At 44.0% G+C, this 144,179-nt stretch overlaps 2 protein-coding genes across 3 annotated transcripts in view; one reads left to right on the top strand and one right to left on the bottom strand.

Annotated features, from left to right (window-relative positions):
- The first annotated feature begins 46,342 nt into the window (after positions 1-46,342).
- Positions 46,343-113,126, top strand: CORO2B (coronin 2B). 2 transcript variants are annotated; one of them, XM_044283137.1, is made up of 12 exons: positions 46,343-46,451; positions 89,570-89,770; positions 93,775-93,891; positions 94,943-95,092; positions 105,722-105,886; positions 106,909-107,025; positions 107,769-107,873; positions 108,103-108,199; positions 108,993-109,105; positions 109,197-109,287; positions 111,326-111,465; positions 112,231-113,126. In XM_044283137.1, exons 1-12 carry the CDS (start codon positions 46,437-46,439, stop codon positions 112,360-112,362), a joined length of 1,443 nt encoding a protein of 480 aa, XP_044139072.1. In that variant the 5' UTR covers positions 46,343-46,436; the 3' UTR covers positions 112,363-113,126. The 2 variants fall into 2 exon arrangements, with proteins under 2 accessions (XP_044139072.1, XP_044139073.1); XM_044283138.1 differs by lacking the exon at positions 46,343-46,451 and adding an exon at positions 46,501-46,601.
- Positions 113,127-141,331: 28,205 nt separating this feature from the next.
- The window catches only part of ANP32A (acidic nuclear phosphoprotein 32 family member A), a 13,469-nt gene continuing 10,621 nt past the window's right edge, over positions 141,332-144,179 (bottom strand). Inside the window, exons 6-7 of the mRNA XM_044279366.1 lie at positions 143,978-144,005; positions 141,332-143,064 (exon numbers count right to left, since the gene is read on the bottom strand). Coding sequence (XP_044135301.1) covers positions 143,009-143,064; positions 143,978-144,005 — 84 coding nt within the window. The 3' untranslated portion in view covers positions 141,332-143,008. The remainder of the gene's footprint in view (positions 143,065-143,977; positions 144,006-144,179) is intronic.

The following is a 144,179-nucleotide window of genomic DNA, read 5'->3' as shown; positions in this document are numbered from 1 at the left end:
CATATGCGTTTTGCGGATCCGATCCATGTATCCGTGGATCCATAAAAATCATCCGGACGTCTGAATGGAGCCTTACAGGGGGGTGATCAATGACGGGGGTGATCAGGGAGTCTATATGGGTGATCACCCCTCTGTCATTGATCACCCCCCTGTAAGGCTCCATTCAGACGTCCGTATGCGTTTTGCGGATCCAATCCATGTATCCGTGGATCCGTAAAAATCATACGGACGTCTGAATGGAGCCTTACAGGGGGGTGATCAATGACGGGGGTGATCAGGGAGTCTATATGGGTGATCACCCCTCTGTCATTGATCACCCCCCTGTAAGGCTCCATTCAGACGTCCGTATGCGTTTTGCGGATCCGATCCATGTATCCGTGGATCCGTAAAAATCATACGGACCTCTGAATGGAGCCTTACAGGGGGGTGATCAATGACAGGGGGGTGATCAGGGAGTCTATAGGGGGTGATCAGGGGTGATCAGTGGTTCATAAAGGGTTAATAAGTGACAGGGGGGGTGTAGTGTAGTGTAGTGGTGTTTGGTGCTACTTTACTGAGCTGCCTGTGTCCTCTGGTGGTCGATCCAAACAAAAGGGACCATCAGAGGACCAGGTAGCAGGTATATTAGACGCTGTTATCAAAACAGCGTCTAATATACCTGTTAGGGGTTAAAAAAATCACATCTCCAGCCTGCCAGCGAGCGATGGCCGCTAGCAGGCTGGAGATCCACTCGCTTACCTTCCGTTCCTGTGAGCGCGCGCACCTGTGTGCGCGCGTTCACAGGAAATCTCGGCTATCGCGAGATGAAGCACGGATGCGTCCAGGAGGAATGAATCAACCACCTTCCGGACGCATCCGTGCGTTAGGCGGTCCGGAGGTGGTTAATACGGTTGAAAAAAGACATAAGTCTATTAACTTTAACCAAGGAATAGGTGGGGACACGAATCCCAGAAGGAAGTGAGACTTAGATTTCTACACGTTTTCAAAAGCATTAATGTCATTTACTTTTAAAAACTCATCTAAACTCTTTTTAAAACTGACCACTGTTCTGGCTGTGACCTTGTTCTGAGGAAGCCTATTCAACAGATTCACAGTTCTTACAGTAAAGAAGTTTTGACGCTTCTGGAGACTGAACTTTTTCTTCTTCAGTCGGAGGCAGTGCCCCCTTTTGAGGGCATTTGACATGGAACAGTTTTTCACCATATTTTTTGTATGGCCCATTTGCAGCAAGCCGGACCGCAGGGGCAACACATGAGTTACGGTGGGTCGATGGGGGTAGTATTTAATTTATTCACGGTTAGCAGAGCCTCCCTGGGCCGGCAGTGCAGTGGAGGGGAAGACAGCACTAAATCCTCCGCGGCACTTTCTATTGCAGGGAACACCAGCCAGATGAAAGTTGAGGTGCCCTTGATGGTATAGGTTTTTAATGTGCTTTGATGGCTGGGCCCCTGTGTTTGTGACACAAGCAACATTAGGTGCAAATAAGGTTAGTAGGAAGGATGAGTAGTCAGTTATAATAAATCAGTTGAACTTTTACTGAATCAATTGTCTCAGCACAGTTGGTACAATGGGTCCCCACTATCCTTCCAGTTTTTAATAATGTGTTGGACAGTTCTTAACCCAATTTTAGTAGTTTCTGCAATCTCCTTAGATATTTCCTCTGCTTGATGCATGCCAATGATTTGACCCTTCTCAAACAGACTAATATCTTTTCCATGAGCACGAGATGTGTCTTTCGACATGGTTGTTTAAGAAATGAGAAGCAACTCGTTGCACCAGTTGGGGTTAAATAACTTATTGCCAGCTGAAAGATAATCAACCATGCAGTAATTATCCAATAGGAGGCTCATAACTATTTGCTTAGTTAAATCCAGGTGGCGACTTTTTTTTTTTTGGGACAGGCAGTGTATATCAAAGGTAATTATCCAGATGTTGGTTTAACTGGAATCTTTATAACAGGTCTGTCAATTGTCAGTTGAGGAGTTTTCCTAATACTGTTACTTTAAAGGCAGGACAAAAGTTCTCTTCTTAAATAGTTCTACTTTAAGTCCAATCTCTAGCACTCAGGTACTGAATATAATGGTTTCCTTACTTTTATATTGAGCAATCCAATAAGGGCATTCTCCCTCGTGGCAGGCAAACTCTCTGCTACATTATTTGATTTAGGATACTCTCCTGAAATATTCAGGTTCACTATGTCCCAGAAGGAATTTAGTGAAAAAGGATAATTCTGCGCACTAATCATCCAGTTGTGTCCAGGTACCTTTAAGTTCCTCCTGGTCACTGGTGCTTGTGAAGTCCCTTGGCTAGACTCAGCTCTAATCTTCACCAGACTTGCTTTATATTCGTACATAGACTCACTTGTCTGTGCTGGGCTGTTGTGACTATTTGGCCTGTCCTCTCCAGGCTTGATCAGGGTCCAGAGGGAAGAAAGGCAGCTACATCTTGGACTGAGACTGCCCTGCTCCTCCATACACTTGCTTCTCCTCTCTGTTTCCTACATTACTCCACTTCAACTTCAACTTTATTAGCACACCCCTGACTATATATAATATGTGGCGCCAGCACCACCTAGGAGCGAATAGATGTACTGACAATTGCCAGACCTGTTATAGGGATTCCAGTTAAACCAACATCTGGATTATTACTTTTGCTATATAAATGAAATGTACCAACTGTCCTGAGACCATTAAATCAGTAAATGTTCAACTTTTCCTACTACAACTGACTCCACATCCTTTCTACTACCCTCAACATTTGCCCCTTATGGTGCTGGCATCACGAACACTGGGGCCCAGCCTCCAAAGCACCCTAAACACCTATACCATCAAGGGCTCCTCAATTTCCATCTGGCTGGTGTTCCCTGCTGTCTTCCCCTCCACTGCACGCCGGCCCAGGGAGCTATAGAAAAGTGAGTACAACTACTGCACCCATTCGGCACATCACCACTCTCACACACTCACTACAACCCTGTGGCCTGGTATGCTGCACATTTATATACTTGTATAGGTTAATCATGTCCCCCCTTAGACATCTCTTCTCAACACTTAATACATTTAATTATTTTAATCCTTTATAACTAAGACCCTCCATGCCACTTATCAGTTTAGTCGCTCTCCTCTGTACTTTTTCCAGTTGCAGAGCATCCTTTCTATGCACTGGTGCCCAGAACTGGACTGCATATTCCAGATGAAGCCACACCAGCGCTTTGTAAAGTGGTAATATTACATCCCTGCCCCGCGAGTCCGTGCCTTGTTTAATGTATGACAATATCCTGGTAACCTTAGAAGCAGCTGATTGGCATTGTATGCTGTTATTTAATCTACAATCTACAAGGACACCCAAATCCTTCTCTATAAGTGACTCTCCCAGTGTTACATCCCCTAGGACACATGAAGCACATAGATTATTACTACCAAGATGCGCAACTTTACATTTATCTACATTGAACCTCATTTTCCAAGTTGATGCCCAATCACTCAGAATGTTTGTCAGTTTGTATTTTATGGACATCTTCCATAGACTGCACAGTACTACACGGCTTAGTGTCATCTGCAAAAATAGAAATGGTGCTATTAATCTCGTCCTCAATATCATTAATAAATAAATTAAATATTAGAGGACCCAGCACAGAACCTTGGGGTACACCACTTAAAACCTGGGACCATTCTGAATAGGAATAATTGACCACAACTCTCTGGACACAGTCCTTCAACCAGTTTTCAATCCAATTACAGACTATACTTTCCAAGCCTATAGACCTTACTTTACCTATTAAACGTCTATAAGGGACAGTATGAAAAGCCTTTGCAAAATCTAGAAACACTACATCTACAGCTGCCCCTCTGTCCAGGCTTCTACTCACCTCCTCATAAAAACAAATTAGGTAAGGCCTCATGCACACGACCGTATGTGTTTTGTGGTCCGCAAATTGCGGATCCGCAAAAAAAATGGATGATGTTCCGTATGGCATCCGTTTTTTTTGCGGATCTGTTGTTTTTTGTGGATCCATTGTAATAATGCCTATCCTTGTCCGCAAACTAGAAAAAATAGGACATGCACTATTTTTTTTGCGGAGCAACGGAATGGACATACTGATGCGGACAGCACACGGTGTGTTGTCCGTGTTTTTTGCGGACCCATTGAAATGAATGGGTGCGCATCCTATCCGCAAAAAAATGGAACGGATACGTAAAAAAAATACGGTCGTGTGCATGAGGCCTCTGTCCTTGGTAAACCCATGTTGGTTATCACTTATATTATTATTTACAGTCACATACTCCTGTATATAGTCCCTTAAGAGGCCTTCAAACTTTTTTCCCATGACAGAAGTTAAACTAACTGGTCCATAATTACCTGTGGAGGACCTAGATCCTTTCTTGAAAACACATCTGTGCCCACCTACCCCCGCCAAGGTGGTCTCAGTCAGGCAGGTTCTACGCTAAACCTACCTATGTGGTTGGGCATCTATGTTCAGGAGCGCAGACCCTGGCTGAGACCACCTTGGCAGGGGTAGGTGGGCACAGATGTATTTTGGTCAAAATATATTGGCTGAGAGTCTCAGATTTTATTATATCAGAATGAGGGCTTAGTCTATATATAATGCTTGCATCTATTGTGTTAGTGCATTATAATTTTTTTTTTTTCTGTGATTTTTATTCATAAATGTTGCCATGGACATCTGCATATTTATTTATCATATCGTGCAGGATGTTTTTATCTTTGGTTTTTATAATTTTTCTGAGATTTTTTGTTTAGTTTGTAGTGTATGCTTGAGGGAGTGGCACCTTCAAGTGTGAATGCGCTCCTATTTTATCCTGGCAGTAGCATTCCTGTGCACTTTTGCCCTTCCTATCAAACAGACCGCCTTGATTAGGTGGTACATATAGCTGTGCGGGTTCCTCCTCTCATTGGTTGCTTAGTGCAGAGCAACTAGGTCACTAGGAGCAGCACACTATATGTGCAGGGCCTGCTCTCTTGAATATAGATGTCCATACGGCATAGGTAGGTTTAGAGTAGGACCTTCCTGACTGAGTCCACCTTGGCGCTTGTAGGTGGGCACAGATGTGTTTTGATCAAAATATATTGGCTAAGAGTCTCAGATTTTATTATCAGAGTGAGGGCTTAGTCCATATATAATGTTTGCATTTATTGTTTCAGTGCATTATTTTCCGTGATTTTACCCTTGTCCTATTCACCCTAATCGCCATCCCCGGCAATTGCAGCCAGATGTCTGCTGTATGATTTAGCTGCCACCCACTGGAACCTGCTCCATACATTCCATTAGCCACTGTGACGTATGGGTATACCTGATTTATAGCGATTCGTGACAAATTAATTTGTAACAAATCAAATTTCTTGTCAAAGTTCGTTGAATGGTTTGAATTTTTCAAAACGTCGCTCATCACTAGTTACGACCACCCTGCAATCCAGTAGCGGTGGCCGTACTTGCACACTATAGGAAAAAGCACCAGCCTATGTTCACTCCCACGCTTCCGGCCACCAGAGAGGCTGGAGCTTTTTCTATAGTGTGCACGCATGACCAAAACTAATGGATTGCAGGGTGGTCGTAACCATAGAAACAAGCTGTGTATAATGTGATGGAAAAATGAATCCAGCCAGCAAGGAAGGCAATATGGATAATCACAATACATTAGTAAGTGCCTTGTATTAACTTCCTATAAAAAATAAATTCTATTTGCATTTAAAATGCTTTTAAAAGGTAAGAGGAGATAAGTGAGGGGGGAACTCGAAATTGTACATTAAGAGCATGTCTAAGTTGTAGGTACCTTTTAAAAGCTGCGTCGAGGGAGGTCATATCTATCTTGCTACTGGTTGAAGGATAAAAGTATATTGCTTTAAAAGAAGTGGGCCAAGGAAATAATGTTACATCACACCCCAAACTCAGAATCCGGGAAAGAGTTAAACTGGTCCAGTCCTCTATTATTCCAAGGAGGGGTCTCATCTGGAGTGGCTGTAAAAGTTGGAAAGTCTTTTGCTCAAAGCCGATACATGCGTGGCTATTCTGTGCAGTGGTGATAGGGATCTTGGAATAACAATTGTGCATTCAAGAACCTCCCACAGGGAGCCTCCCTCTAATTCATGCTGTAAATGATTTTCGCTATTAGGCAGGGGTGCATCAGTTAACCATGAGCAAATATACTCAAGCTGCCCTGCTGCATAGTACAGTTACAAATTAGGTGCAGCCCCCAAGTCTTTACAGTAGGTTGCTGCAAAGTGCTCGGTGTCACGGACGGTGTACAGGAAACAAGACAAAGCAACATGCACATACGACTGAGTGGATCCAAAGCTAAGGAACCAAAAGGGAGACCCCTGCACAAGACCTGAGACTATCCCTGGCTGCTCAGCCTATGCAAAGATCCGAAAGGTGGAGGTTTGCATATCCACGTACCTCGACTATATAACCCCTGAACACCCTACAATAGTGAGGGGACACGACCACCGGCTCCCTACTCCAGACACGGAGGGAGTCAGGGTCACCTGGGATCCAGCAAACAGAAAATAACAGATAAATGTTCAGCATTTAACTTTGTAGCAGACAGGAAAACAAGGTCAGCATGCACACACACTCCAGGAGGAAGTATAAGCCGCCCAGCAATGCACCATGAGGAGGGATTTAAAGGGAAGCAATCAGTCCATCTCCATGACAGCTGAGAGAGGCTAACGAGATGAGGAACTGAACAGCACAACAAAGAGAACTCAAGGGGGAGGTTCTGAAAGGCCTCTGTCAGAGCTTCTCAGCTGTCTGGTTGTGACACTCGGACTGAGTTTGGCTCTGCCTTTACCCCAGATGAACGAGGATAAAGGGACAACACTTCGCAACAAAAACATTGCAGTACAATGGTGTCTACATGTTCAAGATTGTACAGGAGTTTAGGCAAAGCAATCATTTTGAGGAGACTAATTCTACCAGCTGAGGATAATGGCAAAGAACTCCATAATCTAGTTTGTACCTAAGATAGAACAGAAGAGGAGTCACATTAGGGAAATAAAATTGAGATAGGTCCTTACTAATCTGTATCCCTATATATTTGAAATGACCGACTATGGTGAGACAGCAAAATTCCCCAACAATATGCCAGCGGCAGCTATCCCTCCGGAGCGGTAGAAGGTAAGACTACTGCCAAATAATTAATAATCCTGAGAACCTACCAAAAGATTTAATAGATGGCGGGAATGTACAGTAGGGGATAAGATAAGAATAGTGCCATATCATCAGTAAACATGCCTATACGGTCCTCCCTAGAAACCTATCCAGATATTTTGAAAATTAACATCTTGTCGGATGAGTAGTACTTAGGGTTCAGTTGCCACCACAGATTCCTGCCTCATCCCCCAATGTTCAATGAAGAGCGAGGAAAAGAGGACATTCACCATCACCCTTGCCAATGGTTGCTGATATACGATGTATATCTATTTAATAAAAATCAAGCCATATCCAAAAAGGTAAGCACATCCAACATATCACTGCTGTTATGTCCCAATCCCTTGAGTTCCCTTCGCATTGTGCGTGTGGAAATGCTCTTACTTTCACTATTAAACATAGCCCTGAGTTCTACTGTTGTTTTTCTTCGATTTGATTTTACTAAACGTTTAAGTGATCGCCGATCACAATCATTCAGGATTTTTTTCCCGCCAAATTTCTTCCTCGAATACGATGGGTCCCCATTATCCTTCCAGGTTTTAATAATGCGTTGGACAGTTCTTAACCCAATTTTAGTAGTTTCTGCAATCTCCTTAGATGTTTTCTCTGCTTGATGCATTCCAACGATTTGCCCCTTCTTAAACATGACCACAAGATGTTAGTCTTTCGACATGGTTGTTTAAGAAATGAGAAGCAACTCTTTGCACCAGTTGGGGTTAAATAACTTGTTGCCAGCTGAAAGATAATCGCCCATGCAGTAATTATCCATTAGGAGGCTCATAACTATTTGCTTAGTTAAATCAAGGTGGCAAGTTTTTTTTGGGGACAGGCAGTGTATGTGGCCTATGACAGCATTGCAGCGAGAACACCATCGACCTCTTAACAGGGGAACCCAAGGCTCTGACATTCCATAGTAAGTATGCAATATTAGCCATCTGTAACATGAAAGATCAGTGGATTCTGGATATATCTTATGTGTCCCAGTAAATATATTAAAAACTCATAGGCTGGTGAGAAAGGAAGGTTGCATGAGTGGAATAATCAACTTACGGAGAACATAAGGTCACTGTAAAAAAAAATGGAACAATACAGGCAAAGGTAAGTCTAAAGAAAAAAATAAATAAACTGCAAACAAAGAATAAAGCAAGTAGCCAGTAACCTTAGCTAATGCAATGCTAAGTAGAGTGGCAAACAATATAAGGGAAGTCTGTGCGGTAAGGATGGTTCTAAATCCCCACAGACTTTACTTAAAGAGGACCTTTCACCTGGAAAAACATTGTGAACTAAGTATCCTGACATATACAGTGGCGCAGCTCCGTTCTTCCGTTATGTCCTCCGGTATCTTCGCTCAGTAAGTTATAGTAGGCGGAGACTTAGGATTCTTGGTTATAGTAGGACGGAGTCTGCCCTTGTTCTGCTGGGCGTCTCCTCCTCCTAGGCTGTAGTGCTGGCCAATCGCAGCGCACAGCTCACAGCCTGGGAGAAAAAGCTGTGCGCTGTGATTGGCCAGCGCTACAGCCTAGGAGGAGGAGACGCCCAGCAGAACAAGGGCAAACTCCGCCTACTATAACTTACTGAGCGAAGATACCAGAGGGCATAGCAGGAGAACGGAGCAGCGCCCAGGGATAATAGTAAGTGCAGTGAGATCCCTGGGCGCCGCTCTATATGTCAGGATACTTAGTTCACAATGTTTTTCCAGGTGAAAGGTCCTCTTTAAGCTTTACACAACTAACAACAGTGATGTACCCACTATGCTGGGATAAGAGTAGGTAAGAAACAGAATATCAGATCTGGTGGTGGCAGGGCAGACAGCCAGAGCAAACAACATATAGAACGAGCCCATCCCAGCATCAACCTCATATTACAGGAACATCTTGCGGAATCGTTCATCTCCACAAGGTAGTAAGCCATTCGTCCGCCTCAGCCGGGGTAGTAAAGAACTGTACTTTATCAATTACCCGAAGGCGAGTAGGATAGGTCATGGAGTACGAAATTTGAAACTCTCTCAATCTCCACCTTGACAAATGTGGCCCTCTGTTTCTGGGAAGATGGATACTATAGTATTCTCAAGCTTGATTTCGCCATGACCATGGGCTTGCCTGAAGAACACTGTCACCATCTCAGAAATGGTTGAGGGGTGTCATGGGAATAGGTGATTTTGCTGGAACTCTGTGGGCCCTCTCCACTATAAAAATGTTTAGAGAAAAGGGCATCAGAAAACAGGTCACACAGCTACTTTTCAAGGAAATCCTCAGGTCTTTGGCCTTCAGCTCTGTCGGGCAGACCTATCCTCCTGGAATGGTTGTCTAAGTTGTCGGCTTTCGTGCGCCATAGGTCAGCTCTGCGTGACAATTCTTGCAGTGTGGCTTGCATGGGGGTTGTGCGGTCATCCAAGTCTAATATACTGTACGCTCCTCAGCATGGGCTACCAAGTTAAGATTTTGGAGATCCTGCCGGAAAAGTTGTTCACACGACCATCGCCCCTCTGTTGCAGGGTCCGCAAATCCAGAGATGCGGTGCGGAACGGAAAGGAACCACGGACTGGAACCCTACGGAAGCACTACGGAGTGCTTCCATGGGTTCTGTTCTGTGCCTCCGCACCGCAAAAAGATAGAGCTTGCTCTTTTTGCAGAACGAATGGATTGCAGACCCAATTCAAGTGAATGAGGTCACGATCTGCATGCGGCAGACCCGCGGCCGGTCCCCGTGCATTGCGGACAGCAATTTGCGGTCCACAACGGGGGCACAGAGTGGCAACTGTCGTGTGAACAAGCCCTTAACCTCATCTATTTTCCTGGTCAGAGAGATGGTGGAGTTTTTGATTGCAGTCAGTAGTTGGTCAGATACCAACTTCAATGTGAGTTCTGGCTCTGGTGCATCAGTGTCAGGAGGAATGTCATCACTTTGCAGTCTACTAGACCCTAGGGTGCGTACTACAGCACTATGCTGGGTGTCATCAGTGAATTCTTGTAGACTGGCCTGTCGCATGGGGCTCATGACCACTCCACCTGAGCTGAGCTTATGCGATTCTTGTGCTTAGAAGAAATGGGGAAGAGGTAAGTAAGTAATGGAGAGGATGATGTTGAGACAGCAGAGCTCCACTAGTCAGGGTGCCCTGAAGTTGATTCCCACGTGCACAGCAGTGCAGGGATGCACAAGATGGCAGACCAGTGCTATCAACAGTCAGAAAATGCAGGCAGGCCCAGGTAGCTGGAACCATGAGGTACAGCATGATGAGCGGTCCACACCCCATTAGCCTTCATGAATAGAAGAAGGACAGGGGTGCCTCTGCAGGGTCCAGCAAGCAGTCAGTCTCCACAGGTTCAAACACAGCCAGTCACAAGGCACAAGCAAGGCCCGGTAAGACGGTAAACAGTCGCATATTAAACCCATATTATGCCTTTGTGACCGTGGCCTCAGTCTGATTGAGTGGTCCATATTAGACTACAACACAAGAACACATGGTTAGACGTTGCTGTAGGGTTCAGTAGAGCAGTGTGAATCCTGGTGTTGTGACTGGAATATGAATGTGGTTGTATCACAGGAGTATAAAAGTTTCCACACAGTGATACATAGGATATAAAGAGGAAATAATGAAGCGCCTATGAATAAACTGCTCACAGTAGTATAAGCATTTCTGTGAACCAACCATCATATAAAAATAGACACAGGCAATTTCCTCCCACTCTATGATCGCAGGTTTTACACTATAAATGCTACAAGTTCTATAAGTTCAAGAAGAGAAAAGAGGAGAGCAGATAAAGAGGTATTGTGAGGATCGAAGTTTGCGTGTGAGGATGTATCGGGAAAGTAGCTGAGGGGAGATCTAATTACTATGTATAAATATATCAGGGGACAGTACAGAGATTTCTCCCATCATCTACTCATTCCCAGGACTGTGACGAGGGGGCATGCTCTGCTCCACGAGGAAAGAAGGCTTGTACACAAACATAGAAGAGGATTCTTTACGGTAAGAGCAGTGAAACTATGGAACTCTCTGCCTGAGGAGGTGGTGATGGTGAGTTCACTAAAAGAGTTCAAGCGGGGCCTGGATGTATTTCTGGAGTGTACGGCTATTTTCACACTTGCGGCAGTTTGATCCGTGTGAAACCAAAGGGGGCAGTAACGTTTTAAAACCTAACTTTTAATATTATCAATTAAGATCCCTGTAATGGGAATATAAATCCCTTACGGACATACAGCACAGTCAACAGCAGAGGACCTGGTGTACCAGGTCACCTTTGATAAAGTCCACAGTGCCACCCCTAGGTAGGGTAGGAGGGGGCTGATGGACCAATTAAACGTAAATAAGTGTAAGACCACAGCGGTGTACCTTAAGATACTCGTGGTACACCAATAGGTCTATGGACATGCCAATAGGCAGGAGAAAAGGGTTGGTCTTACCGGTGGAGGACAGTCTGGACCTGCACCCAGGTTGCACAAACAGAGGTGGTTCTTAAACTTGAGAGAGCCCTCAGGTAGACGGTCAACTCGGTGACGGAGGGCCTCAGGGAAATAATCTATCCCTGTTTACGCCCTACTTGACCTGTTATACCCTGAAAAAAGCCTCCTAACACGGGGTCCTGTCCCCGCAAGGGGTAGCTCCATCCGGAACCTGACCCTAAACTGATAACCCTAGATGGCCCTGCCAGGGGCAAGGAAAAAAAGGCCAGGGGTGTGTCCTAAATAATTATGATAGAAACTGAAAGCTATAGTGGCGATATACTCAATGTCCCATATATAGCTTTCAGGGGTACGTCCGTAAGGGGTTTATATTCCCATTACAGGGATCTTAATTGATAATATTAAAAGTTAGGTTTTAACACATTTGGTTTCACATAGCTTAGACTGCCGAGCAGTATTGGAGTTAGGTGCCACCGCACCATTTTTTCCCTTGAGGGACCACCCTCCATATTTCATTGGCAGTGTGATCCGGCAAGCAATTCCGTTGTCGGAACTGCCCGCCGGATCCGCGGATCTGGATGTGACTGAAAGCATTTGTGAGATGCATCCAGATGCAGATCCGTCTCACAAATGTATTGCAAAAACGGATTCGTCTCTCCGCTTTTCATGCGGACAGGCGGATCCGTCTTGTATCTTTTTTCACATTTTTACCGGTCTGACGGTGTTTTGAATGCCGGATCCGGCACTATTACATTCCTATGGGGAAAAATGCTGGATCCAGCATTCAGGCAAGTCTTCAGTTTTTTTCGAAGGAGATAAAACCGTAGCATGCTACGGTTTTATCTTTTGCCTGATCATTTAAAATGACTGAACTGAAGACATCCTGATGCATCCTGAATGGATTACTCTCTATTCAGAATGCATGGGGATATGCCTGATCAGTTCTTTTCCGGTATTGAGCCCCTAGGACGGAACTCTGTGCCAGAAAAGAAAAACGCTAGTGTGAAAGTAGCCTAATAATATTACAGGCTATAGCTACTAGAGAGGCGTCGTTGATCCAGGGAGTTATCTGATTGCCTGAATAGAGTCGGGAAGGAATTTTTTTTATCCTTAAGTGGGGAAAATTGGCTTCTACCTCACAGGTTTTTTTTTTTCCTTCCTCTGGATCAACTTGCAGGATAACAGGCTGAACTGGATGGGCAGATGTCTTTTTTTGGCCTTATATATTATATTATATTACAACTCTGTTTTGGATCCACTACTGTTTTTTTTTTTTGGCTTTAGCAATACTGATGGATTACGGACCAAATGCTGAACGTGTGAAGGCAGATGCTCAACAGACAGGATCCGTTTTTTGGGGGTTATTGTTCTGACGGATCAGAGGATGGGCAAATTAGTCAGTGACGTCAACACAAACTTACTGCTTGTATAAGCGTTTAATAGAACAGATTCTGTAGACATCTATGTGGAGTCAGCTGACGACGGTGTAAAAGGAGTGCGCTTCTTATTGACTCTAAAATCGACCTATAAGTTCACACTTGAGTTATTTGGTCAGTTTTGGCCCCGTAACTGCCCAAATAAATGAAGTGTGCAGTGATTCTAAGAGCGACGCCTGTCATCTGCGTGTCATACTGACTCACAGTATTATTTCACTACCACAGCAGACTCCCTATGTGTGTCACTTACTGCAAGGCACAGTGTTCTACACCACTATAAAGGCTCTCTGCAGCCAGGAAATAGCAAATAAATTTGGATCAAATCAAATCTTTTCGGGAAATTAATCTCTAGTAATAAAATATGTAACTATATTGTAATATACCATGTTCATTTGCACTGTTATACACTATAGCTGCACTGCGGAAAGGGTTAATGCACAGCTGGCAAATACTAATTGACTTTATTACTTTCTACCTATGCAAAGTTTCAGGGGAAAAAAACAGACACAATGACATTATGTCTGCTTTAGGTCTGTTTTTTATGTCTGAAGACTTATGTCTGGTAAGGGTACTTTTGCTCTTGCGGCAGAGGATTCCGGCAGGCAGTTCCGTCGGCAATCCAGATGCAAACGGATGTATTTGTGAGACGGATCCGGATGTGGATCCGTCTCACAAATGCATTGCAATACTGGATCTGTCTTTCCGGTTGTCATCTGGAAAAAATGGATCCAGTATTTATTTTTCTCTCATTTTTAAAGGTCTGCGCATGCGCAGACCGCAAAAACGGATGTGTTTTGCCGGAACACTTGGGCATTAATGCATTTCAATGGAAATTAATGCCAGATCCAGCATTCCGGCAAGTGTTCAGGATTTTTGGCCGAAGAGAAAACTGCAGCATGCTGCAGTATTTTCTCCGGCCAAAAAACATAAGAGGAACTGAACTGATGCATCCTGATGCATACTGAATGCATTCAGAATGCATGAGGATAAAACTGATCAGTTTGTTCCCGGTATTGAGCCCCGAGGACGGAACTCAATACCGGAAAACTTTGACGCAAGTGTGAAAGTATCCTAAAACTGCTTATTCATTTCCATAAACTTGCATTGAAACTCTACACAAGTCTATGGCAGACTGAAATTGTAACAATGTTTCTGTTTAGGTTGTGATCCTCCACCCTTTCTACTAAAAGGTACTAGTTCAGCTAGAAACTGTATATAAGGAGAGTAGTCAGAGTCCTTAGTTGTCTGAAAATGGGGACCAGTGTTTAGTAGGAGCGACTCTGCCAGTCTGCAGATAGGGACCAGTGTTTAGTAGGTGAGGCACTGCCAAACTACATGAGTAACCAGAAGAAGAAGCTGAGATGGGGATGCTGAGCCACAGATCCCAGGTTACCAACCCATTGACCAGGTAGCCAGAGGGATGACTGAGCCACAAACCCTGGGCCATCAGCCTTTGGCCAGGGTATCAATATTTTGAGAGACATATGGACTGGTAGCTCAGACCTTTCCTCAGCATAAAACCTTCTTCTGCCCCAAAGGAGACTGGAGAAGCCAGCTCAAAGTCTTGCATGCATTGTTTTGCACTTGAGTTACTCAAGTAAACATAGGTTAACCATAACCCGACATTTATCAGGGTCAATTTGAATTGCTTCCAGCAAATCCTGACTCCCTGGACTTATTCCCCATTGGGGTGCACCACGCCTTATTATCCCATTCTGGAGAACAGCAACACATGGTGACACCTCAACGGTGTCCGTGAGGCCCTGAATTTTGTTGGGACCACTCTAAACCCAGTCACTGTACAAAACAACTCCATTCAGATGTATGAAACTAATTTTTCAGTCACATAAACGTTTACAAAAAATCTGACAGGTATGAACCTACCTTTAAAGGGAATGACCAGTATTTTGATTATATCCTATCATCAGGATTGACAATCAATATCAGATCAGTCTGGGTCGGACAACCAGCACCTTGCCAATCAGCTGTTTGAGGGAAGCTCCGATGCTGGAAGTAGGCGGCCAAACTACGCAGCACTATCCATTGTGTAGTGGGTAGAGCTGGGTACTGCAACACTGCTTCCAACTGGCCTTTCCAGGGCAAGCAATTGTTCTTGTTCTAGTAGAGATAGGTTATGGATAGGCAGAGACAGTTAGTAGTTCCACTCCAACAAAACTGTGCTACTGCAGTGTCTGTTGCTTTACTCCTCAGTTCTCATCTGCTTTTCTGGCAGCAATTCCTCTTCTCCTTGACAAGATCAGGGTCACGGACATGATCAGCTCCAATTGGCTGCAGAAGACCCAGCCAAAAAAAGGGCGGTGAAAAGGCACAGGGGGTCATTGTGTCATCTTCTTGATTAAGATGTTATTTTCTTGCCAATTAGCCCATACAGTTGGAGATGACAGGGCTAGAAGATGGCACTGAACTAAAAGAAAAAAAAAGAAAAATTCATTATTACAATGTATCATTCTTCTATACAGTGTTATATTGCCAGATTAGTTACATTACTGCCAGATGTTCTCCCACGCCAACCACCCAAGTATGTGTTGCCACGTAGATCTATCATTTCAAATGATCCATCTGTTTCACGACCATCAGGTCCTTTTATCCATTCCATGACTACAATGAGATAGGCAAGAAAGCTGACGGCATATCTAATAAATCCAAGCAAATCCCCAAGGAAGGAAAGGAGCTTGGACCAATCGATGTTTCTCTGCAACAAGAAAGGAAATAGTTCTTAAACTGATGTTGAGGATCTTATAAGGGGTGACTGGGCACATAGAATAATGGGTTAATAGTATTTACAGTGCATAATAACAATCAGGTCCCCTGTGCAGGAAAAGTATGTGCACCCCTATATATGTCATAGCCAGTTCTTTCACCTGATCAACATAGAGCTCCTCTGTAGCAAGTCCTTTAGGGGCAGAGCTACAGGGAAGAGCACATGGTAAAGTAGGTCTGGCCCTTTACAGATTTTCTGGCCCTATACAGATTTTCTCAGAAGCATAAAGGGATATTTTTAGTTATTTTGCTAAGAATTGCTAGTTAGAGGATGCTCACCAACTGTAGTGGAGCCCGGTCTACTGTTCACCCCTCAGTTATAAATAATAATTATATATTTAAAAAAAATTTGACTGGCTCTCAACTGTTTACTTACGTTTTATTTAAAAATAACAGTTGATGTACATATAAAATTAATAATAGTTTCTCTATTTAAAATAAACCTAATTTATGTTCTAATTCATATACCAAAAGTGCTTTGGGTTAATATCATTACATACATAGAATGACCCAAATCTCTCATGCGGAGCTCTCGCATGGAAAAATTTATTTGATGTTAAAGTTTAAAACAAGTTAAAAACAATAGGCTGAAACATGCTCGGACATACAGCATGATTGGACGGGGTTTCTGTTGTAGACAATAGTAGATCTTGTGTTTATTGACATAATAGACACCTTAGCCGCAACTAGCCGCTCAGGACCTATGCGTTGTTTGCAGCTATAATAATAATATAATAATAATAATAATAATAAAATGTATTTATATAGCGCCACAATTTTCCGCTTTACAAGTTTATAGGGTTCCTATACAAAACAAAAATAACTGGATAATATGCAACTGAAATACTAGGAGTCAGGGCCCTGCTCGCAAGAGCTTACAATCTGAGGAATTGGGGGTGACACATAAGGTAGTTGATTGTGATAGGATTTGAGCCATTATTGAACTGACAGGAGTGGTGCCTGCCGATCTGCTTTGTGTTTGGGACTACTAGAGGATCGAGTTTAGGCCAGAGGAGTTGGTGGGGGGAGGTTTAGTCTGGGAATAGTCAGTTTAGGTAGCTTGATAAGCCTGCCTGAAAAGATGTGTTTTTAAGGCACGTTTGAAGGTGGAGCAGTTGTCGATTGACCTAGTATTCCGGGGCAGAGTATTCCAGAAAAAAGGTGCATCTTGAAGATGGGAGTGAGAGGTACGAATTATGAAGGTTATTAATCTTAGGTCGCTAACAGAACGGAGAGCACGAGTAGGGTGGTAGATGGAGATGAGGGGAGAGATGTATGGAGGTGAAGTGCTGTGGAGAGCTTTGTGGGTGAGGGTGAGAAGTTTGAACTGTATTCTGTGGTGGATGGGCAACCAGTGAAGTGACTGGCACAGGCTAGTAGCATCAGTGTAGCAGTTGGATGGATAGATGAGCCTGGCTGCAGCATTTAGAACAGACTGAAGGGGAGAGTTTAGTAAGAGGGAGACCGATTAGTAATGCGTTGCAGTAGTCGAGAATGGATCAAGGCAACAACAAGAGTTTTGGCCGTTTCCACCGTAAGAAAAGGGCGGTTTCTGGCGATATTCTTGAGGTGCAGACGACAAGAGCGTGTAGGTGATTGAATATGGGGAACAAAGGAGAGATTGGAGTTAACTGTGGCCCTATGACAGCGGGCATGTTGCACAGGAGTTATGATAGTGCTGCAGACCGAAATTGAAATATCAAGTTTAGGTGAGTTAGTAGAAGGGGAAAGACAAGAAGTTCAGTTTTTGAGAGGTTCAGTTTTAGATACAGAGAAGACATGATATTAGAGACAGCTGCCAGACAATTACTGGTGTTTTGGAGTAAAGCAAGGGTGATGTCAGAGGACGAAGTGTATAGTTGGGTGTCGTCACCATAGAGATGGTATCGAAAGCCAAATCTACTGATAGTCTGTCCAATGGGGGCTGTATAGAGGGAGAAGAGTAGAGGACCTAGTACTGTGCCCTGAGGAACTACAACATCAAGAGGAAGAGGAGAAGAAGGAGAGCCAGCGAATGATACACTAAAGGAGTGGCCAAAGAGTTAGGAAGAGAACCAAGAGAGAGCAGTGTCCTTAAGACCAATTGAGTGGAGCATGGTGAGGAGGAGTTTATGGTTTACGATATCGAACGCTGCAGAGAGATCCAGCAGAATCAGTAGAGAATAGTCACCATTTCTTTTTGCTGTTATGAGATCGTTAGACACTTTAGTAAGGGCAGTTTCTGTAGAGTGAAGAGGGCGGAAGGCAGATTGTAAGGGGTCAAGAAGAGAGTTTGCAAAGAGATAGCTTATTAAGCGAGAGTAGACAAGACGTTCAAGGAGTTTAGAGATAAAATGGAGGTTAGAAACAGGTTGGTAGTTAGTAGCACAGGTCGGGTCAAGAGATGGTTTCTTTAGTAACGGGGTTATAATAGAGTGTTTGAAAAAGGAGGGAAAGATACCAGAAGAGAGAAGTTGCAAATTGTAGTTAGGTGAATGATGACAGCCGGGGAGAGGGACTGGAGGAGATGTGATGGAATAGGATCACTGCTACAGGTCGTGGGTCGAGAAGAAGAGAGAAGCCTGTAAACTTTTTCCTCTGTTATAGGGTCAAGAAAGGAGAGAGAGCATGTGGAGGAATTGGAGAGAGGAGGATTTAAATTATTTGGCGACTGGGAGATTATTTCCTGCCGGATACTGCCAATCATGTCTCTAAAGTAAGTGGCCATGCCATCAGCGCAGAGGTCAGTGACAGGTTCTGGAACTTTAGAGCTTAGAAGGGAGTGAAAAGTGTCAAAAAGTCGTTTTGGGTTATTTGAGAGTGAGGAGATGAGAGAGGTGAAATACTTTTGTTTGGCAATGTTGAGAGCCGAAATTATATGTTTTGAGCATAAATTTATAATGGAGGAAGTCTGCTGATATTCACGATTTTCTCCATAAGCGTTCAGCACATCTGGAACAGCGCTGGAGAAAATGTGTTTGAGGTGTGTGCCAGGTTGCCGTGTTCTGTGTCGAGAGGGTCGGATTGATATTGGAGCAACTTCATCTAGGGTGGTTTTGAGGGTCTGGTTGTAATGATTGGCAGCAATGTCTGGACAGGGGACGGAAGTGATTGGGGTAAGAGCTAGTTGTAGGGTGTTAATAAGCTGCTGGCAGTTAATGGTGTGTAGGTTTCTGTAAGTGTGAAAAGTAGGATTGTCATGAGAAAAGTGAGAGGTCTTTATGGTTAATTATAGAAGATTGTGGTCAGAAAGTGGGAAGGATAAGTTACTAAAGTTTGAGACTGAGCAGTGACGGAAGAAGACTAGATCAAGTATATTGCCCTGTTCATGCGTGGCAGAGAAAGTAAGTTGTAATAGGCCAAGAGAGGAGGTTAAAGAGAGAACGTGAGAGGCTGATGGGATCATCAATGGGGATATTAAAATCACCCATAATAAGAGTTGGTGATTCAGAAGAGAGGAAGTGAGGAAGTCAAGCTGCAAAGTGATCCAGAAATTGGTGGGGGGGAGCCTGGGGGACTATAGACAACTGCAACTCTCAGGGAGAATGGATGGAAGAGTCTAATGGTGTGAACCTCAAAAGAGGGGAATGTGAGAGAGGGTACAGGGGGGAATGACCTGAAATGTGCACTGTGGAGAAAGTAGTATGCCTACTCCTCCACCGTGCCTGTCATCAGGTCTGGGAGTATGGGAGAAATGAAGTCCACCATAGGATAGGGCAGCAGGGGAAGCAGTATCATTGGGTTAAAGCCAGGTTTCTGTAAGGGCTAGCAAGTTCAGAGAGCGTGAGAGGAAGAAATCGTGCATTGTGGGTAATTTGTTACGAACCGACCGTGCGTTCCAGAGTGCACAGTTAAAAGAGACTGGAGAGGATGTGCAGTAAACATTAATCAGATTTGTCTGTATTGGGCGCTTATTGTAGCAGCAAAGTTTGTGTTTGCCCCACGTTTTACGTATGTACTGTCCTTCTTTTGTTTGAAGTTGGCACTCTTTTATAATGTTCAATTCTCATATACTGTGTTGGCAGCTACTGACATGTGCACACGTTCTACTGTTATGCTGCAATATTCACATTACAACTGGACAAGTCTGTGTTACTCACAGCAGTGGTTCATCTTCTGAAGTTGCGGCTTATGTGATAAGCTGCCGGCTGTGCCTTCCCAGCTAGATTTTCACTGCTCCCAAATTAGTCCGCAGCAAGTTCGACACTGCTCCAAGTCTCCTCACATGAAAAAACGAAGGAGTTGCCAGAACACCAGATATTGATCAATCGTGATCTTAGTAGCTTCCTTATAGATCACTGTCCACACTGTCCTTATGTTAGCCTGCACCAGGCGCTTTTTGGAACGGTTGTGTTCTTTCTTCAGTGGTGTGAAATCAAATAAGTATATAAAAAAGTTTTTTTTTATACTTATTTGATTTCACACCACTGAGGAAGGAACACAGCCGTTCTGAAACGCGTCTGGTGCGCTGTTTGCATACCTCACATTCACTTATGAAGTGACAACTCCTCATACGTCTTTTACTTATAGCAAAATGGTAATATGGAGCAAAAGCATAGTTACCAACAGTCCTGAAGTGTTAGGGACTGTTTCTTTTATATATTATACACACACATACTGTAATACCTTGGGCTCCTATGACCAGTTTTAAAGACAGGCAAAGACACAACAAAGTCACTTCAGTACAGTTTATTGCTTGTTCCAGCCAACTTACAGTTCAGTTCAGCTGGATCGCAGCCGGGACAAGTAATCAGTTCATGTCATCCACAATAAAGTCAAGCAGTTTCGGGGCTCCTTTAGAAGCGTCCACAGGCCAGTGTTTGCTTCACACACGCCTTGCAGGGTGTGATCTGCAGCCTCTCACACAACAAACACACCCTGCCTCATGCTGCTGACTTTTAAAAACAATCAGTGGACATGGGCCACGTACAGATGTAGTAGGGTTAGCACTCCAGCTCTTAACTCAAATTTCTTAACTAATGGCATTATCTTGAGACTGTAACGTTCATAGGAGGAAGAGACCGCAAGGCAGGATTCAAGTACACTACAGCACACAAGGAGACTGAAGCAAAAACCGGCTTTATTAAGGAGCAAAATGAAACTGCCAGAAAACCTGAATAACAGTACAGTACCACCGCACCAGAGGCACAATGGGTCAATGACAGGAATGGCATGGACAGGTGAACATAAATAATCAACAATGGTACAGGAATTTTGCATAGACACAGAATGAGCTAAACAGCAAACCGAGCTTACAAGCTACTTTCAACACTTATTTCCTATCTAGCCCTGCTACCCAGGGGACGCTTCTACAGCGCACTGACTAAGTCCCTGATTCTATAACCTATCACAGCTTGGCACCGGTGCCACTCACAGTTCTGCAGATTCTCCTTGATCAAATAAGATGCAGTCTGGCTCCAAGTCTGGTCGCTTTCTTGTCTGTCTTTCGCTCTCTGGTTACAGCAGATGCAGATCTTTACCTAGTTTCAGCTCTGGCAGGAAGGATCCGGTTTGTAGTGGTTTCTGACACATGGTCCCACTCCTCTGGAACACACTGTGCAGTCTCTTTCTCTGGGTTACAGCTGCAGCACTGCAGTTCAGAGTCTATCTTGGCCTGTCTCCAACACAGCCAGCTTCTCAGGACTCCATCAGGCTCCGTGTCCCATCACTAGCCTTTACTTGGCTCCTAACATGGCAGCCATCCTCACAGCTACCAGGGCACACACACACCTCCAGCCAGGACTCAAACCCTGGGAACTTCTGACTCCTCCTACCTCTTGTGCATCTCAGAAAAAGTTCAGCTTCCTCTACTCAGAGCCACAGCGACCTCTAGTGGCTGAAATAAGTCATCGCAGTCTATGTGACACCATATTGTAGATATCTGTGCAAAAAACTGTATTCTAGGGGCTGACCCTTACAAGACAAAAGCCATTGAAAAGCAATTGAAAGTGTTTGATTAGATTAGATAACACAACTCAGAAATCTCAGAAAACAGGAGTGTTAACTTTACTCCATCCGTATAAACCCTGGAGTGGATCGTGGGGAGTAAGCACCCACCCAGCTCTTTGCTTACTCCCAGTAAAAGCCAGGCCCGGATTAGCTGTTACCAGCTATACTAGGTAACAACAGTCTCCACTATCTATCTTAGTGGACACTGTAGCTTCTGGCTTCCACTCCACCAAGGCCGGGTACCTTGGTGGCACGTCTCAGCAAACCACAATATGTATCTCCTTAATAGGTTTCCTGCACCATTCTGGGAGATACATACTGTACCTTCCTTCATATATGAGGTGCCCCTCCCAATGTTAATCTCTCCTTAGGTCAGACCTCCAGTGTTAAACAGACCCCAGATCAGAGAAAAAATAATAATAAAAAATGAACTCACCTCTCCTGTTCTGGACTCCACTGATGCTGTTGCTCCTTGGATCCAGCTCTCTTCCAGCTGTGTTGTGGCGACACCTGTGGCACCTGCAGGAGAAGACTAGGATATAGTAAGTACAGAGTGAGCACAGGGAGCACTGTATTCACCACTTCTTGGTCCTCCTGTACTAATGAAGCCCTCATTAGTTTTCGCCTCATAAGACGCACTGACATTTTTCCTCCACTTTTGGGGGGAAAAAGGTGCATCTTATAGGGTGAAGAATACGGTAAGAACAGTGGCTTAACTAGAAAACATCAAATTTTTGAATGGGCCTCCCCCCAGCAGCAACTTCTTTGCGACCCCCTCCTCCTTTGCAACCCCCACTCCTGTGGCTCGTCAAGATCACTCTCTTAGACGAGGCCTGGCAGCCGCTCCATCCTTTTCTTACATACAGTCTCTCTGTATATAATCTCATCTTAAAATAATGTTGAGGGGGGCCTTTTAGTCTTCCTCCTTGGTAGGCCCCTTTGGAGCTTGGGCCCCAAAGTAGCGGCTTCCCTTGCTTCCCCTATAGCTACGCCCTTGGCAAGAATATCATTTCTCAGGAGATAAGTGTTATACCAAAAAAGCCCCCACTGTGTGACAGCTATTATCAGGGCCGGCGTTAGGAGGGGGCAAACTGGGCAATTGCCCATGGCCCCGATCCTCTAAGGAGGATCGTTGAACAGTCAGGACTTCGGTGTTATTGAGGAGTGGGGAATATCCCCGCTAAGGCTACTTTCACACTTGCGGCAGAGTGAACCGGCAAGCAGTTCAGTCCCTGGAACTGCCTGCTGGATCAGGCAATCTGCATTTGTAGACTGATCCGGATGCGGAACTATCTCACAAATGCATTGCAAGAACGAATCCGTCTCTCCGTTTGTCATATGGACAAACTGATCCGTTTCTATTTTTTTTTGCATTTTTAGGACGGATCCAGCATTGCGGATCCAGCACTAATACATTTCAACTGAACTGAAGACATCCTCCTGATGCATCCTGAACGGATTTCTCTCTGTTCAGAATGCATGGGGATGAAACTGATCAGTTCTTTTCCGGTATTGAGCCCTTAGGACGGAACTCAGTGCCAGAAAATAAAAAAGCTAGTGTGAAAGTACCCTTAGGAGTCCCTCCTCTGACTCCATATATGGATCTGTCCATGGAGACACATATGGATATCACAATATTTTTTATAGTTATGTCTACGGAGATGTGTGGAGGCTAATTTTCTGCAGGACGATCTATCGTTTTTGACAATACCATTTTGGGGTGTGTAAGACTTGATCACTTTTTATTCAATTTTCTTGGGAGATAAAGCGATGAAAAAACGACGAATTGGCCTTTTTTAAAAAAAAATTCTGTTACGCCATTCACCATATGGACTAACTTTTTCTTACATTTTAATAGTATGGGCATTTTCGCATGCGGCGATGCCCATAATGCAATTTTATTTATTTTTTTGTTTCTTTTTATTTTGGGGAATAGGGGGGGGATTTAAAGTTTTTTTATATTTTCTAAACTTTTTTTTTTTTGTTAATTCCCCCAAGTGGACCACACCTTACAATCATCAGATGTAAATTGCTCCATTATTCTGTATAGAAATCACTATATCACAGTTCAGGGCTGTCATCTAGTGGCCTGAACTGGGATATACTAACAGTGAGCCTGGAAGCCTAGTACAGGCTGTGGCCTATTTTTTTTAGAACACGGTGCTTTTCACGATCTCCGCTGGGGGAAAGCAAGCCTGAAGAAGAAATCCCGCGCTTCCGGTTTTTAACACTCTCAGATGCCGTGAGTGAGGGGAACTTATTGCTGTGAGGGGAGGGGGCATGTGGCGTATTCTAGAGCCATGAGGGTGAAGAACTGTGTGAGGAGCTTTATGGGGTGTAAATCTGTGAGGGAGGGTTGGAATCTCTAGAATGTAACTGTGTTGTTAGTACATTATTACAAGATTTGGGGCCCCACTTTTGATTTTGCTCAGGGCCACATTTTGTCTAAAACTGGCCCTGGCTATTATCACCTAGTTTATTCACTAGTAAAAAGTAAAAACCCTGTGTCGGCTGAGGTATGTCCCGCTCCCAGATGTCTCTGTGTCCATAGGACGCAGAAACAGTTGCCTGTAAAGGTGAAGTGGGAGCCGTCCATTCCCCACTTCACCATTCAGTTCAGCTCCCCAGCAGCAGCACAATCCTGTCAGACATCCCTCTGCCAGGCTGTGTAGGAGGAGCCGGTGCCATCCAGGAATCAGCCCATGGACTCCTACTACACAGCAGAGCCATGTGTAGTGGAGCCCCACCTGCCTTAAGACTTCTTATTAAATTCTCTGTTATTGATAATGTTTGTTCTACCTTGTGTGACCAACAGTGGGGGCCTCACCTGTGTGTTTTGCTAGCACCTTCCAAAACCACCATCTATGGGTCGGAACCCTTCCCCATATTTTTGCATTAGGTGCTACATTTTGCAACATTACAAGCCAGCACCCAAAGAAAGGAGTCAAACGTGGACCTGAGTTCTTTTTTATTTCTATTGTGATATTTTTGCACTATGTTTTTGCACTAAAGTTTACAATTTTGCAATGTTCAAGCACTTTAGCCCATTGTATGGACTCTTTTATTGGTACCACAATGTGACCTCTTTTGCACCTTAAATGGACTCTGGACTTAATATGGTTATCTAGATAGTTAGTGTCCTTACTTCATTGCTCATCTGGACTGCCTCTGAGGACGTTGACTACTAATGGTCCCACTTTGCCTTGTGATAGTTTAGAAAGCCTAGGCATTATATTGTATTATTTGCATATGCCCTTAACCTTTTTCTCTCCACAGACTTGGGAGGGGAAGGAGCCAGTATGTCCTCCTGTGTCTTGGGTTCATGTGCTGTTGCTACACAGGGAGGACCAAATGGTAAAGTCACAAGCAGTCTTAACATCTTTAAAGGGTAACTCTGCTGCTAAAAATATGTATGTTCTTAGGTGCTTTAATGTACTGTGTGCTGCCTTAGGGAAAATGGGAAGCTACCAGTTCAAACATCAAGGTGACGAAGCGTAAAGCATTTTTAGGCCTTGGTACTAAAAAGGGATTACAGAATGAAGCTACCCTTCTATTTGCGGGCGTTTCATAGTATCATGGAAGGATTACAGTACATGACACCCCCATGTTCCATATACGACTTTGGCCAGGTTGTGGAGTATTTGATCACTTAGGGCAGACTTTTTGGTTCTCTGGTTTTTACCGAGAGGGAAACAGGTAATAGACACCCTACTCACACGGGCAGAGACCTGTAGGTAGCTGTTGCTAGGTCAACTTATGTGTATTTAATAGTAAATAGTCTAAAGCAGCACTCTAACTTTAAAAGGGAACCCTGGAGCACACCCTAAGCACAAGCCGAGGGCGGCTTGGTTTTAAGTAAGGGGGTATGTAACAGCCCAGTGTGGCGTTACCATTCTTATACCCTGTTACTGTCTCCAATGGGCTAACATATATGTAATCTATGTGTTTCTGTCTAGGTCCTCTACATTGTGCAATGCTATGATTACTATGCAACTCTTTTTACATATAATATGCCTGGTTCACCAGCAGGTGGCAGCATATATGGCAGAGAGAGAGACAGATACTTAAATACAGTGGAACTCACCATTTCATTCTCCCCACTTTGGGCAGAAGCGGGCTAGTCACGTTTCCTACCAGGGTGGCAGTTCTAGTTTGTTCCAGTTTGGACTGGATAGTGGAGCTAAGAAGACATGAAAGATATAGCAGCCAGAGGAAAGTGTTCTTTGGCTGGAGCAGGAGTCACAAAAGGGAAGTAGCTTGTAGAGCACCAGGACTCCAAGCTAATTTACTTTACTGACAGGAGGGGGATAACCGTCGAAGACACTCCAATCCAAGGATACCAGAACCGACCAAAAGTCCAGTAACCAGACCCAAGCAAAGTTTAGCACAGCAGAGAGAAAGCAGAGTCATTAAGCATACCTGTCATCCCAGCAGAGAAAGAGATAGCACAGTTACCAAGTTTGCCTGCCAGTTTATGCTGAAGCCTGCTGGAACCAAGAGAAAGCCTGAATGTAAGAAAAGCCTGAATATTGTCTGGAATAACGTTTACCCAAGTTAAGCTGCTGTTAAAGTTTAACAAAGTCTGGACTCAAGTGTCACTGCTGTCATGGTCTGGTGGTAGTGGAACGTGTCACAGTCCACTACCACCAGACCATGACAGCCGTGACATCAAGTCGTTATTCATTCCCTAACCCAATTCCCCCTTTATTTGCTTTGGAGCCTAATCCTGGGGTCCCGCAGTATGCAGGTATGAACACCGTGACACATATAGGCCGCACCACACCACTTGGCATTCCACTAAACCTGGGATGCAATAGAGCCCTGGGGGAGCGGCGCATTGCACCTGGCCAACCGTTTCCTCTAATAGGCTGTAGTCCTAGTTCCTGTAGGGCCGGTGTCTTCTTTATCGCGCTGCCTGAGCCGGGCTGCATAGAGCTCAGGGAACAGACTAGAAAAGGTCTGAGTCTTGCACTGCATCGCTGACAGCAGAATGGAGGTAAGTATTTAAGTTTATTATTTTAATTTGGCAGCATGCTGTTGGGCCATAAACTGGACAAAGCATTATGGGGACATTGCAGTTTTTTACTGGCACACATTATAAGGGGACCACTATGGGGACATCATTTCTACTGGGGGCATTAAAAGGGGGTTGTTTTTTGTACTGACGTTAAAAAGGAGCATTTTTTTGAGGCAGAATCTAAAGCATTTAGCAGACCGCATGGACACTATTGAAATAGACCATGATGACACCCGTAGAAGTGTTGCACATTTACAGTCTGTTATTGCCTCTCAATCCCAAGTCATCAGGGACAATGCACGTCATCTAGAAGACCTGGATAACAGGGGACGCAGAAATAACATTCGCGTGCGGGGTTTGCCTGAAGCCTCTGCTGAAGAAAATCTGCAGGAAATATTATCTGAGCTTTTTAGTGCTTTATTAGGTACTTAACCACCCCAGCTTATCAAATTGGATAGAGCTCACAGAGCATTGCGACCTAAGTCCTCTTCCTCGCAGCCCAGAGAGCCCATTTGCTGTGTGCATGATTTTCAGACGAAGGAAAACATTATGTCCAAAGCCAGGGAATTACGCTCCATTGACTTTCATGGCGCTTCTGTTCATTTGTACCAGGATCTATCTTGGTGGACACTTCAGAAAAGAAGAGTTTTACAACCCTTATTACAATTGCTAAAGGAAAAGAAGACGCCCTATAGATGGGGGTTCCCGTTTGCACTAATAGTTACGAAAAATGGCAGGTCCTCCATCTTGCGTCTGCATGCAGACCTCCCTGATTTTTGTGCTGCTTTGGGCATTGAGATTCCATCCATTACGGATTGGGAACTACCGGATCCACAGCCTGCCCTGGGTCCAATTTGGCAACCTACCAGACAAAAGAGAAGAAGATCGTCCCCTGCTGGAGGGACCCCCTCACGTGAGCCACAAGATAATCCCCCATGATTGCTGTATGGATATCATTTGCTCAATTTATATCTCCTAATGTTTTTACTCGCCGGGAGGCGACGGCCTTATGGTTCTTTGTTTAAGGTCCTATGATTGTAGAATTGGTTTATTGTTCAATTCTTTGGTTCTTTCAAGTTTTAATCGGCTTTGTAACCTGGCCCATCCTGTGCCAGTCCAGTCATGCTTCCACTAAGCAGACCGGTAGTTTCGCCCTCTCCCTCCAGCTTTTGTTGGCTGAGATGGAGGGATGGCAGTTTGCTGATATTATTATTATTGGTTGCTACTTACTGATCTGTATCTGGGTGACAGCGCCCAATGCTCTGATACTGTATGGTGTTTCTTTAATGTTTGTATGGTCTTGTGTCTCCCCCCCCCTTCCCTCTTGTGTCTTTTTTCAATGTTTTCTATATTCAGGTCTTTGGATTTCAATCCACAAACGACTGAACGCATTAAAGTGTTTTCATCTATGGCGTTGTCCTTGAGGAGGATCTATGGCAGCCGCATAGCAAGTACATTTATCCCATGTTTTGAAAATAGTTAAGTATGTCTCGCTTAATGTAAAAGGCCTTAACTCTAATATGAAGAGACGCTTGGCACTTACTGAGTGCAAATCTCAAAAAGCTGACATAGTTTTTCTCCAGGAGACCCACTTTGATCACCAGGGCTCTTTCAAGTTTGCGCAATATTTATTCCCTCGTATATATTCTGCTACCTCTGGGAGGAAGACGGCAGGTGTTGCCATTCTCATATCTGCTGACTGCCCTTTACAGGTGGAAGACACTATTATCGACCCTGCTGGCAGGTATATTATACTAAAAGCCACGCTCAATGGTAGCCCACATGTATTGTGCAATCTTTACGCTCCGAATGCTGCTCAAATCCCTTTTCTTAATAAGGTGTTTTTGAAATGATCTAAGTTGCTCCCAGCTGCATTACTAATAGGAGGAGACTTTAATCTCTCCTTTTCCGAACGCCTAGATAGATTAACACTTCAGAATAGACCACCCACTAGAGACCAATGTCGGAAATGACGTCTTTTTAGGCGTCTTATTAGAAAATTCGAATTATATGACCTGTGGAGAATTAACTATCCCACTGCAAAAGCATTTTCTTTCTACTCACACCCACATAATACGCATTCCCGTATAGACTACTTTTTTGGTAATGTCCCAACTTTAAGGATGCTGGCAGATGCTGACATAGGGCCTATATCTTGGTCTGACCATGCACCAGTTTCAATTAACATTAAAACTTCAGGTTACCACTCTAGACTTTGCCACTGGCGGCTTAATGAGTCCTTTTCACACCAGCTGCCTCTTAGACAGGAGTTGCGGGAGGGCCTTTCAGAATACTTTACCTTAAACCAGTCCTCTGGTCCCCCTATATCTATGATATGGGAAGCCCACAAGGCAGTCTTCAGAGGCACATGTATAGCCATGGGGTCTCGATTAAAAAAAGATCGTACTATGCAACAACGTATTATCACCTCGCAGCTGAAGGACTTAGAGAGAATGCTAGAATCCCGATGCTCGCGACCCTTGCTTAGACGCATTATCATTCTGCGTGCCAGATTGAAGGAACTAATGTTTTATAAAACGGAGAAAAAATTACTTTACTCGCGACAAAGATTTTATATGTGGGGGAACAAACCACACACCCTCTTGGCTCGACAGCTTCGGGAGTCTAGCACTATAAACACTCCGACAGCTATGAGGCGAAATGATGGTGCAATAGTATATGATCCGGAGGTCATCTCCAACTTATTTCAGGACTATTACAAGACGCTTTACTCTATCCCTCAACAACTCCCATCTGACCCAGGGCGAAGTCGGCTCCTCCTAGATTCCTTTCTTTCTAAATGCAACCTCCCTCAGCTGACTGGAGAAGCTCTTGCCTCATTGAATGCTCCTATTACTGTAGAGGAATTGCAGGAGGTACTGAAACAACTGCCCAATAATAAAGCCCCTGGGCCGGATGGTCTACCATACATTTATTATGCAACATTTTCCGACATTCTTCTGCTGCATATGACACTAGTGTTCAACTCCTTTTTACAAGGGTCCCCAATACCCTCTTCAATGTCACATTCCTATATAACTTTAATACCTAAACCAGGTAAAGATCCCCTAGAATGTGGAAATTATAGGCCCATTGCACTTCTTAATTCAGATTTGAAAATTTTCACGAAAACTTTGGCTAACTGTCTTTCAGACTGGTTGCCCCAACTGATACATAAGGATCAAGTGGGCTTTGTCCGAGACCGACAGGGCGGAGATAATACAAGGCCTAATAATACCAGATCTAATTGACATCATGAATAGGCAGAGACTCGGGCGCAGAGACTCGGCTTTGTTGCTAAGTCTGGACGCGGAGAAAGCGTTTGATCGCTTAGGATGGCCTTTTATGTTCTCTGCCATGGAGGCTTTTGGTTTGAGAGGCCCCTTCCTTACAGCCCTCCGTGTTCTATATGCCCAACCTACAGCGACGGTGAAAATGAAACATGCTCATTCCTTGCCTTTCCCTATAAAAAATGGTACGCGTCAAGGATGTCCGCTATCCCCTTTGCTTTTCGGTCTATGCATAGAACCCCTGGCGGCGGCCATACGTTCTCACCCTGATATCCATGGGATTACAGTGAATACAGTTGAATTCAAACTTTCACTATTCGCTGATGATATTCTGCTAACATTGACTGACTTGCATATTTTGCTCCCCAACCTTTTTAAACTATTAGAGACTTATGGTGGATTATCTGGTTTTAAAATTAATGCCACAAAAACGGAAGCTCTCCCCCTTAACCTACCTCCTGATAGTTTGATCACCTTAAAGTCTAACTTTCACTTTCAATGGACAGAAACGTCCCTGAGGTATCTGGGGGTAAATTTAACCCCTACTTATTCCTCGTTGTACGCTCAAAATTTTCCATCTATGTTCTGAGAACTTAAAGCCTTGCTGATTAAATGGATGCCTTTTCCCATTTCCTTACTGGGCCGTATAGCATCAGTCAAGATGAATATTTTGCCTAAATTACTGTATTTGTTTGAAACTCTCCCAATCCCTGTTCCTGAGAAGGAGCTGCGTGATTTTCAATCGTGTATACTCAGGTTCATCTGGAATGGAAAGTTGCATCGTATAGCTTGCTCAATTTTAATGTCACCTAAAACTCAAGGAGGGTTGGCAGTTCCGGATATTAAAAAATACTACTGGGCTACACATCTTAGAAGACTGCCAGCATGGTCCAACTTATATGCGTACTCCAGATGGATGGAAATAGAGAAGTTGTGGATAGCCCCTGTACATCCGAATTCGCTCATTTGGTGTTCCCTGCAACCTTCACTTAGACCTGAGCTATTAGGTCCCATGTCTTTTACCTGTAACATATGGTTGAGATGTAATAGATTGTTTTCGCTTGCGTCGGAAAAATCTTCTATGATCTCCTTTCTGTATAATCCACTATTTACGTTGGGAATGCACACAGCCTTTCTTAAAATATGGTTTCCTAAGAAACTGTTTAGATTTGCGGATGTTGTAAACTATAGGACTCTGGTTTTTTTATCATTTGATGAGGTACGATCCTTGCATCAATTGCCGGAGTCTTCTAGGTTTCAATATGTGCAGATATGCCATTTTTTTTCGGGCCTCTTTCACTCATTGAAGGTGTCAACCCCTTTACCATTTGAGAAACTATGTAAGATGCAGGTTACAACGCGGGGTCTCATCTCAGATATTTATCTTATCCTATCATCCTCCTCTGTTACTCACTCCTATATGACTAAATGGGAAACAATTCTAGGCCATCCTATAACATATGCAGAATGGAAACAGATATGGGAGCGAGCAGCGAAGTCGTCTTCATGTGTTACATATAAGGAAAACCCATATAAAGTGCTTATGTTTTGGTATCATACACCACAGCTATTAAAACACTTTAACCGAGATACCTCTGATAGATGTTGGAGGTGTATGATAGGTGAGGGGACTCACCTTCACATTTTTTGGGAATGCCCTGTGATTGTGCCCTTTTGGAGAATGGTGGGATCGGTTCTCTTTCAACTCTTCGCAATTCATTTTCCTTTTACACCTCTTTTTTACTTATTGAATATGCCAAAAATGATATTAAAGAAACAATTCCTGCTTCTAGTCCTTCAGGTGTTAACGGCGGCTAGGCGCCTAATTGCGGGGTTTTGGTTGAGGACGGACGCACCTACCCGACTGGACCTCATACACAGTGTGGGGGAAGTTAGGAAAATGGAATATTTAACTGCATGCATTACTAACTCAGTTGATAGATTTACAAAGGTCTGGCAGACATGGGATGACGCTTTTGACCACTTACAATAAGGGGTCTCTGAACATCAGTTTATCTTTTTTCCCCTTTTTTATTTACCCTTATGTGTCGTGTCGTTGTAATTGTCTTAGCAAAATATATGTTTGGTGTACCAATGTATATTTTTGATATTGATGTTATGCAATATGACATTGTACTTGTATTGCTTCTCACTGATATGCAATGTGACATTGTATCTGTATTACTTTTTCATTGACGAAAATTAATAAAATAAACAATAAAAAAAAAAAAAAAAAAAAAGGACCATTTTTGGGCACAGAAGTATGTCTTTAACAGTAGATCTGGAGGAAAGGAGTTAGATTAAGAAATTGGATTTGGGGGTAGAGGCACCGTTTCAGTTTTCGCCTGAGGCTGCAGAAAGGCTAGGTGCACCACTGCTACTGTGAGGGGCACAATGTGGGCATTACTACTGTGGGGGGGGGGGGGACCTATGGGTATAACTACTGTGAAGGGCCACATATGGGCATAACTACTGTGAAGGGCACAGTGTGGGCATTACTACTGTGAAGAGGGCACACATGGGCATTACTTTAGGATTTTCTAAAGTTGGGAGGTATGCCATCCCATGCCCTTAGCACTCTGCCTGTGGAATACCCTCCATTCCTCTCATTACTTAGCCCCTGGAACACAGACTATGCACCACTACAGATCCTGATCCCCACCCCCTAATGGTAGGTATAACATTGGCAAGGAGAAAGGGTAGAAAGCAGGGCTCTAGCATGGATGTCCTATCATTGTGCTGTGGTAAAAAGGAAGAAAATGGCATAAGGAGTCACTGTAGAGATTCAGGAACTGAATAAATGTTGTGGTACTAATTTGACTGTGTGTGACTCTGCACTATAGACAGGGGTATACATAGAAGTCACTGGGCCCCATAGTAAGAATCTAAATTGGGCCCTCTTAGCCCCTCCCACTACCTGTTCCTGGCCGCTATATACAGCAGTGTACTGATATGTGAGGTATGAGGTATAAATTACAGCTCATACCTCACATATCTGGGAGATGGGGAAACAGCTCTCATTGTGTGAACATTGTATTTGTGTAAATGAAGTTTAATTATATGAACTCACATTCTGCTGTTTGGCCACAAGAGGGTGCCGTTTGCTAAGCATAGCTAACAGACTGCATATTTCTATATTCATGAGATGTTAAAGGGGTTGGACCATCACAGACAATGGGGGCATATCGCACCTACACCGAGAACGGAGCGGGGAAAGGTGGTGGAGGGCGCAGTGCACATGTGCAGCCTCCTTCAATTAATTTCTATGGGGCCGCCGAAAGTAGCCGAGCACTGGCTTGGTTATTTCCATCGGCCCCATAGAAATGAATGGGAGCGGTGGGCACACAAGCGTGGTGTGCTCCTATTCACTTGTATGGGGAGAGCGTTTGGCGGTGGCCGGAACCTGGGAAACCACCCAGAGGTGGGACACGCACCTATTAGACAATGGGGGCATATCCTAGCGATATGACTCCATTGTCTATGATGGGCCAACCCCTTTAAACTCTCAGGGGTGGAGTTGCAAGCCTGGAAAGGAAGTGAAGCTACAGCCATCTTAGAGTGAGCCTGGGAGAAGCATACAGAAGCTGAGTGAGGAAAATTCCTCAACATCCAAGCGTGAGAGCATTCTTCAGGGACCAGAGCTGGCTGGATTAATTTTTCCATCAAATTATACACTGCTTGTATCCAGGGGTTACGGCCACCTAGTAATCCAGCAGCAATGGTTGTCCTTGGACACTATAGGAAAAAGTGTCGGCGTCTCTGTTGGCTGGGATCATGCCACACATAAGCATGTATTTACAGCAGCTCCTGTCCAGGCCACATCATATCTGTTCTACAACGGTGGCTGTAACATCTGGAAACAAACCGTGTATAACATCATGGAAAAATGAATCAAACCAGCAAAAGGAGGCAAGATGGACTAGGGTGGTCATGATCAAAATTTTGATTTAATTTCTATATCAAAAGTATTGCGATACTCGATATCATTTGATACCATGCGAAAGAAAAATAAAACACCAAAAAAGCCGCGTGCAATCCACATTTTCTGGAACGTGCAGCACAAAATAGGACAGTCCTATCATATTTTTGGGGGGGACAAGGTAACTAAAAAATAATGAATTGCGTGCTTTTCGGGGGGGTTTAATTACGCCATTCACAGCATAGGAGATATTTTTTAATATTTTAATAGTTGGGACTTTTTTGGATGCAGCAATACCTGTTATATATGTATATTTTTTTTAAATATATTTTTATATGTAAAATTGGAATAATTTTAACTTTTAATATCTTGGTGTATTTTTTTTTTAATACTTTTTATTTAATAACTATTAGCTCCCTTAGGGGGCTAGAACCTGGGATCTTTTGATCCCTTGTCCTATTCACCCTATTAGGATTTTACACTGTCCCTGCTGCCCTGTGATTTGTGCACACGGCAGCAGCGAGCTTACCATGTCAGCCATGGAAGGCTTCAGTAGCATCCAGGCTGTCATTGTAACCGATCGGAGCCCCGCGATTTCACTGCTGGGGCACCAATTGGAAGCTGCCACCAATTAAAATACTGAGGAGGGGGGCTCTGTAGCCACTGGCCACTGCACCACCAATGAAAATACTGCTAAATGCAAATTTATGGAGCGGGCTGCTGCATTGATCACAGCACTTGAGGGGTTAAATTACGGGCTTCAGTGGGATCGTCGTTCCGTAACTGAAGACGGGTGTCGGCTGTATGATACAGTTGGCACTCGCCACGTATAGAGCAGGCTTACCGCAGCAGCCCGCTCCATACATTTGCATTTAGGGGTTAATTATTTTCATTGGTGGCAGAGAACCCTCCCCTTAATGTTTTACTGTGCTGCATGAGAACATAGCACACGCTGTGAAACGTTCTCTAATAAGAAAAGATATTAAGCTGCACAGCATAGGAAAAAGCAAATCCCGGTATTGTATAGATCCAGGTGAAAAAGTATCGATCAGGTATCAAAAGTTCGAAACCCGGTGCAACCCTAATGTGGTCACTCCATTGCCTGGTCAGGGTGGGTTGATGCTTTGATTCTCTTTACTGATAGCCATTGCTGGAATCCTGCATCTTTGCAAGAAGAAGGGTCACAAGAACCCCTGTGGTGTAAGAAGAAGGTAAAGTAACGGATCATCCAAGTGCCGGACCATCTTAGGCCAGGGTATCCTGTCTTAAAGTAGCGAGTGGGGAGGAGCTTCAACTTCCTGCTGGATGATTAGACAAAGGATGAGATGCTCGTCAGTCACAGGTCAGTGAACAGGCAGTATCTTCTATCACTCGTCCACAGCCTTTCCCAAAGGAACCAAGTGGAGTTTACTTCCATGCCAGGCACCTGGGGCATTTTTGCTGCCGGTGTGATGCATCTGGCTAAGCCATTGATTGCGGACCGAATGCCTGAAATCTGGCCTTAAGAACCGCAGGGGCTGTCTTCACACTAGGCCTGCGGGAGTTGACTGCTATAGGCTATTATCCCGGGATTGCCAGAACCCCCATCAGCCACCATAGCACTAGCTACCAACATGGTCAACATCAACCCAGTGATCAATATTAACCCTGGGCCATCGAACGCCCCTGTTTTGCCGTGGAAGTTACACCCTGAGGAGCAATAGCGCTACCACCAAGAATGTCTGGCCTGGCTGTATCTTGAGTCCTGTTTGCCGTCACAACTGGAGCCAGAGATACTCCATGCACAGGCCCCAGCCGTTGCTTCTGCTTTTAAGGGGTTGTCCTGTACAACAGCCACAGATCCTGCATCACTAAGTGTGGCCACTGGAGGTCACCAGCGCTTCAGCTATGCTGCCAGCTGCAGGAGTGCTTGCCAGGAGCTACTCATCGACCTGGGAGAAGAGAAGGAGGAATTCCACTCTCTGACTCGAGGATCCAAGAACCCTAAGAGCTTCAGGAGGGTGAAATACAAGGGACTAGCCCCTGGTTTGTATTTGCTTTATGGCACTATTTTGATACCCTCCTGTCTCATGCGATAAGAGACTCACCTTTCATATTTCCAAGATGTGCCCGTGTCACCGCCAGATCTCTGAGAAGTTCTGATAGACGTTCTTCAGTACCTCCTGCATGATCTTCTTTTGTTTTGCTTTCGCTTTGACATCTCTCCTCCCTCTCCCAGCTGTCATCTATTAGCAGTGATTGCCTCCCTACATATCTCCTCCCATACTGCCTCACTTTGCGGTTAATATTACTTCCTGGATTGTGTTTTCTGCTTGAAGTTGCTACAGCTGGTTCTTCAGTTAAGTCTATTTCTGTATTTGTTGTTTTCCTGTTGGCTTGATTCTAGGTGACCCTGACTCCCTCCGTATTAAGTGCAGGGAGCCGGTGGTCGTGTCCCCTCACTATTCTAGGGTTTGCAGGTGTCACTCAGTCTAGGCACGTGGACGTTCAATTTTCTATCACTGAGATCTTTGCATGGGCTGAGAAGACAGGGAGAGCTTCAGGGCTTTAATAGGGCTCACCCTTTTGTTCCTTAGTTTTGGATCAAGCCAGTCGGATCCTTATTTGTAACTTCTTGTTTTCTGCTACACCATCCGTGACAGCCTGTTGCGCCTTTTCCACCCTTTCTCAGGTCTGTGTTCAATTTTGCATAGGGGAGGGGGCATAACATTTGATGAAAAGCACCCTAGGAAAAGATTCTAATGTACCAAAGCTTCTTGTGCTCCTCCGCTGTGTTTCCAGGACTCTTTTTCCAAGAGAAACAAGTGGGGAAGCAACTGTTTTCTGCAAAGTTTAAGAATCTCTACCCGTCATCAGGACTCAGATGCACTTGAGCTGTATCGCAACACCTTGGACTGCCACTCAGGCACAAGATAATTGTCATGGTCCCTCCTGTGACAGGGGTCAGAAGATCTAAGAGACTGGCTGCACGTAATGTGATCTGACATCCTCTATGTTTTCACTTGTTTCTGTGTTGTTGCTGGGTATGACCACACCTCTGGTTTTAAGTGTAGCTTAAGTGGTCATTCCAACTGCTCTATTTAGTCTGGCCTCACCCATCATGCTATGCGGTTGATAGCTCCTTTTGGTTGTGAAGAGCTGGTGTCTGGTTCTCCTCTGAGTTCCAGCTCATCTGCATACTTTGGAGTTTAGTGTCTTTCCTTTATTTCTTGTTTGTTGTTTTCCCCTACTTTTTGGTATTAGGCCTGAGGGAGTCTCCTGTTCCTTCAGCTGGGAAGGAACAGGTCATCTCTTGTCCTGACACTATTTCCAGGGCCCTTTAGGGTTAGATAGGGCCCTAGGTTCCAGCGTATGAACATTCCTACCATCGAGGTTTGTTCATACTTATAATAGTCAGGGCTCAGTTTAGGGATGCACTTAGGGTTGCCACCTTTTCTTCAAGCCAAACCCGAACAGTGGGGAGGGAGGGCCCCCTTCCAGGCCCCACCCATGTCCCACCTCCAGCCACGCCCATGTCCCGCCTCCAGCCACGCCCATGCCCCACCTCCACCCCTGGTCGCTGTCGCACCACGATCGTTACACCTCTGAAAAGGCTCATTAGCATATTATAAGTCTTTATTTTAAGAGAAGAGAACGGCAGCGGCAGGCAGGGAGTTATAAAACACACTGTTATGTACTGCCGACATTGGCCCATCGCTAATGTCAGTCAGCTACATAACATAACGTTTTTTCTGATGATTGACAGATTCAGAAACCTGTTTAAAGAGGACCTTTCACCTGTAAAAAGAATGTGAACTAAGTATGCTGCCATGGAGAGCGGCGCCTGGGGATCTCACTGCACTTACTATTATCCCTGGGCGCCGCTCCGTTCTCCTGCTATGCCCTCCGGTATCTTCGCTCTGTAAGTTATAGTAGGCGGAGACTGCCCTTGTCCTGTGGGCGTCTCCTTCTCCTAGGCTGCAGCGCTGGCCAATCGCAGCGCACAGCTCACATCCTGGGAGAAAAAAAACGCGATTGGCCAGCGCTGCAGCCTAGGAGAAGGAGACGCCCACAGGACAAGGGCAGACACCGCCTACTATAACTTACAGAGCGAAGATACCGGAGGGCATAGCAGGAGAACGGAGCGGCGCTCAGGGATAATAGTAAGTGCAGTGAGATCCCTGGGCGCCGCTCTACATGTCAGCATACTTAGTTCACATTCTTTTTACAGGTGAAAGGTCCTCTTTAAACACTGTTACATTTACACACTTCAGATGTTTTATATATCTTTTTAGAAGTGACTATCTAGGACAGGTGTCAGGACTGTCTTGGTCACACACAGGTTGAAAAACCACTCTGCAGGCAGGGCACAGTGGGCACTGGGCTGGTGTCACAAGGGTGTCAAGAGCCACGTCTGACTCCGTTATAGCCGGGGTCAGGAAGTCGCAGCGGGTGGCTGCGCACTCTATGTCTAAAGATCACGCTGTTTCTTAATGATAGTTTTTTGTGTTTGCCTTACTATCCTTTTTGTCTCACTCAGGGATCCGTAGCTTCTCCTCCTCAGCTGTTTCTTGTCTGCCACTCCCAATCTCCTTATATTCTCCTCTCTCACTTCTCTGGTTGCCAGATATAGAGCTTCCTGCCTGGACTTCTATACTGACCCACTGGAGCTGTGAATCCTGGTTGTTGTTCCAGAGTGTTACCCTCCGGATCCCTGTTGGGCTTTTTGTTGTCTTCTGTTGTTGCCCACCTGGGATTATATGTTGTCTGTATTGTCTGACCTCCCCTTGGTGTTTTCCTTTAGAGTTAGTGGTGCGGACTAGTGATCCCACCGCCCTATTCACTATCTATGGCTCATCTCAGGGAAAGCCAGGGTTTTAGGCACGCGATCGGCGTACGGGTGAGGAACCCGTCACTGCGCTGCCTGGCATCATTCACTGTTACACTGTAGTGACTGTAGACTAGAGGAGGGAGGGTGAGGGAGGGACTTGGGGAGGCTCGGGAGGAGCGCCGGCTGCGCTCAGCTGATCACCCGGCCCCGGCCGCCGCAGTGAGTGACAGCAGCTAAGCTTAAGCAATCGGAGTCTGTCTCACTCTCGGTCGGACGTCTACACTGTCTGCAGTTTGAATGAATAATCCTGTGCCCGGGTCTAAGAAATGCTTGTACCCGGGCACAGGATTACAAACCCGGACTGCCCGGGTCAATCCCGGACGGGTGGCAACCCTAGACACACTAGGTGGTGACCTTTTCCCCTTACCCGAGTTTCCAGGCCTAGTACCTTTTCCATTACCTCCTGTGGAGTTATCTACCCACACCGCGCCGTGACAATAATATGTCCTTGTGGTAGTCAGCATTTGTCTAGCCTAGGCAATGTCTTGTAAAATATATACACTTATGGATTTAGTCTGGTCTCTCCACAACAATGAGAGGAAGGGGGTCAGCATGATCAACAACTTTGAGTTTTTAATGCCTAGCTACTAGGAGTGACCACAAGCACAGCCCAAGGATGGCTTGACTTTGGGGTATCCCAGACCTGGTGGTATCTGAAATTATTGTAAATAGTTATGTATTGTATTATTATGTATTGTTGTGTATTGGATTTTTGGGCCATAACCAGGCTCGGACTGGCCCACAGGGGTACAGGGGAATCCCCTTGTGGGCCCCTGAGCAAGGTGGGCCCCTAGTCTCCCACCCCCTGCACAAGTGGCACATAACACATTAGATTTACTGCACTACATAGATATATTCAATGTACAGCACCTCAACCAGCCTATGTTCATATAAAAAACTTGTTAAATTATTTAATATATTTGAATGTATCCGTATTATTAGGAACACCATACTAATACGGTGTTGGACCCCCTTTTGCCTTCAGAACTGCCTTAATTCTACGTGGCATTGATTCAACAAGGTGCTGATAGCATTCTTTAGAAATGTTGGCCCATATTGATAGGATAGCATCTTGCAGTTGATGGAGATTTGAGGGATGCACATCCAGGGCACGAAGCTCCCGTTCCACCACATCCCAAAGATGCTCTATTGGGTTGAGATCTGGTGACTGTGGGGGCCATTTTAGTACAGTGAACTCATTGTCATGTTCAAGAAACCAATTTGAAATGATTCGAGCTTTGTGACATGGTGCATTATCCTGCTGGAAGTAGCCATCAGAGGATGGGTACATGGTAGTCATGAAGGGATGGACATGGTCAGAAACAATGCTCAGGTAGCCTGTGGCATTTAAACGATGGCCAATTGGCACTAAGGGGCCTAAAGTGTGCCCAGAAAACATCCCCCCACACCATTACACCACCACCAGCCTGCACAGTGGTAACAAGGCATGATGGATACATGTTCCCATTCTGTTTACGCCAAATTCGGACTCTACCATTTGAATGTCTCAACAGAAATCGAGACTCATCAGACCAGGCAACATTTTTCCAGTCTTCAACAGTCCAATTTTGGTGAGCTCGTGCAAATTGTAGCCTCTTTTTCCTATTTGTAGTGGAGATGAGTGGTACCCGGTGGGGTCTTCTGCTGTTGTAGCCCACCTTTCTTTCCCATTCTGACATTCAGTTTGGAGTTTAGGAGATTGTCTTGACCAGGACCACAACCCTACATGCATTGAAGCAACTGCCATGTGAGTGGTTGACTAGATAATCGCATTAATGAGAAATAGAACAGGTGTTCCTAATAATTCTTTAGGTGAGTGTATGTCACAAGCACGTCTTACATCGCCGTTGCTCATTATGGACTGCCTCTGAGGACGTTAAAATACTAATGGTTCTTATTCTCACCTTGTGTTATATAGCCTTTCGCTACACAGGGGGAACCAAGTGGTAAAGGTCACAAGCAGATCTAACACCATGAAGGGTAACCCGCTGCTATTATGTGTATGGAGCGATTGTCTCATCCTCCTTATTGTTATATGTTTCAGGGCCTTGTGCTTAGCCAATGTTATTTATGTCCTAAGGCCTTGTGCACTGCCTTAAGGAAAATTGTGTGTAGCTACCTGTTCAGTCATCAAGGTGACAAAGCGTAAAGCATTATAAGGCCTTGGTGCTAGGAAGGGAATACGGGATGAAGCCACCCTTCTATTTGCGGGCGTATCATGAGGGATTACTGTACATGACACCCCCCACGCTCCATATACAACTATGGCCAAGTCGTGGAGTATTGAGCGCCTTGTGCAGTAAAGTGGTACTTAATAAAGTGAACTACATTTATTTGGTTGGTTCTCTGCGAGAGGGATAACCGTTGAAAGACACCCTACTCAGTCAGGAGCCTGTAGGTAGCCGTCTTCTATGTTAGTCTAGATATGTCTATATTTCCTTGCAGCACATTGTATATTTTTTCCTGGTACCCTGAGAGCATACTTATATTTACCTTATGCACAAGCCAAGGGCAGCTTGTTTCTTAAGTGCGTGGGAATGTAACACCCCAGAGGTGCATTGCCACCTGGACATGGAAGCTAAAGCAAAGAGCCTCAAAAGCCAGGAAGAAAGTTCCCTGGATAAAGATAAAGACAGACCAGACTACAGAAAGTAAAGTACAGCAGAAAGGAAAAGTTTATATTTAATCCTGTTAGCACAGCACAGCCAAAGATCAACAGATTTAGCAGAGCTGAGTGTGTTTGCCTGCCAGAACTAATGCCAAATCCTGCTGGTGACCAAGACAAAGTTGGAAGATTGTTTCCTGATGAATGTTTATTCAAGTAAAGCTGTTATCAACTTCAATACAAGGTCTGGACTCCATTCTTTCTTCATCCCTTTCATCAACTACCCCTTGATTTGCTTTGCACGATAACGCCTGAGATTCCAGCGTATCCAAGTAGGAGCACCGTGACAAGTGCAACACCATTAGGGACATTTAGGCCACCCTACACCACTCTGGCATTCCTACACTGCATACCATCATATCACTAAAGGGGGTCCTGTGCCCTCGTTGCTGCAATGCAACTGGCGTCACGACAAACACTTATAACATCTTAAAGGCATCCCATGGACGTTAACCTCCCGTGCGCTACAGATCCTTTTTCTATTGTGTCAGAGAAAACGGATCCATCCCCATTGACTTGCATTGTGGGACATGACGGATCTGAGGATGGAAAGCAAACCGCAGCATTCTTGTGCATTCCGTTCTGTTCAATTACGTTTTGTCCCTATTGACAATGAATGGGGACAAAACAGAAGCGTTTTTTTCAGGGAATTGAGACCCTATGACGGCTCACAATACTGAAAAATGTAACCGCAAGTGTGAAAGTAGTCTTAGACTTTTCCTGCCATTCATCAGCGCAGGGCGCACTATGAACAGCACAGGCAGAGCATTGAATGTAGGCAGCTATTATAGCTAAATGATAAAGTACATGGAAGACATACTGTATTGGTATTCAGGTTAAATTGCTGTGTTGGCACTTTGTGATAAATATGTGGGTTTTGGATTGCAGTTTGGGTACTCGGTCTCCAAAAGGTTCACCATCACTACTATAGAGAATCGACTGTTGATATCAGTGATTCACTTATTATAATCGACCCATGATTGAGCCTCTCTGTGTTGCCATTCCCAATGTTGAACCTGATGAACCCATTTTTTTACACCGTACTATCTATGGAAATATGTTTCTATGTAACACTAATTTGAACAGAGCCTAATACACTGATCTGTACTAAATAGAAAGCACCACTAGGGGGCACATGGGCCTTGTTCTCCTGCAAAGACAGCAATATGTGCTATCACATGTGTGCTACCTGATAGTATACTGCATATTATGGTCAGAGTTGTTTTCTTTTTCAACATCACAATAGCCATCTAGTTTTTATTAAAGGGAACCTGTCACCACCTACCATCCGAACAAAACTTTCTCCCTGTAAAGATGTGTGCTTCACCACTAATTCCAGTATACTTTGTGCCATCTTGATCCATGGCCCCTATTCAGAGAAATAACCCTTTTTAGTTTATTCTAATAAGCCCTTTGGTGCAGGAAAAGCATTGCTTTTACTCCTCGTTGCACCCAGAGGCTCTGCTCCTTTTCTTTGTCGGTTACGTCCCCACCACTTTGCCGGACAGGGCCAGACAGTGTAGATGTAATCCCACCAGGCCCTGAAATCTCTCAGCATTCGGCACACTGCAGTACAGGGCTGAAGATCACCCAGCGACCTTTCTAAAGGCAAGGAACCCCCTTTCTCCACTGGTCTCTGTTTACTTCCATGCAGCTACATTCTACACATATGACTTCTGCAACCAGTCACTGGCCTCAGTGGTGTGCATACAAAGGAGACTGCTAAGACTAGTTTTGGAGACGGGGCTGTCTAGATGAGACAACCACTTTAAAGCCTAGTTGACACTCTAGGGCTTCAATACAAAACCTGTACAAGTTCCTACCCCCTATCCTGGTCTCTCCAACCAGGGGCGGACTGGCCATAGAACTTACAGGGAAATTTTCAAGTAGGCCGATGCCCAGGGGCCGCCTGAGCCCTCCTTTTGGGTGGCCAGTGGAAGTTTTTGGGGCAGTATTTTGTGCAGCTGGAGCAGTATTTTGTGATGGACTGTGGTATTTGGCTCTGTTGGGGAGGTATAATGTGCCAGAATATGTCGGTACTGGCCCTGTCTACTTGTGTTGGCCCTGCCTTCCATCAATTTGTACCCGAATACAAAACAGGGCCACTTTTAGTATTTTTGCCAGGGCCACTTTAAGTTCCCAGTCCGCCCCTGCCTCAAGCTGTTGCAAAACTACAACTCCCAGCATGCCTGGACAGCCTACAGCTGTTAGGGCATGCTGGGAGGTGTAGTTTTGCAACAGCTGGAGGGCAGCAGGTTGAGCATGCCTGCTCTAGGGCTTCAATACAAAACCACAGTTTCTACCCCCTATCCTGGTATGGCCTCTCATACTGCACCTCCATGTGTTGATATCATGCCATATAGACTCTCTCTCCAAGTCCAACTATAAGGATGAAGTAACTATTCATGTAAAGGCCCAGTAATATGATTACAGTATTGTACATCCACACTTCTATCTGAAGATATGTTCCCCTTTCATATGGCACTGGGGCATAGGCATTAGGCACCTTTGCAACCTCTAGCTATGCCATGAACCTGACAGCATTGTAATCCTAGACACATACCCCACGGAGCTGACATGGACCTACCACAGATTCTCTTTGTATCCATCCAACACCATGAGTTAAGAGATTCATGGTGAGATTTTTACACGATTTTCCCTTGGGTCCTATACTTTGGGTCTGACATTGACACTACTGCCGGCAGGGTTGTAGATGTAAGTACCCCAGCTCTCGTGCTGGGAGATGCTCAAAGGACTTTCTTCCACATTGGAAGACACCGGTGTGATAAATGGCAGGTGGAGGCTCTGTTAGATTGCATTGGGGCTAGGAGGCTGAAGCTGCGTCTCTGATCACTGGCCCAGGGTATAAAGACATTGTGGGTGAATCTATCACTTACATATCTAGGAAATGAACATCAGGCAATTGCCTCTATCCGTAATTTGTATGTCCTAAATATACAGTAGTGGGCGTGCTTACTGCAGAGTCATCTGGTAGCTTGCAGATATACCACGCTATGCTTGCAGAGCTGCTGCATACTCACTAAATCTTTATCAGGCCTCAGAATCAACATATTGGCAAAACTGAAAAGTCATCCTCCCTGGATCACTATCCGTATAAAATACTACGCGCCAAAATACACTCGCAGACCTGCGGTCATCATACTGTACTTGCAGCATGCAGAATCCCAGCTCTGCACAGCCAGTGCCTGTTATTTGCAGACTTGCAGAATCACGGTACCAACAAAATGACAATATCGTTCCCCCGTAGCCCTGCAGTATCCACATCCTAGATTGGCAGCAGAATCCCTGTAGTATGCCTACAGCCTAGTGGGAAAAATGTACTGACACAACTGCTCTATCCCTGCATCCCACCGGATCACTGTCTAGTTTTGCAGTCCTTAGAATAGTTTTTAATTTGAAAAGTCTGCTGCCCTTCAAATAATCAAATCATGGCTTTTCTCCCAGGATCCCGATGCAGTGCATATTATCGATTGCCCGGTACTGCCCGATACCTTTGTATTAGTGACTACTTGCATTCCCCATGCAATAACGATTCTACGGCATCTTTTTATATACTAACTCTACATTGTGTCGTTCCTCAGTTATTGCTACTAGAAGATTATTCATGAATTTGCATCTGGGTGCAGGAGCTTAACTATGATTCATAGGGCCCCATAGCAAATGAAGATGGGGCCCCACCTAGGTGTAACAGCAGCTGAAGTGGTAATAATAAAGATATGTATAATAGCCCCTTATATTAAAGGGGTTCTGCACTTTGTTTAAACTGATCAGCATCTGATTGGCGGGGGGTCCGACACCCGGGACCCCCGCTGATCTACTGTTTGAGAAGGCAGCGGCGCTCCAGCAGCGCCGCGGCCTTCTCACTGTTTACCGCAGGCCCAGTGACGTCACGACTAGTATCACTGGCCTGGGCGGGGCTAAGCTCTGTTCACTTGAATGGAGCTTAGCCCCGCCCAGTGATACTAATCGTGACATCACTGGACCTGCGGTAATCAGTGAGAAGGCCGAGGCGCTGCTGGAGTGCCGCTGCCTTCTCAAACAGCTGAACGGCGGGGGGTCCCGGGTGTCGGACCCCCGCCGGTGAGATGCTGATAATCTATCCAGAGGATAGATCATCAGTTTAAACAAAGTGCAGAACCCCTTTTAAAAAAACGACATTTTAGCAAAAAGCCACCAAATTATTATTTCCCACAAAAGGTACAGTGTTCTTGCACCTGATAGGGCCCCATAGCGAGTGCTTTGGCTGCTATGGCTATAGTTTTCACCATGTCTGGTTGTTACCGGTTGGGGAGGTGTCCCTGCACAGTCTGACACTGGCAGCAATGATTGGACAGACCCCCCCAAATGATAACACCCAGTTCCACAATCATTAATAAACTTCTCAAAGCAGTAATTGAGGACTGGAACAACATAGAGTTCTATGAACTGATGCTCCAGATTATTGCATGGAAAATAAAATTATTTAGTAAAAAAAAAAAACACATGCCTGTTTAAATGCCCCATGTCAAGTGGTAGGTGACAAAATTGACAGATTCCGACTACCTCTAAGTTGAGACACAGGTGACACCAACAGGGGCTGCTCCCAGAGCGCAGACCTATTGTATAACCTGACACCCGGCTCTCAGACACATCCTTCCAGGGCCAGAACTGCAACCTTTGCATTAAGTTTTATCTCTGAAAGTTTCTTTTTTTTTTTCATGTGAATGAAATGCTTTTGACATTGCTGGCCCAGGAGAGAAAAGGTTAAAAGCAGCGGAGTGGCTTCCTGCCTGATCAGTATGGATGCAGAGTGACATCATAATTCAGCCAGCAAAGGATGGGAATAATGAGGAGGAGGGGAGGCAGCGCAGGGAGTTTGGAAGCAGCCAGCGCGCGCACAGATCTGCAGTCAGAAGCCAGCAGCTCAGGCGCCTGGTCCCCCTGCTCTGACACAGCTCTGTATGACTGTCACCAAGGTAAGTTGAGCCAGTGCTGATGTATGCGGAAGATGGAGAGGGACAAGGAGGGGCAGAGACCGAGATGGAATAATGCATACAAGGATGTCATCATCCGCTCCATCTGGAGATTAAAAGCTTTCATTCTGCAGGAATTCCCAATCTCCGGGGGTAAATATTGCATTTTATGGGGCCATTACATGGGATGTGGGAAGTCGTTGCGGTTATGCTCATGGACTTTTGAGACTGTAGAAAGCTTCTGCAGCTCTATGATCCCACAAGGCACAACCGCACAAGAGTACCCAACAATCAGCCGGTAATCTCCTAGATCCAACCCAAGCAGAGGATTAATCAGGGGATATCACATAATGCTGCTTTGCATGTAGTGGTGTCTTATGGTCTCCCCTGTTAATCTTCAGACATCTGTAGGGAGAACACATGGCAACCGAACCTCACCATTTGTGCAACCTGCTGCTTAAAGCTTTGTGACGTGGGGGCGTGGGTGAGGAATAGCTGAATTTCGAGGGAGGGAAACAGTTAGGTGTTGAGCAACGCAACAGACTGTAGTGGATATGTGTCAAGGGTACAATGAAATGAGGGGGGTAGTAGTTAAAGGTGGCGAAGCTAGTTGTAATATGCAAGGGATCGTGGTACGTTGGCATTTGAGAAATTATAATACAGACTGAGATACCGGCATGAGGTTGAGTATCAGGGTATAGACAACATAGGAGAGTTAGGTACAGGGATGAAAATGTGGCTGAACGCAAGGGAACTGGCTGTAGGAACGGTGGCGAGTTTAGGAAAACACAGGTTCATTGGCAGGTACAGCTACAGAAAGGAAAAAAGGAAATTGACCTATCCCAATATGAAGATTAGGGTCAGAGAAGCTGGATACTGGACTAACATAGTTGCCAAGAGTCCCGAATTTGACTGTCTCTAATTTTCAGAGGAAGCCCAGGCAAATTTGGGCTGTCCCAGGTCTAAAATCAGGCATACATAACCCCATAAGCCCTGTCAGATTTAGAGCATTCACGGGGCGAGGATTACTTTACCAATTGCAGTGTTGGTAAGTATTGTATGACCGGGGACTACGACATGACCATTGGTTACTGGATTAATTAACAGAAGACATATATGCATTAAAGGGCATCTGTCAGCAGGTTTGTACCTATGACACTGTCTGACCTGTTACATGTGCACCTGGCAGCTGAAGGCATCTGCGTTGGTCCCATGTTCATATGTGCCCGCATTGCTGAGAAAAATGATATTTACAACTATGCAAATGAGCCCCTAGGAGCAATGGGGGCGTTGCCATTACACCTAGAGGCTCTGCTCTCTCTGCAATTGCTCCGATAAAAGTGCGGGGGGCTCAGCAGTTGTAGATAGAGCAGACCCTCTAGGTGTAATGGTAACGCCCCCATTGCTCCTAGAGGCTCATTTGCATATTTGTAAATATCATTTTTTTTCAGCAATGAGGACACATATGAACATGGGACCAACACAGATGCCTTCAGCTGCCAAGTGCCCATGTAACAGGTCAGCCAGTGTCATAGGGACAGATCTGCTGACAGATGCTCTTTAAAACAAGTTTTTTTTTCTGTTTCCAGGATGAATATAACAGGGCGGTATGTGTGAATGTGGGGGATGGAAAGAGTGGGAAGTATCTGCACCTGAACCTTGGATTTCTGCCAACTGCATTTAACAACTGGCCCTGGTCTGCATATGGATTAGCCTCATTGAATGGGCCTAATCTGTGTGTGGCCACCTGCCACAGTTTTCATGTTTGGAAACCACATCAAAATAGACAATTTTTTGCCCGCGACACAGATTTCAAACGTGTTGGTGGAAAATCCAAAACAATATTAACTACGCCGCCGATTTTAAGACAGATTTTAAGCCGATTCTATAGACTATGCTCCAAAATGAGTCATCTGAACATAGGGATAAGTCTGGTCTGCAATATATGCCCACCTTGTAAACGAGCTTGTTCAGGAATACATACCTGTGCTTGTAATAAAACCGTGGCACAGTGTAGAGAAGTATAAACGGATTCAAGCTGATGTCCTCCGGTTTTTCAGGTTTCCCCTACGCTCTGAAAGCATACTCATAGGTAACTTATTTCCAATGTAATTGTCGCCAGTGAATATGAGAGAGCGAATGTGAGCCCCATTGGGGATAGGGATGGATGTAAGTATGATGATCTGTGTACAGCGCTGTAGTATATGTTGGCACTATAGAGAATGGCTGGTAAACAGATATGGATCAATAGAGTAAAAAATGTAGCTGAGCCACAGAAAGTATAGCAGATGGATGAGCTGCTTTTAGACAGAGCAGCTGATTCAGGGAGATAGTCATGGATCTACTGGAGGTGCGTTCTGATTTATTAACCCTGCCATAGGAACTGTCAGGGAATTACTGGTTTAGAAGACATGGATGTGTTTAGGAGAGGGCAAACATGTCAGAAGTTCTTCTGAGGAGCAATAGGTAAGAGAGTTAGGACTGCTGAGAAGAGTTGATTCGGGAAGCTACACTATAGTTGGGCATTGCATAGAGTTAAAGAATGATTTATGTTTAATGTATTCAGAAAGTGATTTACATGAAAAAAACTAATTTAGGCCTGTTTCACACTTGCATTGTGGCTTTCCCGTTACAGAGAATCTCAAAACCGGAATTAAACGGATCTGTGTCATTTAATACATCCAGATGCATCCGTTTCTGTCGGCTCCAGTTGTATTAAATCTAAACTGAACACACTGGATAAAAAAAAAAACAGATCCAGCACCATTGGCTTATATTGATTATCATGCCGAATCCAGTTTGTTCCATTTCGTAGACCGAACATAAAACCGCAGCTTGCAGCGGTTTTGTGTCTGGTCAAAAAAAATGAAAAAAAAGGAATGGAAAGGAATGGAATGCATCCTGATCAGTTTTGTCCCCACTGACAATAAATGAGGACGAAACTGATCCGTTTTGGCCCTGTTTGAGATCCTTTGCTGGATCTCTAAACTGGAAAGCTGCAACGCAAGTGTGAAACAGGCCTTAGGGACATGCATGAATCTGGATCTGAAGAGATAAGGATGAATGAAATCCAGGTATAAGATATAAAAGGAACATAAGGAGAGAGGTAATGGTAAAAGGAGTAACATAAAGTATCGATGTGGGCAATGAAGTGATCTAAAAGCTAATATGGCCTGTGTGTTGGCCAGATCTCCTAGACCCACTGCGGCTTCTCTGACCTAAACTCACTGCAGTACAGTGATTTATGATGCAGTGATTTCGGGTCAGAGGCGCTGCCATCAGTCCAGGAGATGCAATGAGTTTGGGTATGAAGAATCGCAATCAGTCTGGAAGATGCAGTGAGTTTGGGTCTGGGGAGCCACCATCAGTCCAGGAGATGCAGCCAACAGACTGGCCATATTTCCCGGAGTGAGCATGGTCGTGTTCATGAGCCCTAAGAAAGTGCAGAAATGTATGAGAAGGTTTAAAACGGCTGTCCGGGTTCAGAGCTGAACCCGGACATACCTATAATTTCACCCCGGCAGCCCCCCTGACTTGAGCATCGGAGCAGTTCATGCTCCGATGCTCTCTTCCGCCCGGCAGTGTGTTCGGTGACGTCACCGGCTCTGATGGGCGGGCTTTAGCACTGCCCTAGCCGTTCTACTGGCTAGGGCATCACTTACGCCCGCCTATCAGTGCCAGTGACGTTACCGGGCTTCCTGGCAGACCAATGGAGAGCCCCGGTACGTCACCGGATCTCCAAAAAATGCCTTTGTCCTGAACTGCTCCAATGCTCAAGTCAGGGGGGCTGCCGGGGTGAAAATGGAGGTATGTCTGGGTACAGCTCTGAACCTGGACAACCCCTTTAAAGATAAAGCATAGCTAGAAGCTGTTTATGGGGAAAATATATGTAAACGTAAACTAATGAGGTTAAAGTACAGATCCACCTTTGAGGTACCTTCTTCATGTAATAGTAAAGTGTAACTGTCTTTCTGTTTTTTATTTATGCAATGTATAGGGGCAGTGATACTTGCCATTTTTGTAGTATACTTTTTTTACTGAAATCATAGATTTCTATTAGAAAAATTGCTGTGGGTAAAGTGGCCCATTTTGAGCCTTAGCAACGCTCCTCTGCCTTCTGTTTACATAACACAGTCAGTGTTTGCAGTGTTTACAGAAGACAGAGGAGCGTTGCTAAGGCTCAAAATGGGCCACTTTACAGCTATTTTATAATAGAAATATACGATGTCAGTAATAAAAAGTATATTACAAAAATGGTCAGTATCACTGCCCCTATACATTACAAAAAAGAAAAAAAAGAATGATAGTTACACTTTAAAGTGCTATTCTCTTAGCAAATTGGGACCTTCCACAAGCTGACTACATGCTGCTGGAAACCATTGTCAAAAATCTGTAGTCAGCAGGGGATGAACAGCTGTATGAATGCTGAATTCCTGTCCTCGATAACAATGCATACATCCGATTCTGGAGAATATTTACTGATTAAAAATAAATTAAACAAATTCTCCCTAAAATCTTTTGATCGAGGACCATGATGCAATGGAGCAAAACATATGATTTCCTAGCTTGGCCTTCCTTCTTGGATAGCTCTGCCTTCACTCGGTGGCAGAAGCGAAGGGACAACCAATCTGGGCACCATGTGCCGTCTTTACAATGTTCAAAGAGCAACGAAAGTATGAAAATAATTCCCCCCTTTCCTTGAAATATAGCTGTAGAGGTATCATAGCAAGTTATGGGGACATGTTCATGATGCATGGGCATGGATTTGTAATTTATTATAAATACGGCCCTGGTGGTACTGTATACCCTCACACATTACAGTACCAGGTCTGTACTGAGAGAGTTAATGCATGTTTATACCCCGCTGCTCTTGCATTAATTATCATGCTAGAAGCACGCCAAAGGCACTCTAGGTTTTATGGTTGCCTAACTATCAATACATTCTTAATTCCTAACTTTAACCATTTGTTTTTGGTCTTGTTCATGCCAATGATGTTTATTGTTCAGAACTGAAATGAATAAAGTAGTTCAACTATACCTAAAGGTTCTGGAAGTAACATGTCCTCACATGAGGTGTCCTGTCACCTTGAATATTTCTGTGTATCCCCGTACATGGGGAATGCTGCAGTGGGGGAGGTTCCTTATACTTATACTGTCTGCAGCAACCAGGCAGAAAAGGTGGCATCACGGAGAACTGTGTACGGTGACGTGCAATGTGTGCGTGTCCGGGCCATGGCAGAAGACTAATAGCTGTATACAAACAACGTCTAATAGTGGTTGGTTTACAGGATTGATCCAGAATATTGAGCAGCTGACAATTTTCCAATGACTGTGTTTTTTTGACCATGTAAACGCTATAGGAAAAAGGAAGATAGCAGAAGTAGGAGTTAATCGTAAGCCATTAGCGATCAGACATCATTAATAATGCATGAGCTGGACGTTCTGCTTATTTATGGAAAAGTGGATGCAGACAGTTTGGTTCGGTTATGTTCCTGCCTTGCCATTGTAAAGTGATTGCAAGGTCATTTCTTAAAGGAGTTAATTGAAAAGCTAAATATATCTCATCCTTAGCCACAAAAAAGGTAAGAATTATGAGAAGTATTTGGGTAGAGACTCTTGGGATTGGAAAAATTAGTGGAAAAGTTTATAAAGGGAAGTAAGAGGCAACTTGACAGAGCACAAGCATAAAGTAACTGGAACATTGATCTCAGGGACTACATCCGCAGCAACCCAGGAAGAGCTGGAGTGGAGGGTGAAAGTGGTAGTGTCTCTGGCTGTTACAGTCTATCACAGTGGCTATCCTCACACTGTTGCCCCCTAGGGCCATGCAGTAAAAGGAGGGGCACTCCCTTATTCTGGGCCCCTGCCTGATGGTAGTTGGGGTGAAGATAATTTAGGGTGCTTGCATGGGTGCAAGGCAGGGCAGGTACAGTGTAATGGCCAGCGTATGGTGTGCGAATCAGAAAACCAGGCCAGATGTAGAAGAACAAATGACTCTTTTACCTAAAGGGGTTTTCTGAGATTTTAATATTGATGAGCAATCCTCAGGATAGGGCATTAATATCAGATCGGTGGGGTCCGTGTGGGCGCAGCCTTTCCTTCATTGTTTACCTGCCCGCCGTCGACAGCGCAGCAATGAGCAGGTGTAACTACAATCCGTCCTATTCACTTCTAGCTCGTTGCTATACACTTGAATAGGAAGGAGTTGCCCCATTAAAGTGAATGGCTCTTTTACTTAAAGGGGTTTTCTGGGTGTCGGACCCTCACCTATCCTGAGGATAAGTCATCAATATTAAAATCCCAGAAAACCTCTTTGAAGTGCAAAATGGGTTGTAGTACATCCATCAACAATGAAGCACAGTTCCACACTGTTCCACACAGTGCAAATCCTTTAACCTTTGAAAATGAAAGGTGGAATCTGATTGGTTTCTATGGGCACCTAAGCCAGTTCTATTTTACACCTGTTTGATAAATGACCAATGCACAATGCCTGTGCCTGTTATTGTAAGTGATAACCAGCACAGGTTTACCAAGAACAGAAGTTGTCAGACTAACCTGGCATTTGATACTGTCCCTCATATGCATTTAATAGGTAAAGTAAGGTCTATTGGCTTGGAAAGTATAGTTTGTAATTGGATTGAAAAAAGTTGTGGTCAATGATTCCCGGGTTATAAGTGGTGTACCCCAAGGTTCAGTGCTGGATCCACTATTATTTACCGGTAATTTATTTATTAATCATATCGAGGACAGGCTTAATAGCAGATGACACCAAGCTATGTGCAGTCTATGGAAGATGTCCATAAAATACAAGCTGACTTGGACATTCTGAGTGTTTGGGCATCAACTTGGCAAATGAGGTTCAATGTGGACAAATGTAAAGTTAAGCATCTTGGTATTAATAATCTCTGTGCTTCATATGTCCTAGGGCAGGGATCAGCAACCTTCGGCACTCCAGCTGTTGTGAAACTACAATTCCCAGCATGCTCCATTCATTTCTATGAGAGTTTTTAGAAGAGCAGGGCAAGTATGCATACTGGGAGTTGTAGTTTCACAACAGCTGGAGTGCCGGAGGTTGCCTACCCCTGTCCTAGGGGATGTAACACTGGGGGGAGTCACTTATAGAGAAGGATTTGGGTGTCCTTGTAGATCACAGAGTACATAACAGCATACAATGTCAATTAGCTGCTTCTAAGGCTAACAGAATATTATAATGTATTAAACGAGGCATGGACTCGCGGGGCAGGGATGTAATATTACCACTTTACAAAGCGTTGGTGCGGCCTCATCTGGAATATATAGCTCACCTTTGGGCACCAGTCCATAGAAAGGATGCCCTGGAGCTGGAGAGAGTACAAAGGAGAGCGACTAAACTGATAAGGGGCATGGAGGGTCTAAGTTATGAGGAAAGACTAAAATAATAAAATGTATTTAGTCCTGAGAAGAGACATCCAAGGGGGGACATGATTAACCTATACAGATATATAAATGGGCCATACAAAAAATACAGTGAAAAGCTGTTCCATGTCAAATGCCCTCAAAAGACAAGGGGGCACTGCCTCCGACTGGAGAAGAAAAAGTTCAGTCTCCAGAAGTGTCAAAGCTTCTTTACTGTAAGAACTGTGAATCTGTGGAATAGACTACCTCCGGGCGTGGTCACAGCCAGAACAGTGGGCAGTTTTAAAAAGGGTTTAGATGAATTCTTAAAAGTAAATGACATTAATGCTTATGAATATATGTAGAAATCTGGGTCTCACTCCCCTTTTTCTAAAATTCAATCCCTTGGTGGAACTTATTGTCTTTTTTCAACTGTATTAACTATGTAACTATGTAAGTATTACATAACATTAAATAACAAACCATTTGCAGATGTTCCCTGCTCTGGGGTACTGCACATCGGAGCGCTGTGATGAGGGAGCACAGAACTTTGTCTCATCTATACTTTAGGGATAAATAATGTGTGTAGCAGGAACCTACATAATTATTCTGATCTGTACAGTATTTTCAAGTCGATTAGCAAATATGTAGCTAGGGGTGTTTCAGAGGTGACAGTCTCATGAGTGTCCTTGTGCTGGAGGAGGCCTAAAGCTTCATCTACTACATACTAAGACACCTGCATTATGAATAGCATATGGAAGATGAGGACTTGTGATCAAAGACAGCAACAAACAGAAAGAAATTTGATAAAATGAGTAGATGTTTACTAGATACAATAACCTGCGTTCCATGCAGCTGATGTGGGACTCTGCTCAAGTTACCTTCCTTTCTCAACCTCACTTTGCTCACTTTCAATATAGACACCATAATGTTAACAAAAAGGGAGGGGGAACAGGAGCAGTACTGCCACAGCAATGTTCTCCTCCAAGGGAATCAACAAGAGCAAACATAGGGATGTGATGGTGTCAGCATGCCCTACGATGGTGGCACTGTATTGATTGTTGTCTTGAAAGTGGTTTCTGAAGCTCCACATACAGTATATTTATCGGTAGAACTGGTAGGATCACTTACCACAGAAAAATCTAATGAGATCAGTTTGCATTTACCTTATTACTAGTTTACTAATTACTACTTTACTATTACTATTATGTATTATATAAGAGCAGCTGGCCTAAACCATTTGTGATCTGAACTGTTCCAACCCTTCATTAGACAGTAACTAGAACAGACAAAGCCCAGTAAAGGTAGACTAATTCTTCTTAGTATATCTACTCTTTGCTTGCCTATTGGTATTAAAGGGCATCTGTCAGCAGATTTGTACCTACTATGACACTGGCTGACCTGTTACATGTGCACTTGGCAGCTGAAGACATCTGTGTTGGTGCCACGTGTCCGCATTGCTGAGAAAAGTGAAGTTTTAATATATGCAAATGAGCCTCTAAGAGCAACGGGGGCGTTGCCATTACACCTAGACTAGAGGCTCTGCTCTCTCTACAATTGCCGCTCCCTCCGAACTTTTATTGACAGGGTCAGGTGTGGTGACATTTTCACTGCCTGGTCCTGTCAATAAAAGTGCAGAGGGCATGGCAGTTGCAGAGAGAGCAGAGCCTCTAGGTGTAACGGCAACACCAGGATTGCTCCTAGAGGCTCATTTTCATATATGCAACAGGTCAGCCAGTTTAATAGTTACCGATCTGCTGACAGATGCCCTTTATTCTTGTTTAGATGTCCATGGAATTCTATGTTGGACCAGTAACACAAAACGGCATTCTTATTTTTACCTATGTGCCCCAAATTAAACATTTTTAACCAAATGTTCATCAAGTAATAATTGTCCATTATCCATGGAAATCATGTGACCAAAAGGAGAGCCATTTTCATCTTAGATTTAAGAGCCACTGAAATGAAATGAAGAGTCTTGGGAACTGTTGTCACCATGCATAAGTGTCATATGGAAAAGCAACAGCTGTGTCTCCACTCCAAGGGGACCGACAGCCCAAGCAGCAGCCATCCCTCCTTCTTCCCCTTATCTGGCAGAGCTTATTCTGCAATTGTAGGCAGTCATTTAGAAGAGAGTGGAGACTGAACCCATCAGTGATCCCATGAAGGTTGTCAGACACACATGCACAACTTTTGTTGAGTAGGATTTGATAACATTATTAAAACAGGAACAAATGATCATGGAAACTGTCAGCAAGAACATAATACCCTGTCCAAGATTTAGTAACAGGTCATGGTGGGCAATGCTTAACGCCAATGTCTGCCACATGCTAGGCTGGGGCTGCACGGTGACATGATGGGGTGGCAATGCGACTTGCCACAACTACAAGGTAACAGTTGGACACAATGGATCATGGACACAATGCAAGTCACAAGCAATGTTGACCTGCCTGCCATGACAGAAGAATTAACATAATGGGGCATCTCTACACAAGGTCATAATTAGGAAATGTTTGACCCCTATAGCAAAGGTTTACCCCAGCCCAAAGTTAACTGTCACTTACACTCAGGGGCATAGCTATAGGGGGTGCAGAGGTAGCAGTTGCTAGCGAGCCCAAGAGACTGAGGGGGACCAAATACCCTTGTACCACATAAGAAGACACCGCTATTATAGAAAGTGCATGGAGGTAAAGTTACATCTCTAGCTGGAGGGAAGGGGTCAGGTCGAGAATTTGGCATGGGGGGGTCGTTTCAATTTTGGCCCTTCAGGCAGCACTAAGGCTATGTGCTTTCCTGCCCCTGGCCACAAAGCACTGAGGGAAGCATGGCCCAAGTTGAACTCTTGTATCAGGGCCCATGAGCCTTTAGCTACGCCACTGCATACACTAGTGTCTAGCAGTGGCGTACTAAGAGGGAGGGCGCGTTCCGCCCCGGGTGTCGGCTCTCAGGGGGGGTGCCAGAAGCAATAAGCGCTTCCATCAATACAGATTGAAGCACTCATTGCTAGACCGCTGGGAGCTGCGGTCCTGTCACTCACCTCTCAGGTCCTCGCGCTCCTCCCCTCCTTCAAGCCGGCGGTGCTTTTGAATGGTGAAGCAGGAAGACTTCTCCCCGCTCCACCATTCAACCTGCAGACACAGATCTCGCTGCCGGCCTGTGTGGGTGGAACCTGCAGCCCGGAAATCTGCATAAGCTCTGCCCACACAGTGCTGCAGAGCGATCTGTGCCTGCAGGGAAGAGAGGACTGTGAGCTTCAGGAACGGGATAAGGTGAGTAGTTACTTTGTTTTTCTTTTTCTTTTTTAATACAGAGAGGGCACAGAGGGCTTTATTACTATGGAGAGGGCACAGAGGACTTTATTACTATAGAGGGGGCACCGAGGACATTATTACTATGGAGTGGGCACAGAGGACTTTATTACTATGGAGGGGGCACAGAGGGCATTACTACTATGGAGGGGGCACAGAGGGCATTACTAATGTGAAGGAGGCACAATGGGCATTTCTACTATGGAGGGGGCACAGAGGGCATTATTACTGTGAAGGGGCACAGTGGGCATTATTACTGTGAAGGAGGCACAGTGGGACTTTCTACTATGGAGGGGGCAGAGAGGGTATTACTAGAACAGTGGGCATTACTACTATTAAGGGGGCACAATGGGCATTATTACTGTGAAGGGGCACAAAGAGGGCATTACAACTGTGAAAGGAGCACAGAGAGGATATAACTACTGTGAGGGGGCACAATATGGACATAACTACTGTGAGGGGGCACACATCTGTACATAACTACTGTGAAGGTTGTACAATGAGGGCAATACTACTGTGAGGGGGTATTTTTTTTAAGTATTGTGGGGGGGTCACAATGGTAAGCGGGGGGGGGACTCCCCATCAAACACCGTTGGTAAGCAGGAAATTAAACTAAGCCTGGATGCCGGGATAAGGGAGAAGGTCACCTCCTATTGCAAACCTGATCCTAGCCCTGACTCCTATCCGTATGAGCGGACCAGATGGTAGAAGGGCTCATACACCGGAACCTTGGACCCTGAGTCACCCTGATGATCCCTGAATTTAAGGTCAGGAACTAGAGACAACCTGTTCCTTCGGAACACGGATGAACAGGAGCCTCCACAGGCCTAGAAGCAAAGAAAGGGGAAGACAGTGAACAGCAACAGGATCAGCAGGTAAGAACCCAATGATACAACAACACACCGGAACAACAAGCACTTACCTGCCACAGCAACAGGGTAGAACACCAGCACCAATAACTAGCTAGACCCCTATGCGGACAGGACGAGTGGTGGCACCAGACAGAACTGCTCACTGACTTGTAGTTCCCCCTCCGGGGAACCCAGGAACTCTCTCACCGAAGGCACAGACAGACACAGGAAATGTCTAGCAACCATGCTGGACTACAAACACCAAACAGACCAGACATGGAACACCAAACTAGACATAACAACACACCCTGAACATAAACCACACCAAACAAAACAATAGGTGAGCTAGGGTAAAGGAAATAGAAACAAAGGGAAGAAATAGGAGAGACATTGATGTCAAACTTAGGTGGCCCTCACACTGGACAGATGGAATCTCCAGCACAGGAGCATAACTCCAGCGCACACCAAGGCTGGAGTACAACTAAATCTTCTGCTACCAGCCACAGGCAATATAACCTAGTGACCACACCCAGCCAGGTAGTAAACCCCACACACACCAGACAGGGAAGGGAAACCAACCATAAAGGGAAAGTGTACACACATGCTGCAAACAACACGTTGCCCCTGGCAACCAGCATGCACGGCTAACGTTTCACGGTGCACAACAACAAGACTGTGACACAGCCGTGACAGGGGGGTGCCAGAGAAAGGACCCGCCCTGGGTGCCAAAAACCAAGGCAAGGCATCTTGGCATCATTTTCAAATATTACCTTTACTATGTGCCAGTAAGGTATAAATATAAAAGGAGGTATCCAGTAACTATCATAATCAATATTTTACAGCAATATTTTCTATGCCCTTGGAAAGTTTCCTGTTCAGGATCCAGGGACACAAAAATTTTCTCACATCTAGCATGATCATGCATTACATAAACACCACATTGATTTACATGAGAACAGTGTAATTCTTCATTTCTCCTGTGGGGGTGCTGCTGAGAAATTGAACATTTGCTCCCAGGCTCCCCAACACTTCCCAATTGATTGTTAGGTACCCTAACAGCAGCAAACCTTGTGATCATTTTATCATCAGAGGATCCTTGAAATAAAAAGTGATTCTCCAAAACAGAAGATCAGTTTAACGATGCCCTGTTTCAATTTATGCTTTAGGCTTTTTTACAATGGGACAATAATGAGCAACAATTAACTATATTTAAAGGGGTTCTCTCACTTCAGCAAGTGGCATTTATTTTGTAGAGAAAGTTAATACAAGACACTTACTATTGTATTGTGATTGTCCATTTTGCTTCCTTTGCTGGCTTTATTCATTTTATCCATCACATTATACACTGCTCGTTTCCATGCTTATGACCACCCTGTACTCTATCAGTGGTGGTCGTGTTTGCACACTATAGGAAAAAGCCCAGCCTCTCTGGTGGCTCGGACTGTAGCGGCACACATAGGCTGGTGCTTTTTCCTGTAGTGTGCAAGCACGGCCACTGCTGATAGATTGCTGGGTGGTCGTAACCATATAGTCAGCACAACATTCCCTGATGCCAGGGACAATCTTCGGTGAAGCATGAAAAATGCAATCACTCAGCAAATGAGCATTTGACTTATTTGTGGGGTAACTGGAGGCTCTACACGGGCAAGTTATCGGGAACAAGTGTTTGAAGCCATCAACGTACCTCCCTAATAATTGGTACAATCTTCACACAGTCTAAAATGGCCTAAAGAGAGGGTTTATGCCTCCACAGATTGAGGGACCCGTAGTAGCTACAGCTGTAGCCCCCATGCTATGCATATGCAAGTTTTTTTAAACATATTTTAATTGCAACAGCGTAATATATATATATATATATATATATATATATGAATATACATGCTTTGACAAATTTTGTGTAAGTCTATTGTGGTAAAAAAAATTTTAGGGAAAATAGGATAGGGATAGAGAAAAAGAGAAGAAAAGAAAAAGAGGAAAGAGAGGAAGACTAGAAGAAGAAAAACAGAAATTATTGCAGGTGTTCACTGTTCTAAGGGCATAAGCAAAAAAGTAACCAAATAACAAAAACTACAACAAATAGAGCCAGCCACGCCAGCACTTCTCCAAGAGCCAGTGTGAATATTGACCCATGTCATGGTGCACACTCCCTTTATTAGTCTAGGGAGGTCCATCTCGTCCAGATCCCCCTGTTGGTCCCCTATTCACTAAATTGTCAGTCTACAAGGGTAGGGAACCTCAAGTCAACTGTTCTTGATGCCAGGTTGTTAATTAAATACAGTCCTGGAATTCTGTCCTGACACCAGTCAGTGTAGAATATAGGCTTCCTTAGGTATCAAACAAAGCCTCCAACATAGTTTCCTTATGTAAGGAAGCTTTCACCCAATCCAAAAAAATAAGATCCAATTTACCCAGACATAAGCAGAAAGGTGAAGCCTGAAGATCGCTTTAGTACCCACTGTAGCCATGAAGTGTAGCAGTTTCCGAGCTCTTGTGGATCATGTATAGTTCTCCAGATCCAAGTAGTCAAATATGGTCTACATTGGATCCCTAGGAACTAAGTTATTTAAATTAAAGGTGATGAGAGACCGCACTCTCTCCCAACATGGCTGTATCAGTTGCACATACAGTGAGCCCTCTAGGTTTACACCACAGGCTTACACCCATTTGACAATCATTTTCTTTGTGTTTATACACATTTTGGGGTGGCTACCTAACACTGTAGACACCCACTTGCTTGAATCATGGAATCTGTTTTATAATGTGTCTTGTACAGGTTTACTTTGGACATATTTACTCCACATAATGCGTAAGATCATGTATGGAACTGTGTGGATTTATTGGAGGATAAATGAGAACATCCTTCCAAAATATTCACAGGGAACACAGATCAAGGACAAAGATTTGCTCAACCTTCATTTTAAAAGCCTGAATTTTGTCAATTGTGTAATCATCCTATTTATGATTGAGACAGTATCTCATCAAGCTGTAACCTTGGCAACAAATATTGTGTGATTTATATACTTTTCATCTATTCCTATGGAAACTGTAGCCGTGATATTTTGTATTCATAATTATGTAAGTAGAAAAAAGAAACAAGTCGACCACATTCAACCTTTCTCATATAATTTATACAGTACATCAATGTCATTTGCTATATCATCTAGTCCCCTTTTTTTTAAATGCTGATATAGTGGTTGCCATTACTACCTCTTGGGGTAGGACATTCCCTAGTGTGACTGCTCTAACTGTAAAGAATCCTTTTCTTTATTCACGTCTATTGCCTTTCCTCCACCCGCAAAGAATCCCCCCTAGTCCACTGTGACTGTATTTATACATGTAAATTAGATCTCATCTCAAGTATCGTTTTTCCAGTGTGATTTTCAAGCCTCTCTTTGTAAGACAGACCTATAGAATATAGGGCCCAAAGCTCAATCCTTTATTCAAGATAAGATCTTACGAGTTATTTATAAAGTGGTAATATTACATTAGGATCAGTGTTTTTTTCTACTCATTTTATACACCCTAAAATCTTACTTGCTTTTACATGCTGTCTGACACTGGCCCCTTCAGACAAGCGAGTTCCACGCATTGGACTCGCAGCATGAGTACGCAGCAACTCCCGTCCTGACCTCCCAGCTCTGAGGGGGTCACATTGCATCATACTGATTTATGATGCTATGTAACATAAGGCTATCAGTGTTATTCAATACATTCCAGACATCTAAGGGTTACACAGAATCATAAATCAATATAATGCTATGAGACCCAGTCAGTGCTGGGAGGTCTGGGCGGGAGCTGCCGCATGGTCCCCCCAATGCAAGTCTGATGCATGGAACTCACTCGGCTGTTATCCCCAGTTTTATTTTATTTAACCTTTATGCAGCCATACAATTACTGTGGCTTATGTGCAGGCTCGAACTGGCCCACAGGCGTACAGGTGAATCCCCCCGTGGGCCCCCGAGCAAGAGCAAGGTGGGCCCCTAGTCTCCCTCCCCCTGCACAAGTGGTACATATTACAATAGACTTACTGCACTACATATATATATTCAGTGTACAGCCCCTCCACCAGCCTATGTTCATATAAAACACCTGATAGATTATTAAAGAAACTCCCCAGTTTATTATAATAGACACGATCAGAGCTGAGATGTCTTCTAGGTGTAGAGGAAAGCCACCAGTGTCCTCTTCTCCCCAGGACCCTGCAGGGACCCCCATATTCAATCATCTGGTAGCATCTTGCTCCTATCTGAGCAGGTAATATTTGAATGTATGCATATGGTGGGCCCCCAAAATACATTTTACTGGTGGGCCCTAGGCACCCCAGTCTGACACTGCTTATGTGTATTAGTTTACTTTTATCTACGTTACCTTTCGTTTGCCATGTTCTTGCCAATACTGACAGCTTCTCTGGGTCTGTCTGTAATATTTTACAGTCATACTGAGTTTTAAGTATGCTACAAAATTTTGTGTCATCATGTCCTATTTTTGTCAGTTTTGTGGACAAAAATAGGCATTTTAGCAACAAGGCCTGTGAAAAGTGTGGGACCACAACCGCATTTTTCGTTGAGAACCACAAAACGGTGGTGTGAATGTAGCCTATGATGACATTCGCATCAGAGTTTTTCTCACTTGGTTGTCCTTTCTGAGGTACAGAGGTTTTGCACGGGTCATTACAAATAATTCACAAGGGGTTATAAATCATTCTCCAACACCATGAATTGGTTTGGTGGGATCGATTGGTTGATCTACTAGTCCAATCATACCCTGGGTAACACATCTTTTGGTGGGGAAAATTCCCATCCAAACCAAAGGCATCCACATAGGATGACTATAGGCACATGTGGATCCCTCCTCACAGCTGGGGTCCTGCCATTGCAAGTCTATAACCCATTAGAGGCATTCATTTTCTTATCGTCCATCAGGTACATTTTGCATTAACAGCAGAAACATGCAGTTAGGTGGTATGAAGTGAGAGGTGGAATAGCAATCTGCTTACTGCTGCTTACACTGCTAACAACTGTTGCTTACATAGATTACTACCACTGCTTATACTGCTTACAACTACATCTTACTACTACAGGTACTTCTTACAACTACATATTACAGCTACGGGTACTTCTTACTACTACAGGTACTTCTTACAACTACATCTTACTGCTACAGCTACTTCTTACAACTACATCTTACTACTACAGGTACTTCTTACAACTACATATTACTGCTACAGGTACTTCTTACAACTACATCTTACTGCTACAGGTACTTCTTACAACTACATCTTACTGCTACAGGTACTTCTTACAACTACATCTTACTGCTACAGGTACTTCTTACAACTACATGTTACTACTACAGGTACTTCTTACAACTACATCTTACTGCTGGAGGTACTTCTTACAACTACATCTTACTGCTGGAGGTACTTCTTACAACTACATCTTGCTACTACAGGTACTTCTTACAACTACATCTTACTGCTGGAGGTACTTCTTACAACTACATCTTACTGCTGGAGGTACTTCTTACAACTACATCTTACTACTACAGGTACTTCTTACAACTACATCTTACTACTACAGGTACTTCTTACAACTACATCTTACTGCTGGAGGTACTTCTTACAACTACATCTTACTGCTGGAGGTACTTCTTACAACTACATCTTGCTACTACAGGTACTTCTTACAACTACATCTTACTGCTGGAGGTACTTCTTACAACTACATCTTACTGCTGGAGGTACTTCTTACAACTACATCTTACTACTACAGGTACTTCTTACAACTACATCTTACTACTACAGGTACTTCTTACAACTACATCTTACTGCTGGAGGTACTTCTTACAACTACATCTTACTGCTGGAGGTACTTCTTACAACTACATCTTGCTACTACAGGTACTTCTTACAACTACATCTTACTGCTACAGGTACTTCTTACAACTACAGGTACTTCTTACTACTACAGGTACTTCGTATAGTGCTTAGAACTACATCTTACTACTACAGCTACTTCTTACAACTACATCTTACTGCTACAGGTACTTCTTACAACTACATCTTACTGCTACAGGTACTTCTTACAACTACATATTACTACTACAGGTACTTCTTACACTGCTTATAACTACATCTTACTACTGCAGTTACTTTGTATACTGCTTATAACTATATATTACTACTACAGGTACTTCTTACAACTACACTTTACTACAGGTACTTCGTATACTGCTTATAACTACATCTTACTACTACAGCTACTTCTTACAACTACATATTACTACCACAGGTACTTCTTACATTGCTTATAACTACATCTTACTACTGCAGTTACTTTGTATACTGCTTATAACTACATCTTACTACTACAGGTACTTCTTACAACTACACTTAACTACTACAGGTACTTCGTATACTTCTTATAACTACATCTTACTACTACAGCTACTTCTTACAACTACATATTACTACTACAGGTACTTCTTACATTGCTTATAACTACATCTTACTACTGCAGTTACTTCGTATACTGCTTATAACTACATCTTACTACTACAGGTACTTCATATAATGCTTAGAACTACATCTTACTACTACAGCTACTTCTTACAACTACATCTTACTGCTACAGGTACTTCTTACAACTATATCTTACTACTACAGGTACTTCTTACAACTACATCTTACTGCTACAGGTACTTCTTACAACTACATATTGCTACTACAGGTACTTCTTACACTGCTTATAACTACATCTTACTACTGCAGTTACTTCGTATACTGCTTATAACTATATATTACTACTACAGGTACTTCTTACAACTACACTTTACTACTACAGGTACTTCGTATACTGCTTATAACTACATCTTACTACTACAGCTACTTCTTACAACTACATATTACTACCACAGGTACTTCTTACATTGCTTATAACTACATCTTACTACTGCAGTTACTTTGTATACTGCTTATAACTACATCTTACTACTACAGGTACTTCTTACAACTACATCTTACTACTACAGGTACTTCGTATACTGCTTATAACTACATCTTACTACTACAGGTACTTCTTACACTGCTTACAACTACATCTTATACCTATAGCTACTTGTTACAACTACATCTTACTACTACAGGTCCAACACTCGGCCATGCAGACTCTATGTTCTCTAGTTCTCTCCTTCTGTAGATCATGCAGAGATTGGTGAGTCTCTGTAGCTTCCTGGGCCTATGTAGAGGAGGCATAGGTCACAGCTTCCTCTCCCTTCCAAACTCTACTCTCCATATATTGACTTAAAGTTAGGGGTGGGACCAACCCACACCTAACCTCCTACAAGGCCTCCAGGATTGTTAACCCCGGCTATGCCATATATACCTGGTTATGCATAGCATGTGCAATACATAGCATAATATAGCATTACATTATATAACATAATAAAATGAACAATTTGGAGATATCCCCTTCTCTGGGGTACTGCGCTTACCACTACTGCTTACTCTGCTTACCACTACTGCTTAACCAATCATAGCACAGTTTTCAATCTGTATTCTGCTCTTGAAAAATTCAGTGCAGTGATTGGTTGCTATGGGAACAAATAATGCTTTTATTTTACAGTTTCATTAATCTGCCCTATTTGTCCCTGAGTCCATACTCTGGTCAGTACATATTATACAGACATGTGACGCTCACTTATTCAGGAATATGTCACAAATCTCTGTGGATCATTTTCCAATAAAAGTGACAGGGTTAAATAGATAGAGAGAGTGTGAAGGAATATCCGATGAGAAGAGTTTGATTACAATCATTGCTGCTAAAGTGGTTTAACCAGTTAATAAAGGGGTTGTCCAGGGTTAGTAAAATGATCCTTCTTCACTTGAATGGGGCTTTGATGCCAGACCAAACACTGGGCAAAAGTGACGACCGGTCTTTCTAACTCAGGACAATGCGCTGTTTTTATCTCACATGGGTTATAAAGTTGGGGGCTAACTTTTCTCATTAAAGGGGTTGTCCGGGTTACGAGCTGAACCCGGACATACCTCCATTTTCACCCAGGCAGCCCCTATGACTTGAGCATCGGTGCAGTTCATGCTCTGATGCTCTCCTTTGCCCTGTGCTAAATCGCACAGGGCAAAGTCATTTTCAAGAGTTCCGGTGACGAACCAGGCTCTCCACGGGGCTGCCAGGAAGCCCGGTGACGTCACCGGCACTGATGGGCGGGCTTTAGCGCTGCCCTAGCCAGTAAAACGGCTAGGGCAGCGCTAAAGCATGCCCATCAGAGCTGGTGACGTCATCGAACACACTGCCGGGCAGAAGCCTCAGCCCGGCAGTGCGTTATTGTAACAGGGCAAGGGAGCGCATCGAAGCATGAGATGCTCCGATGCTAACATTAGGGGGGCTGCCTGGGTGAAAATATGGGTATATCCGGGTTCCGCTCATAACCCGGACAACCCCTTTAAGATATTCAAAAATTATGACACAGGGATATAGTAATAGAGGATGCAGAGGTAGCCCATAGGACCCCTCTACTGCATACAAATACACCAGCATTATACATGGCACACGTTCAGTAGGCTCCATTAGAGATCATGCATTGGGGGCTCATGAGGTCCGATTTACACCTTTGTTTGGTAACTAGATAGATAATAGATAGATAGATAGATAGATAGTAGCAGTTTGCTGGTTTATTCTATGTGCTCCATACTCATCTGCCGGCGGTGTGAAAAGATAATCTTCTCTGCCAGCTTTGGCGTTTATAGGGTAAGCCTCTTAGAGGTGGAGGTAGATAAGACAGAAGCATGGGTCAGGTCTTAGTGTGAGGAGTCAGGAACAGATAAGCGGCTCGGCCATCGACTGCTCTATTTCCATTTGATGTGGACTCCAAAAGGGAAAAAGGGGTTTGCAAAAGCTCAGAGCAAGTAACTGGCACAGACTCAGCTGATCTTCATCCAAGTTTTTATCTCTGCAGGTTCTTTTTTCTGCTAGGAGGTTTGGAAATTTCCACTAAATTAGTTGAAGAATCAAAATTAAGACGTAAAAGGAAAGTAGATACTAAAGCATGCAGCTACCTGGCCAGAGAATGAACTCCTTAAGCGGCTTTATTTTTAAAGACTGGTCTTGAGTACAGTCTACGGTAATAAAGAACGCACCTTATAAGGGCTCATTACATAACATTGTGAAATACCTAAAAAAGGGCAGTAACATAATATAGGGGTGTCCAGGACTTACCGTATATTGATGAAGTACCGTTAGGATAGGTCATCGGTATTGGAGGGGGTCAGACTCCTGGTACCGCACTCTATTCATTTCTATGGGAGTGCTCAAAATAGCTGAGCGCCATATCAGCATTCCCATAGAAATGAATGGAGGGAGGGCGCACATGCGAGGTGCACTCTCCTGAACTTTGGGTGCTCTCTTCTAGAGACCTATCTGACATTAGTTTTAGCATGGCAGTTATATATAATATAATGGTATTCAGAGGTGATGACTGGTATGTATTCATAATGGTGGATAAAAGAGGACCTGTCACCTCTCCTGTCCTGACATGTCTGCTTAAGTATATACTTGTATTACTCTTAAAATAACAATCCCGAGGCATCTTTATTAGAGCTCTGCAATATACCTCTGTTATTCCTCCTGGAAAAGTATGAGTAAATTGACAACATGGCATTACTATACCATGCAATTTTTAAAGATCTGGCATCTTACAATAGTAACTACTTACATTCCCCAGGTAATATCAATTCTGGAGCATTTGTTCTTATGACTCTATGTTGCACCGTTCCACTATTATTCCTACTAGAAATTTATGAGTGAATTACCAGCAGTCTGCAATAAAGGTACAACTGAGTGTTACCTGTTGAGGGGGTGTCCCTGCACAGCGTGACACTGGCAACACTGATTGGATAGTGTCATGTGCAGGGGTAATTCGTTCATAAATTTCTAGTAGGCGCAGGCGTAGCGTAGTGAGAACTGACTGAGGGGGAAGTGTAAGACCAGGATAGGGTTAATTTAGTTGGGGGGTGGAGTGTTGCTGGGGACGTGCAGGGGGGCGGTGCGGTAATTTTGCGGCCAGTTTATATTCTGGGCTGTGGTGGGGGGTGGCACCAGAGGCCATTATTGTTCTGGAGAAGTTGCCCACCCTCCTGCCCTTGTTTGGAGTTGTTGCCGATTATGTCATAGCAGGGGGCAGGTTAACGGGGGGTCCTGGAAGGCAATACTATGTTTAGTAGGTGCATGACACGTTGGAACGTGCATCTATATGGTTCGGTAAGCTGAAATCTGGGGGCTCCTGTTGGGCTGAATTGCCTACAGGGGTAGAGGAATATATAGATTTTGGAGGATTTGGTGCCCTTGGGTCGGCGAGTGCGGCCGAGGGTAAGGATGAAGATGTGTGGAGTGAAGATCGCAGCTTGCTAGTGTTGCCTTCTAGGATCCTTCCGCAAAGTGAATGTTATTACATTGTATTTTATATGTTTGTATTTATTGGTTGTTATTTATTTATTAATGTATACTTTAAATGATGTTGGAGTATTATTGCTGTTCAATAAAAAGGCTGCTATGGCCTTTACACCAAGAATTACGGTCTACGTGTGTTAATGGGGTTGGAAGGAATTGTGGGTGGTGTGAAGGGTCTGGAATGATCTTACCTCCCTAAGTCATAATAGTGGAGTGGCACAATTGCTCCAGAATTTTCTATTACATGGCATTACTAAAATAGACATGTCAGAAGAGGTTACAGGTCTCTATAGCTATATATAAAATATATCAAATTTATACACAGTGCTAGGAAAAGAGGATGTAACGTAGAAGGAGGGCCGCTGTTAGTGCACCGCAGCCTAGAAAGCTTTGTATTGTTAAGTGCTGTTTATGAGACAGCACACAATGGCAGCACTGCTGCGCTCGTGAATATGCTGGGGAAGGGGGGAGCTCTTTGCTAGGTCATTCCTTGAGGGGCTTCATTCCAGGAGAATTGAGGACCAAGGTCATTGTAAGCTGGAGCTGAACCGTGTTTTAGAACTGCCTATTTTATTGATTTTAAGCTACCATATGGGGCTTGGAAAAGTGGGGCAGTCAATGAGATTTGCTGTCAGATGTGATGGTTAGACTGTATTATAGGAACGCTGCTTTTCTTGAATGCTCTATAGACGACAATGGATTTTATTCAGAATTAGGCTACACAAGGCTGCACTAAGCCATTACGTGGAGTCAGGTTAAGCCCCTGAGCCCCAGTCCAAACCCTGAACGAGGCCTCATATACTGTACATGACAATGGAATTAGTTATCCTGCTCGACCTCCTCTACCTAACTACAAATACCCCCAAAATAAGACTCAGACACCAGGTTGGATTGAATCGGCCACAGCAGCCGTTGTGTTTAACCCCTTAAGGACACAGCCTTATTACACCTTAGGACCAGGCCATTTTTTGCAAATCTGACCAGTGTCACTTTAAGTGGTGATAACTTTAAAACGCTTTGACTTATCCAGGCCATTCTGAGATAGTTTTTTCGTCACATATTGTACTTCATGACACTGGTAAAATAAAGTTAAAAAAAAAAAAAAAAAAATTTTTTTTTTGCATAAAAAAAATGCCAAATTTACCAAAAATTAGGAACAATTAGCAAATTTCAAAGTTTCAGTTTCTCTACTTCTGTAATACATAGTAATACCCCTAAAAATTGTGATGACTTTACATTCCCCATATGTCTACTTCATGTTTGAATTATTTTGGGAATGATATTTTATTTTTTGGGGATGTTACAAGGCTTAGAAGTTTAGAAGCAAATCTTGAAATTTTTCAGAAATTTACAAAAACCCAATTTTTAGGGACCACTACAGCTCTGAAGTCACTTTGCGAGGCTCACATAATAGAAACCACCCAAAAATGACCCCATTCTATAAACTATACCCCTCAAGGTATTCAAAACTGATTTTACAAACTTTGTTAACCCTTTAGGTGTTGCACAAGAGTTATTGGCAAATGGGGATGAAATTTGAGAATTTCATTTTTTTTGCCTAATTTTCCATTTTAACCCATTTTTTCCACTAACAAAGCAAGGGTTAAGAGCCAAACAAGACTGTATCTTTATTGCCCTGACTCTGCCATTTACAGAAACACCCCATATGTGGCCATAAACTACTGTACGGCCACACAGCGGGGCGTAGAGGAAAAGGTGCGCCGTTTGGTTTTTGGAAGGCAGGTTTTGCTGGACTGGTTTTTTGACACCATGTCCCATTTGAAGCCCCCTGATGCACCCCTAGAGTAGAAACTCCATAAAAGTGACCCCATCTAAGAAACTACACCCCTCAAGGTATACAAAACTGATTTTACAAACTTTGTTAACCCTTTAGGTGTTGCACAAGATTTAATGGAAAATAGAGATACAATTTCAAAATTTCACTTTTTGGGCAGATTTTCCATTTTAATATTTTTTTTCCAGTTACAAAGCAAGGGTTAACAGCCAAACAAAACTCATTATTTATGACCCTGATTCTGTAGTTTACAGAAACACCTCATATGTGGTCATAAACTGCTGTACGGGCACACGGCAGGGCGCAGAAGGAAAGGAATGCCATACGGTTTTTGGAAGGCAGATTTTGCTGGACTGGTTTTTTTGACACCATGTCCCTTTTGAAGCCCCCCGATGCACCCCTAGAGTAGAAACTCCAAAAAAGTGACCCCATTTTAGAAACTACGGGATAGGGTGGCAGTTTTGTTGGTACTAGTTTAGGGTACATATGATTTTTGGTTGCTCTATATTACACTTTTTGTGCGGCAAGGTAACAAGAAATTGCTTTTTTGTTATTTACACCATTCATCTGACAGGTTAGATCATGTGGTAATTTTATAGAGCAGGTTGTCACGGACGCGGTGATACCCAATATGTATAAAACATTTTTTATTTATGCAAGTTTTACACAATCATTTCATTTTTAAAACAAAAAAAATGTTTTAGTGTCTCCATAGTCTAAGAGCCATAGTTTTTTCAATTTTTGGGCGATTATCTTAAGTAGGGTCTCATTTTTTGTGGGATGAGATGACGGTTTGATTGGCACTATTTTGGGGTGCACATGAGTTTTTGATTGCTTGCTATTACACTTTTTGTGACGGAAGATGACAAAAAATTGCTTTTTTTACACCGTTTTTATTTTTATTTTTTTGCGGTGGTCACCTGAGGGGTTAGGTCATGTGATATTTTTATAGAGCCGATCAATACGGATGCGGCGATACCTAATATGTATACTTTTTTTTATTTATGTAAGTTTTACACAATGATTTCATTTTTGAAACAAAATAAATCATGTTTTAGTGTTTCCATAGTCTAAGAGCCATAGTTTTTTCAGTTTTTGGGCGATTATCTTGGGTAGGGTATGATTTTTGCGGGATGAGATAACGGTTTGATTGTTACAATTTTGGCGTACATGCGACTTTTTCGACTTTTTCCAATTTTATCATAGTTTTTATTTTTTTTATTTTTATGGCATTCACCGTTCGGGTAAAGTAGCATGACCGTTTTATAGATCAGGTCGTTACGGACGTGACGATACCGAACATGTGTAGGGAATTTTATTTTTTTCATTTTTAATCAGTGATAAATGTGTTTTTTGATTTTTACTTTATTTTCACTTTTTTCAGTTTTTTTTTTTACCCAGGCCCACTTGGTTCTTGAAGATCCAGTGGGTCTGATGTCTGCATAATACAGTACAGTACAATATTTATTGTACTGTACTGTACTTTACTTACACTTTGTCTGAACAGATTTCTGCCTTCAGCACAGATCTGTTCAGAACCATGGACAGCAGGACGCCTGAGAAGGCGTCCTGTTGCCATGGGAACCTTCCCCGTCTGCTCAGTAGTGGCCAGAAATGCGCAGACGGGGAAGGGTAAGGACGGGGCTTGGGGGGCTGCCTGGGAGCTCTCTCCCTCTCCATTCGGGGGGCTGCAAAGGCACAGCAGCCCCCCGGTGGGAGAGGGAGGGAGCTCCCTGAGCTGTTAACCTTTTCCATACAGCGGTCCGTACGGACCGCTGTATGGAAAGGGTTAAACGGCTGACATCGCATCACCGATGTCAGCCATTTATACCAGGGTGCCAGCAATGTGCTGGCACCCTGGTATACCCACTAGACGCCAACGATTATGCAATGGGAGGCGGACGGGGGATCGCGATCCCGCCTGCCGCACCGCCCGCCTCCCGCACCGCCCGCAACCCTCCCCCTGCACCTCCCACCCGGCTCAAATAACTCAGGGGTGCAGGGGGAAGGGATACAGGAACGTTTTCTTAATCCTAAAGTTTCTGATCCCCGCGGTCAGGGACCGCGGGGATCAGAAACTGCAGAAATCGCAGCAAACCGCAGGACTGAATTGACCTGCGGTTTGCCGCGATCACCAACATGAGGGGGTCACGGGACCCCCCCGCGCATTTAGCCTAGGTGCCTGCTCAATGATTTGAGCAGGCACCTGGTTCCGATCACTGCCAGCCGCACGGCAGTGATCGAAAATACACAGGGCGTACATGTACGCCCTGTGTCCTTAAGTACCAGGGCACAAGGGACTTTTGTTGTGTGTGGCAGCAGCAATATCTTTTTTGGGCGCAAACTGCGCTAAATAGCTAAAACTTTACAGACCCAAAAGTCCTTCTAAGGACTGTTGTGTGTGGCAGCAATATCTATTTTTACACTAAATAGCGTACAATAGTTAGGCCGCTGCAGACAGCGACATTAGCTGCGCCACATCTCCTGTGTAAAGTGTGTGCATACAAAAAATATCTGTGACATCCAGTATACTTTTTCAATAGACGGTGTCCGCTGCGGAAAGTCAGATTAGCTGCGCCACATCTCCAGTGTAAAGTGTGCGCATCCAAAAAATATCTGACATCCAGTGTACTTTTTCCATAGACGGTGTCCGCTGCGGAGAGTGACATTAGCTGCGCCACATCTCTAGTGTAAAGTGTGCACATCTCCAAAAATATCTGTGACATACAGTGTACTTTTTCCGTAGACGGTGTCTGCTGCGGACAGGGATATTACCAGCACTACATCTGCAGTGTAACGTGTGCGCTTCTAAAATTTATCTGTGACATACAGTGTACTTTTTCTGCAGACGGTGTCCGCTGCGGACAGTGACATTAGCTGCGCGCCACATCTCCTGTGTAAAGTGTGCACATCTAAAAAATATCTGTGACATACAGTCTACTTTTTCAATAGACGGTGTCCGCTGCGGACAGTGACATTAGCTGTGCCACATCTGCAGTGTAACGTGTGCACTTAAAAAATGTATGTGACATATAGTGTACTTTTTCCGTTGACGGTGTCCTTACCCCTGGCATTTGAACGCAAGCGCAAATACCCAGCCACCAACAGGCCATAGCACTAAATGCGCAGCTTTCCAAATTACTGGCCCTGGAAATATTGCCATTTAGCCTTGTGGACACTGAGGCCTTCCGCAGCCTCATGTCGGCGGCCGTCCCACGTTACGCAGTCTCCAGCCGCCACTACTTTTCAAGGTGTGCCGTGCCCGCCTTACACCAATATGTGTCCCATAACATCACACGTGCCCTGACCAACGCAATTACTGGGAAGGTCCACTTAACCACGGACACATGGACAAGTGCATTCAGCCAGGGACGGCAGCACTGGGTGAATGTTGTGGAGGCCGGGAGCGAGTCGTACCCTGGGATGGCACAGGTGCTACCGACGCCAAGGATTGCGGGCCCTACATCAATCAGGGTTTCCGCCAGCACCTACGTTAGTCCAGGGCCGAACGAAGGCACGCCAAAACCGTGCATCGGGGTAACGCCAACTTGGTAGTCTCCCTTCTGGTTCTATTCATTTGGATAATTTCTTACAGAGTTACTTTTGAATATTTACTCCAGCATTTGAGCATTTGTTTGCCAGCACCACTAACATTGGGGTATTGCTATTATTGCAGAGTCTGACTCTTCCTATTTATATCTTATCCATTATTGTTAATAGGTGTTGTATTTACATATATTGTGATACATTTATACTTTTTTGGTACGTGTGTAGCGCCAGGATGGCGTTTTTTCTGTCACTCTTTTCCCCTTTTTTAATGGCATATACTTTTTATACTATGTTACAATAAAAGTTTATATTTTTATAATGGTATCGTGTGAGTTCCATTTTTCTTTTGTTCTCTGGCACACATGGCTGAATTCATGTTAGGCTGCCTTTCCCGCGACCCGAGCGTTATACGCATTTTAGACAACACTGATTACTGGTTGTTCACCCTTCTCGACCCCCGCTATAAAGAGAACTTCTCATCTCTTATTCCTCTGGTGGAGAGGATGAGCAAAACGGTGCAATATCAGAAGATGTTCTTGTTGAAAAAAAGCTCCAAAAATTTCCATCGAACAACTCTGGCAGCAGAGTCGGTAGTTCCTTGGCCAGCCGAAGAGGGGAGACAAGGGGAACACACAGCAGTTCCAACACTCTCCAAAGCCTGGGACAGTTTCATGACACCCCGCCAACACCCTCACCCTGATGCGCGGCCTAGTGTCACAAGGAGGGAAAATTTTGGGAAGATGGTGAAGGAGTACATAGCAGACCGTGTCAGCGTCCTCAATGATCCCTCAGTGCCTTACAACTACTGGGTGTCCAAGCTGGACATGTGGCACGAACTGGCGCTCTACACCTTGGAGTTGCAGGCATGCCCTGCTGCCAGCGTTTTGTCTAAACGGGTATTTAGTGCTGCTGGTGGCATTATAACAGATAAGCGTATCTGCCTGTCAACTGAAAATGCTGACAGGTTGACTCTTATAAAAATAAACAAGGCCTGGATTGACCAAGACTTCTCGACTCCACCAGAGGAAAGCTGATGAACATAAAGGCACTTTAAATGTGTTGTTTATAATGTACTGAATACGCTGTATTCCCATGCACCCCTTCCACCACAAACAAGGGTATATGGTTGAATCTTCCTTTTCTCATCCTCCTTCTCTTCCATCATATCAACATGCTTATTCGTCACATATAATGCACTTGCATATATGCCCTTCGCATATAATGTTTTACAGGGTCAGCTCAGCTGCAGGTCCTTGCATATAATTTTTTAGAGGGTCAGCTCACCAGCAGGCCCTCACATATAATGTTTTACAGGGTCAGCTCACCAGCAGGCCCTCACATATAATGTTTTACAGGGTCAGCTCACCAGCAGGCCCTCGCCTACAATGTTTTACAGGGTCAGCTCACCAGCAGGCCCTCACATATAATTTTTTAGAGGGTCAGCTCACCAGCAGACCCTTACATATAATGTTTTACAATGTCAGATCACCAGCAGGCCCTTGCATATAATGTTTTACAGGGTCAGCTCCCCAGCAGGCCCTCACCTACAATGTTTTACAGGGTCAGCTCACCAGCAGGCCCTCGCATATAATTTTTTAGAGGGTCAACTCACCAGCAGGCCCTCACATATAATATTTTACAGGGTCAAATCACCAGCAGGCCCTTGCATATAATGTTTTACAGGGTCAGCTCACCAGCAGGCCCTCACCTACAATGTTTTACAGGGTCAGCTCACCAGCAGGCCTTCACCTACAATCTTTTACAGGGTCAGCTCACCTGAAGGCCCTCGCATATAATTTTTTAGAGGGTCAGCTCACCAGCAGGCCCTCACCTACAATCTTTTACAGGGTCAGCTAGCCTGCAGGCTCACGCATATAATTTTTTAGAGGGTCAGCTCACCAGCAGGCGCTCACCTACAAGTCCAGTCTCACTATCCAAGAGTCTGGTCAACACAATCCTCAACCCGCCGGGGGTCGCGTAACTAGTTATCACAGAGGAGTCTTGTTCGTTATCGGAATTAACCAGACAAATTGCTCCACCAACTAAGAACGTTTATGCACCACCACTCACAGAATCGAGAAAGAGCTATCAATCTGCTAATCCTTTCCGTGTTCGGCCCGCGTGAGGTTTCCCGTGTTGAGTCCAATTAAGCCGCAGGCTCCACTCCTGGTGGTGCCCTTGTGTCAATTCCTTTACGTTTCAGCTTTGCAACCATACCCCCCCCCCCCACCGGAACCCAAAGACTTTGGTTTCCCGGAAGCTGCTCGGTGGGTCATGGGAATAAAGCCGCCAGATCGCCGGTTGTCATTGTTTATGGTCGGAACTGCGATGGTATCTGATCGTCTTCGAACCTCCGACTTTCATTTTTGATTAATGAAAACATTCTTGGAAAATGCTTTTGCTTTGGTTCGTCTTGCGCCGTTTTAAGAATTTCACCTCTAGCGGCGCAATACGGATGCCCCCAGCTGTCCCTCTTAATCATGGCCCCAGTTCAAAAAACCAACAAAATAGAACCGGAGTCCTATTCAATTATTCCTAGCTGAAGTATTCAGGCGATCCTGCCTGCTTTGAACACTGTAAAATGGTCAACTGAGCAGCAGGCACTCTCCCATAATTTTTTAAATGGTCAGCTCAGCAGCAGGCCCTCAACCATAATGTTTTACAGGGTCAGCTCACCTACAGGCCCTCACCTAATTATACCTAATAGGTAATTTGCGCGCATGCTGCCTTGCTTTGAAGTGGTAGCTGTAGCTGTTTCTCAGACTCCCTCTCTGGAATCAAAACCCTGATTCCCCGTTACCCATGGTCACCGTGGTTTGCGCTGAAAACAACATCGAAAGTTGATAGGGCAGACATCCGAATGGATCGTCGCCGTCACAGACGTGCGATCAGGCCCAGGTTATCTAGAGTCACCACAGCGGCAGCAGGCCCTCGCCCATAATGTTTTAGATGGTCAGATCAACAGGCCCTTGCTCCAAATGTTTTTGAGGGTCACCAGCAGGCCATCAATCATAATTTTTCAAGGCTGTGTATGATGCCTTCCTTTATGTGTAACAAAGGGTGTATTGTAGTGCCGGTTCCTTAAAATTTTTGGTAGCCCTTTCACTTAGTGCATAGGCTTTATGAGTGTAGGAGTCCCACTACCTGAACAATTGTACCACAATGTCAATGAGGCCTTTATGTGATATACAGGGGGTATCAGAGTGCCTTTTCTCTGTGCCTCCTTCACAGTAGTAATGCCCTCTCTGTGCCCCCTCACTGTAGTAATGCCCTCTCTGTGCCCCCCTCACAGTGGTAATGCCCTCTCTGTGCCCCCCTCACAGTAGTAATGTCCTCTCTATGCCCCCTTTACAGTAGTAACGCCTTCTCTGTGCCCCCTTACAGTAGTAATTCTAACATTGTGCCCCCTCAGTGTTCGGCCTCATGTACACGGCCGTTGTTTTGGGCGGCATCTGAGCCGCAGTTTTGGCGGCTCGGATGTGGACCCATTCACTTTAATCCGTTGCTCCATTTCGTGGTCCGCCAAAAACATAAAATAACCTGTCCTATTGTTGTCCGTGCTTTGCAGACAAGAATAGACAGTTATATTAAAGGCTGTCCTTGCCGTTCCGCCAATTGTGGATCCGTGATTTGTGGACCACAAAACACACAATGTTTGTGTGCATGTAGCATTAATAAAAAAAAAAAAAAAAAGTAATACTCACCTTGTCCCATTCTTGTTGATCAGATCACCTCCAGCACTCTCCTGCAGGCACTGTGTGGGAGCAGTTCACAGGCAGATTCCCGAGCCTGCACCTTCCTCCTACACAGTTCGGCAGCGTTATCTGTGCCTGCAGGGCTGAATGGTGAAGCAGAAAGCAGACGGCTCCCTGCTTCACCGTTTAGTGCACTTGTCTAGAGGAAGGAAGGAGCGCGGGGAGCTGAGTGGTCAGTAAGTGAAAGGACCGCTAGCTCTCAGCAATGATTTATTGCATACGGCACCCCCCTGAGAGCTGGCACCTGGGATGAACCCTCCTTGGCTTGCCACTGTGTGTCACAGGCTGAGAACAAAACCCCTTAGAACTGATTAGTGGAGGCACTGGGAGTCGGACACCCACCAGTCAGATATTGAAGACTTGTTAGGTCCTGAAAACCAGTTCCCCATGCAAGTTGTAATAGTATTATAGGCATTGTCCCAAGATATAAGCATATCCCTTATTCACAAGATAGGAGATAATTTTTTTTTTATTGATTATGACAATAGGGGTCCTGAATTCCCAGAAAGAATAGACAGGCGATCAAGCATGCTTACGGCTGCTTCATTCATTCTCTATGGGACTGCCGGAGCTAGCAGACTGCTGTACTTGGCTATCTCTGGCAGTCTCAGAGTGAACACACATGCTCGACCATCTCTCCAATCATTCTGAGACTCTAGACCCCTTTTCTCATGGTTAGATGAGGTCCCTTATTTGAACCCCTACATTCAGATGTTCATCCCCTATCCTGTAGATAGGGGATAGATTTATGTCTTGTGACAACCCATTTAATAAATTTAATAAACCCATTTAAAGGGGTTGTCTGGGTTTAGAGCTGAACCCGGACATACCCATAATTTCACCCAGGCAGCCCCCCTGATGTTAGAATTGGAGCATAAAATGCTCCGATGCTCTCCCTTGCCCTGCTCTGGATCCTGCAGGGCAAGGGCTCTTTTATTTACAATAACACACTGCCAGCTTCCGCCTAGTAGTGTGTTCTGTGACGTCACTGGCTCTGATGGGCGGGCTTTAGCCATTTTACAGGCTAGGGCAGCGCTAAAGCCCGCCCATCAGTGTCGGTGATGTCACCGGGCTCACAGCTGGGCGGAAGCCTCCGCCTGGCAGCCCTATGGAGAGTCCCAATACGTCACCGGAACTCCAGAAAATGCCTTTGCCCTGCGCGATTTAGAGCAGGGCAAAGGAGAGCATTGGAGCATCAACTGCTCCGATGATCTTGTTAGGGGGGCTGCCTGGGTGAAAATGGGGATATGTCCGGGTTCAGCTCTAAACCCGAACAACCCCTTTAAGTGATGTATAGTGAGAAAATATTCATTTATTTTTATTTTACCACATTCCCTGCTTTTAGTGTTTTTTAAACACTGGACCAACCCTTTAATTATTATTGTAGAATCAATTTCCATAGCGTAGTACATAGTACAATATTGTCGTACTGGGTTAAGATATAACAATTGCAAAAGACAGTGTGGTGCAGACAAATGAAAGATACAAGTGAATCTTTAGGATTTCAGGCCAGTATATGGGTTAGTATTCACTGAACACGATCCATAGATGAAGAATATACTATGATAAGCTGTATCCCTAGACATAACATATGTCCTACACATGTCCGGACTCTGCTTCCTGGATTTGCAGCCCAGCACAGACAATGACCCTGCATCCTCAGTCCTGTAGTTAGGGAAGAACAGATCGGCCCCCATGACATGGCGGGGACGATATGACAAGAGGGCTATTGTTCAGTGAAGAAACACTGCCATCACTATCTACTGCTGCTGTCTCAGCCATCAGAGAAACGTATTATTCAGTACTGGATCTGTTTAGTGGGAAATTACTTTTGCTATGCAAACTGGAATTTTAGGATTTGTTCTCGGAACTGCCTGCTCCCGGTGACCGCATGTGTTTCAGAGCGGCTTGCGGCGCAGGCACAGGTACGGACTTACCTCTGCATTGCCGGACTTGGGAATAAAGATGGCAGATGGCAAGTGTTCGTCGGCGAACACTGCGAACTAGACATCACTGGTCATCAATATATATCATGTATCAGTGGGTGACCACCATTGATCAGCTGTTTAAAGAGCCTACAGGTCTCTGGCCCAACTGAATGGGCCAGAGCTGCAGTACCAAGCCCTGCCACTATACAATGTACAGCACTATGCTTGGTGTTATGTGAGGAGGTCACGGCACTTTTTCGGTGCACTGTGGCCTCTTCAAACAGCTGTCGGTCAGGAGCTAGGAGTCAGACTCCCACCAATAACATATTGATGACCTATCTTGAGGCTAGGACATCAATATTGTACTCCCAGAAAACCCCTTTAATGGTCCACAAAGTCCTTTTATATGGCCAGATTTTTTTGCCCAAAACAAGTGCCGATCAATGATATAGCATGTAGATCATGGAGCAATCATCTGCACTGTATGTGCCTGAATGATCATTAGGGTACATGCACACAAACGTATTTTCTTTCCGTGTCCGTTTCGGGGTTTTTTGCGGACCGTATGCGAAATCATAAATTTCAATGTGTCCGCAAAAAAAACGTAAGTTACTCTGTGTGCATTCCATGTCCTACTGTATTATTGTCCGCATTACGGACAAGGATAGGACTGTTCTATTAGGGGCCAGCTGTTCTGTTTTCGCAAAATAGGGAATGCACACGGACGTTGTGTGCATGAGCCCTTAATGTGATCATTCAGGCACATCCAAGTCAAGGCTCCCACATGTACAAAGGCTTTGATCTGATGCCAGAATTTCAATCTTATTTTAATAGGTGACATATATCATTAAAACTTACCTTTCATTGTAAAACACCATATGAAAAACCACAACAAGTGATAAGTGATCATGCCACAAGCAACTGTCCATATCACAGAATAGAATCTCAGGATGCTGGGAGTGGTAGTTTTGCAACAGCTGGAGGCACACTGGTTGGGAAACACTGGATTAGATTCATCAGGGGACTCAGCTAGATGACTATCATGGGCTACAGAATGCTCCACCAGGCGGAAACATGCCCAGTCAGCCTCCGACCCTTAACTGATTCCCTGACTATAATATCATTTTTAATACCAACATGGAGTGGTAAAAAAAAGCTGCCCAAATAACACTACAGTAGGTTTGTAAATTACTTGGTGGACTACATGGGTTTAGGGGTTAATTATAATGTTCAGTGTCTTATTGGTCACTATAACCCCTCAAATAGGTTTATGCCTCCAAGCCTGGGTCCTAGGTGTAACTGGAAACTGCGTCTGTCCGGACTGTTACAAAAGCAGTACCAGACACAGCCATCTACAATAGTGGTGCTGTGGAACCCTAGGGTTCATGCACACGACCGTTGTCGACCGATGCCCGTATTGTGGCCCACCATCCGGAAGGTGCTGTGCGGAATGGAGGCACAGAACCACTTGGAAGCACTACTATTTTTTTGCTTTGCGGACGGATCACTGATCCACCCGTGATCCACTGATCCAGCCACACAGACGGTGCCCGTGCATTGGGGACTGCAAATTGCAGTCCCCATAGCACGGAACGGGCTGCATGAGCCCTTAGTCTGGTTCTGGTTCTGTAACGTTTTGTTCTTTTCTGGGAGCGGAATAAAGATCTGTAATATGAATTTAGGCCAGATCAGAGAGCTGACAACAAGCAACTCCCTTTTTGTCTTGTCTGTAAAGCTGCATGTCATGAAAGGCTGGTGATGGCAGAGTGAACAGAAGCTGGTGCAGACGGAAAGACAGAGAAAGATCCTATTCACAGACTTCTGCAGCTGGGTGAGGGGGCTGCTCAGATCTGTGCCAAACACTGACGGTGCCAGAAAAGACTGCAGATAAGTGCAGCCATTTTCCAAACCATGAGAAGGACCCAGCTACTTATATACAGTGGAGACACGACATTACTACCAACCTGGCTTTTTTGGAAACAAAAAGCTTAAAAGTTAAAGGCGTTATCCCATGTATTATATAAAAAATGAAAATCAGACATCATACAGTACATGCTATTCTCTTTCTAACAAAGTTAGAACCAGCCCTGTACCTCACATGGATCCAGAGATCCATTCATTGCTCTGCTAGATTTATATCAAGCTGACAGCTCAGGGGGAGTGTCTTTTCTGCTGCAGCTAAGGGGGCGTGTCCGTGCTCTCCCTATCACAGCTCAGGGGGTGTGTCCGTGCTCTCCCTATCACAGCTCAGGAGCATGTGCAGCCATCCCAGTGAGGAGGTCAAAGAAAAAAGAAAAAAAAAAACAGCAGGTGGCGCTATACAGATACATTTTATTGAATACCTCAGTGGCTATGCTAAATTTTTAATTACATGCAATTACAAAAGAATTCAGATTCAGATGCTGGTTTGAAAACTGTAGAATATTTTTTATGGGACAAGCTCTTTAAGTCACTTTTTGCCACAACAGTATCTTGCTCCATCAGAGGACCCTGACAAAAACTCATGTAAAACCACCATCATCCTGACTGGACAGAATCCTTTTACTATAAGTCATCTTTAGGGTATTCTGTACTTATTTTTAATCAACTGATTTATTTTCAGATGTTTTGGCTTCACAATCTTCAATCAGACTTGACAATGAAGTGAACACAGATCCCATCAGATTGAATAGAAGAAGCCCCATCTCTAATGTCTGACTCCCCCCTCCTCTGCCGCTTTAACAAATGCACCATAAGTGCAGGAAGCTCACAAATAATTGACATTGTGTTCATATGTGACTTTCCTCTCATGGGACTTTGCATTCAGTCGAGAGCATATGCAATATCCTCATGGCATAAGGGCCTCACTAATGCTGACAAAAAGATCTGGAACATTTGTCTATGAAAAATATCAGCAAGATAAATTATTTTACTTTTTTAGCTTCCTTAATAAAAAAAATGTGATTGCTATGGCCAACACCTCCATTTTTTTCTATAAATAAGGCGATTGAGTCTATGCAGCTGTAAATCATTTGGGTTTGGGCAGGAGGGTGCCATGGACACTGCTCCTACACCATCTCTTTGTACATCTGCAGAACCACAGACGCTATGTCATACAGCGACATAGTGAAAGCATGGTGTAGAGATGATTTATCGTCAGGTTCCTCTCCAGAAGGTTGATTCTCATTGATATTAATATGGGGTCCTCCCTCCTTGGTGTATGGTCCTTCTAGATCAGGCATACTCAAACTGCGGCCCTCCAGCTGTTGCAAAACTACAACTCCCAGCATGCCCGAATAGCCTACAGGTATCAGCCTACAGCAGGGCATTGTGGGAGTTGTAGTTTTACAACAGCTGGAGGGCCGCAGTTTGAGGATGCCTGTTTTAGATCATCTCCTGGTATACTCAATATGCGTGGTCCTCAGTCATACATGTTACATACACTGGTGGGAAGCATGTCAACGTAATGAAAGATAAACCTGATAACTTTTGTCATGGGTGTAGCTGTAATTTGCACCCCATGCAGGGGCATAGCTTTAGCTCAGACCCTCTAGACAGAGAATGGTAGCAGTTCATGATGGCAAGACACAATAATGTAAAAGCTATAGACATACTGTACAATTTTCTAAATATATCGCTCTTTTACTACATATATACAGTGGCATGTAATGGTTAGGCCTCATCATGCACATGGCAGAGCGCACACAGAGTAGTACACGGAGTTGCGTGTCACTGTTGGGTGCTGTATATGAGAGGTTTTCTGCTTCATAAGGAGAAAATGTAAATTAAGCCACATTAGTGGATCCCTATGAGAGCCCTATCGCAGTGCCATACAACAAGGAGCTATAAAGTAAGCCTAGCTTTAGGGGAGGCCAGCATGATGGGGGTCTGGTTTAGTGACACAAAGGGGACAAGCATTGGGTGGGGTATATGGGTTTTAGCGGTTGTCCAGGATCAGAGCTGAACCTAGACATATCCCCATCTTCACCCCTTCGGCTCCCCTGATATGAACATCGGAAAATTTCATGCTCCGATGCTCTCCCTTGCCCTGCGTTGAATTGTGCAGGGCAAGGGCTTTTTTTAGCAGAACCGGTGATGTACCATGGGAATGCTAGGCAGAGGCTTCCACCTAGCAATGAGCTCAGTGATGTCACCGCCACTAATGTAATGTAACACAGGCTAGGGCAGTGCTAAAGCCCGCCTGTTAGAGACGGTGACGTCAATGGGAACACTGCTAGGTGGAAGCCTCGGCCTAGCAGTGTGAAAATGTAAACAAACAGCCCTTGTCCTGTGCGATACATGAAATGCTCCAATACTCCTCTCAGAGAGGCTGACGTGAAGAATGGGTTATGTCGGGGGTCAGCTCTGAGCTGGGACACCTCTTCAAGTGATCAGGAAAGGGAGGAAGCAGAAACCATTTTGAGTAATTTTTTTTACGAGCTCCTGCCCTCCGACCCTTGTTATTTGGTATGTTTTGATATTATTGACGGTTTCTGTGGGTGGTTGGGTTCTGTATGGTCATGACATAGGGGATGGGCTGTGGTTTTGTGGAGGCAGTCGTGGCGGTAGGATGTCCTGGAAGTTGGTAGACTCGCAGGTTGTGGAGGATGAGAGGGCTCCACGGTGGAGCTGGACTCCCATGGTTGGCGGATTGTTGTGGCGGGTGCTTCCAAGGTGGCGCTCATTGGCAAGATAGAGGCTTGAGGCTTTGATGACCTCCCTCGTCATTATTTACATATTATACATATCGGTTGAATAGATTTCATATGCTGTTGAATAGGGGTTACTGTAATGTTATTTTTAACTGGTTTAAAAGGACTTTTGGGTCTCTGAAAAGTTTTGGTGGTAATAATATTCTTAAATCACTCCCTACACTGTCTATCCCTTCCTCAGCACAGCTCTCCCTGAGAATGAGCCGAACATAGATATATATAGCACCCGATGACGAGTTCCGGCCAGCCAATCACTGTAATGCCATCAGCCAACATGGCTACGGCATTACAGTGAGGGCAGCACTTACCTGCACGTTTATTGGCTGCGTAGCAGCCAAGAAACGTGCGTGGCGGAGACTCAAGCATCGCCGAGCATGCTCGATCATACAGGTAGACCAGTCTTACAGCTGGTGGACTGATGAGGAAGGAGACAATAGTGAGTCTGACACTGGATGAATTGTATATTAAATGCGAGTGCGCAGGAAGTTCTGTCTAAATATAGAGTAAATTTTGATGATTGTAGAATTTTTTGGAACAGGGTCATCAAATTAAGCTAAAAGTCACAGAGGAAATAGTTAACATTTTGTATCAGTGGGAGATGCCACAAAGAGAACACCATTCATTATAAGGAAGATTGTAGGAAGGGGAGTAACAGGAGGGCAAGGGGCAATAGACAGTGAAGCTTTTGTCACCCCTTACCCTGCGGCACATTGAATTCTTGAACAAGCATGTGATACAGACCATGCTTTCATTACGGGCACTCAAGGTCAAGACTAAGCTGACCTTGAGCCACATGCTTAAATATCATACGTTGCCCTGTAACATGGAGTCTTATTATCTATAATGTTGAAGAAGTACATTATCCTTAGAACGCCCAGACACAAATGTAGAAATGGAGATGTTCTACCAGATGAATACCATCTTCTTAGTCCCATCTTCTTAGTACCTAGATACAGAATTATGAATGAGCAAAGGGGCCAAAGTTAAAATGTCTCCCTGAAAAATCCCTAAGTTGTTCATTCCACTACTCAAGAGCCATGACCAGAGTTCTTGACCAGAGTACCATGACCAGAGTTCTTGGAAGTGCACAGAAGGGATGTCTACCTCAAGTGACAGCTGACTCTCTATCACACCCATAAAAATACACCCTTGTCCCCATGTCCCCATGTCCCCTATGGAGAATATGTTGCTGGAGCATGCTGTGGGAAGGGGAAAATATTAAATAAAAGTAGTGACTATTATAATAGTGGCAGTTATTGATTGTAATCCAGTTACTGTTTGGATTGCAATTTGTTTAGAATGTTGTGTCAGATTCCAAGCAACAGAAATCGGTAGCAAAGGGGTTTGGTTTTCTCTAGAGTCCTTTTATTATGGAAATCAATGGTGTTCTGAGATCTCACATATCAAGAGATCTTTTATGAGATCAGATCTTTTCTGATTGGATTTCCCCTTTAACAAATCTTATGTCCCATCAATTCTGAGAAGTGATAAAGAGTCTATCGGTGTAGACGGCATTCTTTTTATACAGTAGTCTAGAGTCAACATCAAATGTCTTTTTTTTTTTTTTTTTTTTTTTTTTCAGTTCTAATTTTTTAACCATAGTTAAATATAATTTCATGCAAGTGCCCATAATTATATGCATATTAACTAAATCAAATGGAGGTCTCACTTCCTGGGAAGAAAGCAGGACCCACCCGGCATCAAAAGCTTTAATAATGCAGATAGACAAAGACATCTTATTTAATATTATTATCTCTATACGGGGAGGGAGCAGAGGCCCGCAGCCCGGGCGGCCCGCCAAGCAGCGAACACGCACCGCATACAGCTTCCCTCAAACATAAGTAAGCACCATCGACAGGATCAACTCTCGTGTGGCGAATCATCTGGTGCTCACATACACTGTGCGGGGCGAGCTCACAGCGATCTTTAATCGCACACTTCCGTAGAACCGAAGAAAAACAGAGGGGGGTCCAGCAGTCTTCTATCACAGTGGTGTAAAGCCCACTCACGTGTTTTACTGCCTCATCCCCGTGTGGTTAAGTTGAGTATTAATGCCCTGTTTAAGCATAACTCGCGTGTGTTTACCACGGTGTCTCGTGAAAAAAGGACTCGAGTCAAATGTCGCTCAGCAGTCTCCGGCAATTGAAGAGAATATAAACAAAAACAGAGCCACCCAGCACTGTCTCATTAAGAGAGCACAACCCAACACCGACTCCATTTCATTAAGAGAAGACAGATAGTAGCACCCAACCCACACATGTGTCAGATCACTGCCCGTAGTTGAGGCTCATGTCCGACAGGAAAAGCCGCATCCCGGGTCACGCCCGATGCCCGGACCCCCCGAGATCCCGAGCCCCGGACCCTCACCCATGTATTACTCAATATTTTAGGTAGGTCAAAAATTAACCAATATCTGATGCCGGTGAGTCCTGCCAACCTCCAACATTTCTAGAGATACTCCAATACTCCATTATAACTTCACGTTCTACACTAATACATTGCATACAAAAAGAAGCCGGACTAATTGGATCTTCCCCAAAGCCCTCCCACCATCCCCCCCCCCCCACCTTGCAGACCAAAGAGAAAGAAAAAAAAAGGGAAAAAAAAGAAACTCCCAGTTAGTTAATCGTGTCCCAATCTTTCCACAGTTTATTCCACTTTAAGTAGGATCCTCTTTGTTTGTACAAAATCTTCTCGTAGCTTTTCACCTTCTCAACCAGACCCAGCCAGTTATTACAGTCTGGAGCGGAAGAGCAAAACCATGCTCTGGAGATAAGAAGCCTAGCCAGAAACATCACCTTAATCAACAATCGGCCATTTGTAGGTTGGTAATTAACCTCCGATAAATCTCCCAGGACCCATATCCTGGGGGTAAAAGGAACAACAATGTTGAGTTTACGAGCCAGATTGGTTTGAACCGATCTCCAGTACCTGCTCACCATTGGGCAGTCCCAGAACAGATGTCAATGGTGTTCTGAGATCTCACATATCAAGAGATCTTTTAGATTGAATTTCCCCTTTAACAAATCTTATGTCCCATCAATTCTGAGAAGTGATAAAGAGTCTATCGGTGTAGACGGCATTCTTTTTATACAGTAGTCTAGAGTCAACATCAAATGTCTATGTACCAAACCTCACATCACTGTACTCATAAAGGTTGTCTAAAGGTAGAAATCATCTCAAAACAGAGTCTACTTCAAAATAATGTGTCATCTAAAATAGTTTATTGCTTGAATCAAGTTGTTTTTTGTTAAAGAACATTTTTGTGATTTTTATATTGTTCACCATCTACTGTATATTGAAAAACTCGCAAAATCCTACAGTTTTTGCACTGGTTACTGAGCCTGACATGCCTCCTGTTCTGTAGAGATTACTTGTCTTATCTCCTCATCATCACAGGCAGGATTATAATAAAAGATAACAACTAGCTCTTCTTTACAGATTAGTAGAAAAGAACATGTTTCAGTATCTGGTTTTAGTTAGTAAAACTTTTAAGTTAGATGTTCCCTTTAAAGGGTTTGCCTTATTATGGGGCCTGTGGCAGTGTTCAGCTGATTGCCTGGGGTCGGGGTTCTGAGACTATTGGAAAACAGCCTATTCTACCAAGGGAAGTCACAACTGGCCAGATGGTAAGAGTAGTAGTACATGGTGGGCCAGGTCTGCATCGCTCTATGATAGTCTATAGGCCGTAATGGTGAATTTCAAGACCATGGGAAAGGGAACACTATTAGTATTACCGTGTACTATATCTTATAATATCTGATGCATTAAAATTTACATGGGTCAGCCTTTCCTAAACTGCTGTATTTGATCCAAACTTTCTGATAATAAATTTCTTCAAACAACCTTTCGACGTTTCATTTGGGGCAATACCTGGAGAAGTCATATTGGCCTAAATAAATTACAGCAATCTCGTATATTGGGGGGGTCTTAACTTCCCCAATACTGGCCTGTATAACCTGGCTGCAAACTTTAGATATGTTCTGGATTGGATTTGAGGTCGAACACATTTTGCCAACGTGGAAATGGAGAAATAATTCTTCCCTTATATTTCCCTTATGGCATTACTGCATCTCCCATTAGCAGTATTACCTCCTAACATAATAGATTTTCCTGTTCTATGGAACACGATACAGGTTTGGCATAAAGTGAGGAAACTTAGTAAGTTGGATAGCATACACACATATTTTCAACCCTTTTTGGGTCATCCGGGGGTTTCTGGAGGGTAGACCATCTGGATATATGACACTTTGGCATCACAGGTTGTATATGGATCCTTGACATGTTAGACTCGAGCTATTCAGTAATCTCTTATACAGAGGCCTCACAGAAATATCCGGCCTTTAACCATGACCAATTTATATATTTACAAGATCGTAGTTTTGCTATTTGTTGTATGAATAATATCCCAGAGAACTCGAGAGGGGCATGTTTAAACATATTTCTTAAAAGAACCAGAACTATCTACAGATTTATAAGTCCATTAATAGATTGGGATTTAGTAGATACAGGACCCAAAAAATAGATTAAAGACTTTCCAAATCTTGAAGTCAAAACATTATTGGAGGCTACATTAAAAATACACAAGCATTCCCTGGTTAGCAACTCCACAGATATGGCCTTAATGATATTTCATAGGGCCTATGTGACGCCCTATATTAAAAATACAATGTCTCCTGAAGGCACCTATTCTTGTCCTAAATGCAATACGCCTAATACTGACCTATTCCATCATTTGTGGAGTTGTCCATGTATCCAGGATCTGTGGGGGTAGGTGCGATCCCATATACTAATGATTTACAATATATCCTTTACTCCTCAGTGGGCCATTTTTAACATAATATCTGAGGAGTAGCAGTGTCTCTCTAGACGAGATAAAGCTTTTTTACATGTCTGTAAGGAAAAGTATTCTACATCAATGGCTAGACCCCGGGACCCCTTCTATCCCCTTTATCCAAGCTAAAATAACATTTCTATTTAATATGGACTGGATAATAACTTTGTCAGATAAAGAGAAATTAACCAGACGATTTTCTGAAAAGTGGTCTTTATTTATAGGTACCCTTACCACTTCTATTAAATCCAAACTCATTTCACACTTTGAACACACCACCTGGTATTTGTCTTGCACGGACGCTCACCTATTAAGACATCAACTAGAACTTGAAGGTTTCCCAGAGGGGCTCAATTTCCTGGGAGGTTGCGCACAGGATGGTGGGATGGGGGAGGGAGGGAAAGGGGGTTATGTTCTTGATTCATCTGTTCAGCGATGTCTGTACTTGCCAAGACGTATTGACATATTGTATGCTATGTTGCTATGCTTTTGTTGACTGATTTGATGATAAGCTAATAAACAGATTCAGAAAAATAAAATAAAATGACATGGGTCTTATTGTTTTACCTGTAGATGTCATGGCGCCCACAGTACCGAAGCTCTAAATTCCGAAATGTGTACGGCAAGGTTGCAAGCCGAGAGAACTGTTATGAATGTATCCCAATTACCAAGAATGTGCATGATAACCCCTTCTGTGCTGTCAACACCAAGTTCCTAGCAATCGTCACCGAGAGTGCAGGAGGGGGCTCATTCCTTGTTATCCCCCTTCATCAGGTAGGTGTCATAATGAATGAGTATTACAATTACACTTACGTATGTCAGCTCCTGAAAATGGCATCACTGCCTACAGCTACATTACTGATCCAAGACCACCGGTATGACAGAGGAATTCAAATTCCTGGCCATGTTACTAAGGGTCTTCTTACCTGGCCTTAGGCCAGGCCAGTAATGAGCATCAGTCGGATCAGTGCTCGTTTACAGGACTTTTCACACAACCTGATGCAAATTAAATGGGAGACAATCAATTGTTATGATTGTTTGTCCCCATTTAGTTTGCATATTGCTGGTTGCACCTCCTTGATTACATAGGGTGATTTAAAGGGGTTTTCTGAATCTTTTTAACTATCCTCTGGTCATCAGTTAAAATGTCTCAGAAAACCCCTTTAAAGGGGTTCTCCTGGAATTAAGAAAATGGAAATACTTAAATATGACTTTATTATAAATATATTCCCAAATACCGTTCATTAGTTATAATGGCTCATTTTGTCTAGGGAGCAATCACTAGGAGAAATAAAATGGCTGCTGTCCTATTAGTACACACAAAGCCTGTCCTAATCACACAGGAGAACAAGTTACTTCAGAGCTGCCTCATCCTCCTCTCTGCTTCTCAGGAATTATGATCCGGAATACAATTGAATAAGATCTTCAGCTGAATCTCTGTAGGAGATCTCTGAGGAGATATGAAGTACAGAGAGGACAGACAAGACAGACTGTGGTAATGTGGGGCTGTGGTAATGGAGACTGTATACAAAAGCTGCTGCTCATTAGCCACAACCCCACCTCCTCTCTGTACTTAATGTGTCCTCATGATCCTACAGAGATTCAGCTGAAGATAACATTAAACTGTATTCAGGATCATAATCCCTGACAATCAGAGCAGAGAGAAGGATGAGGCAGCTCTTTACCTCAGTGTTGTGAAGTAACTTGTCCTGCTGTGTGATTAGGACAGATTTTGTGTGTAATAATAGAACGGCGGCCATTTTATTTTTCCTATTGATATCTCCCTAGACAAAACGGTATTTGAGAATATATTTGTAATAAAGCAATATTAAAAAAATCTTCATTTTCTTAATTTCCAGAGAATCCCTTTAAGGTGAATGTACGAATGGAGTGACCACCCGACAAATCAGCATCTACTTGTTTGTCGGGGATCTGCAGCACCTTTACACCAGCCAATTATCAGGAATAAACTTCCTATACCCAGCTGCTGTAAAAGGGCCCTAACTCTCCATCAAGACAGAGGAAAGCATCTGTGGTCTAGGCCTTACTTGTAACATATGGTGGGTCATAAACACCAATCTGCAAATTTTAGACAATAGAAAATTAGGGTGAATTTGATTCCCCAGAATACAGGTCAAAAGTTTCCAGCCCTTCCCACAATTAACAATAATACAAATAAAATTCTATTCAGGTAATTGATAATATTAAATGGGTTTTCTAGGCTATGGAGATTGTTGACATATCCTTAAGATAAGTCATCCCTAACAGATCGCAGGGATCTAGTGGCCATGTCAGATTACTGCAGCTCAGCTCCCATTCAAGTAAGGCTATATGCAAACGACCGTTGTGTGTTTTGCGGTCTGCAAATTGCGGATCCACAAAACACGGATGGCGTCCGTGTGCATTCCGCAATTTGCGGAATGGCACGGACAGCCATTAATATACCTGCCTATTCTTGTCCACAAAACGGACAAGAATAGGACTTTTTTTTTTTTTTTGCGGACCACGGAACGGAGCAACAGATGCGGACAGCACATGGCTTGGATGCAGACCAAAACAATGGTTGTGTGCTTGTAGCCTAAGGCCCGCTTTTCGCATATCAGTTGTGTCCAGCCAGCTATTTTAGCCTGGGAGCCGGACACAACCAATATATGCGTCATGCACTTCATGGCACAGATCCGGCATCTATCCACTGCAGTGTTTTTCTGTCTGGCTCTTTTTGGCATCTGGTATCATAAGTGGTGCTCTGGATGTATGAGAACAATCCCAAAGGAAACTATGGGATCAGTTCTACCTTCAGTTCTCCTCCAACGTTTTCTTCACCACGTCAGAGGGGAACTTAACCGGATCACTGGACATACAGTTGCAAGAAAAAGTATGTGAACCCTTTGGAATGATATGTCTGCTTAAACTAATAACACACAAATAATTAAATGTTACCATGTTTTTATTGAACACACCATGTAAACAGTCACAGTGCAGGTGGAAAAAGTATGTGAACCCCTAGACTAATGACATCTCCAAGAGCTAATTGGAGTGAGGTGTCAGCCAACTGGAGTCCAATAAATGAGATGAGATTGGAGGTGTTGGTTACAGCTGCCCTGCCCTATAAAAAACACACCAGTTCTGGGTTTGCTTTTCACAAGAAGCATTGCCTGATGTGAATGATGCCTCACACAAAAGAGATCTCAGAAGACTTACGATTAAGAATTGTTGACTTGCATAAAGCTGGAAAGGGTTATAAAAGTATCTCCAAAAGCCTTGCTGTTCATCAGATCACAGTAAGACAAATTGTCTATAAATGGAGAAAGTTCAGCACTGCTGCTACTCTCCCTTGGAGTGGCCGTCCTGTAAAGATGACTGCAAGAGCACAGCGCAGACTGTTCAATGAGGTAAAGAAGAATCCTAGAGTGTCAGCTAAAGACTTACAAAAGTATCTGCCATATGTTAACATCCCTGTTAGCGAATCTACGATATGTAAAACACTAAACAAGAATGGATTTCATTGAAGGATACCACAGCCACTGCTGTCCAAAAAAAACATTGCTGCACGTTTACAGTTTGCACAAGAGCACCTGGATGTTCCACAGCAGTACTGGCAAAATATTCTGTGGACAGATGAAACCAAAGTTGAGTTGTTTGGAAGAAACACACAACACTATGTGTGGAGAAAAAGAGGCACAGCACACAAACATCAAAACCTCATCCCAACTGTGAAGTATAGTGGTGGGGGCATCATGGTTTGGGGCTGCTTTGCTGCGTCAGGGCCTGGACAGATTGCTATCATTGAAGGAAAAATGAATTCCCAAGTTTATCAAGACATAGAAGATGGGTACTGCAACAGGACAACGACCCAAAGCATAGAAGTAAATCAACAACAGAATGGCTTAAACAGAAGAAAATACGCCTTCTGGAGTGGCCCAGTCAGAGTCCTGACCTCAACCCGATTGAGATGCTGTGGCATGACCTCAACAAAGCGATTCACACCCGACATCCCAAGAATATTGCTGAACTGAAACAGTTCTGTAAAGAGGAATGGTCAAGAATTACTCCTGACCGTTGTGCACGTCTGATCTGCAGCTACAGGAAACGTTTAGTTGAAGTTATTGCTGCCAATTAGATTCAACCAGTTATTAAATCCAAGGGTTCACATACTTTTTCCACCTGCACTGTGAATGTTTACATGGTGTGTTCAATAAAAACATGGTAACATTTAATTATTTGTGTGTTATTAGATTAAGCAGACTGTGATTGTCTATTGTGACTTAGATGAAGATCAGATCACATTTTATGACCAATTTATGCAGAAATCCATATAATTCCAAAGGGTTCACATACTTTTTCTTGCAACTGTATGTGAACGGGGCCTAACCATATGTGAAGGGGCCTAACCTGTGCTTTTGGCTCCTTTCTCTGTGCTAGTTCTGGTAGTTGATCAGTGGGGGTGTTGGACACTCCTTCCAGTTCTGGTATGGATGACTTATACAAAAGATTGGTCATAACTATCTATACACATGGAAAACTACGTTTGTATTATTTCACCTACATATGTACTTGACCTTTGAGTAGGATAATGTAGAAGACATGGGGTGATGGTTGCATGGAAGCTTGGTGGTTGTATTTAAAGATGATAGATATGAAATATCAGACGGTATTAGACAGCACTTTGTAACCTGTAGGTGGAGGAAGGAGCTACTGACAGGTGTATCTGTCTGTCCTCCTCCCCCAGGTCTACATGGTTGGGGGTTCACCTGTGAAATCTTCTGTGCCTCCCCCAGACTGGACGCATTGAGTTCAATCATCCCAAGGTGTGTGGGCACCAGGGCACAGTGCTGGATATTAAATGGAACCCCTTCCTTGAGAATGTCATCGCCTCCTGCTCCGAGGACACTTCGGTAAGTCATTCTCCTCATTAGACATTATGACACTATTATTAATCGTGAGATCTTATTGAATGTTCCTTATAAAACTTTATACACACAACATAAAATGTAAACAGATATATTCCTAAGATAAAGTGGCAATATTCCTTCTCCCTTTATCTTATAGGGGTTGTCCAGGTTCAGAGTTGAACCTGGACATATCCCCATTTTCACCCAGGTAGCCCCCCTGACTTGAGCATCGGAGCAGTTCATGCTCCAATGCTCTCCTTTGCCCTGCGCTAAATCGTGCAGGGCAAAGGCATTTTCTGAAGCTCCGGTGACGTACCGGGCTCTCCACAGTGCTGCCAGGTGGAGGCTTCAGCCCAGCAGTGAGCCCGGTGACGTCACCGGCACTGATGGGCCGGCTTTAGCACTGCCTTAGCCTGTAAAATGGCTAGGGCAGCGCTGAAGCCAGCCCATCAGAGCCGGTGACGTCACCAAACACACTGCTGGGTGGAAGTCTCCGCCCCTCAGTGTGTTATTGTAAATAAAAGAGCCCTTGCCCTGCGCGATCCAGCGCAGGGCAAGGGAGAGCATCGGAGCATGAAATGCTCTTGTCAGGGGGGCTGCCCGAGTGAAATTATAGGTATGTCCACGTTCAGCTCTGAACCTGGACAACCCCTTTAAGAGGACCCACCAGATATCTGATGCGTCTGTTTATAACAATTCTGGAATAACTTTTCTTGTAAAGTGTGGATTTTCCACACAGATTTTGGTGCTTCAAGTCCGCAGTACCAGCTAAGTAGATGAGATTTTAAAAATGTTATCTACACAGTGCGGAAATTTCCTGAGTGGAACTGTGGTTCTTCGTGCTGATTTGTATTGCAGATTGCATTTTGACAAGGATTTGTGTGAAAAAACCAGTGAAATGCACTTTAGACAATCTGCATCAAATACATTCCTGAAAGTGACCATTCTGTAGGCCAAGCCAAATCTAGTTATGAGACCACTGATACAAAACTCACCTACATATCATCCCAGGCTGTAGTTATATTGTTGTAATTCTAGTGCATCCTTTTTTAAGGTGAGGATATGGGACATTCCAGACGGAGGTCTCAAGAGGAACATGACTGAGGCAGTACTGGAGCTCTATGGACACAGCCGAAGGGTGGGACTCATAGAATGGCATCCTACAGCTAACAATATACTGTTCAGTGCTGGATATGACTACAAGGTCAGTAATACCTCAATTTATAAACTTATATTTAGATATATTTAATCAAGTGCTACATATCATGGGTGGAGAGGGAGCTCAGTGTAGTGTGGTATCCTTCTTACGTGGAGTATATTCACAGGGGTCAAATTTGCACTATATCTTACCTCAGAATCCTGGCCCTAAAGGGTGATTGTGGCCCTAAAGGGTTACCCACAATTTAATATACACATTTTTTTTTTATCTTCCTACCTAGCATGTAGGACCTGTAATGGAAACCATACTCAAAGGGGTTGGCCAGTTTCTCACTACTATTGACAAATGTGTTTGCAAAATGTTGTGCCTTTTTGTATATTTCATAAGGTTTGCCCCATTTTACCAAGTCTTTTGTGCTGTCCACAGGGAGGTTCTGTCCATAAGATGGCTGCTGATGGAGGGTCATGTGACCAGACACATAACTCAGCCTCCTCCATTCAAACACTCTACATCTCCACTAGACTCCCAACAGTACAAGAGCAGATAGCAGGCACAGTGTATGCAAGGGGAGATCGGGAACTTAAAGTGGCCCTGGAAAGAAACCTAAAAGTGGCCCCATGTTGTAGGCAGGTCCAATTAGACAGAAGTAGACAGAGCCAGCAATACCATAGAGCAGAACCAAATACCATAGTGTAGCACAAAATACTCCTGGCTGCACCACAGTATGAAACTGTATCGTGGTCCTGAGGACAGCAATACAGTTGAATGCAGGAGGGTACTTTTTTCTGCAGGCCAGGTGCATAATTGCTTAATGCTCCTATATTAATTAATGCTGAAAACATTAGATCTATATATACCTGGCTGGCGGCCAAGCGGAGGGCTTGTGCGGCCCTCTGGACATCAGCCCACCGGGAAGTTTCCCTGTGGGGTCTATGGTCAGTCCACCCATGAGTGTATGTCAATGGAGAAAACATCTATTAGATGTGATTTGCCTGGTCACATGACCCTCCATCTGCAGCCATTTAATGGACAGGATTACTGTATGGACAGCATAAAAGACTTAGCAAACAAGTGGGCATATTCAGGGCCGGTGCAAGGATTTTTGGCAACACAAGCAAAGCTACATTTTGGCGGACCCCCCCCCCCCCGGCAGTTCACCTGGCCATAGTCCCGTCTGCATCAGCTGGCTTCTCCTCTGTGTGGTCCTGGTATCTTCTCTCTGCTTCAGACAATTGCTGGTTTGAGGACCGTATTTTTCGCCCTATAAGACGCAACGTCCCATAAGACGCACCTAGGTTTTAGAGAAGGATAATAAGAAAAAAATATTTTCCATTACACCTCAGGTCAGACCAGCAATCAGACCCCCAATGTGAATCAGGCCTCAGATCAGACCCCTAATGCCTCAGATCAGCCTCCCATGTCAGCCATCAGCCCCCCATGTCAGCTATCATGCCCCCATGTCACATTTCTCTCCTTCATGTCACATTTCACCCGCTCAATGTCACATTTCTCCCCCTCCATGTCAAATCACCTATGTCACATCAGCCCTCCATGTCACATTTCTCCCCCTCCATGTCAAATCACCTATGTCACATCAGCCCTCACATTTCTCCCCCTTCATCCATGTTGCACATTTCTCCCCCTCCATCCATGTTGCCACAATTCTCCCCCCTCCATCCATGTTGCCACATTTCTCCCCCCTCCATTCATGTTGCCACATTTCTCCCCCCTCCATTCATGTTGCCACATTTCTCCCCCCTCCATTCATGTTGCCACATTTCTCCCCCCTCCATCCATTTTGCCACATTTCTCCCCCCTCCGTCCATTTTGCCACATTTCTCCCCCCTCCATCCATGTTGTCACATTTCTCTCCCTCCATCCATGTTGTCACATATCTCCCCCCTCCATCCATGTTGTCACATTTCTCCTCCTCCATCCATGTTGTCATATTTCTCCCCCTCCATCCATGTTGCTATATCCCCCCCCCCTCCATCCATGTTGTCACATTTCTCTCCCCCTCCATCCATGTTGTCACATTTCTCTCCCCCTCCATCCAGGTTGTCACACTTCTCCCCCTCCATCCATGTTGTCACATTTCTCCCCGCTCCATCATGTCCATTTCACCCCCCCCCCCCTCCATGCCACATACATTTCTCCCTGCGGGCCGCACAGACAGACTACTCAGAGACATTTGTCCACACAGTTACTCACCACCAACAGCTCCGCCTCCAGTCTCCAGACATCCACTCCCCAGTCTACACCAGTTGCTGCTGCCTGCCGCCCGCCGCCACTCGGCAGTCACCCCCCCCCCCCCGACCCTGTGACTGTCGGTGTTGCCGATGCCGTGCTGCTGCTGAGCCTGCATGCCGCTCCGTGAGGAGATGAGGGCCGGGGCCGCACGGCACAGCTGCAGGCTGGGGCAAGTCCGCAAGTTATGTATTTAAAGTTATGTATTTAAAAAAATATATATAAAAATTCTGCCCTGTCGCAGCCCCCCTTTCTCTGCACCCTCAAGCAGCCAATTGGTCTGACTTATTATAGAGCCGGCCCTGCCACATACTGTATGAAATATAGAAAATGGTGAAAAATATCAACAAAGGCAGTGGTTTAACTGTAAATGGCTGGGCCGCACAGCAAATTTTTGAATAGCGCCCCCCAGAAACTTCTTCACAACCCCCTCCTTCTGTGCAGCCTGCACACCTGTGACTAGTCAATATCACTCTCTCAGACAAGGCCCGGAAGCTGCTCCGTCCGTTTCCTATAGTGTCTGTATATAATGTCATTTTATAACACCGTCGAGGTGGCCCAGACAATAAAATCTTTTAGTCCTCCTCCTGGGTTGGCCCATTCTGAGTTCGGGCCCCAAAGTAGCCGCTATCCCTGCTTCCCCTATAGAAAATGGGCCCCAGAACAATGGCTATATTATCCATCCATCCAACAATGGTCAGATAATCAACAGTAACCAGAAAGTGGCCAAAGTTGACAAAGTTGCACTGAATCCGAATTTCCTAAAATGGCTGCTGCACGTGTGAGGACATGGAGCAAGGAACTCTGGGAACACGGGATCACCCATAATGCCATACATGCAGCCAATCAGCAGCCAGCCCTGTGATGTCACAGCTCTATACAGTGCCTTGCAAAAGTATTCACCCCTTGACTTTTTTTCGTATTTTGGTGCATCACAACCTGGAATTAACATGGATTGTTTGAGGATTTGCATTATTTAATTTACAGAACATGCCCTCAACTTTGAAGATGTTTTTTTTATTTTTTATTGTGAAGCAAACAACAAAGAGGACAAAATAACTGAAAAAGTCAATGTGCATAACTATTCACCCTCCTAAAGTCAATACTTTGTAGAGCCACTTTTTGCGGCAATCACAGCTCCAAGTCGCTTTGGATAAGTCTCTATGAGCTTGCCAGATCTTACCACTGGGATTTTTACCCATTCCTCCTTGCAAAACTGCTCCAATTCCTTCAAGTTGGATTTTTGCATTTATGAACAGCAATCTTTAAGTCTGACCACAGATTTTCTATTATATTGAGATCTGGGCTTTGACTAGGCCATTCCAACATATTTACAAGTTTCCCCTTAAACCACTCAAGTGTTGTGTGTTTGGGGTCATTGTCCTGCTGGAAGGTGAACCTCCGTCCTAGCCTGAAATCACGCACAGAGTGGTACAGGTTTTGCTCAAGAATATCCCTGTATTTAGCACCATCCATCTTTCCCTCAACTCTGACCAGTTTCTCAGTCCCGGCTGTTGAAAAACATCCCCACAGCATAATGCTGCCACCACCATGTTTCACTGTGGGGATGGTGTTCTTTGGGTGATGTGTTGGGTTTGCGCCAGATATAGCGTTTTCTTTGATGGCCGAAAAGTTCAGTTTTAGTCTCATCAGACCAGAGCACCTTCCTCCATACATTTGGGGAGTCTCCCACATGCCTTTTCACAAACTCACAACGTGCCTTTTTGGTTTTTTGCTGAAAGTAATGGCTTTCTTCTGGCCACCGTATGGCTTATTGTTATCCTATGTACAGATACCTCAGTCTCTGCTGTGAAACTCTGCAGTTCTTCCAGGGTTACCTTAGGTCTCTGTGCTGCCTCTCTGATTAATGCCCTCCTTGCCTGGTCCCTGAGTTTTGGTGGGCGGCCGTCTCTTGGCAGGTTTGCTGTTGTGCCATGTGCTTTCCATTTAGTTATGATAGATTTGATGGTGCTCCTGGGGATCATTAAAGATTTGGATATTTTTTATAACCTAACCCTTACTTGTACTTCTCAACCCCATTGTCCCTTACTTGTTTGGAGAGTTCCGTGATCTTCATGGCAGTGTTTGGTTAGTGATGCCTCTTGCTTAGGTGTTGCAGCCTCTGGGGCCTTTCAAAAAAGGTGTGTATATGTAATGACAGATCATGTGACACTTAGATTGCACACAGGTGACATAATTTCACTAATTATGTGACTTCTAAAGGTAATTGGTTGCACCAGGGCTTTTTATGGGCTTCCTAACAAAGGGGGTGAATACATACGCACATGCCAATTTTCTGTTTTCTATTTCTAAACAATAGTTTTATTTAAATATTTTTCTCATTTCACTTCACCAACTTAGACTATTGTGTTCTGATCCATCACATAACATTCAGATTAACAAAACATTGAACTTAAGGCTGCAATGTAACAAAATACGAAAAAATCAAGAGGGTGAATACTTTTGCAAGGCATTTGTAAATAGCCTCAGCCATCTTGGATTCTGCCATTTTCCAGTGTGCTTAGTGCAGGGAGAGATGTGACAGGTGCTAGGGACAGTGCTAGGAAAGTCTTCATTGTGCTAAAAAAGCAAATTCAGGGAAAGATCATTCCAGGTGTAGGGAAAGGATAGGGAGGAATCATTCCACAGCATTTATGTAGAACAGGGTTCAGTAGGGGAGGTTACAGCCTGGGTAATAGGAACAATCCTATTACACCTTGCTGCACTGACTAGGGATACAAATTGCCATTATACAGCTCTGTAATTCCAGCAAATCGTTCTTGTTATTGGGGTGCAAGTGCTGTTTGATACAGCCATTAACAGGGTTTATTACAAGGAAGTATTTCTATAAACTTGAACGGAAAGGAAGAAAGATCCAGCACCTTGTTTTTCTTGCTTGACGTTTATTCCACAAACCAAATGTACAGCGGTGATAGAAACCTCCAAAAATAAGCCCCAGTACGGTCTACATGTTTCGAACCAGATGGTCATGATTAAGAACCATCTGGTTCGAAACATGTAGACCGTACTGGGGCTTATTTTTGGAGGTTTCTATCACCGCTGTACATTTGGTTTGTGGAATAAACGTCAAGCAAGAAAAACAAGGTGCTGGATCTTTCTTCCTTTCCGTTCAAGTTTATATGCTTGGGTCTCATCCCATCCGTGCACTCTTAAAACTGTTGATGCAGGTGAGCTGGACTTTTACTATTATTTGAAGTATTTCTATGTCTTATTTGCCCTTGTGCGGTGCAGTTATATGTTCTCTAGCATTTTTTGGTGTGTATTAGTGGCACAACAAAATAAAATTATTTGCCATTCAGCGGTGCAGTTATATGTTCTAAAGCCTATTGTAGAGTGCATAAGTGGAAAAAAATAAGGGCCTATTTGCCGTTCAGCGGTGCAGTTATATGTTCTAAAGCCTTTTGTGTCGTGTATAAGTGGAAAAAAAGTAAGGGCCTATTTGCCGTTCAGCGGTGCAGTTATATGTTCTAAAGCCCTTTTGTGGAGTGTATAATTGGAAAAAAGAAAAATATATATTTGTCATTCATCGGTGCAGTTATATGTTCTGAAGCCTTTTGTGGAGTGTATAAGAGGAAAAAAGATAAATATATTTGCCGTTCAGCGGTGCCGTTATATGTTCTAAAGCCCTTTTTTGAGCGCATTAGAGGCACAAAAAAAGTATTTGCTGTTATGTGGTGAAGTGAGAAAATTACAGCCCTTTTTGGCATGTATTAGTGGAAAAAAGGACTAATTAGCCGTAGTGTGGTGAAGTGAGAAAATTACAGATTTTTTGGGGTGTTTTAATTTCCTTTTTATTTATTTTTTTGATCTAACAGTATGTCAGACAGAGAAGTGCCCAGCCCTGCACAGGGGAGTGGCAGAGGCCTAAATGTTTATGGCGCAGGCACAGGTCTCAGCAGAGTAAGGGGGCATGGCAGCAGGAGTCACAGAGAGAGGCCTGAGCTCCTGGTGTCATCTAGCAGTCGTGCCTTGACCAGAAACCCAGCGGTTCTTGAATGGTTGACTCGGTTGTCCACTTCTTTTCAAGTGACATCAGACACCCCCAGCCAAGAGTCGGTGGGTTCATCAGACACAACCCCTAGTTGGCATGGCCCGGGAGCAGGCCCTGTGCCCTTACCTGTCCTCAACCTGCCTCTGTCCTGTTCCTTCAGCCAGATAAGTATTATATGCTGTGGGCTCAGCCCCACTATATAGCGAGGACGAGCTACTAAAGAAGTCAGCAGCTACTGGCCGCCTCTTTCTCCGCTAGGTGGGCAAGTAGTGATGAGGAGACTGGCATGGGAGCTGGTGTTGCGAGCGGTGAGGCTTCTGACCAAGAGACCGTTGAGGAAGACATCAGTGACGTGCAGACAGTGCTCGAAGATGATGATGTAGCTGGTCGCACTCGGGTGCCTGGTGAATTAGGGGCTTCATCATCATCGGGAGAAGAGGGTGGCAGCTTGCCCGTGAGGCAGCGGTGGAGCCAGCAAGTTGCTAGCGTGGCCGGGAGACAGCAAGGTGGCAGCAGTGGGAGGTCGGTAGCCAAACGTGCCTGGGGTAGACCACCCGCTTCGCAGGAGCCTACCTGCCCAGAAAGTAGTGGTGCACGGGTTCACGGAAGCAGGGGCGGTAGCAGTCAGTCAGTGCGTAGTGGTGGTGGTAAAATCACCTACTTGGCGGTGTGGCAGTTTTTTAAGCCACCAGAGGAGGTGAACATGTGTAGAATCTGTGGGCAGAAGTCGAAGCGTGGCCACCAAGGCCCTGCCTCAACATATGCAGTGTCACCATAAAGTGGCCTGGGAGAACTGTGGCTCCAATGTGGTGGTCCAGCCTGCTCAGCAACCGCTGCATCACCCAGTGGCACACATCCGGTTTCAGGCAGTCAAGTACTCCTCTGTGTAACTTCAATGTCAGCCAGTGGCAGCTCATGCATGACACCTGCTGTTTGCTCAGGCCCTTTGAGGAGGCCACGTTATTTGTCAGTTGCTAACAACGTCATTCCACTGCTTCATGTCCTGGAACAGATGCTGGTTAATCTGGCTGGTCAGGGGACTGGAGAAGTGGCACCTAGATCTCACTGGACATTGGAGCAGAAGCAATGTGTAGCGAAATGTGTGGTTTTTTACACACAGGTGACAGGAGAGGAGGAGCCAGAGGGCGATGAGGAAGACGAGGCAGAGGACCCAGACCCACCTTGGCAGTATGCAGTGGAGATGGAGGCAGCAAGTCCCTCCGAGTCACTTGCACAAATGACCCGATGCATGGTCACTTCTGGCTCTCCACCTTGTTGGACCCTTGCTACCTGTCCAAAATGGGGGCCTTTTTTTACACCCGCTGAGAGGGAGGACTAACTGAACTACTATAGAGACCCTCTATGTAGTGAGTTGGCCGCTGCCGATCTGCGCCATCATCCATCCTCTCGCAGGTCTTACTGGGGGGGCCCTCCGTGCTCACGTTCCTCTGCCATGGCTGCTGTGGCAGGGTGGGGGGTTGGAGCAGTTTTAGCTCCATCAGCAGCAACTTGAGTCTAGAGTTGCTGATGCTGCTGCCACCTCCACACTATGTCACCTTGCCACTCTGTGGTCTCCTGATGCTGCTGCCACCTCCACACTGTCATTGTGCCACTCTGTGGCCTCCTCCTGATGATGCTGCTGCCACCTCCACACACTGTGATTGTACCACTCTGTGGCCTCCTGATGATGCAGCCACCTCCACACCCTGTCATTGTGCCACTCTGTGGCCTCCTGATGTTGCCGCCACCTCCACACTGTCCACCTCACACTTTTCATGCTGTTCCCACCGTCCCCACTTCATGACTCGGCCACAATTTTGCCTTTCGGCCTGGCTGACATCATCATTTATCTGACCCTTCTTCTGATCTGTCATAATGAAGGAAAAATTAGATGCACAACAGATCCTGTCTGTGTAGCAGATGTAAGAAGGTATAGAAAAAAGAAAGGAGGTTAGGAAGACCTTAAAACAAGGGAAATCCCACTCGCAAGGCGCCAACGGTAATGGGACTATGGAATATTGAAAGGTGGGAAAAAAAAAAAAAAAAAGGGAGTGGGTTGGAGTAGTAAGGACAACAGTGATAGGGGAGGCTGCACACAAGGAAAATGATTAGTGTTAACAGCAGGTTAAACACTTAGATAGCAAGAAGAAGAATTTATGTGTAAAATTTGGTCTATAATGTTGGTGACCTTCAGAACTTTTAAATACACATAGATGGCGCCTAATCCCCACAAACATATAACTATGTATAAAACGCAGTGGGATATAGCGATACCCCTAAAGGACGAGTACTCAGCGATACCTGTAAATATAACTTACTTTGGTGGGGGGCTGTCAACCGGTATAAAGGCACCTGTGGCAGTGGCCCCCCAAATAGGAGAAACACAAATGTATAACAGTGTTTGATATTTTGAAGTGAACTAAGGTACTCACTTCACTGGGGGGGCTGTCACATAGGTCAGGTGTCACAACTACCTAGGACAGTGAACCCCCCTCGCCTGGGTTGCTGTAATTCACTTGAGAAAACAGGTAGATAAAAAAGGTGTAGTTTTTACTCACTTCACTGGGGGGCTGCCAAACAGGTGTAATGCAAATTACCTGAGACAGTACCCCCCGGCCGAGTCTGCTTCTCACGGTCCTCAATTGGAAAATTAGAGTCCTCAATCTTTAGAATGGGTATCTTCAAGTAGTTTAATAAGGCTCGAGCCTTATTAAACTACTTGAAGATACCCATTCTAAAGATTGAGGACTCTAATTTTCCAATTGAGGACCGTGAGAAGCAGACTCGGCCGGGGGGTACTGTCTCAGGTAATTTGCATTACACCTGTTTGGCAGCCCCCCAGTGAAGTGAGTAAAAACTACACCTTTTTTATCTACCTGTTTTCTCAAGTGAATTACAGCAACCCAGGCGAGGGGGGTTCACTGTCCTAGGTAGTTGTGACACCTGACCTATGTGACAGCCCCCCCAGTGAAGTGAGTACCTTAGTTCACTTCAAAATATCAAACACTGTTATACATTTGTGTTTCTCCTATTTGGGGGGCCACTGCCACAGGTGCCTTTATACCGGTTGACAGCCCCCCACCAAAGTAAGTTATATTTACAGGTATCGCTGAGTACTCGTCCTTTAGGGGTATCGCTATATCCCACTGCGTTTTATACATAGTTATATGTTTGTGGGGATTAGGCGCCATCTATGTGTATTTAAAAGTTCTGAAGGTCACCAACATTATAGACCAAATTTTACACATAAATTCTTCTTCTAGCAGATGTAAGGCCTGTATGGTCCCATTAGAATTGACTTGTGATTTGGTAGACAAAAGCAGGAGTGGGTACAAAACACAGAAGACGTGAAAATATTCTATTCACGTGTCATCTCTGTTTTGGATCCACTCCTGTTTTTTTTGGCATTAGCAATACTGATGGATTACTGACCAAATGCTGGCCGAGTGAAGGCGGATGCTCCACAGACAGGATCAGTTTTTTGGGGGTTATTGTTCTGACGGATCAGAGGAAGGGCAAAATAATCAGTGAAGTCAACACAAACTTACTGCTGACACCCTCTCCACTCTGTCGGGGGGGGGGGGGGGGGGGGAGCTCTACTTGTATAAGTGTTTAATAGAACAGGTTCTGTAGACATCTATTTGGAATCGACGGTGTAAAAGGACGACGGTGTAAAAGGAGTGCACTTCTTCTTGGCGCTAACATTGACCTGAAAGGCTGAGTTCATACTTGAGTTATTTGGTCAGTTTTGGCCCCGTGACTGCCCAAATAAGTGAAGTGTGCAGTGATTCTAAGAGCGACGCCTGTCATGTGCGTGTCATACTGACTCACAATATTATTTCACTACCACAGCAGACTCCCTATGCGTGTTACTGCAAGGCACAGTGTTCTAAACCACTATAAAGGCTCTCTGCAGCCAGGAAATAGCTGTTTTTTAACGCGATTCGCCGCGAATAAATTCGGATCGAACCAAATTTTTCCGAAAAGTTCAGCGAACCAGCCGAATTGAATTTTTGAAAAATTTGCTTATCTCTAATCAGGAACCAACTGTTCATTGCTGATCATAGTCTGATCGATCAGCTGCAGAAGACCTTTCCTGTACAAGCATCAATAACCCCCTCTGTATGGGGATAAATGATCACAACTGCCATTATTTGTCTCTATACATATTTAATGTTTGTCAGCAGCACATCCATTTTCACCACGTGATGTGCTGTAGATATATGAGGATTTTAGGTGTCGAATGAAAGATCACCTGACGAAAAAGTGTTTGTTGTTGGATGACTGGTGGCACCTTTACACTGCGCAATTATTGGGAAAAGCTGTTGTACATTCGTCCTAAGGGCCCTTAGTATTTTAGTATTGTTGGTAATGTTTATTCAGTTTCCTTGATGGTAATAACAATATCTGTTCAGATATTGATATGGAATCTGGAAGAAGGGGAAGCAGTGAAGATGATAGACTGCCACACAGACGTCATCCTCTGTATGTCGTTTAACACGGATGGAAGTCTACTGGCTACAACCTGCAAAGACAAGAAATTGCGTGTGCTGGAACCTCGTTCAGGACGGGTGGTGCAGGTAATCACATAACACAACTATTGCATTTGTACAAACTTCAACTAAACAATCTATTGATCTGTTGCAACCTGAGACACATCGTATACATTTTGATCAAAATACATGGGCCTGCTCACCACGGCATGGTGGCCACGTTCGAGTCGGTTCCTACACTCTTTCTTCCTAGATTTTTAAAGCTTAAGGACTGGGAAACAAATCAATTTGGCTATATCTGTAGGTAGCCAAACAATGTATGGTAAAGTAGTTAAAGAGGTTCTCCTGGCTTTTTAATATTGATGACCTATCCTCAGGATAGGTCATCAATATCAGATCAGCGGCGGTCCGACACCCGGCACCCCTACCGATCAGCTGTACTGGGAGATGGCGCAGGCTGTCCCATACTCTGCGCGCCGTCTCCTCAAACAGCTGATCGGCGGGGGTGCTGGATGTCGGACCCCTGTCGATCTGATATTAATTACCTATCCTGAGGATAGGTTATCAATATTAAAAAGCCCGGACAATCTCTTTAAGCCATAGCTGACTTTCACCTGGTCAATATTTTAGATCAGTATCTGTTTGCCAAAACCCAATGTGGTTCTAACACATGGAAGATCTGCAAATTTTTCAATCATGGTTTTTCTCTGTAGTTTCATTCCTGGTTCTTGCTTACAAATACTGACTACATGAAAGCGACCTTAGGCCATATTTTATCACTACTGTACAGCTATAATATAAGATCTGTGCTTGGAAACATTTCAAGCAGCTATAGTGCAGATGGGATGTGGATTTGGATTCAGGAAGAAATTATCCTCCATTAATATTATGCAATTGATTATTCAATGATTATATGTACCCAAAATGGTGCATTAAAAACTATAACTTGTCCTGCAAAAATAAGCCGTCATACAGGAACATTGATTGAAAAACAAAAAAAATTTAGATACTAAAAATTTGTGTGGTCACTAAGGGATTAAACCTCCAGTCATAGTGTACTAAATGGTATCATTCATATAACAATCTTCATTCTCTTACTCTTTCAACAGACAGCAAGCTGTAAAAACCACAGGATGACACGTGTTGTGTTCCTGGGAGACATGAAACGTCTGCTAACAACAGGCGTCTCCAGGTGGAACACCCGGCAGCTAGCATTGTGGGACCAGGTGAGCAAAACTGTGATGCAACAACACCTGCATCCTCCATGAGAGATTCCCATACACTTATGATGTAGATATTCCACGATTCACAATGTAGTCGTTGCCTTAAAACATGATGCCTACAACCCATTGCTGTGGTCAACATCTACTGAAAAGTTAGGCGTTCACTGCCACTTTGTACAAGTGCATTTTGCTATCTCTTAGTTAAGGGTTTGTTCACATCTGTTTTCATTGCCTCCATCATAGACTCCATCAAAACCAGTGGTTAGAGGTCCGTCATTCATGCAAGACTTTTCTCTTTGCCAATAAAGCAGATTCCCAAACGGAAACCAGTTGAACCCCATTATAGTTAGTGGGATCTGTTTGGCTCTTTTGGGGTCTGCTATGTGCCAAATCCAGCACTTCCATTATTTTGAAGAATGGTTATTAATAGCAGTGGTGTGTACCCAGCCTTAGTCTGTTTTGGATCAATTTGTATGGTGGACAATCCGAAATTTATGTGTACTGCCAGTATAAAGAAGCACTAGCACAAAAATCCTATTCTTTGGTCCATTACTGAGTTACATGATGTAAACAGTAGCACAGGTAGTCTGCTTACCGGTGGCTTTATTTGGGAGAGAGAGCTCCATTCCGGCTCTCCGCCAACCACCATTCTGACTTATTGAATCTTAAAGCATTTCTGTGTCTACAACGCTCATGTGTACAGTTAGCCTTGCCTATTAGAACAAAACTGTGACATCTGTATGCAGGAGGACCTGTCAATGCTATTGGTTGAGGAGGAGATAGATGGGCTTTCTGGACTGCTCTTTCCCTTTTATGATGCCGACACACACATGCTGTATCTGGCTGGGAAGGTAAGCTGCCATCTTTTTAGTTATCTTCTCCAATGCTACCTACACACATTCCCTACCTAGTTCTCACATCACTTCTCAAACATCCTAAATGTCTCGCTGACACAATTTTACATCATTGTCACTCATACTTGGTTTCATAGACTAACTTTATTCCCTTAGCTTCTGAACATCATCTGCTTTATTTCTGGTGACCTCAAAGTATTTACGATTGCCTTTTTTTTTATGTAAGGGAGACGGGAATATACGGTATTATGAAATAACAGTGGAAAAACCGTTCCTGACATACCTCATGGAGTTCCGTTCTGCTGCACCTCAGAAAGGCTTTGGTGAGACACAAAACAGTAATATGGGAAGGGAGTCTAAAAGCTGGTGAGTTTGGCTGATCATCTAATGTGTACGGTGGTCTCCCAACTCTCCTCCAATGGCTTTCGAGGGAGATAAGGGTGTTGGACTGCAACACCTGATCCTTCTGTTAGCAGAAAAAGAAGCCACTTCCAGGAGTCTGGCAGCATCTTTCTCCCCTTTCCCATTGACTACAAAAGATAGCTTTCTGCTCATCTCTGTGTATAGCCAGCTTAGTGAACCTGTCACTATCAAAATGTGAATTAATCTACAGGCAGCATGTTATAGAGCAGGAGGAGCTGAGCAGATTGATATATAGTTTTATGGGAAAATATTCAGTAAAACTTGTATTTCATTCATTTAAAATTCTGCTCATTCTGGGCTTTGAAGTCCAGGAGGCGGTCCTATCCGTGATTGACAGCCTTCCCTCTGACTGTGTATACAGAGATAGCTGTCAATCACTGATGGGGCCGCCTCCTGGACTTCAAAGCCCAGAATGAGCAGGAATTTAAATGAATGAAATACAAGTGTTACTGAATCTTTTCCCATAAAACTATATATCAATCTGCTCAGTTCCTCCTGCTCTATACAATGCTGCCTGCAGCTCAGACATGATGTTCTATGTGACAGGTTCCCTTTAAATGGTTATTATAAAACTTTTCACAATGAGCAATAGTGTAAGGTGTTGTGTAGAAAGTGAGATAACTAGATAATGAGTGTTATACCTACCTGTAAAATTCTCTTTGCAAACATCACACTAGGATCTTTCTTTCATAGGGGTGATGCCAAAACATGGATTAGATGTGTCCGCATGTGAGGTATTCCGCTTTTACAAGCTCGTCACTATGAAGAACCTAATAGAACCAATATCTATGATAGTTCCAAGACGGGTGAGCTTGTATGCATACATGCAGTTGTGCTATAAACACACTAATCTAGAGAATTGCCTTATGTTAAAATAATATTTTTATTTTTTTACAGTCAGAAACTTACCAGGAGGACATTTATCCTATGACACCAGGAATGGAACCTGCACTAAGTCCTAAAGAGTGGCTAAGCGGCATGAACAGAGGTGAACATGGTGCAAGTCATTTAGTGCTAGCGATGGAGCTGGCACATCATTGATGGGCTGTGCGTAACGTGTTTAAAAGGAAAATACATCTTTGGTGCAAGTTTAACCTTTTCAGGACCGGGCCATTTTTCATTTTACGTTTTCATTTTTCACTCCCCGCCTTCCCATAGTCCTTACTTTTTAATTTTTCCGTTCACATAGCCTTATGAGGTCTTATTTTTTGAGGGACAAGTTGTACTTTCTAATGGCGCCATTTATGGTTGCATAATATGTAGTGGGAAGCGGGAAAAAAAATCCAAATGGAGTAGAATTGGGAAAAAACACAATTCTGATAAAGGTTTTTATTTATTTTTTATTACACTGTACACTATGCGGTAAAATTGACCTGTTATCTTCATTCTCCAGGTCAGTACGGTTCTAACGATACCACACTTGTATAATTTTTCTTGCGTTTTAATAAAAAAATAAAACCTTTGAGGGAAAAAAATAATATTTATAACCATATTCTAAACCCTATAACTTTTTAGTAGTTACCGGTATGTGTATGCGGCTGTGTGAGGGTAAATTTTTTGCAGGACGATCTTTTTTTTTTTTTCAGTGATACCAATTGAAGTGTGTGTGACTTTTTGATCACTTATTATTAAAAAAACTATTGGGTAGTTGAAGTGACAAAAAATGACAAATTGGCTGTTTTTATTTTTTTTCCCGCCACTGCCGTAAGCCCTTAATTTTGTTATATTTTAATAGTATGGGCATTTTCGCACGCGGCAATGCCCATGATGTTTATTTATCGGGCGCCATGTTTAAAGACCGGACCGATGACTTGCATGTACGTCATCGGGCGTATAGAGGTTAAGATATGGTGTAGTGTATGATGAATAATTTCCTAATTTTTTCGTATGTACATTGTGACAGCTCACACTGGTAAAACGAACAATTAGATTAGAATGCACACGTTATGTAATTGTGCATTCTTTCATATACAAGAGAAGATCCACCATAGGTTACCTCTTCGCTAACAACAGTGATTCTCACATTTTTTAAGGGGGTGCAAAACAATTGTTTCCCCCTCTGTGGAACTCTTATTCTCATATCACTCTCAAAGTTGATGCAGGGGTTGGTAAAGCATGATATAATTACATACACCAATCACCATAACATAAAGCTGCCTGCCTAATATTGCATACAGCTCTGACCCATCAAGTCATGGACTCCACAAGACCTCTGAAGGTGTCTTGTGGTATCTGGCAGCAGATGCTTGAAGTTCTGCAAGTTGAGAATTGAGGCTTCTGTGAATTGGACTTGCTTTTGTCATATGTCCCACAGATGTGTGATCAGATTGAGAGCTGGAATATCTGGAGGCCAAGTCATCACCTTGTACTATTTGCCATGTTCCTCAAACCATTCCTGAACAGGTTTTCTGCACTGGGGCAGGATTCATTATCCTGCTGAAAGAGGTCCCTGCCACTACAGAATAAAGGGTCTTGCAAATGATCATTTGCGCAAACAACTTGATGATATCATACATTACATAGATGCCTGAATGAATATGAATTGTGAATGGTGCTATAAATGGGCGTCCTGTTTTTTAACTGCTGCACATAGTACCCACTGTTATATCCATAAAAGTGTTCCTCCAGTTTAATATAGAAATAAGAATGTGCTAGGATTTACACGTATAAGCACGCCTTCAATATAATCAGTGACATCAATAATATCAGTGAACCTATATATTAGTGGCAGGCAACCCATATTTCCTTTCTGCGCACTCTCCATGAACTGTGAAAATATGGGTCAAACCAAACCAAGCTTGGGCTATTACGTTACATCCAATCACAATCAATAGGAACAAGATTATGTGCATAAATAATGTATGGGCAGCCTAGAATACATTTGCACGGCATGCAAAAAAATAATAAACTGTCTCACAAAGGATTGTAAATTTGGAACTCGGCATACCAACAGTGTGTACCCCAGCAATACAGATAACATACTGTATATTAAGATTATACAAGCGTAATCAAACCTCTTTCAATAGATCCTGTTCTGATGAGTCTCAAAGAGGGGTACAGAAAGGAGTCCAACGCTGTATTCAAAGCACCAGTGAGGGACAAGAAGAGTTTAGTAGTAAATGGCATCGATCTACTAGAAAATGTGCCACCTCGGACTGAAAATGAAGTGAGTGATTATTACCTTCTACTTTTCATTATAATATAATTTTGGAATTTAAAGGACCCCCCCCCCCCCCCCCCAGTTGTAAAGGAATGACACCTGGGGTTGCACTGCTGCAGATTCTTAAAGTGTTACTGTCATTCTTTTTTTTATTTGTGTAATGTATTGGTGCAGTGATACTGACCATTTTTGTAGAATACTTTTATCACTGAAATCGTATATTTCTATTATAAAAATAGCTGTAAAGTGGCCCATTTTGAGCCGTAGCAACGCTCCTCTGTCTTCTGTTTAAATAACAGTCAGTGTTAAGCAAGTCTCCACAGTTATGTAAACAGAGGACAGGGGAGCGTTGCTAAGGCTAAAAATGGGCCACTTTACAGCTATTTTTATAATAGAAATATACGATTTCAGTAATAAAAGTATACTACAAAAATGGTCAGTATCACTGCCCCTATACATTACACAAATACAAAAAATGACAGTTACACTTTAAGGCAGATTTGCCACTCAGGAGTTTCAAAAAGCAGAGTGACAAAAACAGCCATATTTTTTTTTCTTTTTTTTTTATCCTTTAAATGATGGAATCCTTGTTATATTGTGAGGGGGAATTCTCTCTAACCTCCTATGTTCACAAAACCCTAACAAATGCACGGCTAATGACAGTCACCCACAGACTTCTGCACCAAACACTGCACACGTTGTATGGCATGTATGTTACTAATTGTGCTTTTGATTGTGCTTTTCACCTGCTCACCTACCTGTGCCCTGCAGTTGCTGCGCATGTTCTATCGACAGCAGGACGAGATCAGACGTCTGAAGGAACAGCTTGCCCAGAGAGACCTCCACATCCGACAACTGGAACTGGAACTTAGAAACCTGAGGAATAGTCCCAAGGAAAGTTAGCCACACTCATCAATTATACGAGAAACAGACAACTTCTCCACATATAAGAGCTTGGGAAGTTTCTGCATATAGATTAACTAGCCCTACAATGGCATGTAAAGGACTGGGTATCCAACTGCACTAATTGCACAGATTATCCATTTATTCAGCAGGGTTTCTGCATATAACCAAATGGAACTAATTCCTCCATCTTAGTCGACCACAACCAATCTAGATGGATTACTCCCAATAACTATATTCAACCAAGACACAATCAAGAACAAGGGGAGCAGGAGCAATCTGGAGGTCTCATAATGTATTAACTTCTTTCAATCTTCTCTTACCAGTCTTGGGGCAAGATTCGAGAAATATATTTATTTATGCAACCAATGACAATGGAGGGTACCTCCTCCTTAAAGAAGCAGGGGTTTTTACAAGACCGTAAAGCCATAAAGATTATTTCAGATATAAGAAATAAAGCACTAGGGGGCTTCTCCCTCAATCTTCTACCATGCTCATTCTCTCTTATCCTGTAGTATTTCCCATGGAACCACATCCTTTACTACTCACCTTTCGCACATTCTCACGCTAGTTAGCCCATGTTTCTCACCTCCAGCAGAGCACTTTAAATCCGACGGACCTGACTCTAGCTGGTTGGCCTTTTATTTATTGCTAATCATCACTTCCTATGCAAAGTGAAATATTAAAATAATTAACCTTCTAAAAAGACCGTGGACATTTATTTCAAAGAATGTTCTGTAACTAATGCTGAGAATAAAGGTTGAAAGCCAGTGTGCTTGTTTTCTTTTCAAATGTAGTGCAACTATAAAAGTAAAATGGATCTGTACAATTTCTGGAATGCATCTACAGCACTGAAGACATTACTAGTGATGAGCGGCATAGGCAATATTCAAATTCACGATATTTCACAAATTTTTACCTGAATATTTGCCATAAATTCACGAATTAAAAAATCGGCAATGTATTATGCACATATTGTGAGCACAATTTCATTGCCTATAATGTATAACAAACTATTACACAAAGGCTATGTGCCAAAAGCCGGGTATGTGCAAACCAACAACCTATCCATGAGACAGGTACAGTCAGCATATCTTACAATAGCAGCCTTGCATGCAATGAGACGTCCAAGACCAGCTCTCATCTGACTGACAGCCAGTAAGCCTCAAAGTTGCTTAATTTGAGTTGTATGCCTTGGGGGACCTGCGAACCTAGATCATTATCATTAGAGTGACAAAAACATTTTTTATTTTTTTTTATGCCAGCTAACTCTTCTCTCACTGCTTAGGGCTGCATAAAAAAATTCTGTTTTCTAATTGTCCTAACATTTATATTCAGTAACCTTTCTATACTGTTTTGTCATGTAAACTCATTTACATAAACATGAGCATATGGGAAGACATGCAAATTAGCAGAATCTGCCTTGTTTTTAGCTGAAACACTATTTGCGTGTCTTTCCTGAATGCTCAGATTACCACCTCCCATCCCATCTTTACAATACAGTGATCCCTCAAGATACAATGGCCTCAGGAAACAATATTTTCAACAGACAATGGTCTTTCCTGGGCCATCATAAGTTGAAACTAGACTCAACATACAATGTCTTAGATTCACATCCAACCAATCAAGGCCACTTCTCTGGTAAGATAGCTGGATAAGGCCTCATGCACACGACCGTTGTTCTGGTCCACATCCGAGCCGCAGTTTTTGTGGCTCAGGTGCGGACCCATTCACTTCAATGGGGCCGCAAAAGATGCGGACAACACTCAGTGTGCTGTCCGCATTCGTTGCTCCGTTACGTAGCCCCGCAAAAAAAATATAACATGTCCTATTATTGTCCGTTTTGCGAACAAGAATAGGCATTTCTACAATTGGCCGTCTGTTCCGTTCCGCAAATTGCGGAAGGCACGCGGGCGGCTTCTGTGTTTTGCGGATCTGCAATTTGCGGACCGCAAAAAACGGAACGGTCGTGTGCATGAGGCCTTAGTTGCAAGTTATTAGCTATTCCTGACTATTATATGTAAGGACTTATTTTATCTGTCTTAGTTATCGGCTTATTTTTCTTAAATCTTAATTTTCTCTTATCTTGGATGACATTTTGGGGCTTTGGAAACGATTACTCAACTTACAATGGTTTCAATATACAATGGTCCTCCTGGAACCAATTAATATTGTATCTTGAGGGACCACTGTGCTATACATGTTGAATGTGATTATATAGTATGTGTTACAAGCACTCAGTAGACAAACACTATACTAGTCTGGTCTTTTGCCACCTTAAAACTGAAACTATCAGGATTCTCTATTGTACGCCACTTGCCCAAACAGGTAATGTATTTTGGTTCAAAGTCCAAGTACAAACCGGATTCCAAAAAAGTTGGGATACTAAACAAATTGTGAATAAAAACTGAATGCAATGATGTGGAGATGGCAAATGTCAGTATTTTATTTGTAAAAGAACATAGATGACAGATCAAACGTTTAATCCGAGTAAATGTATCATTTTAAAGGAAAAATACGTTGATTCAAATTTTCACTGCGTCAACAAATCCCCAAAAAGTTGGGACAAGTAGCAATAAGAGGCTGGAAAAAGTAAATTTGAGCATAACGAAGAGCTGGAAGACCAATTAACACTAATTAGGTCAATTGGCAACATGATTGGGTATAAAAAGAGCTTCTCAGAGTGGCAGTGTCTCTCAGAAGCCAAGATGGGTAGAGGATCACCAATTCCCACAATGTTGCGCAGAAAGATAGTGGAGCAATATCAGAAAGGTGCTACCCAGCGAAAAATTGCAAAGACTTTGCATCTATCATCATCAACTGTGCATAACATCATCCGAAGATTCAGAGAATCTGGAACAATCTCTGTGCATAAGGGTCAAGGCCGTAAAACCATACTGGATGCCCGTGATCTCCGGGCCCTTAAACGACACTACACCACAAACAGGAATGCTACTGTAAAGGAAATCACAGAATGGGCTCAGGAAAACTTCCAGAAACTATTATCAGTGAACACAATCCACCGTGCCATCCGCCGTTGCCAGCTGAAACTGTACAGTGCAAAGACGAAGCCATTTCTAAGCAAGATCCACAAGCTCAGGCGCTCACTGGGCCAGTGTCACGGCTGAGGATGGGGAAAACCCTCAGCCGTGCGATGGTGGAAGATGGTCGCTGCTTGACCAGGACAACAGGATTAGGGAACAGGTCACCTCCTATCGCGTCCCTAACCTGACCCTAACTCCTAGCTGCATGGGCCGACCTTTAAGGTAGGAGGACCCATGCTCAGGAACCTCGGAGCCCTAACTCACCCTCCGACCGGTCCCTGGACTAGGAGTCAGGGTAAGACAACCTGTTCCTTCTGGATACGGAGGAATAGGAGTCTCACTGGCCAAGCTGCAAGGAAGGGAGAACAAGTACAACCTATGGCAATGGCAGGTACTTGCCACAAACATAACACTCACCTGCCACAGACACAAAGCCTGGAACCCATGTGGAAGTACTGCTATCCACAAACAAAAGGACTCAGCACACAACACACATCACACGGGAACCCAGGACCATAGGTGCAATAAACAAGCATAAAACCAAACACATCTTCTAGACACCAAACAACATTATATTTGCTATAACCAGAAGGATGGCCCCCACTGGCAGTTGGTAAGTAACCAGGAGGATGTCTCCAGCAAGCATGGCTGAAGCACCCTCTCTGACTACTGCCTACAACTGAGGCTTTATAGGGCCAAGAGGCCACACCCAACAGTCAGACACACCCCGTGACTCACACACACAGAAAGGGAGTTAACCCTTCCAATACCACAGAAGGGAAAACACAACTTAAAGGGGAAGTGTCCAAATCCAAGAACACACTGTGGCTGTTGCCGCAGGCAACGACATGGGTGGCAACCATGTCCTGGGAGTCAGCCCGAAGGCCGGGACACTGCCACCACATGTACACAATACAACCAAACATTGCCACGGACAGCCACAGTGAAGGGAAGATGTCAGTGCACACCAAACATAAACAGAGTGCACACAGACATACAAAAGTGCATACAAACACGCACACAACTCCAAGGGGACCGCACACATAGCTGTTGTCCGCGGCAACCGCACTTGAGGCTAACAACATTATGCCTCCAGCTGCGGTTGACACTACAACCCAAACCGCGGGCAACTGTATGCGGCTCCCAAGGAGTCACGGCCATAAACATGGTCGTGACAGCCAGGGATCATTTAAAATGGAGTGTGGCAAAATGGAAGACTGTTCTGTGGTCAGACGAGTCACGATTCGAAGTTCTTTTTGGAAATCTGGGACGCCATGTCATCCGGACCAAAGAGGACAAGGACAACCCAAGTTGTTATCAACGCTCAGTTCAGAAGCCTGCATCTCTGATGGTATGGGGTTGCATGAGTGCATGTGGCATGGGCAGCTTGCATGTCTGGAAAGGCACCATCAATGCAGAAAAATATATTCAGGTTCTAGAACAACATATGCTCCCATCCAGATGTCATCTCTTTCAGGGAAGACCCTGCATTTTTCAATAAGATAATGCCAGACCACATTCTGCATCAATCACAACATCATGGCTGCGTAGGAGAAGGATCCGGGTACTGAAATGGCCAGTCTGCAGTCCAGATCTTTCACCTATAGAGAACATTTGGCGCATCATAAAGAGGAAGGTGCAACAAAGAAGGCCCAAGACGATTGAACAGTTAGAGGCCTGTATTAGACAAGAATGGGAGCGCATTCCTATTTCTAAACTTGAGAAACTGGTCTCCTCGGTCCCCAGACGTCTGTTGAGTGTTGTAAGAAGGGGAGATGCCACACAGTGGTGAAAATGGCCTTGTCCCAACTTTTTTGGGATTTGTTGACACCATGAAATTCTGATTCAACATATTTTTCCCTTAAAATGGTACATTTTCTCAGTTTAAACTTTTGTTCCGTGATTTATGTTCTATTCTGAATAAAATATTAGAAGTTGGCACCTCCACATCATTGCATTCAGTTTTTATTCACGATTTGTATAGTGTCCCAACTTTTTTGGAATCCAGTTTGTACATGGAACAGATCAGTTTGATATCAGGCCTGAATTTTTTACACTAGTCACTAGAGGTCCAGTGCCTAGGGTGAAACGTTGAGGAGAGGGGCAGCATGCCCCCAAAATCAAAAATTATATATACTCACACATAAAGACCACTCCAGTTTCTTTGGTTATCATGGGAGGAGGGAAGTGTATGAGATGAGACCTCATCTTCCATGGATCTTCAGTGCAGGTTTTTATGGCAATATGGCATTAACGAGTGAGCACTTAAAGTGCTTAGGTTAGGTTGATACAACGAGGCAGTAGTAGGACTGGCCAATTTTGATAGCATCTGCCACCAATCTAATGTCTGTGGTAAATGCCTGGTGGTGCCCCAAAAATCTGGCTCAAGATAAGCAGACACAAAGGCGTCAGGCAGCTTCTTTTCTCCCTTCCAGTACTGAAATAACATGCTCATTAGGCCAACAGACATTTATGAGGGTGTTGGGGCTGAAGTGATATGCCACAATGAAGATATTAGATTTCTTAGCAGAGCCTAAAACTTCAACAGGATCCACAGACAATCTTCTAATATGTTCGCTCCCAAGGATTAGTAGTGACAGTAGCACCATATTTATAGGTGAAAATCCCCAACTAAAATCACACTAGTTCGCCTACTGGAAAGGGTAGAACCAGCTGCTGAAAATCTGGCATTAATAACATATAGTGGATTTCAAAATCTGCAGCACATCCTAAATTTCCTTCTGCAGTTGATAGGACTCTATCAATAGCAAGTGCTGTCAAAACCTCTGAAAAATGAGAGTAGCTTGCCAACACATAAGACAGCTGACAGCCAAACAACCAATTTTCTTATAAAACTGCACAACAGTCTCCGCCAAACATGTACCGTATGTTTTTATAGCACGGGAGAGAGAAAAACTGACAGCAGTCCTGCTGAAGCCCAACAAGGTCAACCCTTCTATATATTTGCCATCATCTCTTGAAGTGCCGTACGTGTATGGGCAGACCACCAATTCCACCTTACTGCATACAACTTAAAGGGGTTTTCACCTGGATAGGTCATCAGTGCTGCTGCCTTCTTGCAGCTTTCTGTAGGCCATGTGACATCCCGCTAATCAGTTACATGGCCAAGGAGCAGCTCTGCCTCACTGAAGTGAATGGGTCTGAGCTGTAATACCAAGCACGGCCACTATACAATGCACGGCACTGTGCTTGGTTAGCTGAGAGAAGGCTGCGGCACTTACAGGAGCGCTAGGGTCTTCTCAAACAGCTGATTATCGGGGATCGCGGATGTCGGTCCACACCGATCAGATACTGATGGCCTATCCAGAGGATAGGTCATCAGTAGTAAAGTCTTGGAAAACCCTTTTAAATGGAATGTGTTGAAAATGTCCCATGCTAAATCAAGTTTTTATGTTTTAAGTTTTCCACGTCACTATATTTGCTGAGATATACCATTTGTATTCCTACCATCACAGGCAGCATTACAAATAACATCTACATACAGTTGAGTCACATTATTATGACCACCTCCTACTTTCAATGTTGGGAGCGCATAGCTCATGAAGGAATTCACATGTGGCTAGCTGGCTTGGTGGATATATAAGGTGTGGTAAACTGGCTTGGTGGGTATATAAGGTGTGGCGAGCTGGCTAGGTGGGTTTATAAGGTGTGGTGAGCTGGATCGGTGGGTATATAAGGAGTGTGATAGGCTGTCTGTACACACATCCCTCGTTGCTGTCATGGGTAAATGGGGTGATTTAAAAGAGTTACAAAATGGAATGTATTGGCTTTCAGGCAAGGGTGGCAGTATTTCTGAAACTGTGCAGTTTGTAAACTGTTCTTTGCTGTGGTGAAAGTCTATCGTGAGAGGACAAATGGCAGCATTGTGAATAAGCGACGTGGAAACTGCAGAGCACCACACACCATTAATGTGAGAGGTAACTGTCAGCTATGAAGGTGTGTGAGGGGGACCGATACACTTCAGTGGAGCAGGTCACCGCTAAAATGCACCGGGAGGCTAACAGATGTGTCTAAAACAACAGTTCAGACAACCCTACTGCCTATGGAGCCTCAAACCAGACCTAAAAAGGCTTCAATTTTCGTGTCAGTATCAGAATTGGACCTCTGCAGATTGCCAAAGGATTGCCTTATCTGATGAGTCAAATTTTCTGCTTCATGAAACGGATGGACGTTGGTGTGTCAGGAGAGAAACATCAGAGAACAAACAACCATTACTGGAAGAACACAAGCTGTTGGTGGCATCGTTATGGTCTGGGCATTGTTTTCATGGCATTCTCTAGGCCCAATTATCCATGTGGAAGGCACTCTCAACTGATTTGGGTGTGAAACCATCCTTGCAGATCACAAACACCCATACATGCTGATTGTCTTCACTGGGGCACATGGGATCTTCCAGGAAGACAATGAGACATGTCACACGGTTAGCAATGTCTGACATTGGTTGGAAGAGCATGACCAAGACTTCCAAATACTACCCTGGTCCTCTTATTCCCCAAACCTAAACCCAACTGTGCATTTGTGCGATCACCTTGATCATCATGTGTTCTCTATGGATCCTCCAACACGCACCCTTCAGCAGCTGTGGAATGTACTGCAGTCAACATTGCTCCAGATACCTGTGATGGGGGCGGGGTGGGGCGGAGCCTGACCGCAGTGCTGGATGGCTGCATGTGTTTGAGCTCCCTCCCTTCTAACCCACTTATCAGCACTCCTGATCTAAAATGGGGAAAACGGTAGGGAGAAGCTCAGAGATCCTGTGGAAACCACCCCTGCTCGGACAAGGCACCCAGATATGGAGATATTAAAAAAAAAAAAAAAAAAAATTCCCCAAGATGGCACCGGGTAGAGCGCACTACTCTGATGCAGACGACCTTTCCGAAACTGGCAGCATGTCAGATGCCTAGACAGGAGAACCTCTTGAAGAGACCCACTGATCTCTAAAGCAATACTCCAAGACGTTGTGGAGTTCACGCTTTCACCCCTAAAGAGAGACTTATCAGACATTAAGGAAGACCTGCGCCACTTGGGGCACAGAGTTGTGGCCCTAGAGAACACTCAGGAAGCTATTCTGTCATTTTGGGAAAAAACAAGAGATGCCCTTCAGGCGCATAAAGACCTGCTGAATAAGGCCTTCCTCCGGCTGGAGGATCAGGAAAATCGCAGCCGCAAATGGAACCTATGAATCCGCGGCCTACCTGAATCAGTAGCGCCAGAGGCGCTGCCTAAAATTGCAAGGGAGATCTTTCGACCTCACTGCTGGGGACCAACAGAGCTGCCTCAATTGTTATAGAGAGGATCCACAGAGCACTGCGCCCAAAACCCACACCGAATGAGCCACCATGAGATGTTATTTGTGGGCTGCTCAGCTACGTGGACACCACAGCGCTCTTGAAGAGTAGCAGAGAAACCAGTCAGCTCTGGTATGAAGAAGCCGACATTTTGATTTTTCAGGACCTGGCAGCTTCCACACTGGCAAAATGCTGCGCTCTCTCTTAGAAGCACTGAAAGCGTCTGCTACCCCGTTCCGCTGGTTGTTCGGTCTGGCCCCCCAAGACCTAAGAACAGCCTGGGGGGCCACATGGTATCACACCTATAGATCTACCCTCATGGATGCCTGAAGATCAGGGAGACCCGCTTCCATCTCCACCACACCCTGAAACATGGCACCTTGTCTCTCCAGGGAAAACAGAGAAAGCCAGACGTGGCAACACCTCTAAATTCATGACCTGAGTGAGTTATGTTGACCTGCTTGTTACTGCTCTTTGTCTGAGCTTCTCAGGCTGTTACCCACCCACTTATAGGCCCAGTACGTGGCAATGACAATCTCCATCCCTTTCTGTTTTCTTGTTCTCTGTTTTACTTTTCCTCTAACCCGTCATTTTAGGGTGGAGACTGCACAGTGGCCCAGGCTTGTATTCTGTGCATACAAGTGGCTCTCAACATCAGCCCTTTTTCTATGGGAGCAGTTTTTTTTTAATGGGAACTGATGCCCCATAAGCTGAAGGATTTACTTTCCCCCAGTGCCATCAGCTCCCCCCACCCCAGTGCCATCAGCTCTCTTCAACCTCAGTGCCTTCAGCTCCACTCCCCCAGTGCCATCAGCCCCTCCATGCCATCCATTGCCATGTCCCCCACTCCCCCAGTGCCATCAGATCAGCCCCAGCCCCTCCATGTCCCCCACTGCCATCAGATCAGCCCCCCCATGTCTCCCAGTGCCATCAGATCAGCCACTCCATTTCTGATCAGATCAGCCCCTCCATGTCCCCTACTCTCCTAGTGCCATCATATCAGCCCCTCCATGTTCCCTACTCCCCCCCGTGCCATCAGATCAGCCCCTCAGTGTCCCCCAGTGCCATCAGATAAGCCCCTCCATGTCCCCCACTGCCATCAGTCAGCCACTTCATGCCATCCATTGCCAGCTGTCCCCCTTCAGTACCATGTCCCCAGCGGCAGTGAAATAAAATACTTACCTTTACTGTAGGGGCGCCGCTCCACAGCTTCTTCCTTTTCTTCTCCGCGCGCTGCATGGGATCCTGACGTCACACAGCGTAGGGTCATAGTGCGCGCTTATGTGCACTATGACCTGACTATGTGTCAGGATCCAGTGCAGCGCGATACCGGCCGGCAGGTGACCACGGAGTGGTAAGTAATAGGCATTACATGACCGCAACCCTGTCAAGCTTCAGTATACCCCTCTCTGTCAGGATCAAAATCAATGGGACACTATCTCCCTTATTTTAAATACTTAATGGCACCCGTCAGGGTTGCCCATTATCCCCGGCACTATTTGTAATCGTCATGGAGACTCTGCTACGGTGGCTTAGACAAGACCCACTCATTAAAGGGATTACTGCTCATTTTGACTTCTAACCCTCAAGTATCCGTCCCTACGCTACTGTCCATCTTCAAAGACTTTGGTTTTATATCCAACTTCAAAATCTATTATAGTAAATTAGAAGCATTAAACATCTCTTGTCAACGATTATACAACATCTCAAAAGGTCAACCCCCTTTACTTGGACGTCGAAAAGTATACAATATCTGGGGATCCATATTTCAGCAAATCCAGACAAGCTATTGGCTCTCAATTATACCTGTACGTACTCAACTTAGATCTCTAAAAATCCCATTTATCTCCTGGATTGGAAAAAAATAACTTCCTTAAGACATACATAGTCCCCAAGTTCCTTTACCTAATGAAATCAATCCCTATTTGGCTTTCACTTACCTATTCCGCTGACATCCGCAGGCTATTTTCCTCCTTCCTCTGGTGTGGTAGACCTCCTAGAATTGCATATTCAATTCTTAGGCCTCATGCACACGACCGTTGTGTGCATCCGTGGCCGTTGTGCCGTTTTCTGTTTTTTTTCACTGACCCATTGACTTTCAATGGGTCCGTGGAAAAATCGGAAAATGCACCGTTTGGCAGCCGCATCCGTGATCCGTGTTTCCTGGCCGTGAAAAAAATATGACCTGTCCTATTTTTTTCACGGCCAACGGTTCACGGACCCATTCAAGTCAATGGGTCCGTGAAAAATCACGGATGCACACAAGATTGTCATCCGTGTCCGTGATCCGTGTCCGTTTTTTCCTATCATTTCAATGGCAAACTTGACTTAGATTTTTTTTTCATTTTTCATGTCCGTGGATCCTCCAAAAAACAAGGAAGACCCACGGACGAAAAAACGGTCACGGATCACGGACCTACGGACCCCGTTTTTGCGGACCTTAAAAAAAAACGGTCGTGTGCATGAGGCCTTACTAGAGAGAAAAGATTTGGGGGCTTTGGGCTACCCGACCTGAACATATACTACAAGGCAGTGCAAGTGACTAGGGGCATATCATTACTCACAACCTACTCCCTCGATGTTGAACGATATCTCCTGACCCTGGTGGAAAAACTAGTCCTATGGGGGATACGACAGGTCTCACCCAGCGCTTTAACTCAATCCCCCCTGATGAAAGGGACCCTGATAATATAGTCCACACTCTTCAAATCGCATGAGCTTAGATTTCCACTCTCTAATACTCATCTAGCTTTACTACAAGCCTATATCCACCCTCAGGTTCAGGAGCCCTCTGGAGTATGGTCAAGGCTAGCTAATGTCTCTGAGAAGGAGATCTCCCTGACCGATGGCTCATTGGATTGGGACAAAGTATTAAACTTACCCAGAATATTAACAGCACCATTTTTACATCTTCTCGACTTTCGCAGGGACATGAGAAAGCTCACACTGCCTTGCATTTCCTCCACCACACCCACCTGGCCAGAAAAGCTAATCTCTGTAGAGCAACTTCCCAAACGCCTATTATCTCTTTCTTATAAATCGCTCATATCTGCTGTACCACCTAGGTTATACTTTCTAGCGGCTTGGGAGACAGAACTTGGGATAACCCTTTCAGACCCTGAAAAGGCTTTCATTTTGTCTCATTCCCATGGGTCACTGACTAGGTGGTACAAAACCCCCAAATTCCTTCATAAGTTGAATGCTGATATACCTGATTCATGTTGGAGGTGTTGTGGCAGAAAAGGGTCCCTATCTCATATCTGGTGGACTTGTCCACATATCCAACCATTTTGGTCAGAAGTGGAGAAGGTAATAAACAGCATTTGCCCTACAACCCTCACCTTGGACCCCAAACTGGTATTACTTTGGTGTCCAAATGCAAACTTCACCCCTACCAACCATAACTTACCTACTATGCTCATCATGGCTGCCCGGTTACTCATACCGTATTTATGGAAGAGCAGCTTTGCACCCACTTTGTCGCTCTGGGTAGACAAGGTAGACCAATTATTCCCCTTTGAGGAACTAGCACACTGGGAGACCCATACCCAATCAAAATTCCTGAAGATTTGGAACCCATATAGAGGCTTCGGCCCTTAACTAACATATAATTATGGTCTTAAGTACCACTAATGCTTATCTGCCTGCCGACCCAGCCGAAATCATGAGACCTGCAACCACATAGGCATTTGCCGTGCCCCACCATGGGCCTCGCGCCCTGTCTAGGATATGATCAAGCCACAACAGACCCCGTCCGCTGTATCAGCTGCTACATAGGTTCCTCCTTCCTCAACTCATCATATCTCTAGCAATAGACTCTTCCTACCCCCCTGCCAACCCACCTCCATATCCTCTTCTCTCCTGTCCTTCATGACCACTTACTTGGTCACTACTATAATTTACGTTTCACCGTAGTGCTCCTTCTCACTCTCATACATATGCAAAACATTTACCTGTGATACTAGTACTTATATGCATGTTACGAGATCAGAAGCTTGTAAGCGCCGTTTACCATATTTATTTTGTATCCATGCTGTTTTACAGACCGTGTTTTTATGCTTCTACTCTTTAATTATTGCTTTTATTATTGTTTGTACATTCTTATCTCTTCTCAATAAAAAGATAATTTACAAAAAAAAAGATACCTTTGACAACCTACGAGGACCTTATGGAGTCATTCCCATCCTGTCTAGCTGCTGTCCGTACTGCACACAGAGGATACTCTGGATATTAGCTGGTGGTCAGAATAATGTAACTCTACTGTGTATGTAGATAGATAGATAGATAGATAACAAAAGGTTCAATATTCACAATAGGTAATAGTCACAGCTTAACTACACTGGTCACACAGCATGTCTAGAAAACTTTCCCACACCAGTTAATTGATCCTCTCCAGTCTATTGTGCCTATGGTCCAAGTGGCTTCTGTAAAGAATATCTGTTATAATCATGTTCAGACACTAGATCTAAAAAAAATCTACAATCAGAAAATAAAAACAGATTAGAAACAAAAAAAAAGATGTGTCAATGTGCGGTTTTAATTGGCTGGGGGGAAAAAAAGGACCAAAGCATATTTTCTCACCCCCAAATATTGAACATTTTAGAGTTATTCCAGTCTTCCACTTCTTAAACTCCCTAAACCCAACTAATGCAATGGCATGATTGTTGTACTGCAACCAGCAAAGGGAGTTGGCAAGTAACCCTAATGGAGACCTCTTTAAACATACTTCAGAGTATATATGATGCCTTCTAGACTGCACCTTATTTATCCAGTGGATTCTCCTTTATGTTTTAGGGGTTGCCAGGAAATTGGTAATACTTTACATATATGGTGGACCTGTACAATTGTTAGACGATTCTGGATCAATACCCGGAGAAGATTATTTGAGGTGTTTGGGAGAGATATCCCCTTGTCCACCTGTTGGAGGTGGAGGCCCCCTTCACTCTCTATCTCGGCAGTTATTCACAGGGACAACAGGATCTCATTATATGAGAAACTTAATGCTACTCTAAATGATACCAGAGAACGATTTTCAACAATATGGAGCCGATGGATGACCTGTGCCAATTCTCCTAATTTATTGTACTTTCTGGCTTTATGACCCTTTAGGATGTAAGCCTTCCATTTAACCACCAGGCTGGTCTGACTGCTACTCATGGAAAGTCAGGCTGTACTTGAAACTTCAGTAGAAAGATACTGCTTCATAACAGATTACACCCGAACATGCACAAAAAGCAATTTTTCTCATATGTGAATACAGTTGCATCAATGACAGAGGCTGAAGCATGGTTACGCACACTTGGCTTTACTAAATGGGTAGCTATACACATGCCAACCTTGTCCTTGATCTATTGCATTCTACACCATAGGTGTCACGAACCAGCGGCAGTGAACCCACTGTGCCACGTGTCCTACCTCTTCCAAGGGCGTTGTCTAAGTGAACCCCTCGATCTTCACAGTACCCCTGATGGTGGTTATAGACTTTTCCGAGGAGAACACCAATACCTCTTGAGGAGGATAGGCACACGAGGCAGCTGGTCCAGGCGGATCAGGAGGTACCTGAGAAAGGTACCAGAGGTGCAGGACCCAAGGATAAGGCAGAGGCGTAGTCAGACAGGCAAAAGGTCAGTGCAGGCGGCACAGGTATAGGTCAGGCAATCCGGATCGGCAACAGGAGAGTCAAGGCAAGCAGGCAGGGATCTATCAGAAAGCAGAGTCCAGGAATACAGGTCTGAGTCAGGAACACAAGCAGAAATCAGGAACCTTTGCAGGACACAAGGACCTTGACACTGAGGCATCTAGGAAGGGGCTGAGCCACTTATATATGAGCAGGAGCGCTAGGATTGGTCAAGGAGGTCACGTGACCTAACCCAGGGGTCTGCAACCTTTAAGACATAAAGAGCCACTTGGACCTGTTTCCGAAAAAAAACTGGGAGCGGCAAAACCATTGCGACATTTAAAACAAATATAACACTGCATATATTGTTTCTTACCTTAATGCTATATACAGGATCGTGCAGTCAGCTGTCAATCTGAATAAAAAAAGACTTTTTCACTTAACAATGTAAAATATATATTTGAAAATTAATAGCTAATTAAAATATTTTTATCCAATGGCATCCAATCATGTGCCAGTAATACCAGACCCCCCCCAATCATGTGCCAGTAATACCAGACCCCCTCCAATCATGTGCCAGTAATACCAGACCCCCCCAATCATGTGCCAGTAGTAATACCAGACCCCCCAATCATGTGCCAGTAGTAATACCAGACCCCCCCAATCATGTGCCAGTAGTAATACCAGACCCCCCAATCATGTGCCAGTAGTAATACCAGCAGACCCCCCCAATCATGTGTCAGTAGTAATACCAGACCCCCCTAATCATGTGCCACTATACCAGACCCCCCCAATCATGTGCCAGTAGTAATACCAGACCCCCCCAATCATGTGCCAGTAGTAATACCAGACCCCCCCAATCATGTGCCAGTAGTAATACCAGACCCCCCCACAAATCATGTGCCAGTAGTAATACCAGACCCCCCAAATCATGTGCCAGTAGTAATACCAGACCCCCCCCACCAATCATGTTCCAGTAGTAATACCAGACCCCCCCAATCATGTGCCAGTAGTAATACCAGACCCCCCCCCAATCATGTGCCAGTAATTCCAGGGCCCCCCCAATTTCCCCAATCATGTGCCAGTATAATACCAGGGCCCCCCCATTATGTGCCAGACTGCCAGTAAAAAAATTAAAATAATTAACACTTATACTTACCTCTTTGGAGCGATGCAGGCCTCTTCCGGCCTGTGTCCCGACTCCAGTGCTGTACGGCTCAGGCGGCGCGATGACGTCATCGCGCCGCCTACGCAGGCCTCTGATAGGCTGCCGGCCTAGTAGTGCCGGCAGCCTATCAGAGGAACAGGAAAGGGACACACCTCCCTGCCCTGCTCCTCCGCACAGCCTTCTGTTTGTATCGCTGTCCTGAGGACGGCGATACAAACAGATCACTATGGAGATGAGCGCTTCGCTTCCACAATGGAAGCGCTCATCTCAGTGCCTGCCCAGCCGCCGCCGCACACACACTACCGCTGGCCTGGGGGGGGGATTTGATCAAACCTGCCCCCCCGCATTATTTCCTGGGGGGATCCGTCCCCCCCGCTTCCTACGCCCATGCCGGAGCCGCGGCAATGGTTCAAAGGAGCTGCATGCGGCTCCGGAGCCGTGGGTTGCCGACACCTGACCTAACCCATAAAGTCCAGGAAGTGACACGCGCCGGACCTTAAAGAAGTGCTGGAGGAACAAGCAGCAAGCATGCCGTGGTCAGGGCAGACAGGAAACTGTGGAGCGGATCCCAGAACAACAGTACCTACACAGATAGATTCCAGGAGTGCAGCGGTGAATGAGAAGCACTGGCCGCAGATCACCGCTGAACACGGCGCCTGGAACCGCGGCAGTAAGCAGGGGTACAGCAGCACACAGCAGCCGCTGTTACAATAGAAAACGGCATTGTCACAGGGGAGCATGTCTCGTGATAAATCCAGCTTCTAAGAATAGAGCTAATTTTGCAAACTGTACTGGAAAAATAAAACCTAACCATAACTGGTGTCCATAACAAAGCCACAAATCATGTCCCCGAATAAATAATGGATTTAGTCTTAAAGGAGAAGTTTGAAGGGGAATGCAACTTAAAACTAAAGCTTCATGCACACAACCGTGTCTATGTAGAAAGGGCTACAGTTGTGTTCAAAATAATAGCAGTCACACATCACTAACCTGATCAATCACTGTTTTTGGTAGAAATGATATTTATACATGGCAAATAATTTACTAGGAGGTGTAGTAGTGTAATAGAAATCCAACAGACCCAACAGTTATGCCATGCATGCTGCTGATTCTCTGTAATTCAATCACTTATTGAAAGGGGCATGTTCAAAATAATAGCAGTGTGGAGTTCAATTAGTGAGGTCATTCATTCTTTGAAAAACAGGTGGCAATTATTGCCCTTAATTAAGGAAGGAAGGCAGCAAATGTACATGCTGGTTACAGTGCATTTCTCTCTGAAATTCTGAGGAAAATGGGTTGTTCCAGACATTGTTCAGAAGAACAGCGTACCTTCATTAAAAAGTTGATCGGAGAGGGGAAAACATATAAAGAAGTGCAGAAAATGATAGGCTGCTCAGCTAAAATGATCATAAATGCTTTAAAATGGCAACCAAAACCTGAAAGACGTGGAAGAAAGCAAAAAACTACCATTCGAAAGGATAGAAGAATAGCCAAAATGGCAAGGACTCAGCCAATAATCAGCTCCAGGAAAATCAAAGAAGGTCTAAAGTTACCTGTGAGTTCTGTTACAATTAGAAGACGCCTATGTGAAGCCAAGCTATATGCAAGAAGCCCCCGCAAAGTCCCACTGTTGAAAAAAAGACATGTGCTGAAGAGGTTACAATTACAATTACCAAAGAGCACATTGACGGCCTAAAGAGACATTTTGTGGACTGATGAAAGTAAGATTGTGCTTTTTGGGTCTAGTGGCCGGAGACAGTTTGTCAGACGACCCCCAAACACTGAATTCAAGCCACAGTACACTGTGAAGACAGTGAAGCATGTCTATTTATCTCATACCAGGGATCATGGATCAGTTTGAATACATCAGAATACTTGAAGAGGTCATGCTGCCTTATACTGAAGAGGAAATGCCCTTGAAATGAGTGTTCCAACAAGACAACGACCCCAAGGACACCAGTAAACGTGCAACATCTTGGTTCCAGACCAACAAGATTGACATTATGGAGTGGTCAGCCCAATCCCCGGATCTTAATCCAATAGAAAACTTGTGGGGTGACATAAAAAATGCAGTTTCTGAGGCAAAACCAAGAAATAGAGAAGAACTGTGGAATGTAGTCCAATCATCCTGGGCTGGAATACCTGTTCACAGGGGCCAGAAGTTGGTTGACTCCGAGCAACACAGATGTACAGCAGATCTCAGAAACAGCGGTTATACAACTAAATATTAGTTAAGTGATTCAAAGGAAAGCAAAATCTTCAAACATTTTTCAGTTTATATAGTAAATGTTTGAGTTTGTAAAGAATATAAACACTACTATTTTTTTTAACAGTCTAATATTCATTTTTCTTAAATTTTTAAGAGGAACAACACAAATTTGATATATTTTTCTTCATGTTTTGATTTGGAATATAATGTGTAGTGTTCCCAATGCATCTGTGTGTATGGAAATAAAAGATATTAGAAGGATTTTGAGCTTTATTCACTTTTTTAAACACACTGCTATTATTTTGAACACAACTATATGTCCACAATATAGGCAAGAATAGGAAATGTTCTATAATTTGCAGAACAACCACACGGATCCGCAAAAATCTGTATGTGTGCAAGGCCCCAAAACAGGAGAGGACGCGGATGAAATAAAAAATCTGGTTGTGTGCATGGAACCTTATTAAAGTATAAATATGGGAATGACTTTAAAAAAATCTGGGTCTCCCCTCCATGACTACCAGTACATAGGGAAATGCAGAGAAGACACAAGTCGTGTCTCCTGTGCATTCCCTTCTGCAATTACTTCTTGTACTTGCCAGGAAAGGAAATCTATAACATACCATGGATGAAGAATAGAGTTACTGGAGCCATCATGTGACAGATGTGTTGCAGAAATTTCTGCAACCAATACACTCATCTGTATGGGGCTTCCAGAAACCCATGCTACAGAAAATCTCCATTCAGAATTATAGAATACAATTTAACTCCCAGAAATTTCTGCAAGACATTTGCTATGTGTGAATTTAACCTAAGAGGGCATAACAAAGTGATGGCCACGTACAAGTAGACTAGAACTTAAAGGGAACCTGTCACCAGGATTTGATGTATAGAGCTGAGGACATGGGTTGCTAGATGGTCGCTAGCACATCCGCAATATCCAGTCCCCATAGCTCTGTGTGCTTTTATTGTGGTAAAAAAACGATTTGATCCATATGCAAATTACCCTGAGATGTGTCCTGTATGTTAGATGAGTCCAGCGTGAAGGAGCCCAGTACCGCCCCGGATCGTCAGAATCTCCTCCTTGCTCCCCGACGTCACAAAGCCAGAGCGCCGTAATCTCGCGATGCGCGAGCTAGCGCATGCACAGTTCCTTCCCAGCACAGGGAAGGAACACTATGACGACAGTGCGCATGCTCTAGCTCCCGCATCGCGAGATTACGGCTCTCTGGCTTTCTGACATCGGGGAGCAAGGAGGAGATTCTGAGGACATATCAGTTGTGCATCCGTTTTTTTTTTTGACGGACCCATTGACTTGAATTGGTCCGTCCTCCGTTTTCCACTGACAAGAATAGGACAGGTTATATTTCTTTGAAGGACTGGAATCATGGACGCGGAGAAAAAACTGAGGACTATTTCACAGCTTCACAGAGGTTTTTTTCACAGCTCCATAGAAATGAATGGGATCTCCGCTAAACTGTGAAAAATTATGGAACAGACGCGGATGCACACAACGATCGTGTGCATGAGGCCTTCGTTTTTTTATGAACCATTTTGGGGTATATATGGTGTATTAAATAACTTTTATTATTTTATTTTTAGGGGAAAGATAAAATAAACCTGCATTTTGTACATTATTTTTTTGAAATTCTTTTTACGGCGTCCACTGTGTGGTATAAATAACATTTTATTATGTGGGTCCATACAGTGATGATAATGTCACATTTCTATACATTTTTCTCTCCTGCAGGCTGTCAGGTCTGCAACTGCTCCCTCATTCTCCTCCAGACTGAAGGGGAGGGAGGGAGCTGCTTTATCTGTTCATATCTCTGGTTTGGTACCAGCTAGAGATGTGGGCTTTGTATTGTTTGAAAGCTGGCATTGAATGCCGGAATTAAAGCAATATGTTCAGTACATGGGAAGATATCACTATTAGAAATCAATGATAAAATGGCTGCAGCTCTCACCTCTGACTTTAATCCACGAAGCACAGAAAAAAGGCCAGAACTGGGCCTAATAGAATATCCAATAGAAAGAGAGAATCCAGCTTCTTTAACCCCTTTAGGACACAGCCATTTTTCACCTTAAGGACTTGGGCATTTTTTGCAAATCTGACCAGTGTCACTTTAAGTGGTGATAACTTTAAAACACTTTGACTTATCCAGGCCATTCTGAGATTGTTTTTTCGTCACATATTGTACTTCATGACACTGGTAAAATGAAGTAAAAAAAAACCATTTTTATTTATAAAAAAATACCAAATTTACCCCAAAATTTTTTTACATTGCAAATTTCGAGTTTCAATTTCTCGACTTCTATAATACATAGTAATACCTACAATAATAGTTATTACTTTACATTCCCCATATGTCTACTTCATGTTTGGATCAATTTGGGAATGATATTTTATTTTTGGGGGATGTTACAAGGGTTAGAAGTTTAGAAGCAAATCTTGAAATTGTTCCGAAATTTTCAAAAACCAACTTTTTAGGGACCAGTTCAGGTCTGAAGTCATTTTGTGAGGCTTACATATAGAAACCACCCAAAAATGACCCCATTCTAGAAACTACACCCCTCAAGGTATTCAAAACTGATTTTACAAACGTTGTTAACCCTTTAGGTGTTCCACAAGAGTCAATGGCAAATGGTGATAAAATTTCAGAATTTAGATTTTTTTGGCACATTTTTCATTTTTTCCAGTAACAAAGCAAGGGTTAACAGCCAAACAAAATGCTATATTTATTGCCCCGATTCTGTAGTTTGCAGAAACACCCCATATGTGGCCGTAAACTACTGTACGGGCACACAGTAGGGCGTAGAGGGAAAGGTGCGCCGTATGGTTTTTGGAAGGCAGATTTTGCTGGACAGTTTTTTTGACACCATGTCCCATTTGAAGCCCCCCTGATGCACCCCTAGAGTAGAAACTCCATAAAAGTGACCCCATCTAAGAAACTACACCCCTCAAGGTATTCAAAACTGATTTTACAAATTGTGTTAACCCTTTAGGTGTTCCACAAGATTTAATGGAAAATAGAGATACAATTTCAAAATTTCACTTTTTGGGCAGATTTTCCATTTTAATAATTTTTTTCCAGTTACAAAGCAAGGGTTAACAGCCAAACAAAACTCAATATTTATGGCTCTGATTCTGTAGTTTACAGAAACACCCCATATGTGGTCGTAAACCGCTGTACGGGCACACGGCAGGGAGCAGAAGGGAAGACATGCCATACGGTTTTGGAAGGCAGATTTTGCTGGACCGTTTTTTTTGACACCATGTCCCATTTGAAGCCCCCCTAGAGTAGAAACTCCAAAAAAGTGACCCCATTTTTAGAAACTACGGGATAGGGTGGCAGTATTGTTGGTACTAGTTTAGGGTACATATGATTTTTGGTTGCTCTATATTACACTTTTTGTGAGGCAAGGTAACAAAAAATAGCTGTTTTGGCACCGTTTAAATGTTTTGTTATTTTCAACATTTATCTGACAGGTTAGATCATGTAATATTTTTATAGAGCAGGTTGTCTTGGATGCAGCGATACCTAATATGTATACTATTTTTTTTATTTATGTAAGTTTTACACAATGATTTCATTTTTGAAACAAAAACATGTTTTAGTGTCTCCATAGTCTTGAGATCCATAGTTTTTTCAGTTTTTGGACAAATATCTTGGGTAGGGTATAATTTTTGTGGGATGAGATGACGGTTTGATTGGCACTATTTTGGGGTGCGTATGACTTTTTGATCACTTGCTATTACACTTTTTGTGATGTAAGGTGACAAAAAATAGCTCTTTTTACACCGTTTTTTTTTTTTTTTACGTTTTTAACTGAGAAGTTAGGTCATGTTATATTTTTATAGAGCAGGTTATTACGGACGCAGCGATACCTAATATGTATACTTTTTTTATTTATGTATGTTTTACACAATTATTTCATTTTTGAAACAAAAACTGAAAAATCAAGTTTTAGTGTCTCCATATTCTGAGAGCCATAGTTTTTTCAGTTTTGGGGCGATTCTCTTAGGTAGGGTCTCATTTTTGCGGGATGAGGTGACGGTTTTTATTGGTACTATTTTGGCGTACATACGACTTTTTTGATCACTTTTATTACCTTTTTTGGGAAGTAAGGTGGGCAAAATTTCAATTTCATCATAGTTTTTTTTATGGCGTTCACCGTTCGGGTAATGTAACATGACCGTTTTATAGATCAGGTAGTTATGGACACGGTGATATCAAACATGTGTAGGGAATTTTATTTTTTTAATTTTTAATCAGTGATAAATGTGTTTTTTGATTTTTACTTTTTTTTTTACCCAGACCCACTTGGTTCTTGAAGATCCAGTGGGTCTGATGTCTGTATAATACAGTACAGAACACTATATAGTGTATTGTACTGTATTTTACTTACACTTTGTCTGAACAGATCTCTGCCTTTAGCACAGATCTGTTCAGCACCATGGACAGCAGGATGCCTGAGATCTGTTCAGCACCTCCCTCTGTGACACCATCCTGTCTGGGGGCTGCAAAGGCACAGCAGCCCCCCGATGGGAGAGGGAGGGAGCTCCCTGACTGTTAACCTTTTCCATACAGCGGTCCGTACGTACCGCGGTATGGAAAGGGTTAAACGGCTGACATCACAGCACAGATGTCAGCAATGTGCTGACACTCTGGTATACCCACTGGACGCCAATGAATATTCAAGAGGAGGCAGGCGGGGATCGGAATAAAATCATTCAGAGGTGCAGGGGGGGGTGAAAAATCTATATTTTCGGCATTTTAAAGTTTCTGATCCCCGCGGATCAGAAACTGCAGAAAGCGCAGCAAACCGCAGGTCTGAATTGACCTGCGGTTTGCTGCGATCGCCGACATGGGGGGGTCACAGGACCCCCCGGCGCATCTAGCCAAGGTGCCTGCTCAATGATTTGAGCAGGCACCGGGCTCCGATCACCGCCCGCCGGTGATCGGAACCATACATGACGTACCAGTACGTCATGTGTCCTAAAGAGGTTAAGAAGCTGGATTCTCTCTTAGAAATCAGCATCCAGCGAATGCAGCTGAAAGTGCACGTAAAAGCAGGTTTTACCAGCGATTATTCCCGACTCGATTTCTAACAGTGATATCTCCTCTGTTGCTTGAACCAATGCTGACTGGAATGCCAGCTTTCAAAGACCAGTTCTATGCTTCTAGCTGCTACCATTGAGGAGATATCAACAGCTAAAGCAGCCCTCTCTACTCCACTTTCTGCCAGAGTTCAGCTCGGGCAGAACACCTACAGTCAGTTCCATAAATATTGGGACATCAACACAATTGTAACATTTGTGGCTCTATACACCACCACAATGGATTTGAAATGAAACGAACAAGATGTGCTTTAACTGCAGACCATTAGCTTTAATTTGAGGGTATTTACATCTAAATCAGGTGAACGGTGTAGGAATTACAACAGTTTGCATGTGTGCCTCCCACTTGTTAAGGAACCAAAAGTAATGGGACAATTGGCTTCTCAGCTGTTCCATGGCCAGGTGTGTGTTATTCCCTCATTATCACAATTACAATGAGCAGGTAAAAGGTCCAGAGTTCATTTCAAGTGTGCCATTTGCATTTGGAATCTGTTGCTGTCAACTCTCAAGATGAGATCTACAGAGCTGTCGCTATCAGTGAAGCAAGCCATCATTAGGCTGAAAAAAAAAAAAACCCTATCAGAGAGATAGCAAAAACATTAGGCGTGGCCAAAATAACTGTTTGGAACATTCTTAAAAAGAAGGAACGCACTTGTGAGCTCAGCAACACCAAAAGACCAGGAAGACCACGGAAAACAACTGTGGCGGATGACCGAAGAATTCTTTTTCCGGTGAAGAAAACACTCTTCACAACAGTTGGCCAGATCAAGAACACTCTCCAGGAGGTAGGTGTATGTGTGTCAAAGTCAACAATCAAGAGAAGACTTCACCAGAGTGAATACAGAGGGTTCACCACAAGACGTAAACCATTGGTGAGCCTCAAAAACAGGAAGGCCAGATTAGAGTTTGCCAAACGACATCTAAAAAAGCCTTCACAGTTCTGTAACATCCTATGGACAGATGAGACCAAGATCAACTTGTACCAGCGTGATGGGAAGAGAAGAGTATGGAGAAGGAAAGGAACTGCTCATGATCCTAAGCATACCACCTCATCAGTGAAGCATGGTGGTGGTAGTGTCATGGCATGGGCATGTATGGCTGCCAATGGAACTGATTCTCTTTAATTTATTGATGATTTGACTGCTGACAAAAGCAGCAGTATGAATTCTGAAGTGTTTTGGGCAATATTATCTGCTCATATTCAGCCAAATGTTTCAGAACTCATTGGACGGCGCTTCACAGTGCAGATGGACAATGACCCAAAGCATACTACAAAAGCAACCAGTGTTTTTTAAGGGATAGAAGTGGAATGTTATGCGATGGCCAAGTCAATCACCTGACCTGAATCCGATTGAGCATGCATTTCACTTGCTGAAGACAAAACTGAAGGGAAAATGCCCCAAGAACAAGCAGGAACTGAAGACCGTTGCAGTAGAGGCCTGGCAGAGCATCACCAGGGATGAAACCCAACGTCTGGTGATGTCTATGCGTTCCAGACTTCAGGCTGTAATTGACTGCAAAGGATTTGCAACCAAGTATTAAAAAGTGAAAGTTTGATTTATGATTATTATTCTGTCCCATTACTTTTGGCCCCTTAACAAGTGGGAGGCACATATGCAAACTGTTGTAATTCCTACACCGTTCACCTGATTTGGATGTAAATACCCTCAAATTAAAGCTGACAGTCTGCAGTTAAAGCACATCTTGTTAGTGTCATTTCAAATCCATTGTGGTGGTGTATAGAGCCAAAAATGTTAGAATTGTGTCGATGTCCCAATATTTATGGACCTGATTTCCCACTAAAGTTGCAGTGTTATCAAAAGTGACAGTAACATTTTGTCTGGACATCTCCTCACAGAAGTCACACTAGGAATACAATATATACTGAGAAAATAATTAAACAACTCTATAAAAAACAACTTTATTAAAAATTAGCAGTGAATAAAAGACAGTTGTATTATTTGAGTTTCCTGTCAAGCTGGGATCAGCAACCTCCAGCAATCCACCTGCTGTGAAACTACTTCTCCCAGAATGCTCCAGTCACTAAGGAAGAATGGCCCAGCAAGTGTGCATACTAGGAGTTGTAGTTTCCCAGGAGCTAGATTGCCAGAGGTTGCCGACCCTAGTCCTAAGGTTATAAAACAGCTGGGTCACCTGAACCTAAACCAGATCAGATTAGTATGGACTCATCAGACAGAAACGCACATGACACAATAATTTCAGTGACTGAATAAGGAAGGTTACCAACATGCAGCAAATCTGTGTTGTCACAGAAAAAAAGCCTAAAGACGTCCTAGTGGTTGCACCGTATAATATTCATTGATTTATACACTCACTGCTCCAAGTTACTTGGCTAGAATCATTTATGTGCCAATTTTATATTCATCAACCATATAGATGGTTCCCTTTAGTATAAAAGTACTAGCCGGGGGAAAGAAAACTAAGAGAACAAGCCTGTCCTCTTCTCCAGTATAAAACACTTTATAAAGGGCATATATCTGCCGCGTGGCCTTTAAATTGGTACATAATTGTATTATAATTGTCTAAAAACACTCTACCCTGTCAGATCTGTGGTATATATTTACAGACAGCCATTAAATTAAAACCATTTTGTGTACCCCTTGTGAAGATAAAACGACTGACTTGTTAAGGTGGATTTACAAATACCGATTTATTATCGGGAACGCTTGTCTAAATGTGCTGCCGAACACCCGATTAACAAGCAAAACGCTCATTCATCGGGTGATCCTGTCATTAGTGCGGGAACGTAAATGATCATTTTTGGGCCATAGATCGGTCCGTCTAAACAGCGATCTGCTGCCCAGAAACAATGCAGCGTTTTCCATCAGCGATTGTGAGCCCAAACCAGGTGCGGCTCGAAACCCAGAACAGGTGAAGATCTTTCTCTTAGACCTTATGTCTGTGGCTGCTCCAATCCTGGTTTTGTCTCACAATCACTGATGGAAATCACTGACTTGTGAATGAGGCTTTATGTGGACGAACGATCACATTAGTGATGTCTTGTTCTCATTGCCGTGTATGATATCACTGCATGCAGATGCAGCTGTCTCCTTCATTGAGCGAGCAGCACAGGCGCCGCCAGCAGTCATGTGCATGGGTCCTAATTCTGTAGATTCAAGGACTCTAATTCCTTATTCACATTCAGTCAGTGATTTCCATTAGTGATTGTGAGCCAAAACCAAGTGCAGATCTTCCTATTATACCATATCTCTGTGTAGGATCCAATCCTGGTTTTAGCTCACAAACCACGATGGAAATCACTGATCAAAGAACGGACGTGTGATCGAGGCATAAGGGTTACACAACATTATAAATCTGTATAATGCTGTGTGATCCTGTCAGCGGAGCCGAGGTCAGAACAGGACTCTCACATGCATGCTCGCCTTGATTGAGCAGAAATAAGTCTTCAATGGGGAGAAACCTGCTGCCAGACTCTTATCTCCAGAGAGAACAAAAGGACCAAGTGTTAAATTTAAAGGGGAAAATAGAAGTGCGTCTTATGGGGCGAATGCTGCATTTTGCTGAATTTTCAATGATACGCGGCGGGTGTATAAGCTGAGAGGGAGGGAGGGCCGGCATCTGGCGGGGCCTGTGCAGTGACTGTATTCTACTACACGGGCCCCGCTCACTGTATATAATCGTATCTGTAATTGTTATGTATATAATCGGGTAATCAGCGCCTGTATACTTACAAGCGCTCGGTAGCAGAGAGGAGGGAGGAGGCAGGCCGGGAGCATGGGCGCTGGCAGCGTGAGTCACTACGTCACTTTATGAATGAAGCAGGCGGCGTGGGCGCATGACGTAGTGACTCACTCTGCCAGCGCCCATCCTCCCGGCCTGCCTCCTCCCTGCTACTGAGCGCTTGTAAGTATACAGGCGCTGATTACCCGATTATATACATAACAATTACAGATACGATTATATACAGTGAGCGGGGCCCGTGTAGAATACAGTTACTGCACAGGCCCCACTCATTATAAAAGCAGATGTGACCCTCACCCCCTGTATTGGGGGTCATTCACACTACAGGGACACTGTTATGGAGGGGATCTGTGGACGACACATAGCATAAGATGCCATATGTGTCACCCACAGATCCCCCCCATAACAGTGTCACCCACAGATCCCCCCCCATAACAGTGCCATCCACAGATCCCCCCATAACAGTGCCATCCACAGATCCCCCCTCCATAACAGTGTCACCCACAGATCCCCCCATAGTAGTGTCATCCACAGACCACCATTAGTTCAAAACCCACCAAAAGCACACCTTTTGGTTCAAAATATATTTTTTCTCTTTTTACTCCTTAAAAACCTAGGTGCGACTTATAGGGAGAAAAATACGGTATACATCAATCTGCTCAGCTCCTCCAGCTCTAAAACATGTTGCCTGCAGGTTAGATGCCATTGTCCATGTGACAGGTTCCCTTTAATGTATATAGGGGCCTTTAATCCTCCAAGTTACAAGGTAGAGCCTACATGGCTGACATTTGGGATTTCACAGGTGATCATGTGTCTTTGTCATGTTCTTGAAACCATTCCTGGACATGTTTGTAGTTTGGCAGGTTCATCATCCTGCTGAAAGAGGCCACTGCCCATAGCTGGCTAGTGTTGTACCCATAATGCATCCTGGTGCCATGTCTTCCCCAGGTAAGCAAATCATATGAACCACACTGTCTACACGATGTAAAGGAAACACAATTCAATTGCTCCATGGTCCAGTTCTGATGCTCACGTGCCCATTGTAGATGCCTTTAGCATTGGACAGGGGTCAGAGTGGAAATTCCAACCAGTTTGCTGCCACACAGCACCATACGCAGCAAGCTGGGTGTCCTTTGGCCGGGGGGGGGGGGTGCCTTTATTATTAGGAGAATTTTGCAGCCAGCGACTCTTGAGTCAGTGTTGCCATAATTTGGGCCAAAGGATTGAATCAGCCCAGGCTGCATCCTTAGACATAAGACTGGGGTCCAGCTGAGTCAGATCCAGGGAATTCTAGCAGGCTGTTCTCTGCTGGAATAGCCTGCAGCCTCCAGATACTGCAGATGTGTACGAATATAGACAAGTAATTGGGATGTGTTTACTCCTGCTCCAGCTATACCCCCCTTCAATGTGTGTGAGATAGATAGATAGATAGATAGATAGATATAGCCACTGCTGGTAGCTCTATTCAAGCTCTATAAGTGGGGTTTCCCAGATTAAAAAAAAAAGAAAAAGGGGGGGGGGGGGGGCAATGTGAATGGTTACCTTGACTAACATTGGATCTGTATGAGAGACAATTGAGATCTCTTATGTGAATGAGGCCTATCAGGAACTCTAACACAGATGACTGAGAAGTATTAGTACACAAACTGCATTAAACAGGTCTACTTTAGACAAGCCATTATATATATATATATATATATATATATATACACACACACACATACATACATATACACACACAGCAGTAGTAGGGCATGGAGAAGTAATGGAGGACCCTCTAAAGAGGACTACCCTTTACCACAGCCACATCAGCTGCTGCTCTCCCCCTCTAGGGCACTGCAGAGGTCCACTGAAAGTAATGGAGACCCACTAATTCCAATGGCCATCACAAAATGCTTTATACTTTCCCACAATGGTTAAAAGGAAAACGAGAATTTACACTTTGGTACCCAGAGGTCAGAAATGATCTTGGGGATCTCTAGCAGCTCCATTATCAGGCTCTGGCACAGGAATGATCTAAAAAGAGTATTGCCCAACATAGGCAATGCTTAACTTTACTGCAAATAGCTGTAGGCTGGGCATCCCTGATTTAGGCTATCAGCAGGGTATGGTGGGGGTTGTAGTTTTACAATAGCTGGAGGGTCGCAGGTTGAGCATCCCCAAGATTCTGCAAAGGAAGCACCGATCAGAAGTCTCCAATGAAAATGTGAACAGATCTTTCATTGCTCTTTCTAGGATCAGGAGTCACATGGGCGGTCCTATTGAGTGACTGACAGCTAAGTGCAGAGAAAGCAGTCAATCACGGCACTGCCCACAGGACTCCAAAGCATAGAAAGAGCAGAGATTTCAATGGTTAAAATACAATTTTTTATCAATCCGCCTAGCAATTCCTGAGCGCTAACATGCTGATTGCACCGCAGTTGCATCACGTCAGGTTCGCTTTAAGTAAGATTTTTCTGGGCATTTGTGACTAAATGCACCGTACTTTGTCCAAGGTTCAGTAGCTTCGCCTACACAGCGTGGAAGTCCAGTCTTGGGGATCCGCAGCAAAGTTCATACATACACAATCCTGTCAAATGTGCAGCGACTGTAAAGAGAACTCCCCACCTCGGACTATTTCATGCAGCACCACTGAATCTCAATGGATTTAACAGACTGATCTAGAGAAAGACCAATTTTTTTGCATGTCTTGGTCAAAGGGCCACAAGTTCTTTATTTTTCAGGTTTTTAAAGTGATTTTTGCTTCTTTTTGACAAATGTTTAGCCTCAGCGATTGCTTTTTTTTGTAGAAATATTCGCCTTTTATTCAGTAAAAATATTAAAAATATGCACTTTTTTGCACTCACTTTTCTAATCACGTAAAACCACATAAATAGAATCTAAATTTTTGCCTACCAATGGCCACCATTTATTTTCGCAACACATGTTCAGATATTTCAGGGGGTATTTATTTTTATTAATGTTATGAGTTGTTGTTTTACTTTTTTTTTTTTTTTAAGGCCCCCAAAGGTCAAGAGACATTTCAGTGACTTGATTACGTTGCTAATCTGTATACCACACACATTTCTCCTATAACCAGTGAGGTCATAGCAGCCTCAGTGACAGCCTTGATCTGTGACAAATATCACAATTAGGCCTTATGCACACACCCGTGGTTTCCGCCTGCATCTGTAGATCCGTTCAGTTCAAATTCATTTCACGGTGTGCTGTCCTCATCCATATGTCCATCCATGGCCCCAGCAAAAAAATTAAAATGAACATGTACTATTTTTGTCCATTTTGAAGAACAAGAATAGGCATTTGTAATATACTGCAGAACCCGTGGAAAGGAAAATGTGGGACGCACACAGCCGGTATCTGCGGATCCGCAAGTTCCAGACCGGAAAAAAGGATACAGTCATGTGCATGAGGCCTTCAGGGTTTGTGGGTCCAATTAAACCATGGGTATGAATGCCATCTACAGCCAATCACCTGAATGCTATTGTATGATGCAATGTCATATGGATACCACCTCCTCTCTACAGCAAAGGGGGTGAGTAGTCATAGTCACTCTATACAACTGGAGCCCCCCAATAAAGGGGTTGTGCAAGAATGAGTTTGTTTTTTGTTGCCAGACCTGGGAAGATTACTTCACTGACTCCCCACTCCTCCTCAATGCCTATGCTCCGCAAGGATATCCAGTCTCCGATGTGGTCAGCGATTGGCTGCAAGCCAAGTCAAACCGGATGTTTAAAGTGAGGGAGTCCAGCGGAGCATTGCAGGCTGGGAGGAGAAGGAGTGGTAAGCTAGTGGAGGGATGAAGGTAAGTAAGCTTTCCTTTACAGGTCCAGCCCAAAAAAAAACAAACAAAAAAACACTACTCTTGCACAATCCCTTTAAAAGGACAAACCAGGAGTGGAGCACAGCAGAGGGATTCTCACTGGTCCTCACATATTAACATATCTCAAATAAAAGCAACCCTATTGCCCATAACCAGCAAAAAAATGCTTTTTATTTTATAGTTTGCAATTAAATAAAAAATTAAGTGTGTATGGGTAAAAAGACCACTTTTTCTCTGAGACAGATTTAATGCATGAGGCCCAAAGTAACTTTAAGTCTTTCTTCAAAGGCAGCTGGAAGGACATGGAGTAAAAACTAAACCTAAACTCCCCCCAAAACAATAAAACAAGTAATGGCCACTGGAAAGACTGGGGCTGTACTGAAATAAGTGGCAAAACACAAAATAAACCTCATAATTAGAAAAACTTGCAAGAACAGCAGTAAAAATACCAAGCGTGACTCTTGTTGTGGTTTCTGTCCGGCACACGGCAACCTTACAAATCAGGAGATAAAAGGTCAGGGCAATTCAAGGTAAAAACAGTCAAAGTACAACAGGGTTTTCAAAAAAAGGTTCTTGGGGTTCAGTCCTCTTTGTCAGTCACAAGGCGCGCTCCTCATGTACCTTGTCCTGCGGATTAATCATCCTCCTCTCCGTCATCTTCAAGCTCCCGTTTTCTTTTCTGACCTTTTTCTGATTTGAGGTGAGAAACAAGACATTAGTGGATCTCAGTCTGCTGAACTGTCAGGGCCGAGCTAGTCAGGGGGTACTCACTTGTGCCGATTTGGTTATTATGGGAAGATGCTGAGCTGTAGTTGACTAGGTTTTTGTGAAGACTGCGCACCATCTTTATCCCTGGGGTTAGGCTTGAGCGAATCGAGCTCCATGTAGTCAAATTTTGTCTGGGCCAAAGTTCCACGAGACTTCAGTGAATGACTTTGTTATTGCTATCTGCGTATTTAAAAACATTTTAAAATAGGAATCCAAAAATCGGCTTTGGTATCCAGGTACCAGCCAGTACAGACTTTCGGATTTCTATTTTAAGGTGTCTTTTAAATACGCAAATAGGAATACCGAAGTCACGCGCAACTTCGGCTAAGGCGAATTTTGGCTACACGAAGCCCATACATTGCAATATTGTATGGAAACAGCATTACCAACAACGTTTTTTTTTTAAACAAAATCGTCTTCTGATCTATCATCCGAAGCTCGATTCGTTCAAGGCTACCCCGGGTATGTTTGCTTCCCGTCAGCCCCTCCCTATCTTTCTTGACTGTTGACTATTCAGGAACAATCAAGAAGGAAACGGTAAGGAAATATCTCCTTACATTCAGCTGAGCTACCACTACAAGGCAGTGTGCCGTGTGTGGTGACAGGTCCCCTTTAATTTGAGAAGCATTACACCACACAGCCCGCAGACAAGAGCGACACTGTTTCCAGGAGGTAAAAAAAAGCAGATCCTTATTTTTTAATCTCATACAACTCCTTTAAATACAGACATTTCTTTAAAAAATAAAAGATAAAATTAGTCAAATTTTTATGTGTCTTTCATCTCAACTACCTTACTTTGTGCCAAATGTCAATGTAATAAATAAATGCCACCTACCGTCTTGGTCAGCCTCATCCTCATCCTCCTTTAGGGAAGAAAACAAAATTTATAAAAATCAGATTACTGGTGGATTTTTGAGCAGTCATGTGACCACCCTACAGTGCATCTTCAAGACTGCAAATATATTAGTACGTGGCACATATGTCGGAATTGATTGAATTAAAGGGGTTTTCTGGGATTTGATAGGCTATCCACAGAA

This window comes from Bufo gargarizans, chromosome 2 (assembly GCF_014858855.1).
Source record: "Bufo gargarizans isolate SCDJY-AF-19 chromosome 2, ASM1485885v1, whole genome shotgun sequence".
Classification (NCBI taxonomy): Eukaryota; Metazoa; Chordata; class Amphibia; order Anura; family Bufonidae; genus Bufo; species Bufo gargarizans.
Note: the sequence above shows the minus strand (reverse complement) of the source record. Positions and strands in the feature narration are given on the sequence as shown.

What these genes read in the sequence shown, in the direction of transcription:
- CORO2B (XM_044283137.1), top strand. An exon ending in GTGCTGGATATGACTACAAG is followed by an intron (nt 95,093 to 105,721) that starts GTCAGTAATACC and finishes ATATCTGTTCAG; the next exon opens with ATATTGATATGGAATCTGGA. An exon ending in AGCTAGCATTGTGGGACCAG is followed by an intron (nt 107,026 to 107,768) that starts GTGAGCAAAACT and finishes ATCTGTATGCAG; the next exon opens with GAGGACCTGTCAATGCTATT.